The sequence below is a fragment of the Xyrauchen texanus genome, chromosome 38, assembly GCF_025860055.1.
Source record: "Xyrauchen texanus isolate HMW12.3.18 chromosome 38, RBS_HiC_50CHRs, whole genome shotgun sequence".
NCBI classification, from domain to species: domain Eukaryota; kingdom Metazoa; phylum Chordata; class Actinopteri; order Cypriniformes; family Catostomidae; genus Xyrauchen; species Xyrauchen texanus.
This window is the reverse complement of record NC_068313.1, coordinates 27,857,410-28,001,588: the sequence shown is the minus strand read 5'-3', so window position 1 is coordinate 28,001,588 and position 144,179 is coordinate 27,857,410. Positions and strand designations below refer to the sequence as shown.

At 39.2% G+C, this 144,179-nt stretch overlaps 4 protein-coding genes across 6 annotated transcripts in view; 1 reads left to right on the top strand and 3 right to left on the bottom strand.

Annotated features, from left to right (window-relative positions):
- The window catches only part of LOC127631816 (NXPE family member 3-like), a 34,398-nt gene extending 2,372 nt beyond the window's left edge, over window positions 1–32,026 (bottom strand). Inside the window, exons 1-5 of the mRNA XM_052110175.1 lie at window positions 31,973–32,026; window positions 22,594–23,001; window positions 17,877–18,292; window positions 17,669–17,745; window positions 16,674–16,877 (exon numbers count right to left, since the gene is read on the bottom strand). Coding sequence (XP_051966135.1) covers window positions 16,674–16,877; window positions 17,669–17,745; window positions 17,877–18,292; window positions 22,594–22,986 — 1,090 coding nt within the window. The 5' untranslated portion in view covers window positions 22,987–23,001; window positions 31,973–32,026. The remainder of the gene's footprint in view (window positions 1–16,673; window positions 16,878–17,668; window positions 17,746–17,876; window positions 18,293–22,593; window positions 23,002–31,972) is intronic.
- A 25,536-nt stretch (window positions 32,027–57,562) lies between these two features.
- On the top strand, window positions 57,563–81,213 carry LOC127631538 (complement C4-like). Its single transcript, XM_052109691.1, has 41 exons — window positions 57,563–57,721; window positions 57,880–58,072; window positions 58,160–58,328; window positions 58,446–58,516; window positions 58,620–58,705; window positions 59,123–59,205; window positions 59,391–59,478; window positions 59,563–59,668; window positions 59,891–60,017; window positions 60,206–60,321; window positions 60,700–60,879; window positions 61,028–61,225; window positions 61,345–61,533; window positions 61,675–61,818; window positions 62,774–62,903; window positions 63,016–63,087; window positions 63,173–63,373; window positions 63,708–63,825; window positions 64,211–64,281; window positions 64,382–64,521; window positions 66,173–66,376; window positions 66,521–66,572; window positions 66,670–66,753; window positions 68,200–68,403; window positions 68,894–68,969; window positions 69,227–69,383; window positions 69,764–69,868; window positions 69,975–70,143; window positions 71,835–72,022; window positions 72,357–72,512; window positions 72,939–72,998; window positions 73,094–73,184; window positions 75,439–75,619; window positions 75,735–75,822; window positions 78,968–79,042; window positions 79,247–79,349; window positions 79,457–79,546; window positions 79,717–79,809; window positions 80,024–80,107; window positions 80,212–80,356; window positions 80,451–81,213. Exons 1-41 carry the CDS (start codon window positions 57,660–57,662, stop codon window positions 80,590–80,592), a joined length of 5,091 nt encoding a protein of 1,696 aa, XP_051965651.1. The 5' UTR covers window positions 57,563–57,659; the 3' UTR covers window positions 80,593–81,213.
- Window positions 81,214–81,397: 184 nt separating this feature from the next.
- LOC127631540 (tripartite motif-containing protein 3-like) lies at window positions 81,398–116,412 on the bottom strand. The gene is made up of 14 exons (XM_052109692.1): window positions 116,251–116,412; window positions 104,262–104,434; window positions 101,325–101,565; window positions 100,711–100,862; window positions 100,010–100,190; window positions 97,871–98,218; window positions 96,246–96,636; window positions 95,518–95,621; window positions 94,798–94,965; window positions 90,929–91,097; window positions 90,728–90,787; window positions 90,265–90,335; window positions 89,873–90,013; window positions 81,398–83,643 (listed from the first exon to the last, which is right to left on the bottom strand). Exons 2-14 carry the CDS (start codon window positions 104,405–104,407, stop codon window positions 83,491–83,493), a joined length of 2,325 nt encoding a protein of 774 aa, XP_051965652.1. The 5' UTR covers window positions 104,408–104,434; window positions 116,251–116,412; the 3' UTR covers window positions 81,398–83,490.
- A 15,468-nt stretch (window positions 116,413–131,880) lies between these two features.
- LOC127631856 (arfaptin-2-like) lies at window positions 131,881–143,722 on the bottom strand. Of its 3 annotated transcripts, none has more exons than XM_052110232.1 (9): window positions 143,572–143,722; window positions 142,772–142,876; window positions 140,200–140,308; window positions 138,539–138,619; window positions 137,207–137,322; window positions 136,492–136,713; window positions 133,787–133,944; window positions 133,336–133,510; window positions 131,881–133,238 (listed from the first exon to the last, which is right to left on the bottom strand). In XM_052110232.1, exons 2-9 carry the CDS (start codon window positions 142,865–142,867, stop codon window positions 133,083–133,085), a joined length of 1,113 nt encoding a protein of 370 aa, XP_051966192.1. In that variant the 5' UTR covers window positions 142,868–142,876; window positions 143,572–143,722; the 3' UTR covers window positions 131,881–133,082. The 3 variants fall into 3 exon arrangements, with proteins under 3 accessions (XP_051966192.1, XP_051966194.1, XP_051966193.1); XM_052110234.1 differs by lacking the exon at window positions 143,572–143,722 and adding an exon at window positions 141,834–141,869 and having other exon boundaries at window positions 142,772–142,878; XM_052110233.1 differs by lacking the exon at window positions 138,539–138,619.
- Between the last annotated feature and the right edge of the window lie 457 nt (window positions 143,723–144,179).

Below are 144,179 nucleotides of genomic sequence, written 5' to 3'. Positions count from 1 at the left end.
GTGACTAGAGTGCATATAAGCGTGGTTCGTAGGCTGGAACCCTGATTTTCATCTCTTCAGCGAAGCTCTTCGCATCGCTGACCTGGAAGCCGCGTCGTCGTTCGAGGGGCATCAAGCAAGCGTGGACAGCGCTAGAAGAAGCCGGCCGTCTCAGCCACCTTCAGCCATCCTGTGAGCTACGCCATCCGACGACGTATCCTTTTAAAGCAAGCTAGTTCTCACGAACTATTCACAAAAGAGTACGGCGTCTTTTTCAAGATGCCTCGCTCCACTTGCGCCTCATGTCGCGCCCTTCTCAGCACAGGAGACCGCCACATCATCTGCGCTCTCTGCCTGGGACTGGGGCACGCAGAGCTCGCCCTCGCTGAGGGCGGATCGCATTCTGTGAGGAGCTACCGATGTCGACCCTGCGGGCTCGACTCGAAGCGCTCAAAGCAGAAACCGCCGCGCCGCCTTACCTTCAGCAGCGCAGGAAGAAGCGCCCGCTCACAAAGGCTGCGGAAACTGTGGTTGAAGCGACTGCCTCGCCGAGCCTCTCCCTCGAGCATCGCTTTCACCCTCCCGCCCCGGGGCCGCGCAGTTGCCGCCGGCGGCCGCACTGCTGCCATCTCGGATGACGAGGCGGAGGATAAGGGCCGCTGTTCCATCATGGCTTCGGACAGCGAGGTGGTCAGGCTCCCAAGCCTCCTCCTCGGCCCAGGAATCCAGCAGGACCCGCGCCCGAGTCGAAGGGGAGTTAACACGCCTCCTCACACAGGCCGTCGACCGCCTCGGGCTCAGTGGTCACCGCCCCTGAGCAGGCACCCAACAGACTCGGCGGCTGCTTTCTTCAAAGCCATCGCCGCTCTACACCCGCGGCCGGGCCGCTCCCTTCCTGCGGAATTACATACAGAGCTTGCAAAGTCGTGGAATGCTCCTTTTTCAGCCAGGACCCGTTCCCCGTCTCCACCTCTCTGCGCGTCGGTTGGGCGGCGCCACTGAGAGAGGCTACTCATCCATTCCCCGGTCGAGGACTTCGGTAGCAGCACACCTTTGTCCGCCCTCCGCGAGATGGCGTTCCAAGCCTGTGCTCCCGTCTAAGGCCTGCAGAGCGACTTCCGCCTATGTTGGCGCGCCTATTCCGCCGCCCGGCCAAGCGCATCTGCGCTGCACTCAATGGCCGTTTTACAGATCCTACAAGCAGACCTTCTTCGGAGTGGGATGAGAAAGGCAGGCACCCAGAGGCTGTTACTGATCTCTGGCGACAGACCTCGCCGACAGCTACAAAGCTGCAGCCCAAGCTCTAGGGAAGTGCATGGCATCGCTGACTGTGACCGAGACACTTATGGCTAACACTAGCCGACATGGGAGAAGCAGAGCTCCACGTTCCTCAACGCACGCTCTCTCCGACCGGTCTCTTCGGCTCCGCGGTGAGTGGCATTGTTGACCGCTTCTCAGAAGTCCAGAAAGCCACCCAAGCCATGAACCTCTTCCTGCCGCGTCGGCTAAGCTCCTCTGCAGGCCGCTCACGTGACCAGCCTCCTGCACGAGCCTCTTCACAGCGCCCAGTTCAACAAACTCAGACTTCTCAGCGTCGACAGGGCGGCCGCCCTCGATCAGCGTTCAGACAGCCGCCGCAGACCGCCGCCCCAGCGGGCCTCGATTTAAGGTAGCGCTGAAACCAGAGCAACTGAAGTCTTCCTAACTTTGTTGAACAAACGACGGCTCAGTCCCACCGCGGCCGGACCACCGTCAAAACTTTGCCCCCTGTCAGTCCCCTTCTCTCAGGCTACTACAGTGGTGAATTTAGCAGCCAACAAGCCGGTGACACTGCCCGCTTGCCTGCACTCAAACGCCGTTTTCACGGCGACCCAAATAAATCTTGTAAAGAGCAAACATGTCTTATGTGTAGAAAAAATGCCCACAACCCAGTGTTCTTCCCTACACACAAGCATAACACATCCCGTGCCCCTATCAGAGCACGCTCTCATAAAGCGGTTACGAACCGCTCGAGCGTCAGAGTCAATGAAGGCGCCCACAAATGCGTGCGCGCGCCCATTCTCTGCCCGCTCTGTCACATGACCAGCCCTATGTGTAGAAAATGTGCCCACAATCCAGTGTTCACTTCTGAACGCCCAGCTCTCAGCCCCGGCGTCGAGCAAACCGCGGGAAGCGTACGCCCCCTGTCTCACGGACTCCATCAAGGACCCGGAAGGCTCCCAGGCGCTCCTGAGACAGCGGACCTAGAGTGCAAGAAGTTAGCTCCGGAGGTGGTAAGACCGCTCCGTCCCCCGGTGGAGGGCCGGGAGGAGAATCCTTTGTTTTTTCATTTGCCGCAGCCCCTGTACCCAAATTCTCAATAAAAGAGCTATTTCCTTTACCTCTGGGCCACATGGCCCGCAAATGCTGTTCTCACGGCACTCTGCTTTCAGGTCTCAACAGTCCCGGCTTTCTGGATGCGGTGCCCCCGCCCTCAGCCCCACGACTGTTCCCCGGCTGGCTGATTCAGACGAGTCCAGAGGACGCCAGCGTCGGACCTCCTCCTCAGTCACAAACCCGCCCCCCACCGGGTGCGCGGAGCAAGGTAAGTGCATTGAGTTTGCTCTCAGCACCAGAGCCTCGGGGTGCCACGTGCCCCCCGACGCCATGTTACCTGTTCCGCACCGCTGCGAAGCCCTGCCGGGTACGTCCAAAATTCTCGTCCCCTTGGTGCCCCTAGCACGGAGCTTAGAGGCGTGGCTTTCACTGCCCAACCCGTCGCGATGGCTGCACCAGACCATTCGACTCGGTTACGCAATTCAGTTTGCCAGGTCTCCGCCCCCCTTCGTGGGCGTTCATTTCTCCGCAGTGCACGACAGACACGCTCAGTCCCTGCACGAAGAAATCGCCTCCCTTTTAATCAAGGACACAATAGAGCCTGTCCCTCCAACTGAAACGAAGAAGGGTTTCTACAGCCTTACTTCGTTGTACCCAAGAAAGGCGGCGGCGTACGACCGATCTTGGACTTGCGAGTTCTCAATCGGACCCTGTCCAAACTCCCGTTCAAAATGCTCACCCAGAAACAAATTCTATTTGGCGTCCGGCATATAGATTGGTTCACAGCGATGGACCCTGAAGGACGCGTACTTCCACGTCTCGATTCTCCCTCGACATCGACCCTTTCTGCGGTTTGCGTTCGACGGCCAGGCGTATCAGTACAAAGTCCTCCCCTTCGGCCTGTCTCTGTCCCCTCGCGTCTTCACGAAGGTCGCAGAGGCGGCTCTTGCCCCGCTCCGAGGAGCTGGCATATGCATACTCAATTACCTCGACGATTGGCTCATTCTGGACTCCTCGCGGGAATTACTATGCGCACACAGAGACCAGGTGCTCAAGCACCTCGGCCGTTTAGGGTTTCAGGTCAACTGGGAGAAGAGCAAGCTCACCCCGGTCCAGAGCATCTCTTTTCTCGGTTTGGAGTTAGTCTCAATGACAGCACGTCTCTCCAGTGAGCTGGTAGACCTGTTTGCCTCCCAGGAAACCTCCCACTGCCCGCGCTGGTATGCCCTCACAGAGGCTCCCCTCGGGACAGATGCTCTGGCGCACAGCTGGCCCGCGGGGCTGCGCAAGTACGCTTTTCCCCCAGTGAGCCTTCTTGCACAGGTGCTATGCAAGGTCAGGGAGGACGAGGAGCAAGTCACTCTGGTGGCCCCCTACTGGCCCACCCGGACGTGGTTTTTGGATCTCACGCTCCTCATGACAGCCCCTCCCTGGCGAATTCCCCTGAGGAAGGATCTTCTTTCTCAGGGATGGGGCACGCTCTGGCATCCGCACCCAGACCTCTGGAGCCTCCACGTCTGGCCCCTGGACGGGACGCGGAAGAGCTAGCCGGCCTACCACCGGCCGTCATAGACACTATCAACCAAGCCAGAGCCCCTTCGACCAGGCATCTTTACGCCCTAAAGTGGCGTCTGTTCGCAGACTGGTGTTCTTCCCGAGCCGAAGACCCACAGAAGTGCGTGGTTAGGTCAGTGCTCGTGTTTCTACAGGAGAGGCTGGAGAGGAGGCTGTCCCCCTCCACCCTCAATGTGTATGTCACTGCTATCGCGGCCCACCACGACACGGTAGACGGCAAGTCTCTTGGTAAACACGACTTAATTGTCAGGTTCCTAAAAGGTGCCCGGAGGTTGACTCCCTCCCGGCCTAACCTGTTCCCCTCCTGGGATCTCTCGGTTGTCCTCACGGGACTCCAGAGACCCCCCTTCGTGCCGCTAGACTCAGTTGGACTCAGGGCCCTCTCTCTCAAGACCGCCCTGCTGATCGCGCTCGCCTCCATCAAGAGGGTCGGGGACCTGCAAGCATTCTCTGTTAGCGACTCTTGCCTGGAGTTCGGTCCGGCAGACACTTTCGTGATCTTAAGGCCGCGACCGGGCTATGTGCCCAAGGTTCCTACCACACCCTTCAGGGATCAGGTAGTGAACCTGCAAGCGCTGCCCCAGGAGGAGGCAGACCCAGCCCTTTCACTGCGGTGTCCAGTACATGCTTTACGTACCTATCTGGACCACTAGACGCTCTGAGCAGCTCTTCATCTGCTTTGGGGGACAGCAGAAAGGGAACGCTGTCTCCAAGCAGAGACTCGCCCTCTGGGTTGTCGATGCCATTTCCTTGGCTTATCACACCCAGGCCGTGCCCCCCACCCCCCCTTGCGGGTCCGAGCTCACTCCACCAGGAGTGTTGCGTCCTCGTGGGCACTGGCTAGGGGCACCGCTTGAGCAGACATCTGTAGAGCAGCGGGCTGGGCAACACCTAACACTTTTGCGAGATTCTATAATCTCCGAGTTGAGTCAGTATCGTCCCGTGTTTTCTCAGGTCCGAGCCCGTAGAACTCGGTAGCACGCTGACGATCTGACCGGGTGAACCGCTTGCGCCTAGCGCCCTTTCCCCCTAACCAAGGGAAAACAGTGCGCCTCTGTTCCCAGGAGATCCCATTTTTTGGGCCGCTGGTTGACTCCTCCCTAGCCTTCGCGGGTCCGCAGTTCAGCAGAGGAACTCGCCGACCCAAACCACTGCGGGTACCGCAAGCTACCTTGTACTGGTATAGGTGCTCCACGGGTAAGGCCTCCTGTTCGGATTCCCCCTGTGTGTAGTGCCATGGTACTGTCCCCTCACGAGCTGACTCCCGTGTCTCCCTTAGGCAGTTACAGCTGCCTCGGTCGCCGTGCTGTATGCTTCCCCCCTCTACGAGGCTGGATCTACCACCGCACCAACTTTTCCACATAGGTCCTAAGTTAGGCCATCTGATGTATTTGCCACTAAAATTTGCCTCCCCTCCCGGGTAGGTGTGGCCTCCGCAGGGTCTTCTCCACCCTGAATGAGGGCTAAGACCCCCTTCCCTCAATGTGTGTAAGGGCCCCGGCCGTAGTTGCTCTATGCGAGAAACATAGAGAGAAAAGAGGCCCAGCCAGGCGGCCATCACCTTGTTCCCCCCTCCAGGGTATCGATAAGGAGTCTGATGGCTTAAAATGGGGCATTGGGGAAGGGTACGTGCAGCCTGATACAGCTGGTCGTTCTGCACGTAAGAATACCTGCTCGCTCCTGTATCAGCAGTTCACGTACACGGCTCAGCGCATGGCACTTTTTAAGTGGACCCCTAGTGTCGCTTCTCTGACACAACGTGGAGAGAGCGACAGAAGGGGAACGTCTAGGTTACGTACGTAACCTCCATTCCCTGATGGAGGGAACGAGACGTTGTGTCTCCCCTGCCACGTCACTGAGCCGAGCCACTTTCCGGACCATTTCCGGCTCCTCAGAAAAATCCTGAATGAACTCCCGTATTTGCGCCGCTTAAATACCCGTATGTCCGGGGGCAGGACATGCAAATACTGGTTGCCAACTCTCATTGGCCTTTTTTCATAGTTCAGAGGTGAATATCGTCACTCAAGAGAGACCCCTAGTGTCGCTTCTCTGACACAACGTCTCGTTCCCTCCATCAGGGAATGGAGGTTACGTACGTAACCTAGACGGTAACATGCCAATTTTCATAAATTTGGCAGAGCTATAACATAAGAAACAGCATTTTTTTTTTTACAACTGTTTTTATGCTGTAATTGTACATAAATAGGCTGTCGTACTTTTTATCCACCCGAGGGAGCCACAAGACAAGAAATGCCTTCAAAGAGTACTAACAGTTTATACTGAAATATTTTGCCATTCAGACACTCAGACTTTGTCTGTAAATCAGACAAATAAATTATTAAATTAACAGCTTTTTTATTCTTAATTTCTCCTTTAGAAGAAAGAATAGCTTCTGTTTGTCAGTTCCTTTGGATAACAGCGTCTGCTTAATGAAGAACAGGGGTCGCACAAGGTCCTTAAAGAGCTTGAATTTAGTTTTTCGAAATCGAAGGTCTGGAAAACCTGGAAAATTGGCTTGATTTGTGGAAAAGTGCTTAAAGGTGCTTGAAATTAAAAATGGATTGTGCATGCGATTTTTACAAATTATAAAAAAGTCATTAAAGTCTATAATGATATTTGTAATATTACCCAAAGGCAGGACACAAACCGCCCTTTATTGGAAGAGCTGTAACTGACAGTACAGCTGCCTTCTAGCTTGAATTAGTCTGCAGGGACCATCTACAAAGTGCCAAATCGAAAAGCGATACAACAAAACTATTCAATAAGTTCACTGTTACACATTGTAGTGTCACCAAATTCAGTTCACACATCAATGGTCTCCTGCTGGTTATACTACAACACTTATTTTGGGGAAAAAATGCTTTTACATAATTTGGGTTATTTAAAATGTTTTTATTTGCTTATGGTTAACTGATAGATCTCATGGCTGCTGCCATTAAACCAATCAAATGAATGATGCATAGGGTGACTAAGTAACTAGCCAATCAGAAGAAACTTTCAATTAAGCTCTACCTGCATTGATCTTGTTTTAGTCAGCAAAAATACCTATGACCTGGAAAGGAATCTTTCAATTCTTTATGCATTGGATTCCCCTGTAATTATTTTCTTTTTTTCCAGTTCCATCATTAAATGCAAGTAATCTTTTGTTTTTATAGTCTTTTCATTATAATTATTAACATAGTTAGTTTAAGTATACTTGAAAACCTGTTCAGACTCTAGATTTAGATCTTGTGTGTAAGTAACTTAAATGTTACTTAATTTAAGCTCCAATCAAATTTATAATGTTTAATCTACATGTAGATCAGAAATAAATAGCATACAAAGACACACATGAGGTACCTATCCTATCATTACCATGTGTTGAAACATTACTCAGATAACATTAGGAATATTGATTTGAGTAACACTAGAAATGTGATGTTTACTTGTTTGTTTAGTTCATAGTTTGTTTAAGTACTATTTGCATAAAGTGCCAACTATAGCTTTACATATAGGTCAACCGATTTACATATTGCCAAATGATTTTACAACAGAAACTGACTTTATTTTGACAAAAGGTTGAAGTTTAGTCTCTACCCATTTTCCTAGGTTAGAGAGGCAATTTAAAAACAATGGGTAGAGTTAAAAAAAAAAGGAAACAGAGCTCAGAGGAAACACTTATGTGCAATGGCAGGAGGAATGAGTGCTAACATTTCAAAGAGAGATACAGGATATTCCTCAGAAATCTGGTCTGAACTCTCTCTGAATCTGTTTGGTCAAGATCATAAGAAAAACCGTCATTGGCTATGGGTCATATGGACCAGAAATTGAAGCGGAGTGTGGGATTTGATTAGTAAACAACAGAAGAATAAAGCCTAAAATGGAGAAAAAAAAATCTGATTGTGAAACTAAGGAGACATCATTATGCAAGATAAAAAAGACTTGAAATTGAACAGGTGTTCCTAATAATCCTTTAGGTGAGTGTAGTTTGTTATAGGACAGCCTTTTCTGTTTTCTAGTTCTGTTCTTGCTTGTTCATTTAAATGTATCAAATGGTTTGATGTACTCTCTGTCATTTGCAATGTATGCATGATGAAATTAATGAGCCAACTTTTTTAAAAGAGCTGTGGTAAGATTCTTGAAACACAAAATTTTGCCATGTTTTATGGATTGCTCAGAATGCAGTTAAGGTGAACAAATGTAAAATATAATGTCTGCTTTGTCTTGTAGGTCCAAAACAAGTTATCACGATACTTACAACAAAGACGTCACCCTTCCGAGGCCATCAAGCGGCCTTGTCGTCAAGCACCACGCAAAGTAACAATTACATGAAAAGGGACATATATTGTTCTGCATTACCCTCTACCTCAACACAACATTCGTATCCTAGACGTTTTGTTGTTATTGCAGATTTTTTTTTCTATTTACGTTTTACAGTTGGAACCTTTCTCATTATGATTGATTGACTGGTCTGTATCAAATGTAGTGAAGGGGCCAGCTCGCATATGCATATATAATTTGTTTATTGGCCCTTGACAGTATATATTATATACACATTTTAAGACTGGCAATTTTCTACATTTTTAATATTGTTGAAAATGAGCTTATTGCACCACATATCACAACCTCTTGATTTTGTACTATACTAAATACCTACCAATATACTTTGTATGTAATAATTACAATACACACATGATGCCACCCTTTTAAAACTAGTGTGTATCTACTATTTGTCTTGTTTTCTTTTTTTTTTCAGAAGGACCACATAAATCTCTGTGCCAGCAAGAGATATTTAGCATGATCTTGCAAACAAAAATAAATCATCAGATGAAATGCATGTTTAAAATGAACTGATCCACAATCCTGGATGGAGCAATAAGAGGTTTTAAACGAGAGACATATGATCCATGTCACACCATTTATGTCAGGTTTTCTGATAATATGGGAGTACCTGAAGAGGCTGTGGACTTGGGTGGACCAAGAAGGGAATTTCTAAGACTTCTAATGGAAGTTTTTCCCCAATCTCCCATGTTTGAGGGAAAAGAAGGCAAAATGAATTTGGTCCTTGACAGTAGTGGTATATACTGACTGTAATGCTGAATGCCAGATAATAATTTATTTAATTTATATCACTATTTATATAAAATGTATATATTTATTTTATATGATGGTATTTGTCAAGTTTTTGTATGCATGCACTGTCAAATAAATTATTTTATTTTAATTTTATGTATTGACTGCTCTATTTCTTGAACAAAGTTCTCCATACAGCCTCTCGTGAACAAAAAAAATCTGTAGCTTCTCTTTGAATTTGTTCGGTACATTGACATTATTTAAATTTTCTAATTTTCTTGACAATATTAATTTCTAATTTCATTTTCATTGCTACTTACTCCCAAAATGAAAAACTGCACTTGATAAAAGAACAGGATGAATTTGAATAACATCTTTATAGCTGTTTAACATCATGTTAGGATAAGCTAAGCAAGTCTTGCACAGATATTTCCTGGTTTGAGAGCGACTTCCTGCTTAAGTAGGAACTTCCTGTGTCAGTGAAAGTAATGGATACTAAAAAGATGAGACAAAATACACAAGTATATACATATGTGAAAGTGACAATATGTGTGTGTGAAAGGAGAATGTATGTGTGAGTGTAAAATGTATGTATGTGAAAGAAGAATGTATGTATGTGAAAGGGCCAGAATATATGTATGTGAAAGAATGTATGTGTGTGTGTGTGAGTAAAATATATGTATGTGAAAGGAGAATGTATGTATGTGAGAGGGCCAGAATGAATAATGTCTTGTACGGCCCCTCATAGAACTGCATACACTTGAATTTAACTTAACGTTTTCTTCAGTAGAGGTCATGGCCACTATTACAGATGTAAATTGACCAACATCTTCTACAACTTCTCTTGTAATAGCTTTGGATTGGCCATGCATGGTTTCGCACGTACACTTATCTGGTGAAACATCAAATCAAAACAGAGGTAAGACACACCCGAATTTAGATTGGTCAAGCAGCATTTGCTGTTCTAAACGGAAATTCCCTTTTTGTCTTTGCAAACCAAGTACACTTGAATTGATGCCAAATATTAGTCGTCACTAATCTGACGCAGTCTTGCGGTAACATATGAATCGTAAGTTTGGGAAAAACATTGTCAGAGTCATTCAGAATAAATCAAATGTTTACAATTTATTGACCAGGTAACATAATACATTCATCAATTCCAATTAGACAGTGATAAGTCAAATTTAGACATTTTATCAAAACCTAAGAAATTCAAATTGTAATCTCCTGATATAAATTATGCACAGTAAACTGTGTGGGATCTTCTGACTACACAGAACCATGAACAATGTGTCACATCTCCTTAAATACCCAAACCATGAACAAAGGGAATTTTGGGAGTGGTTGGGTTTGGAAGTCCTGGGGACATACCTCATTAACATACAAGCAGGGATGGGGACAGACCTCCAGAATTATAAAGCATTTGGCAAAGACCTTATAACTTTGTTGTCATTAAGTTTTACAAACCTGGGAATAAGAGCACTATACCAGACGCACTGAGACATTTTAAATGATACCAAACTACACTAGCTACATTATCTGTATACATCAGATATGATATTTTGTTACATACAGATCTTAGGTGAGTTTGAGGTGATTCTGGGCTGAAGGGGAATGATGAGGAGGAGAGGGGAGAGAATGGGACAGATGTGGAAGGGCAACAACGAGGTGTGATTTTGCAGTCTTTGCTCAGTGTGGTGTGGTGCCTCAGGAAGAGTTGCTAATTGTGAGAAAGTTATATGTTGATTTTCTCAAAGATCATACATTTGCTCTTTGCCTTTGAATGCAAACACATTGGCACCCTGCCTTGGCACCCTGCCTTACAGTTTAAATTCATATATTGAGCACTTCTTACAAATATAGCAGTAATATAATTGTATTTTTTTTCAGTTTCAAAGAAAGATTTCTGATCTTTGTGTGGAAATGAGGACCTGTCCAAAACTGTTGATGCTGTTTGCGCGACACTATATGTTTAATTGTTTGAAACCATCAGTACATTAGATAATCTGAATAGTGCATAATCTATAAATATTCTGGAGTGAAATTCCAGGGATAACATAAAAGTAATCAAATATTCTATACTTTTATGCATTACAGGATTCTTAAAGTTAACTTTTTCTTAATATGCTTAACCTATTTATCCCTGTATAGATTCATTGTGGAACTTGTGCAAGATGGTTTCACGTACATTATCTTGGAATGACAGCAGCACAAATACCAAAGCTATCCCTTGGTACTGTGTTGTTCAACAGCCCTAACTAAAGAAGCTGTAGGAGAGTTTGGTTATCTCTTAGTAGAGTTAGTGAAAATGTTCATCCCTATAAAAACTTCCCAGGACTATGCAAAGGCATAGTAGGAGGTAGGAGACCACTGATATGTTATCTGTATTTTGTGACACTAACAGTGAAGTTACTGAATATGTTTTCTAAAAACAATCCTCAAAATTATGCAAAGGCATTTTTTTCCAAACTAAGAGTATTAGTATAAACAGCAGGAGACCATTGATGGGTGAACTGAATTTGGTGACACTACAATGTGTAAAAGTGAAGTTCTTGAATATTTTTATAGTATCGCTTTTTGGTTTTGCACTTTGCAGACGGTCCCTGCAGACTGTCAATGTAATTTGTCCAGGTCAGAGACCTGCATGAAGTTGGCCCCCCACCCAACAGTATTAGTTTTATTTTAAGATATACTTCAGGTATATCCATATAAAAATATTTACTAAATGAACTTTGTATTTATTAAATGTATTCATTTTAATTTGGATTATTTCATTTTTACATCAAGTTTACATAATTATTACATCAAGTTTTTAAAAGTAAAGATTTTCTTATTTCTTGTATCAAATCCTCTGGTTTGTGACCAAATTAATTAATCTGCTGGATCATTTGCATCAATCCATCTGTACTCCTTTCCCATAACTGGCAAGAGCTATTGAGTGGAGTGAGCAGAGCTTGACAGGAATGAAAGCAGGATTTTTTAGCAACAAGCTAAACACTTAAAGGTACAGTTCACCCATAAATGAAAATAATTTTAATTGCGATTTCAATGTTTTGTGAAAAATGGTTTGTCTGTTTGTTTGTTTTGTTTTTTTTATTCACAGTGATAATTATCAGTTATTGTACGGTTTCAGAAACCAGAATTGTAAGAGGATTAAGATGGGCAAGGAGGAGGTGAGAATTGGCTTGTCAATATAAATAATGTTTAATTAAACTCAAAACAAAAAGCACAAACATAAACACACACATGACGGACATGCCCGTAATTCTCTCTCTCTCGAACCGTCGTCACCGGCCGCCTTTATCCCTCCAGTCCAGCCCGGCCCCACCCCCCTCCGCTCCACAACAATATAGCACAAAGTCATGTGGACTACTTTATGGTTCTTTTAGACTGTTTTTGTTTTTGTTTTTTGGTGGATTTGTATCCTTTGTGCTTTTTTAACCATTATCTAGGTCAAGGGTATTCAATTCCAAAAGTTCGCAGAGGTCCGATCTCTACATTTCTTTCCCAGCAAAGGTCTGGATTATAGTATGTAGTGTACACGGTCATATGGCTATGAAATTAAATAATTTTTTATAGTTTTTATAACTTGCCTTGTAAATAAATAAACAAATAAATAAATATGTAGGGTATTACATATATAATTTAGAGATGTGGACTCAATCAGTTAAAATGGGTATTTTGCATGCATTTCACCACCATAATATGTAGGGTAATTTGCACGAATGCGAAATATTTGAGCTATGGACTAGATTAAACTGTCCTTGTTGTACCTTATTAGGTAATGAAATGTATAAGGGAATTAGTCGTGTTCGACAAGCATTATAAATGAGATAAATAACAAATAACTAAAATTATTTGTCTTTAATAGATTCTCCACCACTGAAATGATAATACAACGTCTAGTTGTATCAGCTCACAATTTCTACTGTAAGGAATTAGATTTAATAAGTGAATTATGATTAATTCACTTATTGGAGTGATATTATTCTCATGGTTTATTGAAAGTAATATCGCATGTATTTAGGCATAGTTTTCAGAAACAGGGGTGAGATTATTTATCAAAATATACCACAGTCACAGTCTTTTAACACAGACAAACTTTATTACTATTCTAAACATAAATCTAATCTAACACATATATACATGAGACAGGTTGGTGAGTAGTGACAGAATGTGAAATAACTGATCAGTACAGTCAAGATGAACTCTATGGAGTCTATCGACAATGCCTTAAGAACCATTTATCCTTCTTTGAGTCTACATCAATTTGCTATCGGATTACCCAAATTATATGGTTAATACGTTGCGTTCTTTGTGGTGTTTCCTTGGTTCTTGGCACTTGGTCGAAAGTTCGTTCCGTCAATGTTTTGACTTCTGTATGGTCGAAGTTTATTGTCTGTATGAATTAGTTTAGCTGTGAAGCGAGGTGTTCTCACTCCTTCTCGGGACGTCGAGTCCCGAGCTCCCTTGGATCTCACATGGGAGGAGCTGGCCGTCACATTTTTTTTTATATGGTAGTAGGACTTTTGAAAGATAAAAAAATACTGTCCCCTGAGAGAAAATGTATAAAAATATAAAAGTCTGAATGGACCATATTTATATTTTTCTTAAAGTGAGAACCTACTAACAACAAACCAAAATGTACATAACAGTGAAGCATTAAAATACTGTTTGCCTAATTTATGTATAAATATAGGCTTTCCTTGCCATCCATGCCATGATGATATCTCTTATTAATTTTCACAAACTTAGAACAAATATCTGTTTGTTTATTATGAAAGGCTCAGCTTGCTGATTAATAAAGCAAAATTTAGACTGAAAACATTTTATAGTCTAAAGGCAGCACATTAACTTGTCCTGACACTGACACAAACCTGCCTTAGGTGAACCCTGATAAATTGATTCATTTGACAGACGCTTTTATCCAAAGCGACTTACAGTGCACTTATTACAGGGACAATCCCCCCGAAGCAACCCGGAGTTGAGTGCCTTGCTCAAGGACACAATGGTGGTGGCTGTGGGGATCGAACCAGCAACATTTTGCTTTACAGTTATGTGTTTTAGCCCACTACAACACCACCAATCCAGTGATTCAAACAGACCCTGATTGAATCACTGATCAGACAGATGGAGATATTTAACTTTTCTTAATTTTTGCTTTCTGCAGTGTGTTTAAGGGAAAGATGCCATTATCTTTAGCGGTGTCTCTGCCTGTAAATCTACATAAAGTAAAAATCATTATGCGGCGCATCATGTCTTTAGCAGGGAGAGAGGCAATGTGCACGAAGTGGGAATAAACCGTGTAGTGCTGTACGTGCTTTAGTCCCGCTTTTGAAAGCAATATTTAGCATTATTTCCATTAGCGGCTTATTTCTGCATATTCACGTATACTTACATAATCTCTTAGCCATGTGTCAGATAACTAGCACAAAGATTGTAAAGATTTAGATCTTGGCCCGGACTAAATTGCCATTTGTCTGAATTCGGACTGGAGTCTATTGACCCTGATCTAGGTGGTCATTTGACCTCTTTCAGTTTATGGTGTCAAGGAGGATTCTGGGACAGACGAAATACTACCTGATGCTGTTAACCTTTCTGAAAGTGCTGACTGCACCTGTGCTAGATTTTTATGATATTTGCAGATACCTGCCAAGTTAATACACCCTTGTCATGACACAAAATGACATTATTAATGTTACATGGAACTTGAAACATAACTATAACCCCAATTCATATATTTTTTTAATTAATAACACCCCCAAACAGTCCCCAAAACTGGCACAGACTACCTCATTAATTATGCGAACACAACAGCCAATAGCAAGTCCCAAATCAAAACCACAACAGACAATCTTTTTTTCTATGAGGTTAAGTTTCACTTTCCTGACAGAATTAATAACCTGTGTTGTTTGTCTCTGATCTGCAAGGGGGGAAAATAGCTAAATAATTCCACTGTCACAGTGGGGAAAAAATCAATTATGCATTTTTTTTTTACTAATTTATTGTTTGATTCAAATAATGTTTGATATATTATAAATAATATATCACTGTTAAATATCCTAAAACCATTTATATCTAACCCCCACCACAAACCAAATTATTTAGGGGGCCCAAAAATAGTTCTGTGCCCAGGGCACAACATTTGGTGCAACGCCCCTGTCACCACACCACTGTACAGATTTATATTACGGTGAGAATGAAGAGAAATTAGAAAACTTGAAAGCACTTTATTAAAAGCAACAAACTGTCAAACAGCCAGCTGAATAAAATCTAACAAAAATAAACAAAAACTAAAAAAAGTTCGCCAGGTACTTGAATAGGAAAAAGAGCTAAAAGTAGACTGCAGTGGATGCAGGCAATTCAGAGATAAAATGATAAGTGACGCCTGTGGAATCACACATATAGCATGTACCCTAGTTCTCTAAGAACCCTAGGTACCCTAATCTCTCCTGAGAAGCAACTTATGGCTATATTAAACAATAGTGGAACATTTTATCACACTGTAGGCTAGGATAAGATGTAAAAATAAAATCTGTTTTTTGATAATATTTTTATATTAAATAAATCCCACACATTTTCTCTTTATTAAAGAAAAGACTTATGGTAATAAAACCGCTTTAATTAGGTTACTGATATGACTGAAGTAATTTCTTTAAAACTTTTGAAATAAGGAAAAAAAAAATCTGAGTGCACATTGAACCCTGATGAATCTCATTATAAACAATATCCAGGCTTGTCGATGCATATTAGAATGGAACAATTTAAATACAGGACAGTAAAGACACAGCATGACTGTTATGTTTTTCCATTGTAAGTTACGCAGTTCTTTAAATAAGCACATCACCTGTGACACATTTTTCACATGCAGTACCAGTTATTTTTGAACACTTTACATTCCTCCATGTCAAAATAATGTAAATTCATTCCAGGCAAATAAATGAAAGGAAAATGTTGATTTCATTTTTGATGATAATTGGGCCTGGATGAATGTTTTCTTTGCTGTAGTGACAGGCTGTCATTTGCCACACATCTAAAATATAAACACCAACATCCTGAAAAGCCCATCGTAGAATTCTGTCCAACTGTAGAGAATACCAGTCACTGCCAAACACATCCTATTACAAACACAGAGAAAATATACACTATTAACCATAAACAGAGTGGCCTCCTTGTATTTTAACACTTGGTCACCCTGGTTTATTTTCAACACTTGGAACACATGAACCTTTTACCTTATAGCCAGTGTTGACAGTCTTTATTATGATAATAGTGTCTGGTGCCCGTTGTAACAATGCCAGTACAGATTTGCGAATCCTCAACACTCTATGGATGAAAATCTCCAGAGGGTATGTGGTGAAGTGGGGCCCCAGATTAAACACAATGACAGTGTGGGGTCCTCCAGCCAGGTCATCAATCTCATTACTGATGTAGTGCAGATTCGCCAATGATGTTTTCCGACACCGCAGAGGAACACCGTGAGCCCTCCAATGTAAGTCAATGTTGTTCTCCACATCTACTGCTATGAGTGGCCCTGCCTGATATTCAACATGCAGATTCATCTGCTTCAGGGCTGCAGAACAAACATTAATGATCCCAGAATTATTGTGTCTGTATATATGATGTATTATTTACATTTGAATCATGACTGTTAAATCACAGTGAATAATCTACTGACTGAACTATTATAGCAATGATCCAATAAGCATATGTTTATTAAGGCACTTTTATGTGTGGGGCAAAAATCTTACTTGGTACTGCTTTCACAAAGAATTCAAACCACTGTCTCATAGTTGAGTCTCCCATCATGTAGACGTGTTTGTCTTTCAGGCACCGTGTTGTTGTTTGCATTGTGAAATGACGGGTGCTACAGACAAAGGACGTCCACACATCATTCAGGTAAAAGCCAGCTGGAATTGGTGTTGGCAAACCAGGACGGCATTTCTCGTTTACATCTGCAGGATGGAGTAAATAGAGACTGTAATGTCACATTGAAGGAAATCAGGATTATTTTTCAAATATATATATGTTTTTCAATGCCTCAAACTAAAATGACCAATTCTGGAACGTTCCTTCTTTCCATATCTTTTCTTTTTTTTAGCTCATTTAATCTGGTATAAGGTAATTCTAGCTTGCTATTTAATTTACTGATTTAATTTACTTTGACAAAGCATTACTCTATTGAACAACTGTTGTGAATGAGCAGCGAGGGCAGACGAGGAGATGCGGATCCAAGTGCAGTTCAACTTTATTAAAGAAACAAACAAGGCAGGTACACGGAAAACACGGGAACAAAGGAAAAACCCTCAATGGGGAAATAAACACAAGACTGAGAAAACGAGCAGGGAACACATACCAGGCTAACAACATTCAACGATAGACACCGACTGAACAAACAGGGGTTAAATACACGGACATGGGAAGACAGGAACCAATGAACAAACAGAACTCAAACAAGATAACAAGGGGATAAACAGAAACCAGTGGCAAATTAATGAGGGCAGGTGAAAACAATGAATGAGAACACGAACGCTAACAGGGAGACTGTGGAGCTAAACAAGGGACAAAAGTGAAAACTACGGAATACAAAAGTGACAAAAATGGTAAACAAAGGGGTAACAGTGAGAACAAGACGAGGTAACCCTAACAACAACACCATCATAAACCAAACATCAACCAAATTTCCCTACATATTGAAACTTTTTTAAACAAAGTATCCATCTCCACAGATCAAAGCCCAACATACCAGTACTTTCACTTGCATTAGAAGGAAGAATTTTGATGATGTTCTTTTCACCATTGATATAGTTGTTGGTTTGATTCCTGCCAAGAAAGAGAACGTATCTCTCAAACTGCCTTATCATAAATTTATCATGACGACAAACTAGTTAATGACTGAATGAATGGGGTAGAGAAATCAGGTAAACAGTCAATCAAGTATCTTTTAATCTCACAAAAGCATATTTTCTTCTTTAGTCAGGCAGTTGATATACCCGCCCATAGAGTGGTACATGGGGGCACTGCATGGCAGGGATTTGGGTCTCTGGCAGCGCCATGTTTCTCCATTACGGGAATCTGTGTATTCACAGCAGCATTCTCCAGTCCCCATGCTCTCCAGTCCATTCTTGTCCCACTTCACATTACACTTCACTACTTCACTCAACCTGGTCCCATTTGGTCCTGGCCCCTCATAATATCCATTGAAAAACACTCTGTCAGCGTCAGTGTCTCTGTGACGCCTCAGGACCTGCACAGCTTCACTGGAGTGGATAAGACGTACAGCCACCTGTGCCTCTCCAACCCATGGCAGGAAGAAACGCACAGAGTAGGAACCATTGTGCAGGTCCACCACCTCCCCAAACACACTGGCCTGTAATGGAGAAAAATTATTTTACCATGAATTAGATAGTAAAGATTCATAGGGAATAAAAGGACTTAAATGTTGATCTGTTTCTCACCCACACCTATCATATCCCTTCAGAAGACAATGATTAAACCAGGGGTTTTCATAGTTTTAAACAGTAAGCCCCTGTGACACATTTCTGGTCAGTCTCAGTGGAAGAGAGGAAGTGGGAACCTGCTTACAAACTTTAGTGATATTTAATTTCTGAAGATTTTCAGCGTATCCACAAAACAAACTGCACAAGAAAAATAAATAATTTTTTTCTCAATGCAGGCAGCGTCGACATTGCCTTTTGACTAATGTACAGCATGAAACATGGTATTATCAATTTGGGGCTGCGCCTGCCCATGACCCAAGTGGAAGTCCATACTTCCACCCGAGCCAAAGGTGTTGCTCTTAGGATCCAAAACCACCTGGCTGGCACAGTCACTGTGGAATTCTTCTATTACCCCCATATCTAGCATGGCCTTCAATTGTTCCCATACCACTTATTTTTTGTGTTTGGGTAATCGATAGGGAAGACTGCATACCCCTGGGATTATTATGATATGTTGATCTACGAGATTCGTATGACCGTGGAGAGCGAGAACATGTCGTAGAACTCTCCTTGCATCCTGGCAATCTCTGTAACTTGGGATTGTTAGAGGTGGTCTTCATAAGTGACTGGGGTGACTCGATCGGTGGCTTTTAAGTTCACCTCTGGCCCGAGCTCCTCCCTCTCCAGAACCACCTTTGCCAAAGTCACGGGAAATGCCTCTCTCCATGGTTTTAGGAGATTGAGGTGGTAAATTTGACATGCTCCGCCACTATCCGTTCGTTTCACCTCATAATCGATTTCCTCAACTCACCGCGTGACCTCAAAGGGCCCTTGCCACTTGGCGAGTAATTTAGAGTTCTATGTGGGGAGCAATGCAAGGACTTTATCTCCCAGTGTAAATTTCCGAAGTCGAATGCCACTGTTATACATATATATATACACTCCCTTGTATCCTCCTGACGCAGAGCTGACATTGACAGCCCCAGCACCGCCTCCACCTGTAACACCGCTCCCTATACGCAGACTGTGCAGTCTGCGTAGGGCACCAACTCCCTAGGGGAGCACCATCTTACCCTAGGAGATCACCAGAAAGTCCACTGGCTGCCCTTACTCGCACGTTATATGTTATTCAAGGACCATAAAGCAGCTGCGGAACACAAACGATCGATTAACGCAGAGTATGTGAATGGAGCGCAGTGAAGAGTGGAGCGTTATGATTTTGCCTTGAGCAAGAAGCGGGATTTAAAAAAATCGGAGCATCATTGTTTTCTCTCAAGAATGCTCCACTAATGCTCTATCACAGGCAAAACACCTGCTAATGGACCTTAATGCAATAATTCACCACATGTTAAACAGTGTTAAACACTATTGGCATGAAGGAAAGATGGAATTTCTGATATAACCAGAAAGAATGTGATTTAAAAAATATATTAATTTAAAATCTAGCTCGAATTCCAAAGCAAAAGTTACTTTCGCTTTTTGTTTTCATGCTCCCTATTATTGAATTAAGAACAACATGCTGAACAACATGCTTGTGTCTCGTCTCTTTATTATTGTCAACTGGCATATAGTGAAAATGAATGACGGGATGGTGAAGGAGAACACGAGTGGGGAGGTGATTGCCACAGTCAAAGTTTTGTTGTGAAATCCTAAAAGACGTGTCCAAAAAACACGATGATAATCTGTTCACATGTGGAGAGAAAATCTAAAGGTTATTTTTAAATTAAATATCACCTATTAAATATTTTGAATAATCATATCAACATTCTAATCTAATGCATCTCGGTCAAGCCAGCCGCCACTTCGAAATGAGCGGTCATACTAGCCGCACCTATATTTCGCGGTGCGCGTATACACTGGTTATTGCGGTATGACCGTCAGAACTAAAACAGGTTAAATTCCTGCGAAGGCAATTTCACATGCATTCATTTATTCTGTCTGTCTGTCAGAAAGAAAGAAAGACAGAACGAAAGAAAGAAAGATTTTAGCACACCTCACAACCTGTCACTGCAAGATATATTGAATTCCAAAATAACCCCCCCAAAACTCATATATTACCTTTTTTGTCCATACATTCAGAAAATCATAAAAATAAAAGTCCTAGCTTCCACAGACCAATTTCACCTCAGGTGGGGAGGACACCTTCTCAAGGTGTGAACTACAATGTTTCAGGACATTCTGATGTTGTCTTCCAAAATAAGATCCCCCTAAAACTCGAATATTAGATGTTTTGTTTACACATTCAGAAAATCATAAAAATAAAAGTCCTAGCTTCCACAGACCAATTTCATCCTCATATGGAGAGGACACCTTCTCAAGGTGTGAACTACAATGTTTCAGGACATTCTGATGATGTATTCCAAAATAAGAGCCCTCCTAAACTCATATATTACCTTTTTTGTCCATACATTCAGAAAATCATAAAAATATAAGTCCTAGCTTCCACAGACCAATTTCACCTCAGGTGGAGAGGACACCTTCTCAAGGTGTGAACTACAATGTTTCAGGACATTCTGATGTTGTTTTACAAAATAAATGGCCTTTAAAGACTTCTGTTTTCTGTAATTGATGAGTAATTACATTTATTTCCCTGTTTTTCTGTTTCAGTCACAACAGTGCCCAAGCCAGTGCAGATGATGTAAATTGCACCGTCGCAATGTCTTTCATGATCTCAAGTTGGACAATTATATCCTCTCAGTTGTGAACAATGCCCAGAAGAGACTTTTATTCCTATTCCCTTTGTGCTTGTGTCTATCCATTGAAAATATTAATTGACACAAATCTCTCTGTGGTGGACATTAATTTGTGCAATATAGATGTCATTGTGATATGTAACTGGCATGTGAATACATTTACATCTTTTTGGACTCACATAAAATTATGTACTTTAAACAAGTATTGTAATCGCCCATGTTGCCTCAAGGACTGTTTGTCTGTCGAAGATCGGTGTAACACTGCTTTCAATGTTTCTTCCTTATTTACATTTACATTTAGTCATTTAGCAGACGCTTTTATCCAAAGCGACTTACAACTGAGGACTAAAGCAAGTGAGTCATTGTGAAGAGGCAAGAACAAAGCAAGAAGTGCTCAAAATACAAAGTTCAGGCATTGCTCAGAGTAGCAAAAACCAGAAAAGGGAGGATTTAAAGGAGAAGGAAAGTTTTTTTTATTTTTTTTATGTTAAGTACTCATGGAAGAGATGAGTCTTCAGTTGTCTTTTGAATGCTGTCAGGGATTCTGCATTCCGGATGAGGGTGGGAAGATCATTATGCAAATGTATTTCTCTGTGTCCCTATTGGAAGCTTTCTTCTCTCTTTCTGACTTTTACTCACAAAACATCACATATAATAAACACATATTGGTATCCTTGACCAATAACTTTGAAGCCTCAAAAGTGCTCTATACAAATCAGTTATGCTGTCCGTGGTGCTGAAGTAGCTACTCAATTTATTTTTGCATGAAACATAAAAATGTATAAAAAGACAAAATAACATTTTCAAATTGAGTGACCAATCTCTGAAAGACATTGGTCACTCATTCAAAAGACAACTGAAGACTCATCTCTTCCATGAGTACTTAACATAAAAAAAACTAAAAAAAAAAAAACTTTCCTTCTCCTTTAAATCCTCCCTTTGTAGCTTTTCATCTAGTATTGTGTATTCATTTTTCATTTAATACACCTTCTGCATGAAAGGTTATGATAATAATAAGCATACTGATATAACTTTACAGAGGAGAGGGAAATTGTTGCCGCTGTCATACTCTGCTTCACGCTCAAATCACCTCTGCACAGGGCATCAGTTTGGCTTGCGAAGGTGGTACTTCGCTGTCCTTATCTGCATATCGTGGCGTCATTTTGTGGTCCATTCTGCAAAACGCGGAATGATGAGAAATGCTGGATTTCTCATCATTCTCCACAACTCCCCTGACATCCTCTGGCACCTCCCAGATTGAAAACTGTGGGATTAAACCACTGGAGTCGTATGCTGCCTTTATGTGCTTTTTAGAGTTTAAAGAAATTACCCATTCACTTGCATTGTATGGACCTACAGAGCTGAGAAATTCTTCTAAAAATCTCCATTTGTGTTAAGTAGAAGAAAGTCATAAACCTCTAAGATGACATGAGGGTTAGGAAATTATAAAATTATTTGTATTTGTGGGGAACTATTCCTTTAATTTTTGCTATATATCTAGTAACGCAATTGCATATTTAACAGCATTTATGAAGTACCTTAGTTGCAGACGAGAACAGCTTGGCTTGAAAGAAGTCCCCTCCATAATATTTGGGTCTGTTGTTAAAATCCCTTGCATGCACAATAACAAAAAGCTCCTCCCCTCTTTGGTAGCTCTCTCTCAGGTCCTGGATGATGAATGTGGAGTGGGCTGGACTAGTACTGAGGGACACAGGTGTGACAGATCTGTTTGGTTCAGCCCAGTAGAGAGCCTGCTGTAAATTGGAGTACTTGTCTAAACTGATTCCTAATTCAGAGTAAAATGAGCTTGTGAAAGGTTCTTCTGAACGGATTCTTAATACACTGTCTGTGGTTTTTGTAGAGTTGTGGAGGATTGCATTGTGCTGACACAAAAAACTGTCTGGAGATGGTTTCTTCTTTTCACTACACATATACGACCATACAACCTACAAACACAAATAAATGGTTATTAATCAACAGTTCCGTCAGGACCATTTCATCAAATAAATAGTAAGTTGTATACTTTATTGGCATGTGGACACATGAAAGCAATTGGTGTTGGCAGATGGCAGTATGGTTCTGTTCTGGTAGCAGGGAGAGCAGCAAATAACCCCCAATGATTTTTGTCTTTGAAAAAGGAATGTATGTTTTTGGAATCATGCACTGAGATTGTTGTTTTATGCTGAAATACTTGGCTGATCTGTAAGATAGAGTCAAAGTTCCGAATGCCAGCAGGACTAAGAAAAAATAAAAACTAAAACTGCAATCACAAACAGCTTTCAACATGTGTAACCTGAGCCTGTTGAAGACCGAGACCAACCTCCCACGTTCTCTCAGAATGAGGGACTGACTGAATGTGTAATAAGGGATATATTTGTTGGAAACTACTTTTGACTGGTTCATCTCTGATTATTGTTCAGGGTAATTAATATAAAGTAATAAATGACAGTTCAAATTAAATATATTATTTGTTTGATATTGACAGCTGTTTGGGAGATTAATTTATGGTGACAAAAGTTGAGTTGTTTTTAGGGACGTACCGAAATAAAAATTCTGGGCCGAAACCGAAAATCCAGGATGCACTTGGCCGAAAACCGAAACGTACTTTTTTTTGTACCTATTTTTTTTGTGTGTGTGTGTGTATAATTGTATTAATATTATACTTTTTCATAAATTTCATGAATTTAATGAATCTGAATTGAAAAACTACAAACCAATAAAATAAATCACACTTTTATTGAAAGTAACACACCAAAATTGGACAAAAATATATTACAACTATATTAAATATTATTCTTCATTCAGTTCTGTAAAAATCTAATTTTAAAGATTTTATTAACAATTATCCAAATAATGTAAAGTTTTAGAAAACTATTATATGCAAAACAACAGTCAAGTAATGAACTTAGCTAGCATCTTTCAAAAAGTTTAAATATGCAACAGTAATTTTAATTAAAACAAAAGGCAGAACACAGAATGGCAGAGGGCCTCTATTCCACTGATCTATATATAAATATAATATATAATTATATATATATAGATCAGTGCTCTATTCTGTTTATGTAAACGTATGTACACTTTAAGTGATTAAGTGATTTAAATTATTGTGCAAAACAACAGTAATTCAACTAAATCCAACCTCAACTGTAAACGACAGATGTATCCTCAAGTGAAGAACAAGTGTAATGTAATTGCTATACACATCAAATTGGACCGCTTTCTATTTAAGTACAAGTGACAGGTTTCTCTTCAAGAACAAAAGTTGCTAAACTTTCTGACAGTCTCTCCTGTCAGAAAGCTCATCAAGAACATGAGATGCTGCACTGAACAGTCTCTCAGTCTCTGTGCTGGTGCTTGGGCAGATAAATACCTGTGCGCAATCCGCGCAAGCAAAGGAAAGCCTTTGTTTATGCGACCGTAGACAAGTCGCTTCTGGAAATGGGAAGTTCAGCTAGATATGTCTCAAGTTGTGGTGTAGCTGCGCTAGTTGTGGCACTGCTGTGGATCGGGGCACTTTCCTGTAGAATCTCTTGCTGTACTCTGTATATATTAGGGTGACCATATTTTGATTACCAAAAACCAGGACACTCGGCCCGGCAATGAGATACTCAAATGATACTCAAATTTTACTCAAAGATGCCTTGTTAATTTCAATACATTTAAAGTAGGCTATGCCTATTGTTATTACAAAATATTAAAATTGAAAATTGTTATTACAAAATACTATCTATCAAACACACAAATTCAGATAGGCTTCTCAGAGGTTACTCAACATGTTTTATTATGACAGGTTTCAAAAATAATGAATGAAATTATATAAATAATGTCTCTTCTGTTTTAGAAAAATAAATAAATAATAAATAACAAAGAAATACCTCCAAATTGAACAAAAATAGCTCTCACAAACTTACAAAAACTCACTAACAAAATAAATTTATATATTTAGTTTTCTTCTTCCTCTTTATCCTGTTTTTCTTCCTCATCCTCCTTGTTTGCCCATCTATATTTAGCTGTAGCTGATCTTTCCCAGCAGTTTTTTGTTGCTTAACAAATAAGCATGACAGTCTTTGCAAGAAGTGTCCTTGAAGTTGTATTGCACAAACAGAATCCCTTTCAATGACTCAACAGAGAGCTGGTTCCTCTCCTTTGTCCACTGGCTCTGCATCAGTGAGAAAATCCCCTCAACATTTGCATTGTGAGAGGGAAGTGCAAAGACAAACTGTGAAATCTTCAGTAGTTCTGAGTAGCATGCAATGCTTTTGGCCTTCTCAAAGTATTTGGTCCACTTCTGGTGCACCTGCAGGCCAATGAACTCCTCATTACTGTTGCACCTTTCTATGAATTTCTTCAGATTGGCGACCTGGTCAAAACACTTGACATCATCAATTGGCACCCCCTTCTCTCTTAGGTACTTTATGCAGGCCTCCACATCATTCCAATCTGGTGGCTCACTCATATCCATCCACATAAATGTTGAGAACTCTTCCATGGGACTCATCCACTTCTCCAGATACCCCAGACATGCACTGTACAGGCCTTGTACATCAGCACAGAACTTGTCGCAGCCCTCACCAAATCCATCTCTGCGATTTTCTGGCAGTAGTCCCTTAACTTTAAGGGACATGAAATTGTTGCTCTTACGTTAAAGAAGAATGTTGTGGATGCTGTTCAATATTTTCTTCACCTCCATGATGGAGTTATTCTCCTTTTCCATTTGTTGAATGTACGTGTGGAACACAGACACGAGTGAGTGAGTGCATGTGCCACAGGTAGATCTCACTGAAGTCGTTTTCAAAAAACTTCTTGATCACTATGGGTGGCTTTTGCTGTGACAGAAAGAATGCCTTTAAAGCTGGAAACATCTGTAGCATCCTCTCAATGCCTGGGAACAATGACAGCCACCTTGTCTTGCTGTGAGAAAGCATCATCATGTACTCAATGTCAACAAAATCACAGTACTCCTTCAGGTTCTCAGTGCGCACAGTGTACATGTGGAAGTACTGGTAGATTTTAAACATGATATTCTCAAGGTCAACCTCTATTGTGTCTGCCCCATGATGAACACAATTATTCAATATGTGTGCAGGGCAACCCACACCAATCAGAGTCTTGTTCTGCAGCAACCTCTTCAAATTTGCAAACACATTGTTTCCCCCTTCATCACGTCGGATTCCACCAAAATTTGTGTTGCAATTGTCTCCAGTAAATGCAATGCATTTTTCAGACAAATTGTTTTTTGCCAGTGTTTCAGTGAACTACTCTCACCTCGCAAAGCTTTTTTATGTTTTTCGGTGTCCATGTGAGCTTTGAGATCTGTGGCACCCCCATTGGACACCGAAACATTATGTGCCAGGTTTGCACACGGTGCACGCAACCTCCCACTTGTCCCAACCGGGAGAGTAAGTGGGGAATTTCTTCTGTAACTCAAATATACTATATATCTCTTGAAATTTCTGATGAACAAACACTGCAGATCGCAAATGTGATGTCCTTATCAGAAACTTTGAAGAATTTCCACACCGCTGACATGATCGGCCTTTGTTTGGTAGCGCCGTGATAAGGGCTAAATCGATCCAGAGTTAAATCTGAGCACTGAGGGGCGGGGCGAGGAGGTATATATTTTCGGCTCATATTTTCTGCCTTTTTTCTCTTTCGGCCAAAAACCGAAAGTGCCATTTCGGCGGTCGAAATTTCGGTGCATCCCTAGTTGTTTTACTTTACTGTACTGAAAGTCTTAATAGATAGCTTAATAATGTCTACTTTATCTACGTTATCACTGTAACAGTTAAACAAATCAAGTGCAAAATGTAAATAAATTTGTATATACTACATGAAACAAATGTTGTATTATTTGACCAATTTTAAAGTTTTATGACATTTTGTTCCTGAAATCCACCCTTCCGCTGGGATCAGGATAATCCTTATTTAAAAAAAAAAAAATTTGGATCAAGGTATCCCAATCCTACTACAAAGTTTTGAACACATACTGAAGGTTTGATCCAGATTAAAACTGGATTATGTGATGTAAACCGATTTCAGAATCCTTTTTTTCTTTTCAACAAACTATTTTCAAGATTTGATCCAATCCAATAGCCGAAATCTGATCAGATTACTTACAACTAGGCCCTGGTATTTAAGCAGCACCTGTAATGTTGGAGTAACGAGGCAGACGAGGAGTTACGGATCCAAACGCAGCTGAGGCTTTATTTGAATAAACAGAAGATAAACACAAACAAACAACCCACGATGGGGAAATAAAGCATAAAACAGTTAACTAAAACACGAAGGATCAAACGGAGAACTTGGGCAGGGAACACATACCGGGTTTACACCAAACAACGATCGACAAAGACAGCACAAAGACACGGGGTATAAATAGACAAACGTGGGAAAGGTGGCCAATGAAAGGACAGAACTCAAACAAGGTAACAAGGTGATAAACAGGAACCAAAGGCAAATTAACCAGGGCAGGTGTAAACAATGAACAGTGAATACTAACGCTAACAGAGGGTTGTGGAATCAAATAAAGGACTAAAGTGACAACAAGATGGAAAACGAGAGGGCAACAGTGAAACGAGACAGGGTGGACTATGGAATTAAATAAGGGACTAAAGTGAAAACTTAAGAAGTGAAAAGTGACAAGATGGAAAACAAGGGGGCAACAGAGAGACAAGACAGGGTAATCATTACATAGCCCCCTTAAGGATCGGATTCCAGACGATCAAAACAACAAAAGACGAAAAAAGACCCACAAAGAAAAACCAAAATGAGGGCACCAGGGGCAAACAGACAGAGACAAGTGGGCACATGGGCGGACCAGGGGGGTACACTGGGCAGGCAGGAAGTCCATGAGGGGCCATTAGGCAGTCCAGGGAGGTGGAGAGGGTAGATAGATAGACCATGGAGGCCGAGAGGGCAGGCAAGCAGTCTATGGGGGTGTGTCAAGGGACCAGGGTCAGGTGGCCGCAGAACAGAGGCCGGTTTAGATGGCCCAGGAGCTGGCCACTTGGCAAGGACAGGGACCGGGTCGGGGGGCCTGGGAGGAGGCCACTGGGCAGGGACTGGGTCAGGAGGCCAGGGAAGAGGACTCAGGACAGGAACAGGGGCAGGAGGCCTGGGTGGAGGCCACAGGGCGGGAACAGGGTCAGAAGCCCTGGGAGGAGGCCACAAGACAGGGACCAGGTCAGGAGGCCTGGGAGGAGGCCACAGGACAGGGGCCAGCTCGGTGGCCTGGGAGGTGGTCGTGGGCCAATGGCCGGTTCAGGGGACCTGGGAGGTGTGGCCACTGGGGGAGCTGGCGGAGCAGCGTGAGGCGGAGCCAAGGAGGACCTCTGAGGCGGGGCAGTCGAAGACTTGGGTGGCGGCGCCGCAGGAGGCATAGGCAGGGCCGCAGGAGACCCTGGGGGCGGAGCAGAGGCAGGCAGAGCCATGGTGTACCCTGTGGGCGGAGCCGTAGAAGGCTTGGGAGGCGGCGCCGTGGAAGGCTCGGGAGGCGGAGCCGGGGAGGCTCGGGAGGTGGAGCCGGGGAGGCGATGGCGTAGAAGGCTCAGAAGGCGGAGCTGAGGGAGGCTCAGGAGGCGGAGCCGAAGAAGGTTCTAGAGGCGGAGCCCTAGAAGGCTCTGGAGGCGGAGCCGTAGGAGGCTCGGGGCTAAGCCCTGGAAAGCTCAGGAGGCGGAGCAGAGGGAGGCTCTGGAGGCTCAGGAGGCGGAGCTGAGGGCGGTGGCGCCGTGAGACAGTTCTTGAGGCGGAGGCCTGGAAGGCTCGGGGATGGAGCTGAGGAAGGCACAGGAGGCGGAGCCAAGGAAGGCTCAGGAGACAGAGCCGCTGGAGGCTCTGGAGGCGGAGCCGTAGGAGGCTCAGGAGGAGGCTCGGAAGGCAGAGCCGTGGATGGCTCGAGAGGCTTGAAGGGTAGAGCCCTGGGAAGCTCGAGGGGCTTGAGGGCGGAGCCCTGGAAGGCTCGAGAGGCTTGAGAGGCGGTGCCCTGGAAGGCTCGAGAGGCTTGAGAGGCAGAGCCCTGGAAGGCACGAGGCGGAGCCCTGGAAGGCTCGGAGGAGCCCTGGAGGCTCGAGAGGAGCCCTGGAAGGCTCGAGAGGCTTGAGGGGCGGAGCCCTGGAAGGCTCGAGAGGCTTGAGGGGCGGAGCCCTGGGAGGCTCGAGAGGCTTGAGGGGCGGAGCCCTGGGAGGCTCGAGAGGCTTGAGGGGCGGAGCCCTGGGAGGCTCGAGAGGCTTGAGGGGCGGAGCCCTGGGAGGCTCGAGAGGCTTGAGAGACGGAGCCCTGGGAGGCTCGAGAGGCTCTAGGGGTGGAGCCGTAGGAGGCTTAGGGGGCGGAGCCCTGGTAGGCTCGAGAGGTTCAGGAGGTGGAGCCCTGGGAGGCTCGAGAGGCTTGAGGGGCGGACCCCTGGTAGGTTCGAGAGGCGGAGTCCTGGAAGACTCGAGAGGCTCGAGAGGCGGAGCTCTGGAAGGCTCGAGGCGGCTCTGGAAGCTCGGAAACTCGGATGGCTGAGCTCTGGAAAGCTCGAGAAGCTTCGGATGGCTGAGCTCTGGAAGCTCGGGAAACTTCGGATGGCTGAGCTCTGGAAAGCTCGGGAAACTTCGGATGGCTGAGCTCTGGAAAGCTCGAGAAGCTTCGGATGGCTGAGCTCTGGAAAGCTCGGAAACTCGGATGGCTGAGCTCTGGAAGCTCGGAAACTCGGATGGCTGAGCTCTGGAAGCTCGGAAACTCGGATGGCTGAGCTCTGGAAAGCTCGGGAAACTTCGGATGGCTGAGCTCTGGAAAGCTCGGGAAACTTCGGATGGCTGAACTCTGAAAGCTTCGGGAGGAGGAGCCCTGGAAGGCTCGAGGCGCTGGCTCTTGGGCGGTCACGGCCATTGGCACTGGCACTGGCTCTTGGGCGGTCATGGCTACTGGCACTGGCTCTTGGGCGGTCAAGGCTACTGGCACTGGCTCTTGGACGGTCGTGGCTACTGGCACTGGCTCTTGGGCGGTCGTGGCTACTGGCACCTGCTCGAGGACGGTCGTGGCTTTGGGCACTGGCTCTTGGACGATCGGGGCCACAGGCGCTGACTCAGGGACGGTCGAGGCTACAGGCGCTGACTCAGGGACGGTCGAGGCTACAGGCGCTGGCTCAGGGACGGTCGAGGCTACAGGCGCTGGCTCAGGGACGGTCGAGGCTACAGGCGCTGGCTCAGGGACGGTCGAGGCTACAGGCGCTGGCTCAGGGACGGTCGAGGCTACAGGCGCTGGCTCATTGACATTTGAGGTTTGCGGCACTGGCTCATTGACGTTTGAGGCTTGCGGCACTGGCTCATTGACGTTTGAGGCTTGCGGCACTGGCTCATTGACGTTTGAGGCTTGCGGCACTGGCTCATTGACGTTTGAGGCTTGCGGCACTGGCTCATTGACGTCTGAGGCTACAGGCTCTGGCTGGGTTACCGTGGTTGGCGAGGATTCGGGCTCGCTCACAGTGACATGCGGGGGCTCTAGCTCGCTCACCTTGACATGCGGGGGCTCTAGCTCGCTCACCGTGACATGCGGGGGCTCAGGCTCGCTCACCGTGACATGCGGGGGCTCAGGCTCGCTCACCGTGACATGCGGGGGCTCAGGCTCGCTCACCGTGACATGCGGGGGCTCAGGCTCGCAGACCGGGGTTGGCGCGGGCCGGGAGGCGGAAGCCCGTCTTCTTTCCCTCCTCTGGGCAGACGCAGTGGGCCGCGCTGGCTCATGGAAGGCGACCGGCGTGGGGGCAGGCTCGCTGACAGGTGGGGCTGGTGTGACAGGGTGCGGTGAGCTGCACGCTAGTAGGGTCATCTCCAGGTAGTCGCGGAGAGTGCTGCTGGGCGTTGCCTGTGGCACCTGCTCCCTCAGCGAGGGATTTAAGCTATCCCTGAAGAAGACCATCAGCGCAGAGTCCGGGAAGTCAGTAGCGTTGGCCAGGAGAAGGAAGTAGCGAGCGTGGTCTACGAGCGGGTAGTGCTCTTGCTGCAAATTGAGCAGCCGACATTTGGCTCGGATAGCTGCTGGATCCATATGCGGTCGATCGTTCTGTAATGTTGGAGTAACGAGGCAGACGAGGAGTTACGGATCCAAACGCAGCTGAGGCTTTATTTGAATAAACAGAAGATAAACACAAACAAACAACCCACGATGGGGAAATAAAGCATAAAACAGTTAACTAAAACACGAAGGATCAAACGGAGAACTTGGGCAGGGAACACATACCGGGTTTACACCAAACAACGATCGACAAAGACAGCACAAAGACACGGGGTATAAATAGACAAACGTGGGAAAGGTGGCCAATGAAAGGACAGAACTCAAACAAGGTAACAAGGTGATAAACAGGAACCAAAGGCAAATTAACCAGGGCAGGTGTAAACAATGAACAGTGAATACTAACGCTAACAGAGGGTTGTGGAATCAAATAAAGGACTAAAGTGACAACAAGATGGAAAACGAGAGGGCAACAGTGAAACGAGACAGGGTGGACTATGGAATTAAATAAGGGACTAAAGTGAAAACTTAAGAAGTGAAAAGTGACAAGATGGAAAACAAGGGGGCAACAGAGAGACAAGACAGGGTAATCATTACAGCACCACACATAACCAGATAAACAAAGCCATTCATTTTCTTACATACACATTCAGGAAAATGCTATTGGATGAACACAAAAAGATTCAGAGAAGCTACTGAACTCAAGCAACCTGCATCCTGCTCACTGATCACAATACAGTAATACTTAAATACTAACCATTATAATGACCTGTGAGCATCTCGTTACATGTTATATTTGCCAGTGTTAACCAATAATGTGCTAATTACTGATATTTAATTACTGTCCTATGCAGATTTAATGAGGCTTGCAGAAGAACACACATGATGCAGATAACGTTTGAATGAAAATCTTTGGATCTAACTCACCAGCAAACAAATGATTCCCAGACACAGCCTTGTAAAATTCACCTGTAAACATGGTAGTTTCCTGTGAACTGTAACATCAATATAGTCACTGACAAAAAATCTTAGTTATGAACAAATTATTTCTGATATTTTCCCTGGGGTACAATAATTATAGCCATACATTTGTCAAATGAAATATAGAGAGCCTATTTAAAGGAATGGTTTACCCCAAAATGAATATTTTCTCATAATTTACTCACCCTCATGCCATCCCATATTTGAATGACTTTCTTATGCTGAATATTTCAGCTCTGTTGGTCCATACCATACAAGTGAATTGGTACCAAAAGTTTGACGCTCCAAAAAGCACATAAAGGCAGAATAAAAGTAATCCACAAGACTCCAGTGCAGTGACATGCACAGACCTTAGCAGGAACAGGGGCGGAAGGATAAAAAGGGCACTGTTTTCTTTTTTAATGAGTAGTAATTATAAATACTTAACTAATTTCTTTGCTTTTTGAGTATTCAACCATTTTATTGTATATAATGTACATAATTGTTTCCTTCATCACAAATAGCCTATTCTGTCATATTTTCCTGTTGACCTTCTCAGTAAAGACGATGATGTAAACACAGAGAGGGTACGCAACAGCTAAACCCATCAGTGTAGTGCATGATCGTCGAGTGAAAACGTTCTGCTCATTCATAAAGTAATGCCATGTTTCCTTCAGAGTACCCACTTAAAGGGCTCTGCAGTTCAGAGTGAGTATAGGGCATAGGGAGGATCACTTGTGATTGGAATCCGCCCCGATCTGCTTTAGCACACACTCTTGAAGGCACCTCCACTTAATTTTCTTTAATGCACCCACGATTTACAAAGAAATCTCATAAAAACACATTTTTACTGTTACTGTGAGATTATGATGAGATTTTAATTTTGTTTTATTTAACCATATTCATTTAATTATAAAAATGTCTCCCATTTTTCTGGACGACAAAAAGGGCACCTTAAGATTTTAGAACAAAAGTTCTGGACACATCGGTTCTCCAGTGGTTAAATTATATTTTCAGAAGCAGTATGATAGATGTGGGTGAGAAACAAATATTTTTTATATGTATTATATAATATATATTATAAATTTTCCTCCCTGCCCAGTAGGTGGTGACATGCATGAAGAATGTGAATAACCAAAAACAAAAGAATTTGAATGTGGAGAATAATAGTAAAAAAAAAAGGGCTTAAACTCACCCACAACTATCATACTGATTCTGAAGATATGGATTTAATCACTGGAGTCTTATGGGTTACTTTCATGTTATATGTATGTGGTTTTTGGAGCTTCAAATTTCTGGCAACCATTCACTTGCATTGTGAGGACCTAAAATACTTTCTAAAGATCTTTGCTTGTGTTCACCAAACAAAAGTAATTCATACACAACTGGGATGGCATGAGGATGAACACTTTAATGTTAAAAAGTCTTAATTAAGTCAGTGCAGATCCAGTACCACTGTAAATACACACTTATATATAGGCTACACAATCATATGTCATTTTATAATAATTTTTTTCAGTTGAAAATGCCTCACAGAAAAGAGGAAGCAGCTTTTTGTGTTGACGTAGAATGTTAGTTTTCTTAAAGCACTGTATTTAGAGCCTATATACAGATTTACGACTTTTATATTTTTTCTGCATATCTTAGTGGTTAGTCACCTCTTATATTTTTATTTTTTATATTTTAATGCGTCTGATTGGATGAAGTAGCATACGGTAGTCCATCCACACACGAAAATGGTAAATTTGATATCTGGTGGTGTAACAGGTTAAAGAATGACAAATACTTTTGCAAACTTTCTTTCTCTGTTTTGTGGGTATATGAGTTTATTTCACCAAAATATTGTATTGTTCAGTTATTTCATTGTTCAGTTATTTCATAGTAGTTTATAGGTACTGGGAGTGTTAATTGCTGTGTAAGTGCGCCCTCTATTGGAGAGAGACTAGAATTGTGGTCATATACAGATTTTTCGCGTTCTTTTCTCAGTCTGCGTTCTAATTGACTTAGGGGGCTTTCACACTTGGTTCGATTGCCTGTTCCGAACCCGAGTTCGATTGCTCCCCCCTCCCCCCTGCCCCCGATGGACTGTGTTCACATTATATATTTGTATCCGAACCGCGGTACGCTTGCGTCATCAAGCTGCAGCTGGTGCGTAATCGTGTTGCTTGATAACCGCGAAATGAAAAGGCGTCAAAATTCAATGAATAGACTTGCTCGGTTCACATTTGTTCTTCTTTTTTTTAACCTTTGGTTTTGTTTTCAACATCAAGATACAGAAACAGACTTGCGTCTGTCTGCCGCAAAAATACTGAAATCGTTCAAAAGACAGCGGGCTGTCCGCCGAAGACAATTTTTGCGAAGGCAAGCAGAAATCATCTCTCTGCTTGCAGTGCGTGTGCGTCAATCCCGCTTTTCGTCAAGGTTTACGCCGGTTTCACACTGCACGCGTTAGCAGCGCGTAAGCAGCGCAGGAGCAGTGCGTACGGTGAGCGGAAGCAGGACACGCGCGTTTTGCTTTCATACTGGCAGCGTTTGACGCGCGCGGCGTGTTTACAGACAAAGTAGGCTACTCTATAATGGGTAAGTTGGCATTGCTTTATTTCGTTTTCAAATACATTTATATTATATTATTATAATAATATTAATATAATATTATATAACTTTTGGTTCATCTTTGTTTTTGTTGACCGTGTAGTGCGAGTTGTTGATAGAAGGAAGCCATTGCGCAGTATTTGCTATCACGAAGACTACGGAAAAGACGCAGATTTTGGGTTCACTACATGAACCGACGAAGGAGAGAAAATGTTGCATATTACCATCTTGTCGCCGAACTCCGTCTTGACCGTGACCGACACCTAAACTTCTTCAGGATGAATGCAGAGCAAGTGGATCACATTCTTTCCCTGATTGGAGGCCAACTAACAAGGCAAACAACAAACTACAGGCAGTCCTTTGAACCCAAGCAGCGACTTGCAGTTACATCTGCTTCTCTTATTTATGTGTGCTTACTGTGTGCAAAATGTAAATAAATGCTTACATTTGTTGTTTCTTGGAGAAAGATTTTTTATTTAGATTGTTGAAATGTCTGATACACATCTAATTTACAAACATTACCCATCATGAACATCTTAAAGATAATTCATAAATGTGTGTAATAACAAACAGCACAGTTTCTCGAAAATTCAACAAAATCATGCATACTGAATGTGTGCTATAATAACATGTCTGTTCTATTTCACTTTCTATATTGAGTTAAGTTGTTTGGGCCAGGGAAAGGTTGTCAAAAACACTTTTAAATTACTTACCATCGGCACCAAGAGCTACTGCAACTTCATCCCATGCCTTTTCCTTTGCCTGTGAGTCTTTATAAAGCATATTTCGTGGATCATAAATAACTGAACGTTTCTCAACCTCCACAATGAGACGAGTGTCGTCCATTATTATATTTTCAGGCGCACTCGACCATGCCGGCTGTGACACCACGTGCTTTTGTTTATGATTGTCAGCATGACATCCTTATGACAATATATATATATATATATATATATATATATATATATAGCTATATATATATATTAGTTATGTGTATATACATTTATACATTAAATTAATCTAACTTAAACTAAACTGGCAGTATAAATTATTTAAACTTGTTTTTGTAGTTTGGGCAACAAGTTTGTTTTTGGACATTTGTTATCTTTTTAAATTGATGAAGGTCATTTGATTGAAGAATACGCGCTGCTTACGCGCTGCTAACGCGTGCAGTGTGACGCCGGTTTCACACTGCACGCGTTAGCAGCGCGTAAGCAGCGCGTATTTTTTTCGGCGCCCATGTTAACAGATTAGAGCATTTACACCGCACGCAGAGGCGGCGCGGCAGCTCGTAGCAGGAGCAGAGCAGGAGCAGCAGTGCCGCGATCGTTTCGGCGTCCTGTCTATTTTTGACGCACGGCTTACGCTGAATTAAAGTGACAATGCATTGATCATGGCAAAAATACACAGCAGTTACCAAAAGCGCATTGATGATATCTATTGTGTTTTAAACAGTCAATCAAATGACCTTCATCAATTTAAAAAGATAACAAATGTCCAAAAACAAACTTGTTGCCCAAACTACAAAAACAAGTTTAAATAATTTATACTGCCAGTTTAGTTTAAGTTAGATTAATTTAATGTATAAATGTATATACATAACTATATATATATATATATATATATATATATATATATATGTATTGTCATAAGGATGTCATGCTGACAATCATAAACAAAAGCACGTGGTGCAGCATGGTCGAGTGCACCTGAAAATATAATAATGGACGACACTCGTCTCATTGTGGAGGTTGAGAAACGTTTAGTTATTTATGATCCACGAAATATGCTTTATAAAGACTCACAGGCAAAGGAAAAGGCATGGGATGAAGTTGCAGTAGCTCTTGGTGCAGATGGTAAGTAATTTAAAAGTGTTTTTGACAACCTTTCCTGGCCCAAACAACTTAACTCAATATAGAAAGTGAAATAGAACAGACATGTTATTATAGCACACATTCAGTATGCATGATTTTGTTGAATTTTCGAGAAACTGTGCTGTTTGTTATTACACACATTTATGAATTATCTTTAAGATGTTCATGATGGGTAATGTTTGTAAATTAGATGTGTATCAGACATTTCAACAATCTAAATAAAAATCTTTCTCCAAGAAACAACAAATGTAAGCATTTATTTACATTTTGCACACAGTAAGCACACATAAATAAGAGAAGCAGATGTAACTGCAAGTCGCTGCTTGGGTTCAATGGACTGCCTGTAGTTTGTTGTTTGCCTTGTTAGTTGGCCTCCAATCAGGAAAGAATGTGATCCACTTGCTCTGCATTCATCCTGAAGTAGTTTAGGTGTCGGTCACGGTCAAGACGGAGTTCGGCGACAAGATGGTAATATGCACCATATTCTCTCCTTCGTCGGTTCATGGAGTGAACCCAAAGTCTGCGTCTTTTCCGTAGTCTTCGTAATAGCAAATACAGCGCAATGGCCTTCCTTCTATCAACAACTCGCACTACACGGTCAACAAAAACAAAGATGAACCAAAAGTTATATAATATTATATTAATATTATTATAATAATAATATAATATAAATGTATTTGAAAACGAAATAAACAATGCCAACTTACCCATTATAGAGTAGCCTACTTTGTCTGTAAACACGCCATGGCCAAACGCTGCCAGTATGAAAGCAAAACGCGCGTGTCCTGCTTCCGCTCACCGTACGCACTGCTCCTGCGCTGCTTACGCGCTGCTAACGCGTGCAGTGTGAAACCGGCGTGAAACCGGCGTAAGTGTATACGCACGCACGCACTAAAGTAAACCCTTTCCGCTCATTTTGAAAGTGACCACATTATACGTCATCAATAGCGGTTCACTTCCGCGGTTTGGTTCGATTGCGTTCATATCAGCAGCGAACCGTACTGGAGTTCACATGAACCGTACCCCAGACCACCTTTTTAAGCGGACTCGAGTACGGTTCGCGGGTGCGCACCAGAGTTCGGAAGACAGCGTTCACATCATCCAAACGAACCGAACTCTGACGTCATTCGAACCGGGGTGCGCACCAAAAGTGCTAGTGTGAAAGCCCCCCGAGAGAGGTACGTGTGCACATCAGTGCAATGTAAACTCAAAACATACCTGTTGTAACTTTAGTTTTAGTGCACATGGTAATTTGTATGGGTATTTTATGATGAGTGCACATACATTTAGTCGAGATGTGTTGAGAACTTTGCTGTTTTGAGAGCTTAAGAAATTGCTAACATAACCTCGTGTTTTGTTTTTACTGTATGGTAGCGCTCGCATTTTTATCTTCTTGTGATGTAGCCCAGATGTTTCAGTTGTCCTTTTTTTTTTAATGTTAGGCTGATTCTGATTGAAGATAAAATCCTGAACTTTTGCTCTCTTTGAAATTGTACAGGTATGTACTTCCAATACCAGGTTTAGAATTATAATGTGTTTGTTTAAAAGTTTTCTTGTATTGATTGATGTTCAATGGCACTGAACAGCCCAGATGTAAAGCATGTACATTTTGCTTTGTGCATATAACTGTATGTATTAATTATTGAAAGGAAGATGGTTAATTTCATGTTGCATAATTTTAATGTGAAAGCTAAAAGCCCATAGTTAACAGAAATAGCACGCAATATGACACATACAAATGATATGTACGAGCCTAATGCAATATGTTTATTTTCCATAATAATTCTTATGTATTTTATTTTCTGATTTTTGAAAGTGACTAAATGGAGTCTGCGTTCTAATTGACTGAGAGAGGCTGATTCTGATTGAAGATAAAATCCTGAACTTTTGCTCTCTTTGAAATTGTACAGAAGTGCCTTAAGGAACGTCAGTGTCCTGTCATCAGTGCACCAGAACACAACGCAGTAGTCGGCGAAGTGCAGACAGTGCCGGCTACAGTGGCAGCAACAAACTGCCAATGCAAGGGAGTGTACTTTTCTTTATCAGGTGTTGTTTTCGCTAAGGATATCCAATAAGCATTAGCATAAAATGTATGTGTGACTTGTTTTGTGATATTAGTTTGTAGGAAATATACACTTTGATTTGATTAAATGGTTTTGTAGAGTGTAGCAAAGATGAGCAACAGACTGAGGAGCAGCAGCTGTGCCAGAATCAGGCATGGAAACTGGTAACAATTTATCAGTCACTTTACTTTAGAGAAAGTTAAAAGTGAAACATTGTTTATCCCAATGATCCTAATGGTCCTAATGAAAGGATTTTGACTTATATAATTATATACAGTTCGATGCCATGGTGTGTCAATGAACTTAGACTTAAGTTATTCATGTATTGCTTTAACTTAGGATCTTATACATCATTTTGACTATTTATGTTAAAAAAATATATCAATTATTTATATTTATATTTTTACCTCACTTTACTCACTATAATATAACTCTTTTGTGATGACTTTATGGTAATGTACATGAAAATTCAAGAATCATGATAGCTCTTAGGGCAATCCCACTGATCTGCTCTTCCCAATACATTTTCTTCAATGGTATTGGTCTACAATTTGAAACATGTAGCACTTGATGAATTAGCTGTTTGAAGCTGATTTGCAATAAGTTATTAGGTGTATCTGTTCTTTTGCATCACAGATGATTCAGGGAGGAGAGAGGATGAGTTAGTCGAGGATAGTACTAGAGTGGAAGATTTAGGAACTGTAGAAACAGGCCCAGCCAGAGCAAAACTCAAAGAATACCCTCTCACCAGCTTTGGACTACAGAGAAGTGGTTGCTAGTGTGAAAATAAAATTGTCTGGGCTAAGCCCCGGATGTCCTTCAATGCTGGAAACGCCTCTGTGCACGTCTATTGATTGATTGATTGATTGATTGTCATATTGTTATATTATATTGATTGTTATAGTTAAAATCATGGTTTAAAATTCTTAAACTAAGTAAGTGTTAAGAGTCAGTGTTTAAACATCGATTGTGTTTGAACTGTAAGATTAATGACCAATGTCTTTGAAGTCCATCTTGATTAATTGCAGTTCACATAGATGCAATTGTCCTTGTTAATTGGCTGATGAAGGCTTTTGTTGGGAATTGTTAGACTATGCATTCAATTTCAAGATCGTAGTCCATCAATAGACCGAGGTGATGCAGGTTGGAGTTGGCATCAGTTCATCATGGCTGGCACCGGCTGCATTTAGTCATCATCATTCAGCGACACGTAGCAGTGGAGTCCAACACGAAGCAGGAATGGTGCTGGATCCAGCCGGATCTGGTGACCTCAGGATAGAAGTCCCGAGGTTGAGACAGGGAAACAAATAAAAAGATGTAAGCATAGATGCCATTAAATTTATTGCAGAGTTAGAGATCATGATCACTGTTTCTGGTTTCTGGTTCCGGCAGACCCAACTAAAGCAGCATAATTGTGGGTTGGAGGATAAATTAGGTGTATGTCTGGCTAAATAGATGAGTCTTTAGTCTAGACTTAAACTGAGAGAGTGTGTCTGCATCTCGAACAGTGTTAGGGAGACTATTCCATAGTTTAGGAGCCAAATATGAAAGGGATCTACCTCCTTTTGTGGATTTTGATATTCTAGGAACTATTAACAGGCCAGAATTTTGAGATCTTAATGAACGTGTTGGAATATAGCGTGGTAGAAGATCACTTAAGTACTGCGGAGCTAGACCATTCAAAGCTTTGTACATAGTTAACAGAATGTTCAAATTAATACGGAATTGAACAGGTAGCCAATGTAACGATGATAAAATGGGGCTAATATGATCATATTTCTTGGTTCTCTTCAGCACTCTGGCTGCTGCATTTTGAACCAATTGAAGTTTATTTATTGATCTTGCTGGACATCCTCCCAGTAATGCATTACAATAATCTAGTCTTGAGGTCATGAACGCATTAATTCGTTTTTCGGCATCAGCAACAAAGAGCACGCCTTAATTTAGCAATATTTCTTAGGTGGAAGAATGCTGTTCTACAAACATTTGTAATTTGATTTTCAAAGGACAGATTGGTATCAAATATAACACGTAAGTTCTTCGCTGTTGAAGATGATGTAACAGTACATCCATCTAGAGTCAAATTATATTTTAGCGGCTTATTTTTGAGTTTTTTGGTCCAATAATTAGAACCTCTGTTTTGTCAGAATTGAGTAGAAGGAAATTTCTGGCCATCCAATCTTTTCTTACATTGATACACTCTTTAAAACTTTTACAGAGGCTCCTGGGGCATATGGCATCCTCCGCGGTGGTCGCGCTGCTGGGGTTGATGCATATGACAATCTGAAAAATCCAAGATGGCAGCTGCTACGTATATCATTGTTTTTGTCTCCTGTAGTTTTAATTAGACTTGGCGTTCTGTGCATTTTTGAGTCTTACTTTTGCAGTGGTGAATTTATAGATATATTTCAGCACACCTCAGGTATAGTTTATGATATTAAATTTATTTTAAAAAGACCATATCCACCACGTTGTTAAACTCAAGCTCTCCAAACCTTACTTGAGTTTGTCCGTGGCCTGACGGAGCACTTATATAACGGATCAGCGCCTGGGCATGCCTGCACGGGTTGGCAGTCCTTCTTATGAATGATCCAAGTTCTATCGCTGTTTTTCGGATGTGACCTTGGATCGGGCCTATTGTTCTGTTGGCGTTGCGGTGCTTCGGTGAACCTCGTGGGAGTTTTTCCGAGGATAGCTGTTGGCGATCATCACCAGCCCGGCCGGTTAATCTCACAGAGTCGGACGAGCGTGGTGGATTGCGGCGTGCATTCCTTGGAGATTTGAGACCTCATTTTAACTTCTGTGGCTGCATATGGACTGTAGATTGACAATGCTGTACATAACTTCTGATCGAGTGGCTCTGATGGCTTTACTCTTTTTGATATCCAACCTGGAAAACTTCAGCTACAGGTATGATTCGTATTATGACACCTCTGCAGTTTTAAAAAGGATAAACTGTTCTGATGTTGGAGTATACACAAACATTCATGTTTTTAGAGAGTGTCGACTGAAGCTGATATTTTCAAATGTTGTGTATGAGGACTCTACAAAGTCGGCTCATGCAGAGAAAGAAATCAGCATTGTCAACCATTCTACATGTTTGACTCCATCGGTTAAAGGGGTCATATAATGCCATTTTTGTACAAGTTAATATGAATCTTTAGGGTCTAAATGAAAACTTTGTAATATACTTTTATTAAAAATTCTCATTAGTATTTTAAGAAAACACTAATTTTACCTGCTCAAAAACAGCTCTGTTTTCAGCACGCCTTTTCAGAGCATATGACTTTAAATGATAATGAGCTTTGGTCACCCCGCCTCTCCATTGCTTAAACGAAAGCAAAAATAAGTGATCAGATAACATCAATTAGAGTATTAATAGTCTTGAATCATATGCATTTGCAAGATGTAAACAGTATTTTGCCAGTATTGTGTTACCATTCATATTCATGCAGTTATAACTGTGTTTTTGACATTACTTCTTAATCAGTAACATACAAGTAAACCAGGTGTAACTTAGTGTTACCATGTTAACTGTAACACCTGCGTACACAGTTTTTAATAACACAATAACCATAACGCGTTGTTCATTATAAACGTGGGATTATGAATTATATTGAGAACGTCGTAACGTTATGGAAAACATGCCGTAATGTACCCTGAGTGTAAACATTCATTCATTGTGAAGCGTGCAAGCGATTTGCAAAGATTAATATAAAGGTTAATAAAACGTTACACTTACTTCTTCTGGAGGTGCAGAGTGAATATAAATAGTTGGTACCGAATCTTTTTTCAGCAGCAGCTTCTTAGCAAAACCAGCTTTATACTGACCCTCGTTTATAAAGCAGTCTGGTGAAAAATGATTCGTGCAAACATGAACGCATTGACGTTGCTCGTGGGGAATATTCCCATCGTAAACAAAACTCAGCCACTGCGTCTTCAGCGGTTCAGATTAGGAACATCAAAATGACTGCTGTGTTCGTTATTACACCGAAGAACAGAACACCACAATCGCTTAGGCGCCATTCTGCTCCAGTGTATCAACAATGATGACGGACTATGATTGACAGCTCGCTCACGAGCGACGGCGGGTCTGTGTTGAAACACTGCTGTCAATCAACAATCCTGGGAGGGGCGTCCGACCGTGTGACGTCACACGGTCGAACGGCTCGATTTGAGGCAGGGGAAAATATATAAGGAGATTAAAACAAAAACACTGGATGGATGTTTATCATAATAGGATGGTTGTGTACAGACACAGCCAACACACATTTCAGTACAATCAACTTGAAAAAGTGCATGTACCATTATATGACCCCTTTAATGAAAGTAAAACAGTGCGACGACGGAGTTTTATAATTGTTATGTTGTTGATATCTGGGAATGTTTTACCAAATCCTGGACCTTATAATGATAATACCTTAAATTTTAATGTTCCCGCTGATTTTAAGTCCAGGTCGGGTTTGGGTTTTATTCATATTTGTCACGAATGAAGCTAGGAAGCAAGTTGTAAGTGACAATAAGTTTATTGACAGTCAAAATGTGAAGATTGGGGAAAAGTCCGGGGTGAAGGTTTAGTAACGCAGGGGCTCCAATGGTCAGATGAATGGGGTGAGAAGAGTGATGAGGAGTGCTGAACAAACGCGACGAATCCGGGTAACAGCCAACTGAACACGAAACAGGGACAACGAGGGAACTGGACTGGAACTCAGAGGGATCAACACAACCGGACATTACAAACAAACGATCTGACAAGGAGATGAGAAAGTGGTGAGTATTTAAAGGGAATTGAAATGAGTAACAGCTGGTGAAGAGGAGTGATTGCGGCTGAGCGCTGATCACGGTAAAGAGTCGTCACACCCACACATCCACGCACACACACGCAAGTAATAAACAAAGCACGAGACAAGGAAGAGACATTGGATTTAAAAGCCGTGACAATATTAATGTGAGAAGCTTGATTCCTAAGTTGGATATAGTGCGTATTTGGGTAAAAAATACCAATGCTGACATCATATCTGAAACATTTAATAAAACCGTTTCGGATAAAGCTATTGGTATCGATGGCTATATTGTCTATAGGGCCGATAGGCCAAAACGAGGGGGAGGGGGAGAGCAGCAATTTATGTCAAGGATAGATTTGAAGCTACCTTATTAATTTCTAAATCAGTGGTAAAACAATATGAATTAGTAGCTTTAAACCTCCCGGTTTCTAAATCCGTACATCTCTCAGTAATTGGTTGCTATAGACCTCCCTCAGCTAATAAGGATGCCTCTGATGCACACAGTGACCTCACTGAATTATAAGGAGCTTGTTCTCCTGGGTGATTTTAATGTGAATTGGTTGCAATCAGCCTCTGATGGGCTTAAATTAATACTCTTAACCTTTCTCAGCTAGTTGAGACACCTACTAGACCAAATTTGAAGAACTATAAAAAGTCAACATTAATTGATCTTATTCTTACAAATGTTCCACACAAATATTCATTGGCTTCTGTATATGCAAATGATGTTGGTGATCATTGTGTCATTGCCACAGTTAGAGATAAAAAAAAAAAACCTAAGCAGAAATCACGTATTATTGTAAAAAGGTGTATGAAATATTTTAATGAGCAATGTTTTCTCCAAGACCTTGCTGTCTATGATTGGGATAGGATTTTCCTTATCCCTGATGTTCAGTTTGCCTGGCAAAATTTTTATGATGCTTTTATATCGGTTCTTAATAGGCACGCACCGTTTAAGAAACTTAGAGTGAAAGGGAGAGATAACCCTTGGTTTTCCTCAGGATTGTCTGTTCTTATACGTGAGAGGGATGCTGCTTGGGCAAAAGCTAGGCAATCTGACACAGATTCTGATTGGATTTGTTTTAGACAGCTTCGAAATAAATGTACAGTCGCCATTAGGAAAGCTAAAGCTGATTATTTTATTGCAAAAACTACAACAAATTTAAATAATCCTAAGATTTTTTGGCATAATATAAAGTATTTAGTAGGGAACAAAAAAAAATCGTCTGATCTTCCTTCATGTATAAATATAGATTCTACTAGCATATCTGATAAGGGGCAGATGCTTAATTGTTTTAACAAGCATTTTATTGTTTCTGGGTCCTTATTGGAGTCGCCAAGTCCTTTGCGCTCAAACTATGATTTTGTTAGTGCAGAGACTAGTTTTAAAAAAAGAGTAGTTCACTTTTGTACATATCAAGAGTTCTGATGTTCATAAGGCACTTAAATTGCTCGATATAAATAAATCACCAGGCCCTGATTGTGTGGAATCTATCTATCTGAAATTAGCAGCTGATATTATTTCAACACCTTTAACTTATATTTTTAATCTTTCACTAGATACTGGTGTTATTCCGGATATTTGGAAATCAGCTTTTGTTGTTCCATTATTAAAAGGGGGAGATCCCACCATACTAGATAATTATCGGCCAATTTCAAAGCTTTGTGTCCTATCAAAAATTTTAGAAAGTTTTATTAGTGACCAGTTGACCCATTATTTGAATGTAAACAAAGTTCTATCTGATAATCAATCAGGGTTTCGTAAAAAACATAGTACCACAACAGCCACTTTAAAAGTTTTAAATGACATTGTGGGAACAATGGATAAAGGAGATTATTGCGCTTCCCTTTTTATTGATTTATCAAAGGCTTTCGACACAGTTGATCATGAAATGTTGCTCCATAGACTAGAGAGTGTTGGTTTATCAAATCATGTTATTTTCTGGTTTAAAAATTATCTAAGTGATAGAACTCAATGTGTTAAGGCTGAAGGTAAAAATTTGCGACTACTGGAGATTGCAAAAGGTGTCCCTCAAGGATCTGTGTTGGGGCCTCTTTTATTTACTACCTACATAAACAGTCTGGATTATGATATTCAAGATACTAACTTCCATTTTTATGCAGATTACACTGTTATGTATTGTGGTGCTCCTTCTAAACGGCAAGCCTTGCTTAAGCTTCAAGTGGCTTTTGATGTCATTCAGTCACGGCTTCATACACTAAAACTTGCTCTGAATGTTGACAAAACCAAAATTATGTTATTTTCAAATTCGAAAAAGGTGGTAGACAATATTATTCCTATCCAGACTTTACAAGGTAATGTGGTTGAGTTAGTAAAAGAGTATAAATATCTTGGCATCATTATTGATGATACTTTGTCTTTTGGCTCTCACATAACTCAACTAAATAAAAAATTAAAAATAAAGTTTGGGTTTTATTTTAGAAACAAGTTTTGTTTTTCATTTAATGTAAGAAAGAGGTTAGTTTCTGCTACTTTTTTGCCTGTACTTGATTATGGTGATGTGGTGTATCAATTTGCTTCTTCTCATCTTCTCTCCTCTTTGGATGCCATCTATCATAGCGCTTTGAGATTTATTTCAGATTGTAAACCTTTAACTCATCGTTGTATTTTGTATAACAGAGTAGCCTGGCCCTCTCTGTCTATTAGAAGGAAAATGCACTATTACTTATTTATTTATAAGGCTATTCTGGGGTTGTTGCCTTCATATCTAGACTGCCTCATTCATAAGAAAAGTATTTTGAAATATTCCCTCCGGTCTGAAAATTGTTTTACCCTTTCTGTTCCACTTGTAAGAACTGAACTGGGAAAAAGGGCTTTTATGTATGCAGCTCCATTTGAATGGAATCGACTCCAAACAAAATTGAAATTACAAACTCTGGTGCCTATGGAACATTTCAAAACTATTATTCGGTCCATTGAAGAAGACTCAATGATGTGCAACTGTTTTATGTGTTGAAATTTTATATTTGTTTTTGATTTGTAATTTTGTGACTGTAACTGCTGTCCATTCTTGGCCAGGACACTCCTGTGAAAGAGATTTCTAATCTCAGAGAGATTATCCTGGTTAAATAAAAAAAAAATATATGAGACCGCTTCAGCACTGGCTTCAGACTCAAGTCCCGAGACGAGCATGGCGCCACGGCACGCACCGGGTAACAATCACCCCCGCTTGCCGCCAAACATTCAAACCCTGGACAGACCTCTGCTTTTTACGGGCAGGAGTGCCCCTGCAGCAGGTGTCCCGATGAGTCCTGGTCACAACCGACATTTCCAGATCGGGTTGGGGTGCAACGGGCACGCAGCCGCGGGCTGTCGGAAAGGGGCCCCACCGCGCTGGCACATCAACTGCCTAGAGTTGCTGATTGTTTTCTTTGCCCTGCAGAAGTTTCTCCCATTAGTTCGAGACAAACATGTCCTAGTCAGATCAGACAGCACCACCGCGGTGGCGAATTCCCCTGAGGAAAGACCTTCTTTCTTAGGGACGGGGCACGCTCTGGCATCCGCACCCAGACCTCTGGAACCTCCACGTCTGGCCCCTGGACGGGACGTGGAAGATCTAGCTGGTCTACCACCTGCCATCGTAGACACGATCAGCCAAGCCAGATCCCCCTCTACCAGGCAACTTACGCCCAGAAATAGCGCTCTTTTGCGAATTGGTGTTCTTCCCGGGCTGAAGACCCACAGAGGTGCGCAGTTATCTATCTATTTATCTATCTATCTATCTATGAAGTATTTATACTATATATATATTTTGACAAGTTTCTGTTAGCTTTAATAAATAAACGATTGTTCTGTAAACAACTTCTTTTTTTTTTTTTTTTGCTAATTTTTTTCATTTTGCAGAATTCATCTCCTATATGAAAACAAAATAACAAGAATTAGGTACACAAGTATTTCCCCAACCAATTCTGATAAGCCACAAGTTTTTGTTCCAGCTCTAATCCTGCTCAGATGATCCAACATATGACATTACGCTGATTGGTGATAGGAAATATGGCTACCTATATGACAGTCTGCAACACTAGGTAACATTATCTTACAGATGGAATCCAGCAAACGTCCAGCTCCCAGCACAACAGGACTCCTACGCCCCAAAACAAAAAACATTTATGTACTGAATTCAGTCTGACCAAGTGGGAACGTGATTGTAGTCGAGCGAAAACTAGAGTGAACATCGGCAGGGTATTTGATTCCTGGAGGGACCTTCGGTTCAAAACCAAACCCTTAATTGGCTTTCTTCTTATTGGACAGTTAAGCTTACATAACTGCAAAGCATGTGAAATATAGTGCCATAAGAATTGATCTGTGTAATTATGTTAACTGATAAGTAGTTTTCAAAAGGCAAGCTAGTTAGTGTCATAGGGCCTATGTTTTAAATGTAATTTTTGGATGTTACACATACTACCGTAATTGTAAATATTACTTATTTATTTTCATGTATTATAAAAAAAATTCAGCTATCACAAGAAAACAGCCACAGCAATGGCAAGTCAGGGCCTTACAACATCAACACCAAGAAAGCAACCAGGTTTGCTCTGCCATCCAGCATCAACAAGCGGAGATGATTCTGATCAGAAAGTTTGTTTTAAATCTCTTTTGTGTATGAATATTTGCCAATGTCAACATTACCATTATCCAAATACAACACTGTGTGGTATTATAATATCAGATCACACGCACGCATATGCCTATGTTTAACCTTGCTGCACACACATAGTAATTTAGTGACACTGTATTGTTATGTGTAAAGTGATGACTTTGGAGTGGCAGAAGTTGGACCACTATCAGAGGAACATGGTTTAGAGGCTTTGGAAGAAAGGTACGTGATTCCTTATTATAACGCCTAGAAATTACCACAATATGTCCACTATGAATCTTAGAGGCTTTGGAAGAAAGGTACGTGATTCCTTATTATAACGCCTAGAAATTACCACAATATGTCCACTATGAATCTCATTCGGTGCTTCTACATTGTGTAATTGTTTTTATTTATTATACAGTATGAACTCAGACTTGTTTTTTGGTAACCTAAACAGCTCCTGCTCTTCCCCTCCCCCGGACTCTGCCTCTTTCCCTGCCCCGCACTCCACATTTCCTGCACCTCTGCCACGACCCCTTCCTCTTGCCCTTCCTCTTCCTCTATCATCACTGTCACTGCTTTCATCTGTTGGAGCTGCATATATTTCTGAAATATTATGAAACTGATTTTTATATATATATATATATATATATATATATATATATATATATATAACATACAGTATCAAATTTTGTAGTAAAACTAATCATAACTGTAATTTTAATTCTGCGACCTCATCTGTTAGCATTATGTCGGTGAATCACATTCAGTCTCTTTGCACATTACGTCACGAGCGCGAGCACGAGCAACAGGTAGCTTGCTGCAGTTCACTTAACAGCCACAAGTGTCATTAATAACAAGGGTTTCTGAATCTTACATACTGCAACTTTAACTGTTAGCCTATAATTGTGATAATAAACTCACATCACATGAGCAAGTCTCCGTCTTTATGTGAAACTTCACTTGTCACAGACACATGAAGACACGTCGACCCGATATCATGTTGAACTTGGTATTATGGACACGTCTGGATTTTGTTCCACATCTTTTCGGATGTTCTACGTAAGTGTCACCACATGAGATGGCAGAATATTTCTATGAATAGACAGAGGCAGAGCTATGTGGCTTTATAATAGATTTTCGAGTGAAAGGGGCACATTTTGAGTGTGCACAAGCAAAAGCATTGAGATTTCATAGAGCAGCATATATTTGAGGGCGCAAGTCCAGTTTTGTGCAAGAGCAAATGAAATCCGGGTGCGAACGTGAAGATTTGCTGAGTTATGGTTTGTTAAACTAGAATATTGTCGGTAAACTTTTTTTCACAAAACATTTTTGTGGTGTTTATTAATCTTTTGATTTTGCTTGATGAATTTATTATCATTCTCCACAACTCCCCTGACATGCTCTGGTACCTCCCAGTTTGAAAACTGTGAGATTAAACCCCTGGACACAGATTATTAATTCTGTGCTGCCTTAATGTGCTTTTTAGAGCGTCAAAGTGTTATTATCCATTCACTTACATTGTATGGACCTACAGAGCTGAGATATTCTAAAAATCTCAATTTGTGTTCAGCAGAAGAAAGAAAGACATACACATCTGAGATGGCATGAGGGTGAGGAAATGATCAATTCATTTTTCCTTTAACGTTTGCAATATATCTAATAATGCAATTGCATATTTAATTGCATTTATGAAGTACCTAAGTCCCAGACAAGAAAAGCTTGTAACTGGTAATCATAACTGGTAATCAGAAGGATGCTGGTTCAAGCCCCACAGCCACCACCATTGTGTCCTTGAGCAAGGCACTTAACTCCAGGTTGCTCCGGGGGGATTGTCCCTGTAATAAGTGCTCTGTAAGTTGCTTTGGATAAAAGTGTCTGCCAAATGCATAGATGTAAATGTATGCACACAAACAAAAAGCTCCTTCCCTATCTGGTAGCTCTCTGTTTGGTTCAGCCCACTAGAGAGCTTGCTGTAAATTGGAGTACTTGTCTAAACTGATTCCTAATTTTAAAGATGCTCAACAGATTCTTAATACACTGTCTGTGGTTTTTGTAGAGTTGTGGAGGATTGCATTGTGCTGACACAAAAAACTGGCGGGAGATGGTTTCTTCTTTTCACTACACATATACGACCATACAACCTACAAACACAAATAAATGGTTATTAATCAACAGTTCCGTCAGGACCATTTCATCAAATAAATAGTAAGTTGTATACTTTATTGGCATGTGGACATGTAAGTAGGCCAAACAGTTGGAGTGATAAAAGGAAGTGACGTACTGTACAAAACGTTGATGCATAATCCAAAAATATTTACAGTACAGGAGGAAACAAAAATAAATAAAAACTGCACAAAAAGAAAAGAGCAACAACTTGCTAATTTGGCTAAACCGAATGGACCAAGTTGGCAATACTGCTCAAGCCACAATCAGAGCTGAATGCATTCAGCCAGCAAGCCTATTTATAGGTTAAAGCCCCACCTACAGAGCATACCAATTTAACAGAAACAAACAAAAACGTTTGCAACAATCAAATGAAATAATTTAAACACTCAACACAACAAAACTTAAACTTCCCAAACAGTTTTTACCACAACCATTAACAGAAGAAAGTTTAACAACAAAATAAATGGTCAAAAACCACAGTTCATAAATTCTCCCCTGTGGCATCACACCAAAATGGTAGCTTCCACAGGAAGTGATGTGGCTGTTGCTTTATAAAGCAGTTTGTCCCAGATTATGGGTTTGGTTGTACAAAGTGTGAACTGGGAAGTTTAACTGCTACCAGGTTTGTGGAAAAGTTGTGGGAAAATAAAGGTTAGGCCAATGTTCTGGCATTTTGTTCTTTTAGAAATATAGTGACAAACTTAAGAAAACAAACTATAAAGAGTTGAAAACTCCACAGTAACAAACGTTAGACTGTACAAAATAAAAACTCCATAACACCTCCCTGGTGTACACGGATGTTAATTTAGCTGGCAATGTACAGTACAAGTGATATGGATGGATGCATGTTTGTAAGTCCAAGTTTATACAGTCAACAGGTTAACCTGTGACAGGACACATGAAACAATTGGTGTTGGCAGATGGCAGTATGGTTCTGTTCTGGTAGCAGGGTGAGCAGCAAATAACCCCCAATGATTTTTGTCTTTGAAAAAGGAATGTGTGTTTTTGGAATCATGCACTGAGATTGTTTTATTATGCTAAAATACTTTGCTGACCTGTAAGATAAATATGAATATGATGTCATAATGAGTCTAAGTTCAGAAAACTGAATGCCAGCAGGGACTAAAAGAAACTCTAGAACTGCAAACACCAACAGCTTTCAACATGTATGAACGTATCCTGGTATTTAAGCAGCACCACACATAACCAGATAAACAAAGCCATTAATTTTCTTACATATACTTTCAGGAAAATGCTATTGGATGAACACAAAAAGATTCAGAGAAGCTACTGAACTCAAGCAACCTGCATCCTGCTCACTGATCACAATACAGTAATACTTAAATACTAACCATTACAATGACCTGTGAGCATCTCGTTACATGTTATATTTGCCAGTGTTAACCAATAATGTGCTAATTACTGATATTTAATTACTGTCCTATGCAGATTTAATGAGAATGCTGATAACATTTGAATGAAAATCTTTGGATCTAACTCACCAGCAAACAAATTAATCCAAGACACATCCTTGTAAAATACGCCTGTAAACATGGTCTTTTCCTGTGACCTGTAATATCAATATAGTCACTGACATAAAATCTTAGTTATGAACAAATTAATTCTGATATTTTCCCTGGGGTACAATAATTATAGCCATACATTTGTCAAATGAAAGAAATAGAGAAATAAAAACGTTTTCCCAAAAATGAATATTATCTCACCCTCATGCCAACCAATATTTGAATGACTTATGAATATTTCAGCTATGTTGGTCCATATAATGCAAGTGAATGGGTACCAACATTTTGAAGCTCCAAAAAAACACATAAAGGCAGAAAAAAAGTAATAATAAGTGAAAGGATAGTATTTGTTTGAAAATCCCACCTGCTGCAGTGGTTAAAGGCCCCTATAAAACACATATTGTTTTTCTTATTAATGGAGGAAATACATTTGTTATGAAAAGAGTTCAAATTAGGCTCACATCTGATCAAAGCATAATGATGATTCAATTGTTTACTTGATATGAAATGTCAAATGTTTTAAATGAAAAATAAATTATGCAAGAAGTTGTTATAAAATAAGCATTGTGTTCATTTGTTTCTCAAAGCATCTTGCTATCTCAAAAGTATTCGCATAAGTTGACGTTGTGCCCGATAACTATTGCCTGACCTTATATGTACAATATATCAATATAACCCCCATGGGGGCACATTACCCCAAGTGATTAATTTTATTCCAACTAATTTGTGTCTAGAAAAAAGCAAGAGGTGTGCCTTTAGCCCCGTTATTCCCTAAAATTATGTGTGTTTGTATTCATGAAAGTATTTTAGCACACAAAAATATCAATAAGTATTTAGAACTAACTATGTTGTTCCTGAGTTTCAAGCTCCATTAGAGTTTTTGAGTGCATTGTAACTGTTAAAAAGGCTAATAATACATTTACTGATACTGACAAGAGACTTGTACTAGCAATCATCCAATGTTTCAGCACGCAGTTAGAGCTGTATCATAATAGATGCTCGACTCTGCCCAACTCCAGCAGGTGACATTAATTAGTGTTGGCGGAGTATGGCTCAGTATGGCTCAGTATGGAGTGTGTGCAAACCAAACGGACTATTAAGTAAGTGGATTTATACACTTAAAGCTTATTTCAGATAATGGTTTAGAAATTAGGTATACCAGTATAGACCTTCTATGCATGATTTTTGTTGATGTTGTCCAATATATTGATGATCAACTGATATATGGGCATTCTGAATTTATATCATGCTTGACATGTTATATTAGTTTGTTAAATGGACACTTTATACAAGGAAATTAGTCGTGCATCCAGATTGTGTTTGTGCATTTATCTGTGAATGCTGATTATTGCTTATGGAAGTGCTCATGCTATATGAACCATGTGTATCAATTTAGTTTATTCTAATCTTGTGTTATTTCATTATTGTTAATAATTTTTATTTATATGCCCCTTTTAGACCACACACAAATATACACCTTTGTGCTGTAGGGAATTTACATATATAATTTAGATATGTGGAGTATTTTGCATGCATGCTAAATTTAGGGTCTCAAAATATGTGAGCAATTGACTAGATTAAACTGTCCTTATCTTACCTTATTAGGTAATTAAATGTATAATGGAATTAGTTTTGTTCGACGACCATTATAAATTAGATAAATAACAAATAACTAGATTATTTGTCTTAACAGATTCTCCACCATTGAAATCTTAATACAATGTCTACCTGTATCGGCTCACAATTTCTATTGTAAGGAATTCGATTTAATAAGTGGAGTGATATTATTCTCATTGCTTATTGAAAATAATATCACATGTATTTAGGTACAGCTTAGAAGCAAAATCTTTCAGAAAAAGGGATATTATTTATCAAAATACACCACAGTCAAGTCATCTTTGAACACAGATTAGATTTACAGTATGTGTAGAATAATAATAAAGTTTGTCTAACACACACACTGGGATACAAACAAAAGACTTGTGTAGAATAGTATACATAATATATATATATACATACATACATACATACATACATGAGACAGGTTTGGTGAAAAGTGACAGAATGTGAAATATCTGATCAGTACAGTGAAGATGAACTCTACGGAGTTTGTTGACAATACCTTAAGAACCATTTCATCCTTTGAGTCTACATCGATTTTTCATCGATCGGATTACCCAAAATATTTAATCAATTCACCAGCACTTTGAGCACAATATTGGAGATGTTACTTGCGTGTCCTGGTGTACTTTATGTTGCTCGGTTCTTGGTCGAAAGTTCATTCCGTCAATGTTTTGACTTCTTTATGATCGAGTTTATTGACTGTATGAATTAGTTTGGCTGTGAAGCGAGACCTTCTCACTACATCTCGGGACGTTGATTCCCAAGGTCCGTGGATATCACATGGCATGAGTTTGGTTCCGACGAGATGCAGTGCAGATAATATATTGCACATATCTTTGATGGAAACATGAATATGATGTACTACTGCAACAAAATCAGTGAAAAATGTGTTCATATCATGTTTCTATTTTCAGAATTATGTTTTATGGATTAATTTAGGCTATTGGAGAGTAGAATGCACCAGTGAGAAAGGAGACAGAGAAATACAACAAGTGGACTGAGGACAGGATGAATGGAGCCAATGAAGAGTACAGGGAGATGGTGGAAGCAGGGAACACACCCAGAACTTCTTAACCCTCTGGGGTCTGAGGGTATTTTGGGCCCTGGAGAAGTTTTGACATGACATTTGTGCTTTTTTCAGTTTCTTAAAACATATTAATGGCTAAAGTCTGATAACACTGTATTCAGCACAAACTGGGCTACAATAATATGTGAGCAACATGTGTGTACAGGTTTGTATTTTTGAGAAAATAACGTTTATGCATGGTTTTTTTTTTTAAACAAAAATTTTAAGTCATTGAAATAAGGCCATATAACACATACTCAACATTTGTCCACAAGACTTTTGAGAACTGGATCTTGTAGCCTAGAGGTTTTGCTACAAAATGATGTGTAAGCCCCTTTATCGGTCCAAACCATGAACAAAGGGAATTTTGGGAGTGGTTGGGTTTGGAAGTCCTGGGGACATACCTCATTAACATACAAGCAGGGATGGGGACAGACCTCCAGAATTATAAAGCATTTGGCAAAGACCTTATAACTTTGTTGCCATTAAGTTTTACAAACCTGGGAATAAGAGCACTATACCAGACGCACTGAGACATTTTAAATGATGTTTAAATGATGTTGTTTGTCTTATCATCATGTATTGATGAATTACTCAACCTTTTCTTGTGTCAGTTAAGTTCTTCAGAGTTTCATATTTACATGGTCATTTAAGAAGTTGTTCAGTTGTATATGCATAACCAGGGAGAACTTCACCTAACTGAGGTCTGCCCAGAAGACTACCACTGGAGGTGGCAGAGAATTCTTCTAAGAGTCAGATCATCAGTAAAGGGAAGGTGCAACCAGAAGCAGATGTTTCTCCATGATGGAATGACATGTCCACTGAACAAGCCACAAAAGCCTTGATGGACTCTAACCTCAACCAGACACAGTGTTGCGACTTCAGATGCCTCATCAGATCCATACGGACATCAACCGACATGGCACTGGCTCTCAGCCCTTCGCAACTGCACACACTTCAGCGACTTAGAAACTAATATACAATGACCCCACAGGGACTCTTCTGGAATTGTCCCCGGGGGTCAAGCGAAGGAAACTGTAAGGCAGGGTGCCAATGTGTTTGCATTCAAAGGCAAAGAGCAAATGTATGATCTTTGAGAAAATCAACAGATGAACCTTCTCACAATTAGCAACTATTCCTGAGGCACCACACCCCACTGAGCAAAGACTGCAAAATCACACCTAGTTGTTGCCCTTCCACATTTGTCCCATTCTCTCCCCTCTCCTCCTCATCCATTCCCCTTCAGCCCAGAATCACCTCAAACTCACCTAAGATCTGTATGTAACAAAAGTCTATAGCTGATGTATACAAATAATGTAACTAGTGTAACATGGTTGGTATCATTTAAAGTCTCTCAGTGCGCCTGGTAAACTGGTCTCATCCTCCCAGCCATACTGAAAAGCTAAAAGAAGTTATAAAATATGTGAAATGTGGTGTGCCCCTTAAAGGTGTGCCCTCCCCCAGATCCTCCATACCTCCTGTATGTAAATCTACAGGAACCCCCTCAACAGGGGACCAAAATCTAATTATAATGACAGACACCACCATTTGGTAAGCATATTGAATTATCTGGGTATTTAAGGAGATGCGACACATTGCTCAGGGTTCTCTGTAGTCAGAGGAGCCCACACATTTTACTGTGTTTATATCAGGTGATTGCAATTCAAATTTCTTATGTTTTGATAAAATGTCTAACTTTGACTTATCACTGCCTAATTGGAATTGATGAATGTATTATGTTACCTGGTCAATAAATTGTCAACATTTGATTTGATTCTGACTGACTCTGACATTGTGTTTCCCAAACAGATTAAACGATTCGTATGTTACCGCAAGTCTGCGTCAGATTAGTGACGACTAATATTTGGCATCGATTCAAGTGTACTTGGTTTGCAAAGACAGAAAGGAAATATCCGTTTAGAACAGCAAATGCTGCTTGACCAATCTAAATTCGGGTGTGTCTTACCTCTGTTTTGATTTGATGTTTCTCCAGATAAGTGTACGTGGGAAACCACGCATGGCCAATACAAAGCTATTACAAGAGAAGTTATGTTGGTCAACTTACATCTTTAATAGTGGCTGTGACCTCTACTGAAGAAAACGTTAAGTTACATTCAAGTGTATGCAATTCCATGGGCTATACTGAAGTATCTTTGATTGTGTGAACTTGAACGTGACCGATCTCAGGTATATAGCAATTACCTCTGTTTGATGATCCAATACTGGCCGCTTGTGATCGTGAGACCCGCGGTGTAGAGAAACACGTGAGGACCTCAAAGCGACATAGTTTCTTAATCTAAACGGGTAAAATATAATTAAAGGAGTTAAAAAGAATAATCAAACATTCGCTCACTTTTAATGATACTCAGATATCATTAAAAACCTTTTTCATTTATGGAGGCAGATGAAATAATGAGATAATACATAAGAGAAAATGTATTTCATTTAATCTTGTTGTGTACAAGGAAAGACAGTAACGCGCAGAGACCTTCACCAGTATTATTGGAGACCGCCATTGGACCGATAAACAGGCTTACAGTTATAAGTAATTTCCACCTCAGTATGCTGTTAAACCATACATCATTTGAGATGTGTTCATATGTTCAGGACTTTCTGGGGGGTAAAAATGGTTCGAGTTGCTTTGAGCCAATATTTCAAAATATGCATGCAACTTTCCAGTGACTGAGATTTTTGACTTTGGAGTTTGAGGATTCTTCTATGAATATAACTTTGGTAATCTATGACTGTCATCATTTACTCGCCTTGTGTTGTTTCAAACCCCTATGTCTGTCTTTCTGCAGTGGAACAAAAAGGAGATGTTGAGCAGAATGTGAAAAACTTTAGCTGACAGCCTGTTACCATTCACTTTCATTGCATCTTTTCTCATACAATGGTAAAACGGTGGTGAATAGTGGCTGATTTTGAGACTTTATTAAAAACAAATAAAAAAATATAAACTCAGAGACTGCAGGTTCCTAAATAATATAAATATAAAAAACAGTGTTTATAATTGTGCCTGGATTGACAGAAACAAATAGTTGTTTTTATTATTATTATATAAGGGTTTTATCTCAGAAATATGATGTGTTGTTATTGTGGCTTTCTTTTCTCATTGCCTTTCCTCCAAACAGCTGCTCTCCCTGTTGAGCTTCATCATAAACAAGATCCAGGATTCTCGGAAATCACATGACCATGTGGATTTTGCCAATTTTTTTTTACATTTTTTGTGAGATAAAATTCAGAGGGTCAGTATAAAGTGGGACATTCCCTCCATAGTAGAGTGCTCTCAGTTAGTCCTCTTCGTAAGAGATAATGTTAAAGCTGTTCTTAATGAACTAAAGACATATCAAAACAGCAAGATGTTCTACCCTCAGTTTTTTGTGGTTTTAGTTCTTTTCGTAGTGGATGCACAGAAACCTACGTAAGTACTGGACTTATTGACGGACAATATGAAATATGAAACGGACAATAAAATACTGTTTATGTTTGCTAAGTACTTTATCAATGTATTACTTTTTTGCTTATCCCATTGTTTCATCCAGTGTCTGTGCTTTTGTGTTTTTTGCATATATACCACAGATGTCTTATTTTTGCTCCAAATTTAATTCACGTGGGAGTTGAAGAGACTGTGAGTGTTCAGCTTCATCAAGCAACTGCAGCAACCAGGATGCAGTTGTACTTTGAAGATCAAATCTCTAAAAAAATAGTCTCAGAAGAGAAATTTATAACCCTTAATGAGGACAATGACTATCAGGCTGTTGTTGAACTTAAGGCAAGTCTGTGCATTGCAGATTTTCAAAGCAAAAAGTGTTTTCTATATTCCTCCAAACTCTCACATCATGTTTTCTAATCCATGTAGGTTGACCCTAGCCTGTATGGAAGTACAAAAATACCATCTTATGTTCAGCTTGCAGCTAAAAGCAATGTCTTTAAGCATGATATCAAAAGGGCTAACATCTTTTTGTCAACAAAAATGGGTTACATTTTCATCCAAACAGACAAGCCGATCTATAATCCAGGAGAAAAAGGTAGGGCTATTTTGTCTCCCTGTTCATTCGAAAGCTTACACTCATTTAAATATACTTCTATTAAATTCCATGTTGCCACTGTAGTTTGGTATATTTTTAATTTGTGTATGTTTTTAGTCAATTATAGAATCTTCACACTAGACAACTTCATGCTACCCATTAGTAATGCGATTCATGTTCAAATATCTGTAAGTTTCTGGATATTGTGTATGACAAAATGCAAATTATATTAATATTTATAATATTAGGAATGAGAAGGGGAAAATTGTATAAATGTAATTTTTTTTACAGAACTGCAAAGGCTTGATTGTTTACAATCATATTTTGTTTTCTGAACAAATCCTGGAAAAAAGTATCACTATTCCTGATGTGGAGCTGTAAGTTTAATACACAATGTTGAATGCATTGATATATATACAATACATATACCCAGTGCCGGTCCTAGCCTTTTGGGGGCCTGAAGCAAAATTTAGTGTGGGGGCCCCTGTTAGTATGTTTGTAACACTACTTATAATGTTTTTTGACAGTGTGGGCATCTTGCTTAGTTCGCATTTTGTGAGGATCGGCACTGCCTATTCTGTACCATATTTAAATGTATTGTATACATATATTGTTTACTGCATTTCATTGGCTATGTACTTGTATTTTGCACAATAACAATAAAGTTGAATCTAATCTAATATACAGTTTTGTACAATTGACAATTTAAGACAACATTTCTGTAATTAAAGCATGAGGACAGCTATGCTGCAACTGAATACTTATAAGTTATGTTTCATTTATAAATATTTTAGCACAGGCCACTGGAAAATCAGTGTGTCATTCTCAGTGAGCCCTGAGTCTAAAACAACGCTGGAATTTGAGATAAAAGAATATGGTAAGTTCTAAGACAATGCAGCGATCTGTAATCAACAGCACTTTGTAAAGAGATAATGTGCTTTCAGTTTTGGTGCATAGTAGAATTATTAGGTTTATTCCAGTATAAATATCCTCAGCAACTGAAATCTTCAGTTATCGAATCAGTCACCTTAGCCCTCAAAAATGTCTTTTCATTCTTTATAGTTTTGCCCTCATTTGAGGTTAAGATCGAGGCACCACAACCATACCATACTTTGAAGAGTGAGTCCTTTCCATTCAGTATCTCTGCCAGGTATGTATACTATTTTGTCAAATGCTAATATGGGCCACTGTTAGCAGCTCTTCTGTGTAACTCATTAGCTCTTTGTGCCCGCAGATATACTTATGGGAAGGGGGTCAATGGCATAGCAAATATTCGATTTGGACTTATTGATGGAAAGGGTGTAAGGACATATCTTCCTGGAATTGAAAAGCAGATGGCAGTAAGTTAATCATTTGAAGTAAAAAAAAAAAAAAAAAAAAACATGTTAAAATAAAATTAGTTCAAGTAAAAAAAGAAATATATGGTAAACAAAAAACTCATAAATTATAAATGTCAGGATGCCAAATGTAAAAAAAAAACTCACACAAAAAAAAAACAATATAGGCCTACTTGTCAATATGTGATTTGGATTATGTGATGTGTGTTGTATTCTGTTATTTAGGTTGAGGAGGGAACTGCAAAAATTGAATTAAGGACTGAGGAGTTACAGAACGCATCAGAAATTAACAGCATACACCACATAGAGGGATATTATCTTTACATTGCTGTCACAGTATTGGAAAAAGCAAGTGAGTCTTCAAAAGAAGAAGAAAAGTAGCATAACAAGTCTTTTCATACATTTAATATCACTTGTACACTTTTTATTTCAAGTTTCATCTTTTAAAGATCGTAAATTACTATCACCAGATGGTCATTTTAAACATTAATACATGATTGTAAATTCTGTCAAAATGACTGTTTGTCTTTTTTAATGCAGGTGGGAATCTGGAGGATGCAGAGAGTTCTTCTGTGAAGATTGTGACTTCACCTTATGTAATTGATCTGTCGAAGACCAAGCAATATTTCACCCCAGGTGGCATGTTTTCCATTTTGGTATGTATGTGACCTAAAGCATTCCCGAACTAATTTTTGGAGACTGGGGCACTATAAGAACACACCAGGTGTAACAAGTAATTTATGTTGCTCAACTGTTAGAGCATGGCACTATCAATGCCAAGATCACAGGTTTTATTCCCAGGGAACACACAAAATTGAAAATTATTCAATGTATATCTTGTATATTATTCATAATTGAAAATTATTCAATGTATATCTTGTATAAAAGCATCTGCCAAATGCATAAATGTAAATGTAAAGTGATGAATCATCTGCAACAAGTCTATGACTAGGATTATTTTTTTGTTAGTGATCACACCTGCACACACAAACAAATTAAATGCATTTGTAATTACTTCTTGCATTTTTCTACAGGCTACCTCTACGTATCCAGATGGCAACAGAGTCCCTCACCTGAAATTTAAAGCTACTGTTAAAATGAATGTAGAAGGATCAACAGATACAATTATGAATGGAGAAGGCTTTGGGAATAATATGGGAGATGTAGTCATGTCCTTTCAAATACCTCTGCTGGCCAGGAAATTATCCATAACGGTACACTTTTACCAGAACCGTATATTTCCATCATAGGCTAACTTCCAAAATAAAATCTGTTTTGGAAGTCCAAATGAATGGGACAAAATATATAATTACCTAGTTTTGAATCAGCTTCATGTGTTCATGTGACTCTGAACTTTGGCAGGTATTTGCTGAAGGGAGTCACCAGTTGGTCATTCGCAGTGATGCAAAGATGACAGCCCAAGCAGTGAAGGATGAAGAAGGCCAATATCTTAGTTTGGAAGTGGAGCATCAGATCTTACAGCCCGGTCAAGACCTAAAAGCTACATTACGGGACATTACACCACCAAATGCAGCAAAACCCACTTTCATTTATTTCATGGTAGGAACATACAGTATATCAATTTACAGTTTTAAGATAGCGTTGTATGCTACTATTGGATGTTGTTTTCGGTTATCTTTATTGCCTTCCAACATGAGATTTATAAGTCTTCTTAACAGGTTCTGAGTAAGGGAAGAATCCTGCAGATGAGGAGGGTGCAAAGAACTCAAAACACAACTATCAGTGTGCCTTTCACTGTGGATCTGGTTCCTTCTTTTCGAATTGTCGCTTACTACTTTATAGACGGTCTTCAAAAAATAGCATCTGACTCTGTTTGGGTCGATGTGAAAGATGTCTGCAAAGGGAAGGTACGGTTGAGTTGAAATATCATCTAGCATTACAATAGATTTTGTTTTATTCTTATAAATTATTATTTTAGGCTGTTAGAATGTGAAGTTTAGGGTTTTCACTCAAGGCAAAATGTATGTTAATGTCCTTTTGGTGTGTAGGTAGAAATTGTACCATTTCCTGATCTAAAACCGGCAAGCCAGTTTGAGGTGATGGTCAAAACAGATCCCAACAGCAAGGTGGCTCTTGCTGCAGTGGACTCAGCAGTTTATATTCTGAACAAAAACAAATTGAGTCCTCAAAAGGTAACACATTTAGCAAAAATCAGCTTCATTCTTAAAGACCCCATGTAATCAAAATTGGAGGATTGTGGCTTTTAGTTAGAAAGACCAGCTTAACCAGCAAGCAATTCCCATGTTGGCTTTGGCTGGTTTATCATGGTTAATGCTGGTTTGGTGCTGGTCTAGGGGGACTAGTAAATCTGGTTGTCTAGCATTGTCTTTCTGAATAAGCTGGTTATGCTAGTTTAAAAGCCTGGTGGAAACCAGTGTCAGAAATCAGCTTTTACATTAAAGGGCAAACTTTGCACAGTGAATATGGGTTTTCTGGTACATTTGTACTTTTTTGAGGGCAGTTATTTTCTAATAACATAAAACAATTTGTGTCCTATTCGTTTATGTCATGTACTTCAATTTATTAATACATATTATCAAAGAGAATTTATTACCTCTTACACATAACATTAAATCACATCTACTCATATTTAATGAGATATGTAACTAAGACTATAATAGAATTTTAAGAAAAATAAAACGTGTAAAACAAAGTATTTTTTGCCCCATATTTTGAATTTCGGTGGCATTTTTGCCTCTAGCCTTCCTTCATTTCTGACCCTGGTGAGGATACCAGCTCACCACCTGCAAGTCATGCAGGAAAACTAGAACCCAAAACTCAACATAAGCTGGTGACATCCATGCTGGTCTTTCAGCAGGGATGCTAGTATCCTCCTAAAAGATGCTTATGTCAACTTTTGGGAGTGTACTTGTCTTTCTCTTCACGTAATCCCCTCCTACATCTTCATAGAAAAAGCAAGTTGCATGATTTCCAGTTGTAACATAAGCTTAGGGCTACTGGCTATTTTAAAAAAGGATGAGCCCTTCAATTTATCTCACCCCAACTTCCTGAATTCTGTAGGAAATATGTACCTTTTCAGTGCAAGTATGACTGCAGATAACGGAAATCATTTGGCCCCACCCACAGATGTTTGAGTACATGAACTCCTATGACCTGGCCTGCTCTATAGGTGGAGGAGAGGACTCCAGTTCTGTTCTGCAGAGAGCTGGGCTTACTTTCATTTGTAACTGTGCTCTGGAAACTCCTACAGCTTCTGGTAAATCCCTGCTGCCATCCTGTTTTGTGCACAGTTCAAAACCATGCAAGTTTGTTTCAATGATCTTGATACATTTATGTGATCCATCAATTTGATTTTACCTTTTTTTCAGCACATAAGTGTATCAGACCTAGACCTCGCAACAGGAGAGCAACAGACTATATTGCACAATACAATGCACTAGGTAAGATGCAAAATAACTTTGTAACTAGCTTTGATTATTGCGCTGAATGTTTTTTATGTAACAATTTTAATGTATTGTTATACAGTCAACAGCTTCAAGGACCAGGACAGAAAGTGCTGTTCTGATGGGGTAAGACCAAGCAGAATGCAGCTGTCCTGTGATGAACGTTTGAAAAAAGTGCAACAATCCCAGAGATGTCGTAACGCTTTTAAAAAATGTTGCGAAGCTGCGAATCTGAGGAGGAAGAAGGATAGATTGAATAAGATGAAAACCAGCCTTGGAAGAGGTACAATTTTCTTGCACAACTTCTCGGAAGGGTTTTCTTGGCTTTAGCCAGATTGATTGCACAATTCTAAAGTGAATTCAAGCAAATCAGTGAACAATTAAGTGTCAGAGTAACTTTATATGGATAATCTATAGATAATTAATTATTGAATGACTTAATTAAGCCTAGACTCAAGAAGCAGATTGAAGAGTTACTTTATATACATGTACAATGGAGATAAAAGATAATTGAATATATACTGTAATTATATAATATACTATATATTACAACAGAGCAATAAGTATTATGGAGACTGAGTGTTACACTCTCTCTCTCTCTCTCTCTCTCTCTGTAGTCACTGACAACATTGTGGAGGAAACTGTGATTAATGTGGATGCTATCTACCTACGTAGTTATTTCCCACAGTCATGGATGTGGACACTCACTGAATCCGATAACTCTGGCAATGTCAGGTAACATAACAATCACCATATTGTTTTTGTTGACATTATGTTCAGGCAATGTTTACATTTTATGACAATTAATTATTTGATTGTAAATATATTTTTTTATGACAGTGAATTAGATAATAAATATACATTTAGTCATTATAGTAATCTAATAGTGATAGTTAATAGTGATTTTCTACTAAAATTGTTTTATAAATGGTGAAAAAATATGCAAACCAGTTCAAGCTGGGTACGGTTACATAACACAATGCAGCGAACATGAGGAAAAGGTAGACCGAATGAGGAACCTATAGGTCAAAACCTTTTTTTAATAATAATATCTGTGTGAAGATATTTACAACTTTTTCTCATGGAAATCTTTTTTTTTTGTCCTGTATATACTACGTAGGCATCGTGCAATTGCTCCTGATTCCATAACTACCTGGTTGGTCCATGCTGTAGGCATCTCTCCCACCAAAGGTTGTCCATCTCAAATCTGCCTTGATTTTCAGTATTTTGGCCATTACTTTGTTGTTTAAATGCTGATCACTTTCCACCTGCCATTTCTTTTTGTTGCCAGGATTCTGCATTGCAGAGCCAAAGCCCCTAAAGGTCTTCCAGGATTTTTTTGTTTCTGTCAACCTCCCTTACTCTGTTAAGAGAAATGAGCAACTCCAGGTTAAAGCTGTGGTGTACAACTATAAACCAGAGAGTTTGAAGGTAAATGTATTGGTCTGTGTGTTCGCTCCCTCATCCAAATTAAGTTTACTAATTTAAGGACCTGTGTAGTTAATATGATATACATTTGAGACATTGGCATGTCTTGTGGTGTAATTAAAATGATTTTAAACAGCATTTTGCCAATTCTTTTATGGGTCATTAACCCAAGGTGATAAAAATTAGATACAAATAAAATTAAAAAAAAATCTAGTGTAAAACACACATATCAAGTTTGAAGAAATGTTATCTTTTGTGTCCAATTTGGTTTCATAAATTTTAAACACATTTAGCATTTTCTACAAATAATGGATTTAATGACTAAAATATTTCATGATGTAACCATGAAGCAAAAGGTATGTAAATACTTACCTTGCCCCTATACTGTACACAAGGGTGTACACAACCTAATTATTAATTTAAAAAAGTAAAATTTTGAGTAAAAAATATCAAGACGTTTTCTCAAGGTAACACCATATGACCTGCAAACAATATTTCATAAAAATATCAAAATATCAGTTTTTTTTTTTAAAGCTTCACACACAGTCATGACTCTTTAAAGGGGTCATCTCTGTTTTATTTTATTTATTAATCCTTTTCTTTTTTTGTCACATTACAACAAATCAGTTTTACAATATTAATAATATTTTTAAACAATTTTAACAATAAACACTGCTTAATTATTTTTAATAAATAATAATATAAGATTAACCTGCACTACTATTGCTCAGCATTTCAGCTTTTAATGATGCCTTGAAATGTTTTTTTCTTTACTGTCTCCGCATGGTTACCCCACATGAAAATATTTTTTCAAGCACCCCCAAAAATATCAAAATGACTTTGAACTCTGTAATTGAAAACATGTTCATCATAGAACAGGTGTAAATGTTTTTTCTGTTAATTTATTTTTGAATAACTGAATAGATCCGGACCAAAAAACTAGCATTGCTTCATTTACCCACATAACTCCTTTATGCATGCAGCTTTAATTAAATTTTATTATTGTTATTATTTTTTATCCTCTTTTCTCCCCAATTTAGCATGCCCTATTCCCACTACTTACTAAATCCTTGTAGTGGTGTGGTTACTCACCTCAATCCAGGTGGCAGAGGACAAGTCTCAGTTGCCTCCGCTTCTGAGATAGTCAATCCACGCAGCTTATCACGTGGATCACTGTGCATGACACTGTGGAGACTCACAGCATGTGGAGACTCATACTATTCTCCGCGATCCACGCACGACTTACCACGAGCCCCATTGAGAGTGAGAACCACTAATCGTGACCACGAAGAGGTTACCCCATGTGACTCTACCCTCCCTAGCAACCGGACCAAATTGGTTGCTTAGGAGACCTGACTGAAGTCACTGAGCACACCCTGGATTCGAACTTGCGACAACAGGGGTGGTATTCAGAGTCAATACTAGTTGAGCTACCCAGGCCCCCGCATGCAGCTTTTATTGATTAAAGAAAGTTGCGTCAACTTTCCACCTGTTCTCTCAAACCAGTAACTATGACATGTACCTGCAAAACATCAATAGTGAATGGCATAGAGTGATAAACAGAAAAGAAATAGCTTGTATCAGTGTACCATTTAGCAAAAATCTAGTTCCAATTGAAAGGTTGTAATTGTTTTGTTAATATTATGTGTATTAGGTGATGGTGATGATGGATAAAGCAGAAGGCTTGTGTACTGCTGGTGGGGATAAGGTGGAGCAAGAGGTCACAGTTCCAGGTAACTCCGCACTGTCTGTATATTTCACCGTGGTGCCGCTTGTTATCGGAAATATCCCCATTACTGTGCTGGCTTACGCCTCATCCACTGTTCAGGACAGAGTGCAAAAGGAACTACGTGTGGAGGTAAAGTGTTTGAAAGGACATTCAGCTTCTGCTGTGCTTCAATGTCGCATACAATACCTGAGATACTGAGGCTCTATAATTGGCTAAAACATCACTACAATGAACAGGAAACTGTCATGTCTGTTTGTAATCCTTCTTGTTTAGGGGGAAGGGGTTATTGTGGCCATTGACAAGGAATTCAACATTGAACCAAAAAGTAACAATCAAATATACAGTATAATCAATAATTCCATACTTTGATAAATTATTTCTGCAATAATCACTTTTGTCTTCTTTTGTTGTCTAATTCTCAGTAAGGAAATTAGAGATTGATATTCCAGCCCCGGCTGATGAGGTCCCATCTGGGCAGGACTCAAGCATCTCTGTGAGTTTTAAAGGTGAGGGCAGACTTAAAAAGTGCAGACACCTAAAGAGCTCATGAAAGCAAAAAAAAAAGCTCTGTATTGCTTACAAGCTGTAAAGTGTATTCATTAATATTTAGATACAGGGCACAACGTCAAATTAAACGTGCTAGAGCACTCGATTCATGTATAGGCCATATGTATAATGCCTCAAGTCTCTGGGACAGATGCCCTGAGATCTTGCAAGTTGCAAGTTTACCCTTGTGGATCCTCTTCAGCTCCTTCCTTAGCTGCAAAGGTCAGCTTGGTCTCGGGGTGTTAGCATAGCCTGTGCCTAAATGGTTAGTTGAATGAAAATTCTCTCATCATTTACTCACCCTCATAATATCCCAGGTGTGTATGTTTTTCATTATTCAGCAGAACACATGTGAAGAAAATATCTTTGCTCAGTAGGTCCTTAAAATGCAAGTGGATGCGGATCAGACATTTTAAGCTCTAAAAATTACAGTCAGCATAAACTTCATCCATACAACTCCAGTGGTTAAACTAATGACTTCCAAAGTGATACGATCACTTCTGGTGTGAAAAAGATCGATATTTAAGCACTTTTTACCTATAAAGGACAGCTTCTGGTCAGCAGCAGTATGCGTGTGACATAATCACGTTGGCATGTTCACGTGAGAACAGGCACATGTGCGGCACACCCGGAAGCAGGGCAGTAGCTAGTGGAGTGAAAGGTGGTAATGATGCTGGGGGCCCACAGTTCCAGGGGGACCCCACAACAAATTCTAAACTGTAATGTTTAATAAAAAAGGGGCCCAAAGCAATATACAGTCAGGAGACCCAGAATACCTTGCTATGGCCCTGTCCGGAAGAGCAGCACTGTTTACAACTGAGTAGGAGGAATGCTTTGTTGGTTTTGATCTGTATTAGTATCTGTTTGATTACTCACAATGGTGCGTTTGTGTGCTTATCCTGTATGTCTCAACCAAGAGAAAAACGTGAGATTACATCCTTAACCTTCCAATGCAAGTTCGTCACACGAGAGACCACGTGAATGCAGGACTCTCGTGAATACATGTACTGCTGCTGACCAAAAGTGATGATTTATAGTTAAAAAGTACTTAAATATTGATCTTTTTCACAGCAAAAGTGATCAGATCACTTTAGAAAACATTAATTTAACTACTGGAGTCGTATGGATGATGTTTATGCTGACTGTCTGTGATTTTTGGAGCTTCAAAGGTCTGCTCACTATCCACTTGCATTTAAGGACCTACTGAGCTATGATATTTTTCCTATTTTTCTTCAAATATGTTCAGCTGAAGAAAGAAAGTCTAACACACATGGGATGGCATGAGGGTGAGTAAATGATTAGAGGTTTTTAATTTTTGGGTGAACTATCCCTTTAAGGAGTTCATATTAGTGGCGCCTGAACCACTGTGCGGTTTATAGCAGATAATAAATCTGTTATTTTTCCAGGTGGGGTGATGGGTGAGTCGGCAGAAAACTGTCTAAACCTGGAGGGTGTTGACAGACTCATTCAGCTGCCCACAGGCTGTGCCGAACAGACTATGGTGAAGATGTCTCCTGCTATTCATGCCATTAGGTACCTTGATGCCACCAACCAATGGATTTCACTTAAAGCTGAACGTAGAGATGAGGCCCATTCCATGATCCAAACTGGTGGGTATGCTCAATACAAATTTATCCATGAAAAAGGGATTTGTCAAATGATACATTTATTTATTGCAAGTTAGTTTTATTTTGTTAGTGAAATGACAAATACATTGATAACAGTAATCTATACTCTAATAGTCAGTTGATTAAAAGTTACTTTTATACTTAACCTTTACTTCTACTATAAGAACAAACCATATTTAATTCCCCCAATAGACTTACAGGATATTCTGGGAGCAGTGAAAAGCTGGGTGTTCACAGACCCAATTTCAACAGACATTTCTAAAAACAAGTAGATAATCCAAAAGTGTAACCTGATCAAGCCTTTTAAGGGGAGAAGGAAAAGAGCTAGAGGGCCCACCAATATTCAAAATGTTCTTAGTATACACATAAGTTATATCTGACAAAGGTTAGGATGTTGAAACATACTGCATCATTGCATATTCTTCAGCTACATACATCTTTGGTTTCAAATGTTTTTTTTATATTTTACCAGGTTACAACAAAGTCCTCACATACAAGAAAGAGGATGGCTCTTATGGGGCATTTCTGAGGACTCCCAGCAGTATTTGGTAAGTTTCTGTTCCTGTACTTCAGCTGGTAGAGCATGGCACTAGCAACGCCAAAGCCATGGGTTTGATTCCTAGTGGACGCATGCTTTTAAAATCTATACCTTGAATGTACTGTAAGTCTCTATGGATATAAGAATCTGTCAAATGTAAGTATAAGTTTCATTTTTGTGTATTTATAACAAGCAATCCACAAATAATTATAATTAAAAAAATTAAAATGCAAAGTGTTTGGTCGACCTCCGTCTAACCTTTTGTAGGCTTACTGCATTTATCGCCAAGGAGCTGACCGAGTCTCGGAACATTATTGATGTGAGAGACTCTTACATTCAGGAAGCCATGTCTTATCTGATCTCCAAACAGAAGAGCAATGGTGCATGGGATGATCCCAATGCCCTGTATGATAGAGGAATGAAGGTACAGCTAAAGGGATTAAAGGGATAGTTCACCCCAAAATAAAAAAATTGTGTCACCATTTACTCACCCTTATGTTGTTTCACACCCATATGACTTACTTTCCTCTGTGGAATACAAGAGAAGAGAATGTAAGGTAGAATGTTAGCCTCAGACCTCATTCATTTTTAGTGTTTCTTATTTCTGCACATTGAAAATGAATGGTGAGTGAGGCCAACATTCTCTTTTTGTGTTCCACAGAAGAAAGTCATATAGGTTTTATTACAGTAGTGTAAATGGTGACAGAATTACCATTTTGGGTGAACTATTCCTTTAAAGTACCTTAAGTATGCCAGTAGAAAATTATTAATTTGTAACACTGATTGAAAAATTGTCATCCTTAGGGAGGAGTTGGACTGGCAGAAGATGGTGTGCCCTTAACTGCCTTTATTCTTATATCAATGAATCATGCTTTGAATGTGTACGAGCTGGGAACAGATACAGAAATGGTAATGATTGAACTCACGGAACCGAATATTTCATCCATTTAGTTCATGAACTGTATAGATAGACCAGTATTATCATATTGTTAATATGTACCCTATTCTATTCTAGAGAGTAGCAATGGAAAAAGCAAGGTCATATCTAGAGGGGAAGGTGGATGCCTTGCAGAGTCCCTATTCGAGTGCCATCACAGCATATGCCTTGTCCTTGCATAAACCCTTAACCGATAGAGCCCGACAAGCCCAGCAAAAGCTTAAAGGGAATGCTAATTGTGACAGCAGTTAGTATTTAATTTTATTTACAGAGTCTAAACTCACATAATACATTTCACATTCACTTGAGCTAAATATGACCCATGAATGCCTTTTAAAATTAAAGAATCTGTTGTGGCAGCAAAGGGAGGACCAACTCCTTATTAATGCCAATGGTTTTCAAATTAGAAAAGGTGTTAGGTGTTTGTGTGTCCACATTGTGTGGCGATGTAGTGCAGAATTAGACATGTCTCTTCAGTATGTGAAAAAAAGGACAATAAATGTGTAGTCACAAATAATAGCTTTAAGGAATATTCCAGCATCAAAACAAGTGTGTTATGAACTGGATTACCACAAAAAATTTAGACTTGTCCCTCCTTTTCTTTAAAAAAAAAAAAAGAAGAAAAAATCGAGGTTCTAGCGAGGCACTTACAATGCAAGTGAATGGGGCCATTTGTTTGAAGGCTTTTAACGCCAAAATATGAAGCTTATAGTTTTATAAAAGTACTTGCATTAGTTATTCTGTTAAAGTTTGTGTATTATTTGAGCTGTAAAATCATCTTTTGGGGGGTTTAGCGTTTTACACTGTTGCGTCATTATGGTAACGAAATTGTAAAATTGGATGTAACTGCCCAAAAATGGTTAGTAAGGGATTTATTCACTCTAAAATGATGTTAACATGCAAATTTTTTACTACATTTACTTCCATTGTAAGTGCCTCACTGTAACTGTAATTTCTTTTCTTTTTTAAGAAAACAAGGGACGAGTCGAAATAATTTTTGTGGTAATTAACATTATGCCACAAATTCTGTCTATTGAGCTTTAAGGTATAGTTTACCCAGAAATTAAATTTTCTCTCCATTTACTCATCCTCATAACATCCCAGGTGTGTATGACTTTCTTCACCAGAACAAATTTGAAGAAAAATAGAAAAATATCTCAGTTCAGAAGTTCTTTATAATGCAAGTGGATGGTGATCTGACTTTTGAAGCACCAAAAATCACAGTCAGTCAGCACAAATGTCATCCATATGACTCCAGCGGTTAAATTGCTCTCTTCTAAAGCAATACAATCAATTTGGTCTGAAAAAGATCCATATTTAAGTACTTTTTAACTATTGCTTTCAGTCAGCAGCAGTATAAACATTAACAAGAGAGCTGAGTTCATGCAGTCTTTCATGTGATGAAATTGCATTGGCATGTTACGGACATAATCTCAGGTTCTTGTCTCGGTTGAGACATCCAGGATAAGCACACAAACGCATAATTGTGAGTAAAAAAACAGATGCAAAAATAGATCTAAACCAAAACCTTTTCCAGATGTGTCGCACGTGTGTCAGCTCGCACATGAACATGCTTAAATATTGATATTTTTTCTCAAAAGTGATCCTATCGCTTAAAAAGACATTAATTTAACAGCTGGAGTCGTATGATGACGTTTATGCTGGCTGTCTGTGATTTATGGAGCTTCCAAAATCAGATTGCCATACACTTGCATTTTTAGGACCTACTGAGCTAAGATATTTTTCTTCAAATGTGTTCTGAAAAAGAAAGTCACACACACCTGGGATATCATGAGAGAGAGTAGATGAAGAGAGAATTTCCATTTTTGGGTGAACTAACCTTTAACTACTATTAAAGTATTACATTTAGTATTAAACCCAGAATATAGTATCTTTAGGTACATTGTTTTCTTATTCTAATTATTCTAATCTATGTAGAAACATGTTACTGGAAAGCCAAGGTTGGCAGAGGCAAATCGGAAGATAAAGCGGATGCTGCCTCTGTGGAGGCCACAGCATATGGTCTTCTGAATGCAATGTCTGTTGATGACAAGCAGATGGCTAAACTCATCTCAAACTGGCTAACAGAACAGCGCAAGTACGGTGGTGGATTCCAGTCCACACAGGTGGGTGTACCATTCTAGAGGAACAGATGATACCTAGATACAGTATGTCCCTTTTGGAAAAAAAAGAGGCTTGGACCAATTTGGGATAGCTCAAAATACCAGACAAAACCACTATTGAAGTGTCCAAAACATATCTTAAACTGGAAAACAGCAACATGGTGTTACTGTTCATTTAAGCTGGTCCCTAGTTAAAACATCTTAGCTGGTCTTTCAGCTGGGTTTCACAAGCCATCAGCCAAATGCAAGAGCAAAGACTAAATGGCACATTATTTGTTGAGTCTTAATTAATCTTAATAACTTTTAAGTACCTAATTGGTTTCTCAACATGTTTTAGGACACAGTTGTGGCCCTTGAGGCACTGGCGAAATATAGCATACAGTACAACGATGTGGAAGACCTGAACCTAAGAGTGGAAATGTGCCTTGAAGATGGCAGAAAACAAAATGTTTTTCTGACCAAACATAATGCTCTCACCCAAGAAGCTGTTGTGGTAAGAAGCATTAATAAAAAAGACTTGCAAGATTAATTTAATGACTTAGATTTATGGTCTAACTGCAAACCGCTGTGAACGGTCATGTTAGTAACAACACTTTCAGTTCACCAGTTAACTAAATAAAGCATTATATCAGTGTAAACATGCACACTGTTAAAAAATGCCTGTTTACAGCACTTAGTATATATTCATTTGTATATTTCTATGCCTTTACATTTTATTGAAAGGCAAATCCTTTTATATTAGCAAATGTGCATTTGTGTGCAAAAATGATTGAAATAAGTACCAATGTAGTTTATTCATTGCATTCTGATTACTGACATTTTTCTTCTGCCCCAAAACAGTTAAATGTTTGAATAAAGTATGTACCATAACAAAGACATGGTTTGATCTGAATATATGTTGTACATTTTGTTTACCCAGGTCAGAAATGTGGGTAAAATGACACTGAATGTTGAGGGAACAGGACGTGGAACGATTTCAGTAGGATTTTTCCACACTTCATATTTTCATTGACTTATGCTAAAAAATTGTTGATCTATAATGTTTCAATTGGTTTGGTCTTGTGTTTGTTATAGATTGTGCAGACATACAGATCTATGGAGAAGGATGAATCACATTGTGATCTTTTTCATCTTAGTGTTACAGTGAAAGGACAACTGGAATACAGTAAGTAATATATCATGGGATGACTACAGTGAATGACACTGTATAACTCAAATAGCAGCATCAGAGGACAGGCAAGGTGAAATTCAGAAATAAGTAGCAAAATGAAATGATAAACATTACATACACTAGTGTGCTACATTGTCACATGACCTCACTATGTTGCATATGAAGTCCAGTTATCTTGGTAACAATACAAAATAACCGTGTTTATTTCCAAGATTGTGTCATACTGAAAATGTATTTTTGACAGTCGTGCCAAATAATGAGTCAAAAAAGAGATATGATGCAATTGATCAAACTTAAGGTTCATTCATCACACTGGAAATGTTTTTGCATGCTGTATAAATTTACATATTATGCACATAAGACAATACATATTGTATACGGCATGAATATTATAAGCAATATCATAGTAATGTATGTGAGTTGTATCATGGTGATGTGATTCACATTTGTTGCTACGAATGGTTAAAAGGATAGTTCACCCAAAAATTTAAATTCTCTCATTTACTCCACCTCATGATATCCCAGGTGTCAAGATGACGTTCTTTCTTTACCAGAACACATTTTAAGAAAAATAAGAGAAATGCCTCAACTCCGTAGTTCCTCAAAATGCAAGTGAATGGAGATTTCTCTTTTAAATCTCCCAAAAAATCACAGACAGTCAGCATAAACATCATCCATACGACACCAGCTGTTAAACTGATGTCTTCTAAAGCGACACAATTGCTTTTGGTGATCAATATTTAAGAACTTTTTTAACTTGAAATCATGCTTCCGTTCAGTAGCGGTATGCGTGTGTGACAATCGCATTGGCAATTGAGACACGTGAGAACTGAGGCACGTGCATCGCAGCCGAAAGAGTGCTGTTTACAAATGAGGAGGAGGAATGCTGTACAGTGGTGTGGCAGGGTGAGAGGGCGGGACCGGATCGTGATCCTACACACCCAGTCCCGTATTAGGCTAATCAAGCCTCCCGAGAGGGATAAAGGTTGACTGCAGAGGATCATGTGGGAGAGAGTGTAAAGGGATCAATGGAAAGGAGGAGGCGAGAACCGGATTGTCAATATAAATAATAGTTTAATATAAAACTTAAACAAATGACAAACACACATGACGGACATGTCCGTAAACTATATCTCTCTCCCGCACGATCCTCTGCAGTCGACCTTTATCCCTCTCGGGAGGCTTGATTAGCCTAATACGGGACCGGGTGTGTAGGATCACGACCCGGCCCCGCCCTCCGCCCTGCCAAAAGTGTCTTTCGTTTTGGTTTAGACCTGCATTTACACTGGCAGCCAAAAGTTTGGGATAATGTACAGATTTTGCTGTTTCGGAAGGAAAATTGTACTTTAGTTGATCAGTTGAATACCACTTTGGTAAATTAAAGTATAGTCAGGACATTACTGTTGTAAAAAACAGCACCATCACTGTTTAAAAAAAGTTCTTTTGATCAAATCTAGACAGGTCCCATTTCCAGCAGCCATCACTACAACTCCTTAGCCTTGAGTAATCATGCTAAATTGCTAATTTGGTACTAGAAAATCACTTGCTATTATATCAAACACTTCTGAAAGCTATTTGGTTCGTTAAATGAAGCTAAACATTGTCTTTGTGTTTGTTATTGAGTTGCCACAGTGTGCAATAGACTGGCTGTTTTTAATGGCATACTACCATTCTATTTCTATTTTTGCAATATTTTTGTTGTGTCTTGATGGTAGACCTCATTCATGTCTATGTGAACATTTGCTTAATTTAGCAGCCAACTAGGATATCGAAAACAAATGAGTTTTATAGGTATAATATTTGGTGAGGGTGACCTCTGGTGGTGAGGAGGAGGTTGTCACACGCATTGGTTAATGATTTGATAATTAAGTTAAAACTAAGTTCATTGATAGTTTTTTGAAGGATCTGAGACATGGTAAGACTTAAATTGTTAGTTCACTCAAAAATGTCTCACCCTCATGCCATCCCAGATGTGTATGACTTTCTATCTTCAGCAGAACACAAGCAAAATATTTAAGCTCTGTATGTCCACAAAATGCAAATTAATGGGTGCCAAATGTTTGAAGCTCCAAAAGCTCCACTTGCATTTTGTGGACCTACAGAGCTGAAATATTATTCCAAAAATCTTCGCTTGCGTTCTGCTGAAGAAAGAAAGTCATACACAACTGGGAAGACATGAGGAGTAAATGATGGGAGAATTTTCATTTTTGTGTGAACTATTCCTTTAAGTCAGTATGCTCTTTTGTAGGACTTCAGGATAATGAAGAAAGCTTTGATGATTATTACAATTATGAGACTGATGATAACCTGCATAGAAGAGAGGAGCCCATGAGCAGCATGGATTGGATTGATCTTCGCAGTCGCAGAAGAAGACAAGCCTTGGAAGAGCCAAAGAAAGAGAGTTCACTCATATACACAGTTTGTGTGGGGTGAGTGCAGAAAAAAAAATACTTTGGGTCACCTGTATTTTTCAGTGATTATTTCAGCAAAAAAAATTGTACAACTAGACTGTTTAGTTAAATTAGATTTTCTCCTCTTTCACAGGTTGAAAAAGAGCAATTCTGTTGGAATGGTTGTGGTGGATATCTCACTCCTAAGCGGACTGATTCCAAACACAAAGGATTTGGAACATGTACATATGCCTTTGCATTTTCAATATTCTCCACTGAAAAAGTACCAAAAGTGGCCTACCATCTTATTGTCATTTTTGAGCTTAGCACCATGATAATACCTAAATGTTTTAGATATGTATCATAGTTTACCTATCTGTCACTCACTCGACATTGTGTCGATGTAGTGACACTAGGGGTCACCCTTGGGAGCCCCAAACACCTCTGATATCTGAGAAAAGGCCAATGAGAATTGGCGAGTGGAATTTGCATGCCACTCCCCTGGACATACGGTTATAAAAGGAGTCACTATAAAGTGTTGTAATCTTTTGGATATATGCCGCATTGCAGCGGGTTCTCCCCCTCTCGCACGGATAAGTGCAGAGAACGCCCCTGGGCGCTTTGGCAGCTACGCTAAAAGAGTATATACTGAAAAGGGTATTTCCTCTAAAAGAGTGAGCACTGATGGAAAGTGTCTTTTTAAAAATGCCTTTCTGTCTGTGTATAGTTCCTGAATGCAGTTGCTATCTCTCCGCCTCTGACGGCCACAATCGCTGCCTCATGTTTATGGGCCGCAGTCACGCTGAGGTAGAAAGAGTACTGAAAAATAATACTCAAGTAAAAGTACTGTTACATCTTAAAAAATGTAGAGTGAGTAGAGTAAAAGTACCTGTTGCTAATATCTACTCAAGTAAGAGTAATAAAGTAGCTCATTTAAAAGTATTCATGAGTAGTGAGTATTGAGTACTGAGTTGTGAAAGGTATGGTTAAGTGAGAAACAGATCAATATTTATGTACATTTTTACTATAAATTCTCCTCCCTGCTCAGTCAATCTCCACTTTAACTTTCTTCTTATTTAGTTTTTGGTGATTCACATTCTTCATGCAAATCACCATCTACTGGGCAAGGTGAAGAATTTCTAGCTTTAAGACTTAAATATTGATCTGTTTCTCACCCACACCTATGATATCACTTCTGAAGACATGGATTTAACCACTGGAGTCATATGGATTACTTTTATGCTGCATTTATGTGCAGGACGATCTGACTCTGCTACGTGATTCAGTTTGCCAGGTGCCGGCCTAGGTTTAATGGCATCCGTTTCACCTTGGTAAGAGATGAAGATGCCACTGTCCTGCGTGCGGAAATCACAGTCCTTTGACAGAAGGACACGATAGAGCCTGTCCCTCCAGCCGAGATGAAGAAGGGGTTCTACAGCCCCTACTTCATCGTACCAAAGAAAGGCATTGGGTTGCGGCCAATCTTGGACCTGTATGCGCTGAATCAGGCCCTGCACAGACTCCCTTTCAAAATGCTGAAGCAGAAGCACATTCTGTCATACGTCCGGTATCAAGATTGGTTTGTGGTGGTAGACCTGAAGGACACGTACTTCCTTGTCTCGGTTTTGCCTTGACACAAACCGTTTCTTCGGTTCGCTTTCAAGGGCTGGGCATATCAGTACTAGGTCCTCCCCTTTGGTCTGTTCATGTCACCTTGCATTTTCAAAAGTCGTAGAGGCAGACCTTTCCCCCCGCTAAGGGAAGTGGGCACCAGCATCCTCAATTATCTCGACAACTGGCTGATTCTAGCTCACTCTCGAGATCTATTGTGTGCGCACAGAGACCTGGGGCTCAGCTGACTGGGGCTTCATGTCAACTGGGAGAAGAGCAAGCTCTGCCTAGTGCAGAGCTTCTCTTATCTTGAGATGGAGAGGACTCTGTCTTGGCTCCTCAGCACAAACCTGAAGACTGTCTCCAAACAGAGGATTTCCCACTGTATCATGGATGCCATCACTTTGGCATACCAGGCCCAGGGCATGCCGTCCCCCTTGGAGAACAAGAACACTCCACTAGGAGGGTGGCATCCTCCTGGGCCTTGGTGAATGGCGCCTCTTAACAGACATCTGTAGAGCAGTGGACTGGGCGATACCCGATACATTCGCAAGATTTTACAATCTCCAGGTTGAGCCAGTTTCATCCCGTGTGTTGGAAGGTTCGAACAGGTAAGATTGCAGGCAGCTTGCCGGATTTACCGCTTGCACACAACGCCTTTCCCCTCCCAGAGGGAAAAACGTGCACTTTTTTTCCCCCACGTGAGTTCCCGAGACCGGTGAACCTTGGATGTATTTCCTCAGCCCTGCGGCAGGTGAATTCGGCAGAGAAATTGATGCCAGGCCCAGTACTTACATTAGTATGTATCCCCCTGTACTGGGATAGGTGTCCACATGTGTTGGTTTCCTGTGGGTAACCCCATGTGATGTATTTCTCATGGTACGGTTTCCCTGATGGCAAACCCATGTCTTCCCTTGGGCAGAGCCTCCTCTGCCACCAGTCTCTGCATTTGTAGAGCTCCTCCCCTCCGTGTGGGATTCTACCGTGGGGGCTTCTTTCCACATGCGGTACTACCGGTTGGTAAGTCCATGTGATGTGTTCTCCACATGTTAACCTCCCCTTCGGGCAGGATGTGCTCACCACTATGTCTTTTCCCCTTGGGAAAAAGAACACCTTATCCAATGCAATTACATCTATTCTTCAGTTTTTGTGGGAGAAAAAGAAGAGAAAAGGCTGAAGCGGCTGGCATGGCCTATTCCCATTGTAAGCAAGTCTTGTCCCTGCCCACCCCCCTGCCTCCTTTATTGGGTACGAGGGACCATGTGACATTCGTGGGGTGTTGGGAAGGTTGCATGGGGGCCGAGTACATTTGACTAGGCATGCAGTGGTTGTGGTATAGGGACCCCTAGTGTCACTACATCGACACAACGTTGAGTGAGAGACAGATAAGGAATGTCTTGGTTAATGTTGTAACCTCGGAGGGAATGAGACATTGTGTCCCTCTTGCCAAAACAATGAACTAGCCACTGAAATGGCCAGGACTCTGTCTCGGCTACTCAGCACAAACCTGAATGAGTGGTTGCAAGCCAGCTCCTTTTATCCCCTTATGTTCCACTCACCAATTCTTATTGGCCTTTTCTCAAATATCATAGGTGTTTGGGGCTCCCAAGGGTGACACAACATCTCATTCCCTCCATCAGGGAACGGAGTTTACAATAGTATCCAAGACGTTATTTGTTGTTTTTATTTCTAAAATGTGACGCAGTAATAACATGGTATAATGACCAAGATAAATATCAAAGTGCATATATATTTTATTTTATTTATTTTTTACAGAATGCGAAGGGCACAGAGAAGTACATTGATCATTATGATGTCCACCATAATAAAGTCTTTCTTTATTTTGCAAAGGTAATGAAAGCTTTACTATACTTTTTTACCTCAGTATGTTTCCCAACTGCTGTTCTGCTAAAATCAAACCTGAATGTTACAGTGCAAATACTATGTACAAGATGCTAGAGCTGGTCTAGTTCTTAGATTAAACTTTAAATGTACCAATACGTTCAGCAAATTATTGGGCACCCTGTGAGTTCATGTTAAGATCCATGTCAAAAGATCACAGAAAATGAGGAGTGTCTTCAGTTTGGTGCTGACCAGATTGTTCCCATGGGCCTCATCCAACCAGCTGCTGCTGTCATCTATGACTATTACAGTCCAGGTAATCAAACGCTTTAAAAAAAAAAAAAGCCTGCATTATTTTATTAATTTGAACACTTTTGAACTTTAAAAACTAACTATTAAAATGCTATCAAATGTGTCACACAGAGAGAAGATGTGGCATATTCTATACAGCCCCTCAGAAAAGCCCAATGATCTCCAAATTATGCAATGGGGATGTGTGTACATGTGCAGAAGGTGAAAACATTTTTGTGATATATTTGTACTAAATAATGTATGCTGTATTGATCCCTAAAGAAAAATGTTGACTAATGCCATGGTCTCCATATAGAGTTGATACATAAATCAAAAGTATATGAGTTGGGAACAAACCTCCTAATATGTGTTTTATATTTTATGCTTTTTAGGTGGCTGTCCAAAGTTGAGAGTCACCTTTAGCAAGAACATGAAAGAAAACACCCGCAGTCTTTTTGCATGCTTCTCTCCTGTTGTTGATTATGGTGAGAAACCCTATCTAGATAATGTTCAAAGTATGTTGCTTAGTCTAAAAGCAATATTCACACAAAAATGTAAATTCTGTCTTTATTTACTGACTGAACCCATATGCAGTAATTCTTAACACTGCACAACAAGTCATATGAGTTTGTGTGAATAATAAAAAGAAAATTTAGGACTGAAAATCTCTTTTAAAAAATACACTTCTGTTTCCAACAGTTTATGTGATGAAAATTGTTAACATGAGCACCGATGGCATCTTTAAGTACTACACCACATTAATCACTGAAGTTCATCAGGCTGGTAAATTTAAACTTTTCAGTATTTTAAACTTTTTAAATAAAATATAACAGCATTAAACTAAAACTTGCATGGATGAATATATCAACACCACTGTTCCTGTAAAGGGAAGGACTTCAGAATCCAGAAAGATGCCTCACGCCAGATGATACAGCGCTTGGCTTGTGATGAATTTGAGCTGCGAAATGAAGCGAGTTATCTGTTCATGGGGCAGGATGATGCTATCTCTGTTCTGAATAACCCTGGACAACAGTAAGGCTTGACATCTGAAAACCAATTCAAAAGTGCTCAAATGGCTTTGACATGTTTGATTATTTTTAACAATTTATTTCTCGTGTTTCTCAAGGTTCAGGTATATGTTGAACAACGACATGTGGATTGAGGAGATACCAGATGAGAGAAAATGCAAGGCAACCTCAAATCGTTCTGCGTGCAGTCTTCTTCATGAATTCATGCAACAATACCCAATAAGACTCTGTAAAATTTAGAAAAAATCTTAGCTAGGTAAAACATCAGTATTTGGCTTGGTAAATCATGGGCTTTTATTTCTAGTGCATACAGATATATAAAGAAACTTTTACAGTTGGATACTTTGGACAAAAGAGTCTGAAGCATTTCAATTCTGATTTTAATATGGAAGGTTCTGAATACTGGCAGTACAGTAGACTCACTTTACCCTTCATTCTTTTATATAGAGGAAAGGGAAATGGGAAGAACTTCATTACAATAATCCCAAATATTACATCTCTTTGATATGCCTTAAACTTCAGCTTTTCAATAATACTGGTCACCCACAACTGGATATTTACTGTAAGTGTAATTTTAGAGATGCTACAGTACATGTCTGATAAATATTTTGGAGAGCATTATTGCAATTCAAATACTAAGTTTAAAATGCTTAACATATCCTATTGTGGTTACAATGTACAGTTTTATTATAGAATACTGTATTTACTGGCTTTAACAAGTGCACACTTGTCAACTTCAAATAAACAAAGCACAAATGTTCACAAGATGCTTTTTTTTTGTATCATTGTAGTGTAACATTTGGCCCACAATTTTCAAACTGTGATGTCTCACTGTTTACAATAAAACAATCAAATAAAAAAACAGTAGGAAATGCTTTAGTAATCTGGCAAACAATGGATAGTACCCTGCAATTTTCATGACCTTTAGAATTTGGCAACTTAAAATGCAGCAGAGGCCATTTCTAACGGGTATGTTCAGACCGAACGCATTCTTGCATTAAAAAATTAGACATAACGAATGGAACAGAATGCAGGTGTCGCGAAATGCATCTCGAAGTTCATTTAAATTCATACTGCATTGTAGAAATGTGCGAGATCATCAAACCATCAAAGACCTCTAGAAAAACTATTAAAAAAAATAATGAAAAAAAAAACAGTGCAGACAAAATAATTGGGGGAAAAAATTCAGTGTGAACGACACCTTAAACTTCATATTCCCTCATAGTTTTCATCATATTGATATTACAAACCCATGTTCCCTTTAATGACATTGTGAATGTCTTGTGCATGAAATATCTCTTGTACTTCACAACAAATTTGCTTTGAACACATCAGCATTCCTTGTGACAACCACTGAAGGCATTGATTTGCCGATAAACAAAACACTTAAAATTAGAAAAATAACTTACAAGATTGTGTACAAAATAAATTAACTTGCATTTTTATCTTTTTATATTAAGAGAGCATGCATTATATGAATTGTACTGTTGTGGTAATTGATATGTAGAAGCCTTTGAAAGCAGAGGCACAATTAACCTACAAGCAGCTCTACTAAGGCAATAAAGCACATTGACTGCTGGGTCACAATAATATAAACTTTAGCGCATTAAAAAAACGGATTTCCGAAACCATATTACAGCAAAGCAATGGTGATCAAATTTACATCATATAATACAAATGCATACACATGTACAACTAGTACAAATAGTTCCACAGGTCATTCTAAAGCAGATGCATTAACGAGTTGACCAGAAAACATTTATTGACTGCCATTTGGTTCCCTGCAATTGAAATACTTGTTTAATGTGACCAAACAGCTTGACGTTTTGGATAAACAGTATAAAATCATTTGTATTTTAAAAATGTATGGATAGCTGCCTTCTTTGGATGCCTACACACTAGAGAAAGCTCAGACAGAGCATTTGATATCTAGAAGGTAGAAGGCCTCGATCTGTGGAAATCTTGTGAAAGTCGCATTTGCTGCTACTAGGGTTAAGGATAATGTTAGGTGTATTGGGTAGGCATTGGCATTGACTTATGCATCACAGCTGGAAGAGCAGCTCTGTTTACAAGTGAGAATGAGGAACACTGTTGGTTTTGGTTTAGATCTGTTATTATATGTTTCTTTACTCACAATGGTGTGTGCTTATCCTGGATGTTTCAACCGAGTGGAGAGGTGAAATTTCCTCTGTATCCATGGCAACGTGAACACGTCACATGAGAGACCGCTTGGACTCGTGAAGCATTGGATTATATTTAAAAAGTCCTTAAATATTTATCTTTTTTTGCACTAAAAGTGAACGTATTGTTTTAGAAGACATTAATTCAACTGCCGGAGTCGTATCAATGACGTTTATCCTGACTGACTGACTGATTTTCCGAGCTTCAAAAGAGAAATCTCCATTCACTTGCATTTTAAGGACCTACTGAGTTGAGATATTTTTCTATTTTTCTTCAAATGTGTTCTGGTGATGAAAGAAGTCATAAACAACTGGGATTTCATGAGGGTGAATAAATAATGAGAGAACTTAAATTTTTGGGTGAACTATCCCTTTAAGAACAATAAGGTTGGGTTTTCAGGTACGATAAACTTTCGGATAGTTTTAGTTTTAGAGGGTAAGGTTTATGGTTAGGGTTACATTTGGGATTAGGAGTAGCTGTAGAGTTTAACAGAAAGGAATGAGTAAGCTCCAGTTTGAGATTTGGGTTTAGTGCTGCAGCAAAACTAACGAAGCAACTCTTTTTTTGCAAACCCTTAGGTTTTTTCACTGTCCTTCCAGCGCACCATCCCGATTGAAAACAATGGATTTGTAGTGTTCTGACAGCATAAACTTTAAAAACTACTAAAATAGTGTGTAGGCGCCTTTGGTAACCGTTATATGCTCCGTGGCTATGTTATTACTTTGTTCGATATACATTCAGTTTAGCAATTAACTATTAACAAATAAATTCAAATTGATTGAATATGATGCAACATTCATTAAGCCCTGGGTTCATTCACATCAGGTAAAGCAGTCAAATTGCTGTAATTATTTCCTGGAGATTCATCTGCACAGACTTGGGCAAAGGAAAACATGAAATGCAAAAGAAGACATTTGGACCTTATTTGCTAAACTTTCCATGGTCACTACAGAGTCCTTACTGCAGGTATCGGTACATTTTGAAACAGTGGTTTCCAGAGTCTGCCACAGCCACGTGGCCATCAGAAGTGAGAGCGAGATCCTGTGGACCATAGAGGGGATCTGCCATTGTGTTTATGTAGGACAGAAAGGAGCCAGAACTATCAAACACCTGAAAGAAAAAACTTTGGTTTTAAATAGAGTCTTTCAAAGGTACAAGTAACTTTACCAATTAAACCATTGCTAAGCACTGCTTTCCCTCAGTTAGTGTCGCTGGCTCTGACAATCTCTGCAGATATCCCCATAGAAGCAATGGAGCTCCAAGCCTACTTTGACTGCACTGATTGGAGTGTTTTGGCAGACACCAATCTGGACAAGCTCACAGATACTGACATCATATATATGCATTCCCACTAGAACTTATTTAACATTCAACACTGAAAAACAATGGTTAATAGCAGAACTCAGGTAGCTTCATCAGGCCAAAAAGGATGCTTGAGTGGGGATAAAATCTTGTACAATCAGGCCAGAATCACACTGACAAAAGAGATTAGAGTGGCTAAATAAAGCTACAGTACTCTGAGAAGCTGAAAAACAAGTTTTCAGCTAATGACACTGCATCAGTGTGGAGAGGCCTAAAATACATTACTAACTGCAAGACACCATCCCCCAACACTGTAGGGAATCAACAACTGGCTGATTGCCTGAATGAGTTTTACTTTAGATTTGAAAAGGCCAGTCTCACACCCCACACCTGCTCTGAACTTCACTTCACACAAACATCAACACATGTGTGTCAGGTCTTCTGGAAAAAAGGAAAGCACAGGGCCCAGATGGTGTTTCACCCATTTGTCTAAAATCCCATTCTGACCAGCTGGCCCCCATTTTCACACTGATCTTCAACAGATCACTGGAGCAGTGTGATGTTCCCTGCTGCTTCAAATGCTCCAGCATCATCCCTGTCCCAAAGAAACCCAAAATCAAAGAACTCAATGACTACAAACCCATCGCTCTGAAGTCTGTGGTCATGAAGTCATTTGAGAGACTGGTGTCGGCCCAACTGAAGGACATCACTGGACCCTTTCTGGATCCCCTTCAATTTGCTTATCAAGCAAACAGGTCTGTGGATGATGCAGTCAACATGGGATTGCATCTTATCCTGCAACATCTGGACAGACCAGGTATATATGGAAGGATCCTTTATGTGGACTTCAGTTCAGCTTTCAACGCCATCATCCCAGCTATTCTCCGGACTAAATTAAACCAACTCTCTGTTCACCAGCTTTCTGACAGATAGGCAGCAGTTAGTGAGACTGAGGAAATTCACTTTCAGCACTTTCAGCACCTATACGATCAGCACTGATGTCCCCCAGGGATAAGTGCTGTTCCCACTACTCTGCTCCCTGTGCACAAATGACTGCACTTCCAAGGACCCCTCTGTCAAGCTCCTGAAATTTGCAGATGACACTACTGTCATCGGCCTCATCCAGGATGACTATGAGTCTGCATACAGAAGAGAGGTTGAACAGCTGGCTGTCTGGTGCAGTCAAAACAACCTGGACCTGAACATACTCAAAACAGTGGAGATGATATTGGACTTTAGGAGGAACACCCCAACATTGGCCCCACTCACCATTCTGAACAGTGGCAGCAGTGGAGTCATTCGGGTTCCTGGGCTCTACCATCTCACAGGACCTGAAGTGAGAGACTCACATTAACTCCATTGTGAAAAAGGCCCAGCAGAGGGTGTATTTCCTTTGCCAGTTGAGGAAGTTTAACCTGCCACAGGCGCTGCTGACACAGTTCTACTCAGCAGTCACCGAGTTGTCCGCTGCACTTCAATAACTGTCTGGTTTGGTTCAGCTATGAAATCAGACATCAGAAGACTATAAAGGATAGTTCGAACTGCTGAGCAGAATATTGGTTGCACCCTACCCTCCCTTCAAGAACTGTACATATCCAAAGTGAGGAAAAGTGCTGGAAAAATCATTCTGGACCTAACTCACCGAGCACACTACCTTTTTGAACCGTTGCCTTCTGGAAGGTGCTACAGAGCACTGAGCATCAGAAACATCCATCTCATGAACAGTTAAAACTGCCCCATTGAGCAATAATTATGTGCAATACACAGCATAATCTATTTATATTTATTCAACATATTTTACCTCTTCTGCCATTACATTCCCTTCCACTATCTGTATATAACAGACTTGTAGTTATACATAAAATGTATAGTCCGGACATTAATAACGTGAAATTTTACAATTACAATAGATTTTTTTTCTTAAACTACTTCAAAGAGTTCTCATCAAACATCCTGCATATGCACATGTTTTCTCTATTGTTTGCCAGTCTTCGCTGCAGTGACTGGATTATAGTTACCTTCCTGTTGGTTTCTTGCTTGCCTCAACTCTTCACCTGAGGAGTCCTCATTGTTTATCCCTCTACACTACCATGATGCACTCACGCCAATGAACACACTTTCCTCCAGAGGATTCCTTGTGAATCTGCACTCCACACTACCCTGATGCACACAAGCCTACGAACACACTCTCCTCCAGAAGATTCCTCGAGGATCTGTGCTCCACACTACCACAACGCACTCAAGCCTATGAACACACTCTCCATCTCCACGCTGTTAATAATTTCTGTTAACTTTGCCTCCGCACTTGGATCGCTGGTCTCATCCTCGACAGACAAATCTAGCAGGGTGGATCCAGTGAAGGACATTAACTTTCGAACTGCACTTGCTCAGCAGGGAGATTTGTTACGTCGCCAGCAGGACCAGATCTCTGCCTTCAACCGTGTCATAGAGATGATGGCGTCACAGCTTGCTGAGCTCACATCCTTGGTCCAAAAACTTCACCTGCCTCCCAATAATGGTCCCACTGCGGAAGCTCCCACACTGGCCCCAGTGGTTCCCCCCAGCATTGGACACTCTGAACCTCATCTCAACCCTCCTGTTCCATACTCCGGTGAGGAGGGGTCATGCTGCACATTCCTCTCCCAGTGCTCAATGTTTTTCTCTCTGCAGCACTCCACATTCCCGTCGGAAACAGCTAAGGTGGCTTTTGTCATTATGCTCCTGTCCAGGAGGGCCGGCGAGTGGGGACCCACTATGTGGGACAATGTAAATTCCTGCTACTCATCATTCTAGGAATTCTCGGCAGAGCTCTGACGAGTTTAACCATTCAGCCCAGGGCCGTGAGGTGACGAGGGTTCTGGCCGGTTTGTTCCAGGGTAACTGGTCAGTTGCGGAATATGCCATCGAGTTCTTCAACCTCACCGCATCTGCAAATGGAATGAATGTACACAGTGGGATCAGTTCTTGCATGGGTCTTCCGATACCGTCCAGAATTAAATTTACATCTTGAACTTGCCTCTCCGTTTTGATGACCTGGTGGATCTGGCCATTAGAGAGGACCAGCGTCCCACTTTGACTCAGCCGATGGCGTTCCCCCATCCCAAGCTGGCTGACCATCACATCCACCCCACTGCCAGGCCATCGGAACTGCAGTCCAGGCAGAACTGCAGTCCAGGCGGAACCCATGCAGATCGGTTGTCGCAGGAGAAGCAGCGGCGTATCACCAAAGGACTCTTCCTCTACTGTGGTGGCCCTGGTCATGTCTCCGCCAACTGCCCAGCAAAAGACAACGCTAGTCAGTAGGAAGTGGGTTACTGGCAAATGCAACTCCACTGAGTAAAACTCCGCACTACTGGCCTGACTGCAGTATGGACCGACCAGTCATGCTGTCTCTGCTTCCTGAACTTCCTGGATGTCGCCACGGCTTTCAGATGACGGATTCTGGTGATAAAGTTGGATGAGCCCATCATTGCTCACACCATCAGTGGCATGCCCCTGGCCATTGTCACCCATTCTACCAAGTCGCTTACCCTCATCTCCGACAATCACTCCGATCAGCTGTCCTTCCTCCTAGTCCAGTCTCCATAAGCACCGGTGGTGTTTAGGCATCCATGGTTGATAACACACAATCCTCATATTGACTGATCAACCAATTTTGTTCTTGCTTGGAATCCGTATTGTCTGTCTCAGTCTTAACTCTGCCGTCTCTCCTGTCTTGTTTCGTTTCAGGATGAAATAGCGAATTTATCCGGAGTACCCGTGGCATACCGTGATCTAAAGGTGGTGTGCAGTCAGATCCTTCCTCCTCATCGCCCATACGATTGCTCTATTGATCTGCTTCCAGGTACTTACCTCCATGAGGTTGGTTGTTGGCTATCCTTTTCTATTGATGTCCTTGGCTTTTGAACTCTTGCAGGGTGTATCCATCTTTACAAAGTTGGACCAATGCAATGCTTATCACCTTGTTTGAATCAGGGAGGGGAATGAGTGGAAGACAGTTTTTAACACCCATAGGGGGCATTTTGAATATTTGATCATGCCTTTTGGATTGTTCAACGCCCCCGCTGTCTTCCATGAGCTTGTGAATGATGTGTTTCGGGACATGGTTGACCGATTTGTGTTTGTTTACTTAGATGATATTCTGATCTTCTCCCAGAATATCAAGGACTATGTCCAGCATGTCAGGTGGGTGCTTCAGCGACTGCTAGAGAACCAGCTGTTCATTAAGGCGGATAAGTGTGCTTTTCATGTGCAATCGGTTCCGTTTTTGGGGTTCATCGTCTTGTCCGAGGTAGTGTGCATTGACACAGTTAAGGTAAGAGCAGTCTCCTATTGGCAAGGACAATTGGCAAAGGTTTCTGGGGTTTGCCTATTTTTATCATTATTTCATTCTAAACTACAGTCAGCTCGCTGTACCCGACGGATCTCACCTCCACCCGTACTAAGTTTTGTTGGTCCCCGCGGGCTGAAGCTGCGCTTTCTAAATGAAAAGAGAGGTTTAAAACCGCTCCCATCCTTAACACTCCTGACCCTTAATGTCAGTTTGCTTCAGAGGTCGGTGTTCTGTCGCAGCGCTCTTCCTCGGACGGGAAGATGCATCCATGCGCCTTTTTCTCACACGCCTCACCCCAGCAGAACGTAATTACAATGTTGTAATAAGAGAATTGTTGGCTGTCACATTGGCCTTGGGTGAGTGGCAGACCTGGTTAGAGGGTTTGGGGGTACCTTTCGTGCTCTGGACTGTAAAGCAAAAGTAAAGCATCTAAATTCTAGACAGGCTTGTTGGGCTCTATTTTTTACGTGCTTCAATTTCATCCTCTAGTATCATCCGGGCTCTAAAAACTTAAGCCTGACGGGTTGTCTCGATGTTTTGAAATCGAGACCTCCACCACTCCTCCGGACATCATTCTACCTGCCTCTAAGGTGGTGGGCATGGTGTCCTGGGACATGGAGGCTAAAGTCCACTCCACATTGCACAATGCCACCTTGCCCAATAAATGCCCAACAGGTCTGTTATTTGTCCCGTAATCGTTTCTGACACAGGGTAACCTCCAATCAGCCTCCAGCCAGGCTCCTCAAACCGCTGTCAGTCACTTCGAGACCCTGGTCCCACATAGCCATGGATTTTGTCACCGGTCTTCCCCCGTCCCATGGCAACATGGTCATCATGACCATGGTGGACAGCTTTTCGAAGGCGGCTCATTTCATCGTGTTGCATTGCTTCCCATAATCCGTCTTCTTGGAGCTCTCATTTAGTCTGGGTCGAGTATAACCACAATTTCTTACGTCGTCATTTACAAAGCTATCACCCATCCAGTGTTGCATACGTTACCAACCCTCTCTGTTCCCTGCCCAAGAAACCGACGCCCAGGTCCCGTCTGCCCTTGCTTTTATTCAACGGTGCCGTCGCACCTGGCGGATAGCCAGAAAAGCTCTCCTCTGGACTGACACACGCATTAAGAATTCGGCAGACTGTCACCGGTCTAAGCCCCCAGCTTATGTCTGTGGGCAGAAGGTCTTGTGTCACTATTACTAGTGACCCAGCAACAACTTTTTTTGTATCATATCGATAAAATCCTGCTTAAAACTATTCCAACACACATTACTCCCACAGGCTCTCATTGGAAAAGGCAAATGCTTGTCAGAGAATTGGCGGGAGGGCAACATTTGCTAAGACAAGTTTGTTCAGAAATGCTTGAAAAGGCAGGGCTTAGCAAAGAGTCAGTTTATTACTAACCTTTTTCTAATAAAGGCCAGTATACACTGGCTCTAAAGAAATATTTGGACAAATAAATGAATGTGTCTGCATTAGACAACAAAATATCAAACCAAGTGGCATCTGTAAACAAATTATTCAGTTGATGTGTATAATGTATAGTTTTCTTGTTGAAATACTTTTTGGAACCACTATATACAGAATTACATTTCCACAGTATTGTCCACATAAAATATTAAAAAAGATTGATGAATTTTTCCCAAATTGTCTATAAAACATTTGTAATCACATTTAATGTGAAATTTCAGATAGAATGCCCACCTGTATCCTACTGTTACCCCAGTCTGCAACAATAATATTCCCATTGTCATCTACAGCCACCCCGGTGGGTGCATTGAATTGCCCATTCCCTTCTCCTTGCGAACCAAATTTAAACAGGAACTCCCCATCAGCACTGTAAACCTGCAAGAAAGAGTGAGATGTGAATCAATCGAAGACAATGAAAATAATAATCCGTGGATGGCAATGCAGGATGGAAATATAAAACATGCTTTACAGCATGCCCTTATAGGATGAATGCACAAAAGTTACATTGAGGCAGAACATTATAAAACAGTACTGCAGACCTCGCCAGTGTTTGACGATAACTTGTTATGTAAAGTGAAACCTGGACTTCCAAGGATTTACACTGTAAAGAAAAGAGCTCACTTTACCTTAACAGAGTGATTGTGGAAGTCCGTCACAACAATTTCATTCTTGTTGTTTATAGCCACAAAATGGGGACCTTGCAGCCATAGAAGGAGAGAGAGAAATCATTACATTCAGAAAATGTAAACAGTGGTTTTGTTTCTAAGGAAATATACAGTGACACAGAAAGCACTTGATTCATGCAGCTTCTAATTCCATGAAGAACAAACAATTCTCTCACAACAATTTCCTCCTCTTTCCTTCTCTGAGGCCCAAATTATCAAATCAATAATACACTCTAAATAATCAGTATACACTGTAGAAATGTGTTTATGTTTATATTTAAGAATTTAGCAGATGCTTTTATACAAACAGAATTACAATATTTAAGGTACACATTTTACAAGTAGTTGTGTCTCCTGGGAATCAAACCTATGACCTTGATGTGGCCAGCACCATGCTAAATCAATTGAGCTGTTTAATACTCACTGAATGCAGGACCAGATTTACTCAGCTTCAGCTCTGTTGGCGTATTTGGAGTGTTTTTGTCTGCAGAGAAACAAAAAGTGGCAGCTGATTAAAAATTACATACATTTTGCCAATTTTAGACCTGAGCTCGAGGAGCTAAATGCTGAACATCAGTTCAGTTCAAGGTGAAAGAAGGTAACAATAATAGCAAATAAAGATTACCTGCAAACTGTCTCTCTGATGTTCCTTTCGCACCAAATTTGGTCACCAGTTTGCCGTTGGATTGGAAAACGAAGACACAGCAGGCCTTGTTATCTGCTGTGATTATATGACCATTTTTATCCACGGCTACTCCTTTAGGACCCATCAGCCGGCCTGCACCAATTTTATTCTGCCAGAGAAGGGCATTTGAGCAACACAAATCAATCAAATCAATGTGGCAGATATTCATGGAATGCCAGAAACTAGGAGGCGAGAACCGGCTTTCCAACATAAATAATAGTTAAATGATAAACTTAAAAGACAACATAAACACACACATGACGGACATGTCCGTAAACTATCTCTCTCTCCTGCACGATCCTCTGCAGTTGACCTTTATCCCTCTCGGGAGGCTTGATTAGCCTAATACGGGACCGGGTGTTTACGATCACGACCCGGCCCCGCCCTCCACCCTGCTACACTAGGTAAAGGTAAGTCGGTAAAAGGTTATCTCATTGGAAAAAAATAAAAACATAATTTGACAAAAGCAATTAGATAAACAATCATTTTCTATCTTAAAGGGGTCATGACATGGGTTTTTTTTATTGTATTATTATGTTCCCTTAGGTGCAATTATAGTATTAATATTTTTTTTTTTTAAGAAAAACTTTTAAAATCTAGTGATTTATGACCTTTTCCCACCCTGTTTCTCATCCTCTGATTCAAACAGTCTGTTTTGGGGGCGTTTTCCATTTAAGACTTCAGTGTTAACGCCCACTGTTATGATTGGCTAACGTCAGTGCCTATGTATCAATTATTGACGCCCCAGCCAGAACAATATGCAAGTAAACTAAGTAAAAACACTGTGATTATTCATAATGAATGAAATTGCGCTTTAAAAAGTAGTTTAAAGTTTAAAATAGATTACTTACAGTTTAGCGTCGTCGTTGTTCCCAGAATAGTCGGCACGGACTTATCTTTGAGCAACAGTTTTCTGGCAAAGCCAGCATCATATTGAGATTTGTTCTCAAAACAGTCATCCTTAAAATGTACAGAACAAACGCTTAAGTTAACACTGCCGTGACTGGGACGTCCGCAAAAAATAAACTGCATCCATTTTTCCCTGACGTCTGGATCTTTCGGCAGCTTATTCAGAGGTTTTGTTTGACCACAGCCAGGAACAGCACATCTGTGTTTTCCTGTGCACAAGTAGTCTCTGTCAGAGCTCGCTGTCCATCGACTGAACACTTGTGAGGCGACGGCGATACTGAAATGAGCGTGAGTTGTCTTGGCGCTTAAAGCGTAGTTATCTTGTGCTGGAGGCGGTCATATGCAAACGCTGGTACGTCACTTCTAACCGTCACGTCACTTCTAACCATGAATCCAGAACGAGCTGTATTTTGAGCTTGATTAAATAATGATTCGTTTAGAATGGGGAGGACATCTTAAAATATTAAACTTGCAGGACGTTTTAATGATACAAAGACCTCTTATATACCAAAAAATCAAGGCAAATTTGGTTTCTCATGTCATGACCCCTTTAAAGGTGCAGTATGTAACAATTTTCATGTAATATTCACATTCCCAAATGTGCCTTTCCTGGACTTCCTAGGTTGCCTATTAAAGCCTGTAGACTGATATTCATGCAAAGGGAGTGGGTCGGTTTTGCCGGGAAAATCCAAAGGATGTGAAGCTTATACGTGCTCCCGAGAGCCTTGCCTCAGTAATAGCTTCTCTTCTACTATTCAACAGCGACAACAGACAGTCTGCAACACTAGGTAACGTTATCTTAGAGATGGAATCCAACAAGCATCCGGCTCCCAGCATAATACTGACTCCTACACAAACTCTGAGTAAGCCAAAAAAATAACATTTATCTACGGAATCCCATCTGGCTAAGTGGAAATGTGATCGTGGTCGAGCGAAAAATAGAGTGAACATCAGCAGGGCATTTGATTCCTGGAGGGACCTTTGTTCGATTTTGGGGATAAAAACCGACGCTGAATTGGTGTTCTTCTTATCGAACAGGTAATCTTACATAACTGCAAAGCATGTGAAATATAGTCCATAAGGATTGATCTGTATAATTGTAGCTAACTTGATTTTGCCTGCTAACTCTGATGAATTGCAAGCTACCTTGCTTCGTAACTTATAAAATGTAAACTATCTTCACTTTATACTAAAAGTCAGGTATACAGGATATATCTAAGCAGATATGCTGGTTCTTTGATCGTAGTACAACATATAACATACAATAGTGCAACATAACTTTGCAGTGCAACAGTAAACTGTCTGGTATAGTTTGGTAGTATGAAGCTGTATGTGTGTATCAGTATATATACTCTGTTAGCTGATACGTAGTTTTAGTTTAGTCTCAAAGTTTTTAGTAAACTATTTAATTTTGATTATGCAACCTCATCTGTCAGCAAGATGCCGGTGAATCACATTCAGTCTCTTTGTACGCTACGTCATTGTTTTGGCCGATGCTCGATCGATCGCGTCCCTATGAGTGTGTGCATGAGTAACAGGTAGCGGGCTGCATTTTACTTAACGGCCACATGTGTCATTAACCCACTGGGGTCGACGGACGCGCCGGCGTGTCCTGCTGGATTTTTCCATCATTACAGCGGAAATAACAAAGTTCTCCATCATTTTGTGGCATACAGATAAGTGTAAGACATCATTAGTGACTATAAAGGGTCTACTTTTATTTGTGTACACTCACAATAACAACAAAACCTTGTGCTTTTGTAAAATAAAGAAAATAAAAAGGGTGACCTGTCAGCAGTCTCTGGTTTTGTGAGCATATATCTGAAACACGTCACAAAAATGAACTGAAACTCCGCGAATACTTATCACACAAACACGAAACACATGTCTAAAGAAAGCTTAATATGTCTACTAAATTTTTAAAAATATTCTCCTGCAATGTAATCTGTATGAAACAAAGTGATGTACAATTTCTCCTGGCTCAGCTAATTATCCCTAATGTGATCACACACACGGGCAGAGGGCGCTATTCATATGGTAATGTATTGAGGTGATCAATGCAAATGGTTAACACCCCCGACTGTGCCGTAAAAACAAAGTTCATTCACTTTTCTGCGTGTTTGAAAGATTGCACGATACACAAGTGAGAAAACTCCTGGATAGTGATTAAGAGTTAAAATTTTCCTCAGAAGAAGAGCGGGACTCCGATGAACGTTTGTATTTTGAAGAGAGACTTGATCCAGCCGAGGATACAATTTCAGATGAGTAAGTCATTTAGTTTTCATTAGTTGACATGCTATTTTATATATATATATATATATATATATGAATATATTTTACTAGTGAGACTTTTTCCAGACTTGCCAGCCAGTATTCAGAGTATTGAAATTTGAAATATGTCCTAATAAGCAAGTTTTAGTTACGCAAGAACATAACGCATGTTTGTGGATCAAAATTTTTTTTCTTCACTGTATAAACTGTGTGTTGCTCATACAGCTGGAATTTCACTTACTGCCCTCTGGAGTCAACAGGTGGTACTGCAAGCTTGCATTTATCAGGAATCTTCCTTATGGTCCATGGGTATGCCATTAATTGCTTACATTTTCTTTACGTGTTATTTTTTGTCAAATTAATCGCACTGAATTAACGCGTTAAATCGGCAGCGCTAATTTAAACATGTAATTTGCAAGCCTTGAGTTTAATATGCAAAGTTTGATTTACATGGTTATGATTCCTGGATTTATGTTTTTATTTAAAATAAATAATTTGATAAAAACAAAAATCTATTGTAATTTAAAAATGTATGATTATAATGTTTTGTATATTTTTTGTACATATACATGCATATATAAATATATATTTACTTATTTTTATTTTGTCACAAAATAAATGTAACATACCTTAAACTTCCCTTCCGGGGAGAAGATGCTGAGCCATCTGTTGTCATAGTCGGCTACAATAATGTCACCATTCATGTCAACCGCAACACCAGTGGGTCGCTGCAGCTGACCAGGGGAGCGACCCCTTACCCCAAACTTCAGCTTGAATTGACCATCATTGGAGAACACCTACCCATCATAGAATGCACCAACCATTTAATATGTATAAGCCATTTCTCTAAATATTGTTCCTATGTTAAAAATTGACAACAGACCTCTACGTAGCTATCTTCCATTCAAGTTACAAATGTATTTACAAAATCGGAATATCGCAAAACAGTATGTGAATGTTTCCATCCCATGTGTTTAAGAGAACAAAATCTTCACTTCTGGGGAAATTGGTGCAAAACAGTAATTAAAATGGAAGTTGAAGCCAAGATGCTGTTTGATGATATTGATGTTATTCTCTGAGCGAATTATGTATTCACATAGCATGTTGAAGCAAAATCACATGACTTTTTTGATGTACATCTAAATTGCTGGAATATATCCATTAAATGTGATTCCATCCTAATTGCTGCAGGTCTTCTTATTGGAAAAAAATTAAAAAATCCACCTCAAGGGAGGGTATAAATTTTATGTGCATTTTGAATATTTTATTCACATCTTAGTGTTTCTGTCCAGGATTTTTTAAGTGATAACCCAAAATTCACATAAAAATATGTGGAAACCAGTTGTTACCTGTATGCACTGGTTGTTGCTGTCAGCTGCCACAATTCGTCCATTGCTAGTGGTAGAAATGCCCTGTAGATTGGAGAATTCCCCCCGCTCACGTCCTCTCGTCCCTGTCACATCAATAAGAAATCTGCAGTATTAATACTGACCCATTCTGACACAGGCAAGTGAAAGAGTGCAGATATAACCTTTTCTTTACAGGTCATCTTACGAAGGACATTACTGCAATGTTACATAATCAAATATATTTGCATATATAATTTTATATATATAATTTTAATAATATAATTTTAATTATACTGTAATGCTTAACAGATCTTTAGTTAAGGTACAATCAAATATTTAAATGAAAAAGCATTAAAAATTTATTTTTATGCACTTCTAGTAAAAGTTTGTATATTTACCGTTATATCATTTTTTACATTTAGAAAATAAGTCACGAAAACTACAATACAACATAGCAAAATTGGAATTATGGGAATAACACCGTTACTAAAACAATGTTAAACAAATCAGAAGCTCTTATATTTTAGATTCTTAAAAGTATTTATAACTTTGGTGTGGAAACGTTTTAACATGAAATGTTGTTTGTTTAAACAATCAAAGAAATTACATTAAACATCCTTTCCCATGATGGAAGCGCTATCAACCTACAGTGGCACACAAACTAAAACTTCAATGTATAGTTATCATTCTTACTTTTAACCACAATGTACAAACAACTCTTCACCCACCCACTCTGTAGATGAGCTCGTCCTCTATTGGGTTCTCCTTCTTCTTAGTGGTGCTGTACATACTTGAGGGTCTGCGTACCGCCTTCTGTCGCACATGTCCTCCACACCCTCCACCTCCACCAGGAGATTTTACACGCCTCTTAACGTCATCGGGCGACTGCGGGGCATCGCAGGGTTTAACGGCTCGCAGGCGGAAAGGGCTGCCCCTTACAGGCTGCCCATACAGAAGGACAGAGAAAGAAAACTCGCCCTCTGAGCAAAGCGTGTAGCCGATTTCATATGTGCCGTTCTTGTTGTCTGTGATCTCCAGTTCAGTGATGGTTCCATCTGGACTGGTGATCTGAGCCCTCAACGCAGCATTTCCTGTTTTTACTAGCTCACTGTCTTTGTCCTGGGGAAAAAAATAAATGCCTGATTGTCTAATTCCTCTAAAGCACCTTGCAGCAGTAGTTTTCAGGACACAGGTCTGTTCTGAAAGAGTCGTGAAAACAATGCCGAATGCAAAAAAAAAATAAAAAATGCAGCTAACCATAGAGTCAGGCATAGTTAGGGTAGCAAAATAAAACGGCTTATTAACTTTTAAAAGGGAAAAGAAAAAATTTCCTTATCGTTTGTTTTTGACATCAAAGACTATGTGTATAACCAAACCCTGTACTGTATTTTGGTATGAATTCATATGTGTAATATGGCTAACTAGTACAATATTTGGGCCATTGTTTGTTCCATGTGTTATGCCAAAACATTGCACTTCTGCTGTTGTTCATGCATTCACAAGCTAAAGCATATGCCGTTCATGGTAACATTAATAACTTTCATATTTGATTTGAAGAAACATTTTGTTACTTTTTTTGATAAACAATTTTGGTATTGTGTTGGGTCGTTTTAAGGCAGGACCACTGCCTTAAAGTACACTTAACCCTTGAATGTAGTCCGGGATCAGTTTGACCTGTTTAAACATTTAACACTGATTTACATCAACTTAACTTTAACTTTTTGGTCTGAAGTTTCATGACATCCTCACATACACACACACACACACACACACATACATATTGTACTGTAAATCTGGAGCATTTACTTTATGTAAAATTTGTGTATAAATATATGTAAATTAATGAAAGGTTGGTTATTAATGGTTATTGAACAGTTGTTGGGGGGGAATGTGCAAATTGTGACTGCTGAACTGTGATTTAATGAACAGGGTAAATTTGACCCGCTAGGTGCTACTGTGTTATTTGATTGCCAACTGCACCGAAGGGTTCAGAGTATTCATCAAGTTGCTGTTAGCAATTAGTGCAGTTTAATTTAATTACATAGTGTTTTTTAGTTGGGTGTTTTGACTACAGAAAGTACACTTCCAATAGTACAATAGATTCAAAAGATTTTTAAATATGACACCTTTAAAATCTCAGAATATAAAATTGTAATAGCATCTCTGCCATTTGTTTGGCAGGGAATTTGTCAAATGAGAGGGGAAATAGCAGGGCACTTTGGTTTTTAAAACGCATTGAGTACATGCAGTATTGTTAATTAGCACCAACAATTCTGCAATCATTTTAGAAGTCTACCATTGGTCAATATCAAACCCCCACAAAGATAAATACCAAAAACAAGACATCACTAACCTTAGTGGTCACCGTAACAGTGGTATTTTGGCCAACAACAGCATGTCTGAGTCCCTCTCCAGTAGCCACACTGGTGTGACCCACGGCGCTGGTGGTGAGCAGGACCCCCAGGTTCTGGATGGACCGCCGCAGCCCCTCTGTCTCCACCTGGCAGTCCAGGTGACCGTTCTCGTGGGGCTGCTCAGGGAAGGCGTGGCGAGCTAGAACCCCCATCCGCTCTCCCATCTGCTTCTGCACCAGGAGCACTTCAGTGGGGCTACCGTGGTTCAGCGCCTGCTCTGTGAAGCTACAGCTGCTCTGAATGTTCTCCTTTCCTTGCATTAATGCAGTCAATTGTGCCTGCAACACCTGTAAAGACATATCAGAGGAGTGGGGTAAGGATAAATACAGGAGATGCCCCATGAAAAAGGGTCATGTAGTTGTAGAAAGGTGAGGGTATCAGATGATTAATGTATACTATAGTACTTTGATATATACCATTGTGCTGAATAATTACCATATTCGTATACAGTTGAAGTCAGAAGATTACATACTCCTTAGCCAAATACACTTAAACTCAGTTTTTCACAATTCCTGACATTTATTCGTAGAAAATATTCCCTGTCTTAGGTCAGTTAGGATCAATACTTTATTTTAAGAAAGCGAAATGTCAGACTAATAGAAGAGAGAATTATTTATTTCATCACATTCCCAGTGGGTCAAAAGTTTACACACACTTAGCATTCGGTAGCATTGCCTTTAAATTATTAACTTGGGCCAAACATTTTGGTTAGCCTTCCACAAGCTTCTCACAATAAGTTGCTGGAATTTTGGCCCATTCCTCCAGACAGAACTGATGTAACAGAGTCAAGTTTGTAGGACTCCTTGCTCGCACACACTTTTTATTGGATTGAGGTCAGGGCTTTGTGCTGGCCACTCCAATAACTTGACTTTGTTGTCCTTAAGCCATTTTGCCATAACTATGGAAGTATGCTTGGGGTCATTGTCTATTTGGAAGACCCATTTATGACCAAACTTTAACTTCATGGCTGATGTCTTGAGATTTTGCTACAAAATATCTGCATAGTTTTCCTTCCTCATGATGCCATCTATTTTGTGAAGTGCACCAGTCCCTCCTGCAGCAAATCACCCCCACAACATGATGCTGTCACCCCCATGCTTCATGGTTGGTATGGTTAAATATTTGTTTCATCAGACAAGAGGACATTTCTCCAAAAAGATCTTTGTCCCCATGTGCACTTGCAAACTGTAGTCTGGCTTTTTTATGGTGGTTTGGAGCAATGGCTTCTTCCTTGCTGAGCAGCCTTTCAGGTTATGTTGATATAGGACTCGTTTTACTGTGGATATAGATACCTGTCTATCTGTTTCCTCCAGCATCTTCACAAGGTCCTTTCTGTGTTCTGGGATTGATTTGCACTTTTCGCACCAAACTATGTTCTCGTCTAGGAGACAGAATGAGTCTTCTTCCTGAGCGGTATGATGGCTGCATGGTCCCATGGTGTTTATACTTGAGTACTAGTATACGTGGTACCTTCAGGCATTTGGAAATTGTTCCCAAGGATGAACCAGACTTGTGGATGTCCACAATTTTCTTCTGAGGTCTTTGCTGATTTCTTTTGATTTTCCCATGTTTTCCCAGGTTTGAAGGTAGGCCTTGAAATACCACAGGTACACCTTCAGTACACCCCCTATCAGAAGCTAATTGTCTATAGGCTTGACATGATTACATTTCTGTAATTTTCCAAGCTGCTTAAAGGCACAGTTAATTTAGTGTAAGTAAACTTCTGCCCCAATGGAATTGTGATAGTCAATTCAAAGTGAAACAATCTGTCTGTGAACAAATGTTGGAAAAATTACTTGTGTCATGCACAAAGTTCATGTCCTAAACGACTTGCCAAAACTAAAGTTTGCTCATATTAAATCTGTTGAGTGGTTAAAAAATTTGTTTTAATGACTTCAACCTAAGTGTATGTAAACTTCTGACTTCAACTGTACAGTAGTATTTACATGGCATTCCAAGGGACTTTAAGGAAATACCATGAAATTACCATAGTGCATATTCAAAAATCATGGTACTTTCCAAAACACTATGACATTACCAAACACCATTGCATTTAGAGAGCAAGCTAAGCTTCCCACCTTCTGCTTGGTGCTGCAGATGGTCTCAAGGTCAGTGATGAGAGCAGCCTTTCGTTGGTGCAGTGCTTTCTCCAGCTCCTCGAATGTATTGCTGATCTCTGTTACTGCCTCATTCTTCCTGTCTGTTAGCTGCCTGGAGATCTCATTTACCAGATCTATAGCTGCAGTCAGCTGGGGAAGCCTGCAAGAGCCCGAATCAGGCCAATGTTAAATCAAACTTTTCATAAATATGTCATGGTGTGAGGAAGTTTAGTTAAAAAGTAAACATACCAGTAATTAAAAAGAGTTTACCTATAAACTATAAAAAAAAAATTACATAATAAATGCAAAATGGTAACTCATTTTAATATATTCTCATTGATTTATTTTAAATAAAAGTCACCCAAAAATGAAAATTCTGTCATGATTTACTCATTTTCATGTAGTTTAGCACTAAAACAACTCAAAGTTGTCGTGTGAATATGTGCCACAGTGAATTGGCTTCTCTTAATTGCAACACTGAAAAATGTATTACATATCATATGCCTCCAAAAGGCTTGGAATATCACACAGAAGTTGCATGGACTACTTTTATGTTTTTTAAAGAACAAAAATATGGGTTTTGGAACAACATGAGTGTGAGTAAATTATGACTGAACATAAACTGCACATACTGGCTCATGTTAAAAATTGGACATATTATAATTTTTGGCTGCCTGAACCTGTTGCGAATCACATCCAGTTGGTTCTTCAGTGCTGCTTTGTGTTGCTCCAGAACATCCCGCAGTGGAACGGTCACATGCTCTCTGTGCTCTCCCTCTGTACACTCCAAACACATGGCTGTTTCACAAGACTCGCAGTAAAACTCCATGACCTGTAGAGGGCAAAAACAACTCATTACTATGAGAGAAACTGTTGGATTGAACAGGAAATCTACGATGAATTCTGAATATGAATTCTACGATTTCAACCTCTTCAATTGATCTAGCGATCAGCAATGCTGTCCATGCATCTTAACGATTTCAATTAATCTGAACCAGGAGTAAGTTGATAAAAAAGAAGCCACTAAACAAACAAAGCATTATGAGAGAAGGTTTTACCCGCAGGTGCAGCCTGTGATAATGATGTAATTTTATGTCTCTGTAATACAGTATGTCCCAATACCTGTGCAAGCTTAATTATCACTAAAAGACTGTACTGTACTTTCCAATCACTAACCAAGAATTTACTTATTTCTTTGCATAAGTATGTGAACTTTGAGGAGGGCCTAAATCCTCTGGAGACCATTGATTGCACCCTTCTCCAATGTACTGATCAGTATATGATGCATGTTTACCTTGCCCTCATGGTTGGGACAAGAAAGAGGTGGGGCATATGTAGCAGCACTGGCCGATTCCAGCCCACTGGAGGCCTCGGGACGGGGGCAGTCCTGCTCCCTCTGCAATACCTCCATCAGATTAGTGATGAAGAAATTGTTCTGCAGAGCTGCTACACCCTTTTCTGGCAGGATGGAGGTCTGTCTGCACACTGGGCAGGAGAGGGTCAAGGATTGAGGGGGGATGTAATTCTGGAGGCATCTGCGATAAAAGAGATAACTGAGCGTAAAAAAATTAAGCAAGACCTGAACGCAAGCTGTGAAGTTTTTCCTCAAGGTCAAATGGATTGTAAGCCCACTGTACGTAACCCAAGACATTAATAATCCATCTAGTTGTGGGTGTCAGATATTTCAGACTGACCCATTAAATCTCAATTGTAAATATTTTGACAGAATGAAAGAATGTTGCTACAAATGAAAATATGTTAACAGCTGAGTGAGGAGGTAAGATTAGTTGAAAGAAGCATATGAAATTCAAGCTCAATGAGGGTAGTGGGAATACAGTCATTCCTGACCCTGCCTTACTGACCGGTTTCTAAATATGATGTCACACTTTTCCCACTCTCTTGGAAGCCATGAACAATTCTAGTATTTCAGACTTAAGGGGCTGAGAACCCAATAATATTGTGGGATGTATTGGGTCAGAGGTTTTGCTTTGAGTGCAAGATGTTGCAGGTTCATATCTTGCCAGTAAAGACTTTTTGTTTAAAATAAAAATAAGTCATAACTGTATAGCTGTAACGGAGCGCGGCAATAGAAAAGTGAGCATTTGGGAGCTGTGTGCATGGGCGCGAGTGTGATACTGCTTTTATACAACATTCAATATAAATTATAACTTTCAAAATTATAAAGTTAATATTGAGTAACTTACAATTTAGACACAATCTGTACATTTCATATTGTACAAAGCCTTTCAGAGGATAGGGAGAGAATTTATTTTCTGAAAAAGTTCCACAAAACCTGGTTTATTACAGTAATACTGTAGTAACTATGTTTCTGGTGGAAACCATAGTTTTACTATAGCAATATTGTAGTAACTGGTTAATTATCAAAATATGGAGACAAACATGTCTCTTGACTTTTCGGTCATGAAAAATATTTCAAATAGTAAAAAAAAATCCCATTTAAAAAGGCATATAATTCTATAACCTAACCTTTTAAATAAACAGGTCAAGCATTAGTGCAAGGCCTAACAAGTGTGCAAAAAAAGCCAAACAAAAAAATTATGAATAATGTCAATAATTAAAAAAAGTCTGTCCCTTGATTTCATGTAATTGGTGTTACCAATGTTAAAAAAAACTTTTAACATGGATTTAACAGGATTTTGAAAATATAAAATGTTGGAAAATAACTTTAAAGGTCAAAGGTCAGAATATGAAGTGTCAAATGCGCATACAGTGATTTTCATGCCATGCTGAATAATTTATAAATGTGCATTTTAACAGTACTTTTTCACATGGTTCATTTAAATGTGTCACTGCTGTTACATTGTGTTCATGTGAAATATTTTTATAGAAAGAACAAAAAAGATTTAAATAAATATTCCAGGTTCAATACAAGTTAAGCTCAATCGGCAGCATTTGTGGTATAATGTTGATTACTACAAAAATTCATCTCAACTCATCTGTCCATTTCTATTAAAAAAAAGCAAAAATCTGTGTTGCAGTAAAGCACTTACAATGGAAGCGAATGGGGCCAATTTTGAGGGTTTAAATGCAGAAATTAGAAGCTTATAACTTTATAAAAGCACTTGCATTAATTGTTCAGTTAAAACTCATGTATTATTTGAGCTGCAAATCATAATTTTGTTCAGTGATGCTATAGACCTTTTGCAGAGACTATGATGACGCATTTCCGCCTTATTTAGTAGAGTAAATAACATTATGCTTTGTGTTATATTACTCTGGAATTAGTTAAAAAAAATGAATCACCACAGCTGCGTGGGGGATTCGATTACAGTTGCTGAGAGAGTGACAGTAAATTTGGCATCTTCTCCCATCTGACTGAAATAGACTGACTATTTTTTCTTCTTCTTCTGGATAGTCATTCAAATGTAATTGTGGATTTTTTCTTTTGCTCTTGGAGAAAATGGTAAGTGAAAATAATATTTCCCATTCACTCCCATTCAGCGCTGTTGAAGTTTACCCTGTAATGGTTTAAATCCATGTCCCAAAACCTGGAGTGTGAAAAAGGTCTTTTGACACCATCTTAGAAAATGTATCTTTTAAGAGGTTTTAATTTAAATTAAATAAATATATATATATATATATATATATATATATATATATATATATATATATATATATATATATATATATGATATATTTTCCATGTCAAAATTTTTTGAAAATGACCCAGCCATGACTGTAGTAAAGCCATGGTTAACTTTCATGAAGGTTAATTATGGTTTTACTACAGCAGCCATAGTTGCTGTAACACTGGTAATTGTAGTAAAACCATGGTAACTGCAAAATTTGCCATGGTTTTACTACAGTAACTATAGCTGAACTGTGGTATTTGTAGTAAAACCATGGTAACTGCAAAATTTGCCATGGTTTTACTACAGTAACTATAGCTGAACTGTGGTATTTGTAGTAAAACCATACCCACAAAAATAACCAGAGCTGCAGTTGCTCCTCTGAACTGTTGTCAGTAAAACATGAAGTGAGATGACAGATTTGCAAAAAGTTAATATTCATACATTTTATAAATATGGGTTTAGATTTGCGAGACAAAATAGTCTAGGCTTTCTTATGCTAGAAGCCCTTTGCTCTAAACCAAAGGTCTTTTGCTTGCAGTAAGTTGCTTTTGGAATTTAAAGAGCGTGATTGCAATCATTTGTTAATTTATGGTACTTTCTTTGGTAACATGGTACTTTCTCTAGATGTGGGTGTTTACCTCTCGCAGAAGGTGTGCAGGCAGGGCAGGACTTTGGGGTTGTGGTAATGCTCCAGACAGATGCTGCACACCAAGAACTGCTTGTCTATCTGACGCACCACCGGACTGGTGCTGCCGCTTTCCCGCTTAGCCATCGTGAGAGGCATTCAAATGAAGAGACAGAGTCTCTTAGACTAAAAGAGAGAGAGAGAGAGAGAGAGAGAGAGAGAGAGAGAGAGAGAGACACACAGAACATTCGTCTTTGAGTAAAGCTGTGGAACGGCCTCAAGGTCTGGTATATACACATACAGACCTCTTTCATCTAATCCGCTGCATACATCCAAAGGCCAAGGAAAACTGTCCATTTACATAATGTCAAATTGTCAAAGGCTTTGATTTCATATATGAGTGATTCTTCAACTATGGGCACTTTTATGTCTTATAGGTTGATTTCAAATAAAAACTAATTGAAATAATAAAACAGATTGAATTGTGTAGAAGTGCATTTGTTCAGAAAAATGACGGTTCAAAAATTACAAACATCACAGTTCACAGGGCCAAAAATGCCCATTGTTGAAATAATAACCCATAAAATGACAGAATAATTTATTTATTTTTTATGTTGCTACTAAGGTAATTCCACATATGAATTTAGCATTCCTGGACCATTTCAGTGTTGAAGTATATAGTATATGACATAAAAACTGGGTTTTCAGCTGGGTATGAACTGTAAGGGGAGGGATGTAGATTCAAAATAGAAGTCTCTGAAAGCTGTTAGCTATATCCGTGACACACCTCCATCTGAACATCTGTCTGCTCAGACACAGCAGATTAACCCTCGATCAAATAACAAGAACACTTGATGCTCAGTATCAAGGAAGTGAGCATACCAGATTAGCATAGTACTTAGTACAAAACAAAATGAGTATGTTTTCTATAACTGAGGGAAATAAAAAAAACAGTATGACTGCTTGGGGATGTTAGGAGCTTTTTTAAGTTGTTTAAGGCATCACGCTGCACTGGAGCCCATAAATGTGACACGTGCTGCATGGCAGACACTTTGAGGGACCTTCCTCTTAAACAACATACAACAAGCAAAAACACAGATCATGTAACCTACAGTCAACAGAGCATTCAAAACATCAAATTAAATCAGCATTGTAGACAATATTAGCAAATCAGCGGTCACAACAGCCTATTCCAAAACATCACAGGAAGCCTGGTTTCTAAGAAATGTGGTTTTGTCTGAGCCGTAGCTCACTGGTTAGAGCACAACATGCTACAAACTGTGGCATGGTCCTTGAAATGTCAAGTGAAAGTAAACCAAACACAACACTGAGATCAGCTGCATCAGTGACAGCAGCATCATGCTGGCGGAGGTCATATTTAAGATGAGTGCAGTGTGATGAATGAACACACCAGCTGCAGTGTAAAGACAGGAAAACATCCATTGAACTCCTGGTTTCTCATTGCTACTTTAAAGTCAGATTTACTTTCACTTCCAGCTTGTGCATCAGACTGCAGTGCTCAGTTCTCTCTTTCTTTTCATAAAAAAAATATATCTATATATATTTTCTACACTACAAATCAACTGTTTGAACACATTATACTGAGTTTACTTTATATTTCTTTATGGTCTAAAAACACCTTTTGATCTAAATGCTTCATTGCTTTACAAATATATATTGTACACGTATGTATTATTTTATAAAAAAATATTATTTTTAATATTTATAATAAATAAAATAAATAATAATAATTATATATTTTTAATTTGTATTAAATTAATTTATTAATTTATTGTTTACCAGCCAACATATATGGTACCCCACGAGTGGCTCCTTTGAGTGGTGGTGGCGTAGTGGCTAAAGCGCAGGCCTGTTAATCAGCAAGATCACTGGTTCAAACCCCATGACCACCACCATTGTGTCATTGAGGAAGGCACTTAACTCCAGGTTGCTCCGGGGGGATTGTCCCTGAGTAATAAGTTCACTGTAAGTCGCTTTGGATAAAAGCATCTGCCAAATGCATAAATGTATATGTAAATGAAGAAGCTCAAATTTAAGACAATTTTGATTTGTTCAACACTTTTGGTCACTCCATAATTTTCATATTTTCATTTGTGTTATTTAATAGTTATGATGACTTTACAATTATTACAACTAGTTAGAAATATTAATAATAAAGAATGAATAGGTGTCCAAACATTTGATTAGTGTGAGTCCTGCACCTCTGCTCACTGGCTCTTCAATGCTGCAGGAGGAAGTGAGAAAAAAAGAGGAAGACTTTAAAATACACTTCCTAAATTTCCACCCAGTTCCTTCCTCTGCATTCAGAAAGAGAGAAAGACATTAATAATGCACCTGCTTTTCTGCTAGCCTAGAAAACACATCGAAAGTGAAAGATTAGTCTCTCTCAGCCCAAAATGGCAGCTGTCTTTGTGGCAAAGAGAAAACACATGACACGTGGGCTCAGTTGCCCAAATACACATCCTCCCACGCACAAAAACACTAGAAAGATTATCCCTGGTCTTGATCACCACACAAGGAAGGGTTGTGGATATTCTCAAGCAGACCTTGTTTGGTTTCCTGCTAGCTCTAGCCAAGCCCAGTAACTAAGAAACACCACTGCAGCCCCCCTCACTCTCTCTCCCTCCCCACCCCCTTCAGAGTCAGCCGCACTTCCCCTCATAGCACTCTGACATCACAGCACTTTTCTATCATGTTCTCAGTGTTTTTCCTCCGCCGTCCTGCCCTCTTTCTTTTTCTACTTCTCATCCTTTCTCTCTCTCTCTCTGCATGTTCTCTGGATTATTTGGCCAACAACTGGACCTCATTTCCACTGAAAAGCAGAAAATTAATATCTATCTGTCTGTATGTCTGTCTGTCTGTCTGTTATGAAAACAAGGCTGTGAGGGTCATAAGCAACATTTCTTCAACGTTTGAACTGTTTGATGTCCCATCTAATTTTTCACAACCAATGTTTCAGGATTTTGTGTCCACTGGAAATATTTTGGAAAGAGTTATCTTCAATGCTTGGTTAGCTGAATGATCTCCACCTACTTTTAAGTACACAACCTTTTGTACAAACTGTTATTCTATCCCTCACAGCTTTGTTTACATTTGTGTTAAATTAAATATGGTGTCTACCCTGCCTAAGATGTACATTCAGACAGAGTTGTGAGAAACATGAAAAATGAAATTTCACTACTTAGTTTACCCAAAGTGATGTTTGGTTATAATTAAGTCAGATTGCTCAAAACAAATATGATACCATTATGTTCCGTAGAAAAAAGAGGCTAAGTGAGCAGAATGATCTAGCTGCTCTTTTCTGCACAATAAATGTGGATTTGCCAGATTTTTAACCCTCTCGAGTGCCTTTAAAAGACTTAAAATATTGTTCATAAATCATCATTTTTAAATGTATTGCTATTTTGGCAAATTTTTTCAAAGCCAAAAACATTATTACTACAGCTACAACTACAAAACATTCGATCACTGAAAACATGCAATATTAAGAACTATTTAAGTTTTAATGTTGCTTTCTTAGCATGCAAAGTGTAAGATATAATACTGTTTCTCACATTCTGTTAATGAGCTTAATGGCCCCCTGCAGTCAGAGCCACTGTGAACAGTCTGGACCAGACATAGTTTACAGTACTGGAATCACTCTGTAATCACACCCTCTCAAATAAGGTCTTGAAGAAAACACATTTGCCTTAGTGTCGACATTAATGAGGCCATGATTGGTATTGGACTAGTATTTCTAGACATTAATATTAGCATTTAGACAATACAAATTACATAAAAAGATTTTCTCTGGAATCTTATTTCCCAATTTATACCTCCAATTGTGGCTGGGTGGTTGTATTGAATTTTCACAATATTTTCTCAAAAATTTCACTGGCAATATATTACACTAAATTACATAAAAACATTTAATTACACACACACACGCACACACACATATATATATAGCTCTGAAAAAACTAAGAGACCACTGCAAAATTATCAGTTTCTCTGGATTTACTATTTATAGGTATGTGTTTGAGTAAAATTAACTGCTCGATTCCAGCCTTGCTGAAACTGATCAAATGTATACCATGTATGTCGCTTTGGGGGAAAAAAATAGACATCTGTCAAATAGCCTACATATATGTATTTCCACTACTTTTGTAGGAGTCTGTGTCATCAGTAATGGATTTATTCCATATTACTAGTTTGATTTTTCCTACTGAGAGTTGTATAAGCAGTATTTCGAGTTGCTGTGTCTAGGGGAGATGCAATGAGTCACAGAGCACTAATAGAATTTATGCATCTGTGGCTCTTTATCCTTATATGTCCAGTTTTAACTGCAGACGTAGACTGGACAGACTACAGCAGAGATATTTCCTGATGCTGCATCCAAAGCCTGTCTGTTTAAGAGTATGGTACAATGGGGCTAAAGGCACCCCTGAAGGAAATTTAGATTTTTTTCTGGTCACAAAATGTATCAAAATGTAAAATAAATTGTTGTTTGTTGTTAAAATTAAGTTTTTAAAAAAAGGTGGGGAGGAGCCTTTTACACCACACTTGGGATAGAAGGCCCACACACTTGGGGTAAAAGACACCCAGGGGGTTATAGTGATATTGTGTAGATATAGGCGCAATAGTTATAGGGCAAAATTTGTCAACTAATGCAAATACTTTTTTTGAGTAACAAAATTAATCTCCATTATGATTGGATTTGGGGGTAACCCCAAATACTATCCTTTTGCTTATTGGATAGTTATTGAAAAACTTTTGATTTAATCATCTTGAACAAATAAATAACATCCTTTGTATTTAAATATTAGATCAAATTGCCCAAAAAAACTTTAGTCATTACACGCTTTGATCTCATGGATCAGGAAACTTTTGCTGTGTATAGTGAAAAATAGGTATTAAGGAAAGTGCTGTGGTAATTTTTGCTGCTATTTTGTGTTTCGGAAGGAAATAAAATCATACATGCCTTTTATCACAAGGGGCCTTAATCCCCTTTGTACCCTAATGCTAAAATAGACCGCTTTTAATGTCTTAAAGCAACTGATTTCAAATTTGAAGTGTTGTGTGAAGTGTTGAAGGGTGGTGGGTTCGATTAAAACAAACTCTGATGCGATTGCTCTGTTAGTGTGGTTCATTTGAACAAGTGTGAACCTTGGTTCAAAATACAATTACTTGTGCAGCCATAGCTCAGAGTTTACCTCGGTAGCTTTTAAGTATACAGTTTTACTGCTTAAAGGAAGAGTTCACCCAAAACTGGAGATTATTAACTCACCCTCATATCACTCAAAAACTGAGAACAACTGCAACTAAATCATTAAGTCAAGCTGAACTTGAGAACTAATGAACAAACGGTTCAGTCTGATTTGTAAACCAGGTAATCACCAGGTAAATTCACTATCAAAAAAACAAAAACAGCTTGCCATAGGGGTGGTACCCTCAAAGATACACCAATTGTACTACATCCTCAAGGTTTTATACTAGATAGTTCCTTATGGCCATTTAGAGGGTACAATGGGTGTACCTTTGAGGGTATCGCCCCAGTGACAAGCTGCTCCTAAAGGTACAATTTTGGCAAATTTTTTCTGACATTGTTGAAAAGGTTCTCAAGTTTAACCCACTGGCTCAATTGTCTGGTTGCAGCAATTCTCGTGTTAACAGCTCAAGTTCAATTCCCAAACAGGAGGGGAAGATTATCAGTGAATAATTATTAAAAGTCATATGAACAACTTTTATGTTGCTTTTTTGTCTTTTTGGAACTTCAAATGTGGTCACTATTAACACTATGAACTACGTGAAGACTATTCAGAAATGTTCCTTTTTGTTCCACACCTTAAATAACAGCATACAGGTTTGGAATGACATGATGGTGAGTACATGATGACAGAATTTTAATTTTGGATGAACTATTCCTTTAAATAAGGAAGACTTCTCATGCCTAGTTGTAATTGCCTTTGTTTTATCAATACAACATGATCACACAGGAAGTCGGCGTGTTGTTTTCGTGAGATCCGGTACCTTAGCCATATTATGCAGAGTGGACTCAATGACAAGCAGCATCTCGTATCAGTACCAATTTTAGCTAAACAAAATCAACCTACTGTTTCCAAATTCACTGTGTGATCAGTCTGATCAATGTGTTTTCTAAACTTAAGGGGTTTGTTGCAACCAGCTGCAGAAGAATATTTACATTTTACCTTAATCAAGAAAGACTATTATGAAAGCTGGTATGAAAGCAAATGACAGAAATAGAAAAGAAAAAGCATTATTTGAGGTGTTAGAGCTAATGCAATATTTGTCTAATCAGGAAAGAAATAAACAGTTGCATCAAAGCACAGACTGTGTGGCTTTTACTAATCATAATGTCTGTACATTAAAGGGGTTCTATTATCAGATGAACTAATAGCTGTGGACCATCGTTGGAATAGAGGTAGTTGATCAAATCAACCCTGATCTTCATCCATAAACAACCAAGAGTGGACATCTTCACAAGTAGTGACGATTTCATGAATGTCTTATCACGTCTGATCCAGAATATCCAAAGAGTGTCAACTGTGAAGCACTATAGATAGAGCTGCAGTGCTGGTGTAACTGAGACAGTTTAGGAGAGAACAGCCCATGTTTTGTCTGATCTCTCTTCCTGACTCACAGCATGAAAACAACAGACAGGTGGGTCTGCGTCTGTTAAAGTTCACCCAAAAATGACAATTCATCTATTGTTTATAGTCATCCTCATGTCATTCCAAACCTGTATGCTGTTTTCCATGGAGAACAAATGGGGAAATTTTTAAGAATCTTTAAATTGCTCTTTTCCATAAAACAAAAGCTCCTTTTTGCAAATAACAGTTCATGTTCTTTGGAGCTATTATGAGGCATGAAGACATGGCTGTCCTAATGTGGTGGCCAAGATGCCAAGTCCAGTGGGAGACTCTTGGCTTCAATTCAACCTAATACAACACGAAAGCCTCCGCTATGCCACACTTCTGTCCTTAAAACCAGATGGTTGAATTAGTAAAAACATTCCCATCCATTCAAACTGTTTACTGAACGATTATTCAAGGACATATTTACTCATTAGTACTTTATAAGAGGCAGGAAGGCTGTAAGCACAATTTACTGATACATTTGTATCAGTAAATTACAAAAAATGCTGAAGTAAAGGCAAATTCATAGAGTACAATTTGTGCTTAATGTGCAGTCATTTGTCACACTAACATTGTGTAACTATCCAAGGGCAGTGTGCTGTGGTCATCTGGACACTCACAGCGCTTCTGCAGTAAACAGGCACGGTGAAACACAGGGACAGCACATTAAAGCAGAGGGAGAAAGAATTGTCTTATGCACAGGTCCAAGAGCGCAGGTTTATTTTGAAGCGCCTTAAATAAAATTATATGATAACCTTAGTGTGCAGTTTTCTGTCATTTTTCCTATAAATTTTCTTTCTGTGCATTCTTGTATATTGTGCAAAGACCAAATCAGAAGTTATAAATAAATGTAATGTTCACACAAGGTTCACATAGGATAATCTTCTTGCATTCTAACGTGCTATTTTTTACGTCTGTCTTTGTAAATATGCACTAGATGGACATTTTTGGCCATTGTGGTACGTCTCACTGTTTTTGAGAGTCTTGCATCATGAGCGTTGCACTTTTATGATGCCATTTAAAAATACTTTTGACACAAAGCATCTGACTTCCGGTAGAGTGAATGCTGTCGTGTTTGTCTGCCGCTGTGCTCTGGGTTCTTTCAATGTTTTTAAATGCTTTTGTTTTAGTGGCCTTTTGTATGAGCGACCTCAGGAAATCGAGTTTTATACTTCTCTTTTATCTTACGGAGAAGTGACTTTTTAGTTTATTTGAAATCTAAACTACACCTCACGTCTGACTGGATTACTTCAAGGAAATGAATACAGCTGCACTCACCGATGGTTTTCGCCGGGACTGCTACGTGCAGTCTTAAATAGGCTGCTTGATTCCCTGTACTTCGTCGACATCTAGTGGGGCTGGAGTGTGTGGATTTTGAATTCGAGTCGTGTTGGTGGATGTATTGAGGATGTTCTGCCTTCTGTTGCCCATCTTGGCCTACTGGAGGTCTACTGTTTGCCCTCGTCAGTTTCAGCAGAGAGCTCCCTGCTTGATTGCAAGTCCATACAATAATCTTTCTTCTGATATGGTTTTATTCTACTCATCTCTGTACGGTGTTTGAATTCCTAGGACCACCTGTCAGACGGAGTACACAATTATTGCACTGCACTTGGAATTGCGTGTCGCCCCCGGTATATCCATCGAGGGTCACGCCGACATCCCTGCACATTACCGGCTGATTCCCCTGACAATCACCACATACTAGCCATCCGGTCTTCATGCCATCTCCCTCCGACTGGTGAAATTGATATGAAGCAGGGTGTCAATTTTTATATTCTCAGCATGCTGAAACTCACATCTTTTATTTCACCGCAAAACATGGATGTTGCCACTATTAAGATGGTCCTCATTAATGCACGTTCAATATCGAACAAGTCTTCTATTCTGAATGACTTTTTTATATCACAATCATTGGACTTTATATTCATCACTGAGACCTGGCTGTATCCTGGCGAACAAATGGCCCTGGGGGAATCTAACACCGCCAGGTTGTGACATTTTAAATTCCCCACGGACTTCAGGGCGAGGAGGTGGCATTGCCACTGTTTTTAAAAACTCTTTTAAATGCAGAATGCTGCATATGGATATGTATTCCAGTTCTGAGGTCCAATTGATTAAGATTGACATCTTGGGTCCAGATTTCTGTGTACTTGTATAAAGACCTCCCAGATTTAATACAGACTTCATCCAACAATTTTCAGACTTTCTCTCTGGACTGGTGTCTTGTGGTGAAAGAATCCTGATTCTTGGGGATTTTAATATTCATGTATGCTGTCCATCAAAACCTCTGGTAAATGAATTTATCTGCCTCACTGAGTCTTTAAATTTTATGCGACATGTCACTGGTCCTACTCACAATATGGGTCATACATTAGATCTGGTGTTATCGTATGGTCTTTCTGTGTCCAACTTAGAGGTCTTAGATATTGGCATTTCTGACCATTATTCAATAATATTTGAGTCTGGTGTCTATGTGTCCTTTCCCTACTTTATCTCAGCCCTCACGCCACTCATAGTCCATTCACTCCTGTACTGCCAATCTTTTTTACATTTTATCTAACACATTTCACAGATGATGTCTTAGCTGGACTCGACACTGAATCATTGGTTGACGGTTTCAATAAATCTGGTAATTTTACACTTGATAATGTTGCTCAAGCCAAGGAGAATTAAGGGTGTTTCACAGCCTTGGTTAAATTATGTCACCCGCACTCTCAGACAAGAGTGCAGAAAAGCTGAGCGCAAAATATGACCATCAACAGCAGTTTAATCATCTTCTTTCTTGTCATTGTAGTAATTATCATAACCATCAATAACATGGTGTCATCGTTACCTGTATATTTGTTTATGGATATTTTTTCCTTATTATCCATAATATATTGTTATGTAAACAGCTACTCGAGGCTCAGGATTTGGCAGTATTTATAAACCACACATGGAAGGTCACTGAATAACCACAAAAAATGCCTCACATCCCACTAAGCGCTATAGAATATTTGCATGGCACTGTAACAGAATATTTCTAGATTTGAATAATAATTTGTATTGATATAACTTATCTCATACTAAAAAATAGTAGCTGGGAAAAATGTGGCGATAAAGGCTACACTGGAAATTATCTGACATATCGAATGCGACACTGTGCATAAACAGCTGAGCATTTACTGTGTAAGAGACCAACAGCTGTTATAATGAGCAGACAGACTGGAGAAACATTCTCATATCTCTCTCAGAATTGGAGGACTACTTTACATAAGATGTTTCTGGTTGGTGTTTGCTCTCTGACGGTTAGCAAAGAGTGTGTTAAACAATCATTATGCCATAAAGGGTTTGTGAGGTCCAACATTAAAGGAATAGTTCACCCAAAAGTGAGAATTCTGTCATCATTCACTCACCCTCATATTTTTCTTTCTCACATTGAACAAAAAAATGTGTTATTTAGAGCAAGATCTTAAAGGCAAATTTCAAAATGAATAAAAACATTTATTTCCATCTATTCCTCTGACAAAGCTATCATATGGCTTCAGGAGACTTGGAATATTGTACACAAGGCATATGGACTACGCTAATTACATAATTATTGTATGGTGCTTGACAGCCCCTGGTCCCCATCCACTTTCAGGGTATTGAATAAAGCAATGTGAACATTCTTCAAAACTTCTCCTTTCATGCTCCACAGAAGAAAGAATGTCATACAGGTTTGTAACAACATGAGCGTGAGAAAATTATGATAGGATTTTCATTGTTTGGGTGAACTAGCACTTTAAACATGGTTTTGCAATGGCAGCACAGAGAACAAAATGCAAGATATTCACTGTAAATCTTGACATTGCAGTCTCTAGGCACTATGATGATTTCAAGTTCTATAACATATCCTAGCACTTGCAATGGCATGATTTATAATGAACATTTTTAATTACATTTTTGTCTGTTCTCACTCAAAACCAATTAGATCACTTTAGAAGACATGCATTAAACCACTGGAGTCTTACAAATTACTTTTATGCAGCCTTTATGTGCTTTCTGGTGCTTCAAAGTTTGGTCACCATTTACTTGCATTGTAAGGACCTACAGAGCTGAGATATTCTTTTTAAAATCTTTGTGTTGAGCAGAAAAAAGAAAGTCATATATGATCTGGGGTGGCATGAGTGTGAAATAATGATGAGATGGGTGAACAATACATTTAAACAGAAAATAATTTGAATTAATTATGCATTAACACAGCATGACAACCTGTTCAGCACAATTATACCATCCGTTTCACATCTTGTCACTTTCCAACCTGTCTTTCACTTTTAAAACTAAGCCCCACATGTCTTGCACTGCTGTTAATGATACTGTCTCTTTGACACCATATACAATATTTATAAGTCTTTGCTCACATTGATTCACAACCTGCGAAAATTGTCAAATGACTAAATCATGAAACTCTAACAACCCTCAAATCTGCTACTTTCCAGTGAAATTTGTGTCATAAGCACAACTGCAAAGGCCATTTAATACAGTATTTGAGAGAACACAATACACAAATACTGCATGCAGAGCAAATGTCCAGTTAGTCAGACTGGACCTGATAGTACAAAGACATGCACCACACAATCATGTAAATTACTGCACCTAATTTAGATGATTAATCAGAAAACATCTAGAAACTTCACAAAAGAACACCTATTAAAATACAGAAATGGACTATACAACAGTGGTACCCTCAGGACACCTATTAAAAGTGATCTGTTGGGGTTACATTTATTCTACATGTACAATAAAACCGTTAAACGAAACAACGGTCAAACTCGACCTTAATCACAGCCCTACGATGACATAAAGGGGAATGAATCTACGTCCTGCAGATATTTTAAGACTTCCGCACATTTTTGGAAAATGGTGGACGCTGGACATTGAAACATTGTGAAATTAAATAAATTGTTCATTTACAAAAAGTGTGGCTGATTTCAACAGTCAAGTCACAGATACATATCTCAACAATACAAATGTCAGATGCTATTCAATGAATTATTCATCACAATGCATCAACGGAGACGCATTCAATGAAATGACAGAGGGACCGTTCAGACCGAACGCGTTCTGGCGCTAATAAAAAAGCTAAACTCAGAGCAACGCATGTCACAAACGCAGGTGTTTTAAAAGTTGATGTTGTGTTAACCTGACACGGCGTCTAAAAACGCAGAGCTCCTGCGCGAGACGCTGAAAACACATCTGGTAACTTCTAAAGGAAAACAATTGAAAAAGAACGCAGACAGACACAAAAAACGCGTTCGGTGTGAACGGCCCTTCCATGAATCTAATTTGGGAAGAGGCGACGGTAAAAGAAAATAGTGAACTCACGTGAAATTTTGGCCGGATTTAAACAGGAGTCAGCATGAGTGATGGTAAAGCGAGTTCATTGTCAATGTCCGATAAATAATCCGGTGGTTACGGTTTTTTTCGTTAAAAAACTGCAATCCTTTTTATCCGTATGGGAGAGACGGTTAAGGAGGAGACAGTGAACCGAGATTGTGGGCGTGTGTTAAACCAAAGGTGCTCGCTCATTGGTCAACACTGCAGCGTGATGAACTATGATAACCAATGTGAGTTTATCTTTTGGAATATGTAAATATTTAAACGCCCTTTCCAAAATGTAGAGAGAGAGAGAGAGAGAGAGAGAGATGTAGATGATCATTGCTACTGCTATTGAAGTACAGACATCCCTTTTTTATTTTTTCTGACTGTTTGAATAATTTTTTACATCTTAAGATGAGTTAAAAACAGTTGTAAACTTTAAAATAGACCTTTGTCAAAAGAGGACCCATAAAGGAGTGGTGGTGGTGGTGTAGTGGTCTAAGCACATAACTGGTAATCTGGTTATCAGAAGGATGTTGGTTTGAGCCCCACCATTGTGTCCTTGAGCAAGGCACTTAACTCCAGGTTGCTCTGGGGGGATTGTCCCTGTAATAAGGGCTCTGTAAGTTGCTTTGAATAAAAGTGTCTGCCAAATGCATAAATGTAAAGGAAGGCAGTCAGGGAGAACCCAAATTCTGTAATTGTTCACTCATCCTCATGTTGTTCCAACCCTTTATGAATTTCTTTCTTCTGTTGAACACAAAAGGAGATAAAATGTTAGTCTCAGTTACAATAGACTCTCATTTCATCTTTATTTCTCCATACAATAAAAGTGAATAGTGACTGAGGCTGTCATTCTGCCTATAAGATCTCCTTTTGTGTTCCACAGAGGAAAGAAAACCACACAGGTTTGGATAGATGAGGGTGAGTAAACATTGTCAACTTTCAATTTTGGCATGATGGGAGATAGGTGCCATCTGTTGTTCCTGCCTGGCAGGATACTCAGACTTACTGGCTCTATATGGTTAGGATTAGGTTGGGGGCGGGGTTTAGAGTATCTGCTGCCTGCCAGGAACAATCCGTGGCCCCTATGTTCAAAGGGCTAATTTTGGTTGAATAATCATTTTAAAGCAGGGGTCTTCAACCATTTTCGGACCAAGGACCTCTACCTTGGTGGGTAGAGAGACTGTAATGGGACTCCTGTTACATATTGTATTAAATTGTGTATTGCGTTTTATGCCTATTTTTCATTTTCCTTGTTAATCACTGTTCCATACCCCCTCCTTAATAAAAAGACAGACAGATAGACAGACAGATAGACACAGAAAGGCCAAAAAACAGATATACCCAGTTCATGCAGAATATTTTTTTTATAATGTTACTAATATGGAGTCTTCATCTCATGTGAGTGATCAATTTTAAACATATATTTTATTAAGAGGAAAACAATGACTATGTGCACCTTTAATTATGCTGTTTTGAGAGTCCCCGTCTTGTGTGTGTGGAACGTTAAGGACCGTTTATGCCAGCTTGATAGTCTCAGTGGTAACTATTTATTTACACCAGGTAATTAGGCTATTGTTCTAAAAGTAAAATGCAACTTAAAATAAAAGAAACAGTATGCTGTCATTTGCTCAACCGCACAGCATGAACAGCGCAAATCTGACGCGTTTACTCCCATTCAGTGGCGTAGATTTCAGGGGGATAGTGGTGAGGTAACAATAATAAAAACAAGCAAGAACAACCCCACCAATATTTATACCATGATCAATGGAAACATGTAAATTCTTCACATTGTAACCCCCCAATGTTCAAGCCAAATCTACACTCTGGCTCACACGACCCTCTAGTGCAATGCTGCTGAACATGATGCGTGTCATGCTTTGAGCGGCTCATGATTATCATGGGCATGTAAATAGATGTCTGAGCTGTGAGCTTCTGTTGGCTAGCTCGGTTTCATCATACTTTAATATGGTTTAGCTTTCCAATCAGTTCATAACTAAATACAACAGGATACACAATTATGAGCAAGGATTAATTAGGATGGTTTGGCATGCAGGTGTGGGGAATTTAAACATGTTGATCGATTAAAATACATACACTTCTCTCTATCGCACGCGAGTGAGTGATTATTACAAGTGCCAATGGTGAATAAAACAATATTTTACGGACCCCCTGTAGTACAACTGCGGACCCCCCAATTGAAGACCCTTGATATAAAGAATTAATAAAGTGGAGGAAATATCTTTTTTAACTATTAAAAAATACAAGCAAAGAGGTCTTCAAAAAAACATCTGCTTCTCTTTTTAAAAACATTTCTGCTATATTTGTGTTTTATTACTTCGCAAAACAGTTCATGCATGCTCAGTGGTCGAATTGTAAAACAATTTCAAAGGGGGGGTTGGTGTTCAACCTTTTTTGCTGTGTGTGTGTGTGTGGGGGGGGGGGGGGTAAAAAGACATTTAAAGCTATTTCCTAGCTTTAGTAGTGTAGTGCAGTAAGTGTAGTGAGCGATAATGATGAGCTATTGTATGTAAACGTCACTGACACAGATTCACTTCACCTCACCTAACTGGCTCATATTACACACAAAATAAATCTTTTGCCACCACCCGCTGACTAACATATGTAATGCATATAAACAGTAAACAGCTCTGCACTGCTCTTACACTTTAGTTTACAGCAGCAGGAACGCAAGTGTGATACACACACAGTGAAGCATCCAAGTGCTGATGGTGTCAGACCATCAGTGCTCATGGAACGTCTCTGTTGTATATTGTATTTTATGATTCATTTTGTGAATAAAATTAATGTTATGATAATGAAAGAAACATATAAATGCCCAAAATTTTGGGCATTTATATGAAGGATAACAGTGGTGCAAAAAGTTGTTCTACACACAAAAGCATTTTATGTGCAAAACCTTGAAAATTGTTTGAATTAAAAACATGATAATGTTGCATCTGTACATTTATATAGCAATATCATACCTTCTGTTCTCTTCTTTTTAAAGAAAGACAAAAGATTCCCTGTAACTGTTCTCTTTGCCATTTCTGCAAGTCCACGAAACTTTTGAAAACTTGCATTACCTTCAGTGGCTTAAGTTTCTTGTGAATACTGAGAAGGACAAATCAACCCATCGCTTCCGGTGGATAAAGAGCTTGCGCGCTCATGGTTGCCAGATTGCGTGATTAAAGCGTCACACTGGCAGAATACTGTGTAAGTGTAAAGATCTGATTGGGGGATTTAACCTATTGAAATCTGGCAAAATCAAACATGTCGAAATCTAAATCTGGTCGGCTAATATTTAATATTTTAAGACAATATTTAATGTCTGTTATTTATCAAATGTATAGAGAATTGAAAAAGTTACTTGCATGATTAGTTCTATGTAATACATGACACAATTGTAAATCTAAAGGGGATTGTAAGGGGGATGGTGGTTCTGCTAAGGGGATGGTATTTGATATTTCTTGCAACAAGAAGTATGGCATTCCCCCTCAACTCGAACCCTGTGCATGCTGCCAGGGGCGTAGCACCAAATTTTGGACCCTGGGTACAAACCATCTTGCTGGGCCCCCGTACCAAATATGTATGTATAGAAAACTGACTTCTAAGGGGCCCCCCCTGCCTCAGGGTACCCTTTACCCCCCCAGTCCGACGCCCCTGCATGCTGCGACTCAATTCAAGTCAATTCAAGGCATTGAAGGACATGATGGAGTGAAAGTACTCGTGGTTGGGTGAAGCCTGCGTAGTACCAGGGTTGGGCTTTGTTTACAGTGGGGAGGAGGAGGTAAGACTGTAGGCTTGGGCTTTCATTGTGAAGGTGGTGGTTGCTATGGAGATAGCATCCAACTTAAAGCAGCCAGATGGCAGTGGCAGACTCCCCGAATCAGGATGCCTACATTAAAACATAGACTGAACATTATTACACCTTTGCCCAACATGAATATCCTACGTGTGCTCTGCCAAAAAGTCGGCATGATAAAATGAGCAATCAATTATTTATTTTACATTGCACTTCCTACACTGCTAGATTACAGATCATTTTTAAAGGGACAGTTCACACATATTGTTCTTACCACTTCTGGCTTTCATTCATATGTAGAACTGAAAAGGAGACGTCTCATATTTTTCAGTACAATGAAAGTGAATGGTAGCCGAGGCTGTCATTCGGCCTAGTGCCTAATATCGCCCCGTGTTTCTTAGAATGTTTAATTTTGCTTGTTCTATCCCTTATTGCTCAGAGACGCCAAGCTGGAAAACAAACCTGACATGTCAGTAAGCTATTATCACTATCAACTGAAATGTTACCTCATATCATGTTGTGACATTCAATCAAACGCACAGTGCTTGACCTGATATTCTCAGTTCTTTGAGACTGGTAATTCCCTCCCATTCACCCAAACACTACCATCCCCCCAAACTCCACCCCCACAGGGTCCCAGGCTGTTATTGATGTAGTTTTAGCAAGGCACTTTAGATACGATTGGGACCCTCTGACATTATCTATTCTCCCTAAGCTCTCAATGTCTTTATCAAGGATAAACCTTGATATCAATAGTCAAGAAGCTAGGCAGTTTTTTCTGTTAGGCTACAAAAACATTATTGACAGAGGCGGCGGAAGCCGATTTTGCTGGGGCTTCAGCCCCGAATGTTTTGAGTGTAGCCCCGAATGTATTTTGAATAGTTGACTGACAAATATGAAACCGGACAAAAGCCTATGTAAACCCCCAAAATCATAAGTTGCCTTATTTCATTGTGCTTTTGCTTTGCACATACTGCATACAGCCTGTAAAAATAGACATGTATGTTTACACAGTCGTTGACATCAACTAACGTTACTTAGTGGCGAGTTAATAGCAGTTAGCAGGAAAGACAGCAAAAATGAAGCAAATGAGGCTTTGGGGATTTTTCCGAAAGAAGTCAGTGGGTAAAAATTCACATTTGTTTTTGTCCTTAAAGTCTGAAGATCATCATCTAGCTGGCTTTCACCCACAGTAGGCTAAATGTCAAGAGGTTCACTACCGACTATGCTTACATGTTGTAGCCTCTAGCCTCATTGTTAGCGCATTCGCCTCTCATGCTGGAGTCCGTGGTTCGAGTCCCCTTCAGAGTATAATTTTCCTGTTTATCAGGTGTTGTTTTTGCTAAGGATAACCAATAAGCATTAGCATACAATGTATGTGTGACTTGTTTTGTGATATTAGTTTGTAGGAAATATACACTTTCATTTGATTAAATGGTTTTGTAGAGTGTAGCAAAGATGAGCAACAGACTGAGGAGCAGTAGCTGTGCCAGAATCAGGCATGGAAACTGGAAACAATTAATCAGTCACTTTACTTTAGAGAAAGTTAAAAGTTAAACATTGTTTATCTCAATGATCCTAATGAAAGGATTTTGACAGATGAATTATTCTCATAGAGATGATGAGAATTATATACAGTTCGATGCCATGATGTCAATGAACTTAGACTAAAAGCAATTCATGTATTGCTTTAACTTAGGATCTTATACATCATTTTGACTATTTATGTCAAAAAATATAAATGATTTATATTCAATATTTTTTTACCTCACTTTACTCACTATAATATAACTCTTTTGTGATGACTTTATGGTAATGTACATGAAAATTCAAGAATCATGATAGATCTTAGGGCAATCCCACTGATCTGCTCTTCCCAATACATTTTCTTCAATGGTATTGGCCTACAATTGAAATATGTAGCACTTGATGAATTAGTTGTTTGAAGCTGATTTGCAATAAATTATGTGCTGTATCTGTTCTTTTGCATCACAGATGATTCAGGGAGGAGAGAGGATGAGTTAGTCGAGGATAGTACTAGAGTGGAAGATTTAGGAACTGTAGAAACAGGCCTAGCCAGAGCAAAACTCAAAGAATACCCTCACACCAGCTTTGGACTACAGAGAAGTGGTTGCTAGTGTGAAAATAAAATGGTCTGGGCTAAGCCCCGGATGTCCTTCAATGCTGGAAACGCCTCTGATTATTGACACAGACATGCAGCCTTTCACAATTTTTAGACTATGCATATCCACATTGGGTAGAACAGAAGGTCTTGTAGGCCAAGCCTAACAATGCAACATATACTGTAAAAGTATAACTACATTTTGCCTAAAAAATGCTTTAGCAATGTTGAGAAGAGCAATGGCAAATACAAATGCACTTAGACATCTAATTTAATGAGCATCCACATGTAACCCACTGAGCTGCTGTTTGGACTGGCTTTAAAAAATCATAGACATATATCACACAGCAAATGCAGAGGTTTCCCAGCTCTTTTTTCTGTAGCATTTAAAACCACAAACTACATGAATCTTTCTTTATTCCCCATTTTAATCATGCAACATTAGTTGAGTATTTCAATCCTAAATTTGTTCTATCATAGGAAGCAGAATTGTAGATCTCAAAGACCATTTTCATTTTCAGTAACATGCGGTGGTACGAACCAGGACATTCCAAGATAGAAAGGAAAATGTTGGTTATACTAGTTGGCATTTATGCATGCTTTGGACTACATTGTAAACATGTCAGGTCAACGGAATAAAAAATATACACCTTAAGTCATCAGACGAGATCTTGTTTGTGAAGATCTTAATTGTGCATTATTGCTACCAGTTGTGCTTCATAATTTCTCTAATTTATTGGAATTATGTCTGGTCAGTATAATCTAAATTCAAGCATTCTCTATGACTGAGAAGATAACTAAGTCATTACATTGTGCTAATGTGTGTAGCTAATGTCAGCAAATACAGAAATTGTAACACCATGAATATCTGTATTATATACTGCCCCCCTGTGTGGTACATGGTGGATTGCAGGAAAAATATTGTATTTATTTGAAGTCATTAGACTTTTTGGATGCATGTGCATTATTTTTGTGCTTTTTGGTGTGGTCTTTTGTTTAATAAAGATGTATTTATTTAAAAATGTATTGACAAAAGCCATTAACATAGCACCAAGCTTAAAGCTGAAGTGTTTACTTGTTCGGGGTTAAAATACTTAATCTTATCGCAGTTTAATATGAAGAGACAACAATAAGTAAGCCATTACTAAGTTAATTTTCTTAAAACTGTAAACACTGTGTGACACTATAAAAACTGCTTTGTTTTGAGTGCCCCTTCCGGCCCGACACAACAACACCGACATGACCAATGCTGAGAGTTGGGTTTGTTTGGTAAACAGCAGAGAGTGGTGTAAATAAAGATGTGTCGTTGTAAGAACCCATGACTTCTCGTCATGGGTCCACACTATCGGAATGTTTTTCATTTTTCTACACTTTCACGCCAATGTTTAAATAACAACATAAATCTGAAGGTCTCTTTAGTGCTTTTGAGGGATATGGTTTGGTTGTTTACCAGTACCAAATTGCAAGCTATGCACTATATCTCCAGCCTTTGCCTCTGACTCCGCTGATTGTGATTGCAATGACTCAGTTAATTGTGATGATTGTGATTCCTCTAGAGAATTAAGTGGCTTGGCATCAGAATCTTTAATTGTCTCTGTAAAGCATTGCTGTGTGATGAGCATACTGCAATCCACAGATTTAAATTTACCGATACTACCAATCGGGGGAGTTGGGAGTTTCATTGAAATGACCAGGAACAAATAGATCCTCCTTGCTGATATTCCCACAACTGGCTTTGGGAAGACCGATTGTGTGCCGGCGACTGATAATCTGGTTAGTCTGAAGGAGTTCCAAAGTGACTGGTTAAGTGCTCATGGAAAAGATGTGTTTTTAGTAGGGCTGTCAATCGATTACATTTTATAATCGAATTAATTACATGTTGTCCCGATTAATTAATCGCATATACAAATATTTGCTGAGAAAGCCCCTCATATAACAATAATTCAATATATAATAATGAAATAATAATAATAATATATATATATATATATATATATATATATATATATATATATATATATATTTTTTTTTTTTTTAAATATTCAGATAATTAAAATGCATTACATTCTTGTGGCAGAAGAGTTAATCATTGATAAGACCATTCAAACTTTAGAATACAATGTATTGTTTGCTACCATATTATTGATCATAATACCATTGGCATACAGTTCATAGAAATCCATTTCACAAGTGAATTTGTCAATCAGTTGGAGATGTATTATGAGGGCTTGTTTAAGGACCCGTCAATGTACACCTGCGTCAGACATTTTAGTTTTTTTAGAAACAAGTCAGGGGTATACATAGTACACAATACTACAGATATATTTTACAATAATGCCAAGACATGTAAGCGCAGTGTAGTTCTAGCGGGTTTGATGAAGCCGAAAGTTCGGGAAAGTGTTTTGTTGCCTCTTTGTGTTGGAAGGCAATGTTCCTTAGCCGACCGCAGGCTTCTAGTGGGCGTGTAGCTCTGCAGAAATTATTTTAGATATGCTTGAGTAGACCCAGTGACTGTTCTGTATGCCAGCATCAGAGCATTGAATTTGATACGTGCATCAGCCGGCAGCCAGTGAAGAGAGACAAGGAGTGGTGTAACATGCACTCCCTTTGATTCAGAAAACCAATTAATTTTTGGTTGATTAAAACATAAAATAATATAAAACACGGTCACCTCGAACAATGATTTATATTTCAGTGAATATTATCATCATTATAATTTTTATTTCTTCATTTGTGTAAGTAATTTTCTGCCTGCATGCTTAGACGGATACTTACCTGACAGTAAATGGAAAGGGACTACTTGTATATATATTATTTTTTGTTCACTTCTTTTCGTTTGGAATTCTAAAAAAAAAAAATATTTATAAATGTATTTGATTTAAGTTTTTAAAATAAATCAGTTTAATTTTCAATGCAAAATCACTAAAGCAAGAATATTCACTGCTCGTTTAAACTTCTGACCGAAAGAGTAAAAAGTGGAACGACACTCCTCTAGATTGAACTGAGAGGGATCCTCACAAAAATACTCGGCCACAGTCCCACTCACAGCAGCAAGAGTCTGAAAATAAGCCTCAGTCTCCTGTAACCTGGTCTCTGCATTCTAAAAAAGATGAAGCAATAGATTAAATACTTTTTTAGTATTTAGTATTAGAATTAGTATTCAACAGTTACAAAATCTCATTTTCAAACAAGCAACAATACGCAGACATTAGCAAGAACTATAAACATCACAGGTTTAGAAAACCCTAGGCTTCTTTATCAAAAAGAAAGTGAATTGTTTTATTTGTGGTGCTATTCAAGGCCCAATTAAAAAAGTAATAAGGCCAGAATGTTGAATCCAAAATGGGACTCCAAAAAACTTTCAAACAGGTTTTCTGAACACCCTCCCTATCTGCAATAGGTCAAACAAACACATAGTCCCGACCATATGTCTGGCTGGTTTAAGCAATTTTCCTTAAATCCACCAACAAATAGCTTAACATATTGTTTACTGCAGTTAAAAACTGGGATAGGAGAAAGTATTTTAAAGGAATAGTTCACCCAAAAACGAAAACTTTCTTTCTGCTGCAGAACACAAACGAAATTTTTAGAAGAATATCTCTGAATAGCTCTGTTGTTCCATATAATGCAAAGGTCCAAAAGCATATAAAGGCTGCATAAAAGTAATTCATAGAACTACAGTGGTTTAATCCATGTCTTCAGAACTGATATAGGTTTGGGTGAGATACAGATCAATATTCAAGTTATTTTTTGCGTTTACTTGCATTGTATGGACCTACAGATCTGACATTTCCTTCTAAAATTATTAATTTGTGTTCTGAACCACATCTTATCTCCACAGCTGAAAAGATATGCCTGGACTAACGCTGTCAGGAAAAATGTATTCAGCTTGCAGAGATTTGTGAGCTTTCTATCATATGACAACTGAATGTTTCCACCTTAACACACTTTTGATAATAAAGGCACTGCCTCAATGAACACTCACCTTCTTAACTGCTTGAGGAATATACCAATGTTCATGTTCTTCTTGGGGTTGCGAATAGACACCTGGCAAGAACAAACTTTTGATCAGATTTACACTAAGCGCCATATGTTAACATTAGTTAATGCATTAAAGTTAGAGTTATTATGTATCATGAACTAACAATTAAAGCTATAGTTCACCCAAAAATGAAAATTCTCTCATTATTTACTCACCCTCATGATATCCCAGTTGTGTATGACTTTTTCTTCACCAGAACACATTTGAAGATAGAAATAGAAAAATATCTTAGCTCAGTAGGTCCTTAAAATGCAAGTGAAGTAGATTTCTCATTTGAAGCTCCAAAAATCACAGACAGTCAGCATAAACTTCATCCAAATGACACCAGCTATTAAAGTAATGCCTTCTAAAGCAGGGTGAGTAAATGAGACAATTTTCATTTTTGGGTGAACTTTTCCTTTTATGTAAACGTTTTGATTATGGTATAATACACCACCCTAAAGTTTTTCATCATTATTGAATTATAAATAGCCCCTAAACAACCCTGCCTATTAATTTCCTGGATTAAGTATAATCAATCAAAGTGATGTTCGAATAATGTGATTCAGTTGTCGTCGATTTAGACCATCTGCATCACTGGGTTTTGGAAATATCAGCTATTCATTACTGGCAGAGTCCACCTTGTGTAAACACATAGAGAAAGAAAGATATCACTCTCCTTCTAAAGGGTGCAGATCAAAGAGAAATAAAGTAGCCAAGTGGCATCCACAAAGGCCACAGCATTGTATTTTGAATTACTTTGTAAGAGAAAGTTACACCTTTTGTCCACATGCCAAAACAAGTTACTAGGCTCGGATTAAGGCTGCATGATTATAGCAAAAATCATTATTGCTCTTGATATTGTAATCGCGATTATTAATGTTGATGAAAATATTAAAATACCGTGACGTCACAAAGCAACCAACCATGTGGTTCTTCAGAGTAGCAGATTTCAGTGGTTGATATGAGCTGTGCTCCAGTTTCATTTAAGCATTATATTGTATTTTATATTGTAATAATATTTGTTAAGGTAAGGCAAATTTAAATTATTGTAAATTGATATCTATTGTGTAGAATAAATTGAATTATTGCTAAAATTACTGCTTAAATTATTAGTCCACGTACAGTAAATATGGCATATTCAAAATTCAAACTTATTAACAGCCGATTTAAATCGACTGCGTTCGGTAAGCCCTTTAGTGACGAGACGGGACCATTCATCCCGTTAGATCTTCAATAGTGATCTTGTTCATGTAAGATCATCGTTAGATCATTTTTGGCCTCAGTGGTTGCACTTTGGAAATTAAAAACAGTCATCAGAGTTTGTGCGATTTGTGAAAATGTTAAATCTACCAATACCAGCAGCGTGACAAATGGGTCTTTTTAGAGCAGACGCGATAACAATGACGGTGATTCCTGAAATATACTTTTAATGCCATATTCTTTATGTTGGCTACACCTCCAAAACAAATTTGAAGTTAAGATGTTAAGATGAATTATCTTATTGCTGTTCTGTACAAATCAAATTCACATTGGCCTACTTATTATCATGACAAAACAAAACTGTTATTACAATGACTGCTGTCACTCACTGCAGGTTAGGCCTACACTTTTTGAGATCTGCATTTCGACACAAGCTCAGTGACGCTCAGCACAAGGTTCTGCACTCAAACAAACTACAACAAAGCTATCTAATCAGCATAATAAATCAATTATTTACACTGCGTCTGTGCCTTGATTAGAACGGGAGCATTTTAGTTTTGTCGTGTTGCTCATTTGCAGTGTATTTAACATCTACGTTCAAAGTGAGCGGTGCAATATGCAATGAATCCAAAATAATTACAAAGTGCTTTTCGCTCTTGTTCTACAGCTTATTTTCAAGTGTCAGGTGATGTTTCTTCAGTATTCATTTTCGTGTACTGCGTGAACAGAGCAAGAACATGAAGCAAGCATCTGGGCATTCAGATGGTTTAAAACTTGTGCATTAGGATCAGTTGTCATTACAGATAGGACGAAGGACTAATCTAAGCGGTTCTAATTGGCCATTGCCATTTCATTGCTCAACGGACATGTTAGTGATTGGTTAGAACACTCAACTGCTGCAAAAACATGTTGCAAATAGAAACCATTGACGCAACAGGAGCAGACTTAAATTGAATGCTGTAATCGTCAATTTTCACGATTACATAATCGTGGCAGCCGTAATTGTAATGCCGATTATTTTTTCGACTAATTGTGCAGCCCTAGCTCGGATAACTGACATCATTATTATAACACCATCAAATGTCAATTTCTCAAATGATGCACCCCACGAACAACCTCCCTATGGGAGTTTTCTGGAAAAGAGCATCTGGGGAGATCCCAGCCCTGAATACATTTATGTTTCATTTTTTTTTTATGTGTAAATTTCCTTTTAGGAAATATCCTTTTATTTCCTAATAAACAAAATAACACAACAATATGTAATGACCTAAGCATATTACTTAATTTATTATGCAATGAACTAAACTTAACCAAAGAGTAAAATGATAATAATAAAAATAGTGTTCTGTACACTTACAGAGCACATCAGCATGCATCATTTACCAATTACTACAAAGACTGATAGAAATACGATTTACATATTAGATAATAAACCATATGTCACGAACCCCGCTCCCTCGCTCCGCCCCCTCGATCTTCCTCGCTCATTTTGCTCCCTCGGGCTTCCACGCCCGTTTTGCTCGCTCGAGCTTGCACGCTCGTTTTTGCTCCTACGAGCTCACATGCTCGTACACTATCTCCCCCCTCAGGCTCTCATGCACGCTCCTATGGCCAGAACATTATGACCACCTGCACTTGTCTCAATGACCCCTTTATTCGTTTCACCTGCACTCGTCTCGTCACCTTTCATTGTTTACACCTGCACCTTCCCCTATAAATACCACAGCACATCCGTTTCACGGGTGTTGGTTATTGTTCTAGTTTACCCCGCATCTTCGCCCCCCGCTAGTCTCGTCTAGTTTTGTACTCTCGTTTACCCCTTAGCTTGCCAGCCCCCCTTGTTCCCCTGTCTTTTCCTCTCACTTGCCTTGTTTATATCTTGATTCCCCGGCTCGCAATGAGAATCGCAATTGATTCTCATTGCGACCCTTCTCTTTCCTCGACCATTCTCCATCTGTATTTTCCCCACTGTACCTTCGCCTGCTTTTTGCAAATAAAGCAGTTTTGATTCTCATTGTGACTGTCTCGTCTTGTGTGTTTGTGTGTGTGGGTCACACCATAAATGTGTGGCCTGGACCTGGATTTGATCATTGCGGCTGAACAACTCCCTATGTTTGATGTCAAACTCAAACTCACTGTTCTTGTCTGCTGTCCATATGTTATATTTGCCCAGCACTGTGTCCTTAGGTATGGCCTCCCAATTAAAATTACAAATTTTAGAAGCCCTGGTCAGCCCTCTGGTAAATTGATCGCCACCAGGGAAGAGGGCAGGGGCGGAGGAGGTGGGGCAAGAGGAGGGGGTGATGGAGGTGGTATCACTGGTGGTGATGCCATTGTTTGGATGTCAAATGAACAGATAGTGCTTCATCATACCTTTAAATTAAAGCCAGAAAGAGAAACCATATGGAAACATGAAGACAAGTGCGGGGCAATGGCTGTCTGTGATCTGCACATTTTACAGTAAATGGAAGTTAAAAAAACTGGGTGATAAGCATTGGTGACTGCATAAACACATTATCAAGCAGAAAATACCTAATAGGGCAATACAAAACGTTTTTAAGCATTTTATTTTCTTTTAGTAAAAAATAAATAAATCAACTTTGGAAATGCAAAGATTTTCAAAATTAAAACCTGTCAACACACTGATTTTTTTTTTTTAAGAAACTTAAAGTACAGTGATTAATAACATTGCATTTTGGCACACTCTGATTACCATATTTACATACTGGCCCATGCTACTGTATTTTACTTCAAAGAATACCATGATATTATAGTTGGCTATCAGAAATTATATTGTTTTTACATTGGTTGTCCATGGTCCTGTATGTTTTTATGATAATGTCCATACTTTTTTTTTTTAATTTGTTTTTAAGTTTAGGTTAGTGGAATTAAAATAAATGAGCGACTTACTAGTTTAAGAGGTATCCAGACTTCAACTAACTAAAAATATTTTATGATAATATCGACAATACTTTAACTGTACACTCCAGAACAGAACAAAACATGCTCAATGTTAAACTGCCATGAACGGGTCCCCGTTCGTTACTCGTCCGTGCGGCATTCCTCTCGTTTAGCGGAACAGTGATGTTGTAATGCCATACACACTCTATATACCTGCATCTCACTCACAAAACATGAAGTTAAGTACAGTGTTTCACAGTTACGCACGATCGTTTAAAAAACGCGCGAGTGTTTTTTGACAGTCATTTTATTCCATACTAGATTAGAACGTGATGGCTCGCGAATTATTGAATCATAATTTATGTCACTGTGCATTTCTTATCGTGAAGAAAATTGGCAATACGCAGCTTATTAATAAGAGTTTGTTTTTGAATGAGTTAAAGATGAAGTGAACAGAAGGTAGTCTTCGCCCCATTATACATTGCGACAAAATAATTTTTTTTATGATTTTGTTTTTTATCTGAGAATGTTAAATATAATATAAAAAATACTAATATTTAAAAAATATCTAAAAATCCTTTAAAAAAAAGATGCATTCACATGAGAAGCAGCATATGAGATATTTAGACGTGATATTAGAGAATAGATCTTGAATATAAGTATATTTTGTCTTTAATGCACTCGCCGAAGTATAACCAAGTGAAAAAATACTCTTATACAAAATACACTTACTGTATATTTAAGACACTCTTAAAGCAAGTCTAAATATCTTATATGCTGCTTCTCAAGTAAATGTGTTTTAGTTTTTTAGACAATTTTTAATGGAAAACAAGAGAAAAACCCTTGATAACAATAGGATTTTTGCAGTGAATTTCTTTACTGAATTAAACTTAATAAAAAGTATTTTTTTTCCACATCAATTCAGTGAATGGGTCTGACTGGGCGCCAGCCAATCCGGAAGCTGCTAAGACGAAGTATACCTGGGCCTTAAAGGTTAGTAAGCTATTTCATCATGCTGAAAACAAATAATGTTTACATCTTGTGTCTATACTGTTGAAACAGTGGAAACATAATGCCACAAATGCTGTTAATTGAGCTTAACTTGAGCCTAGAACATTCCTTCAATTTATTCAAATGAACAGCAGTTAATTTGTGCTTCTGGTGCAACATTTACCTGGCTGAGTTTATGATTGTAACAAGACTAGAGGTTTTTTGTACATTTTTAGTTTAAGTGACAAAACATTCACTTTTGTTTGCCAGGTTTATGCTTTGAACTTTTGTAGAAAAATAACACAACTCTGATGTTAACAAGTCTTTGGAACTTTCATTAATATGTGAAGTCAACTGTAAAAGTATGAAATGTATTCAACAATCAAAGCACTGTTAATAAATAGGTCAGGGTGAAAAGCACCGTGTCAACAGCCACTGTGAGTAGTGGGATGTGAGCTGAAATAGTATACTAAGCAGATAAAATACCAGGCATATTTGCTGAATCAATATCATTGTGCAAGATAAAAAATAAAAGCACTCTGAATTCATGGAACATGTTGACAGCCTCAGACACCATAATGTTGTTGTGTAGAAAACATTTTAATTGAAGTGGATGGTAACTTAAGACTTTCAGTTCTGAACATTTTGCCAACATTAGAGTACGGAATAGGTGGCAAAAAAAGCTAATGAGACATGAGGGATAAAATATACATTACAAACTCATCAGAGTCAAATATATATATATACCTTCAAATATGTTTTAATTGTATAGGTGGGACACACTTTACATTATTATAAATATATTATTATCCTTCTTATGACACACAGTGAACAATTTTTCGTTCTTATACCTTGTTACAGTCCTCCTTCAAACGTCCATACATTAAAAGCAAACACACAAGCATCAAATTCTTTACTTTCAGTTCCACTCTATCAAAATAAAAGCAATAAAATAGCCTGCCTGGGAGGTGCTGACTGGATACAGAAGAGTACAGTGAATATACAATACCTGATAATGAATGCCTCGGAAATTGCATATGTTTTACACAAAGTGATTGCTTGGTGTGACTGATTTGTATCATGTAATTTAGTGTAATTGTATTATGAATAGCTCATACACATCTTGTAAGTAAATTAAGGCAGCTGTAAAACAGAACCACGGTAAGTTTCCATAATCAATTTGACTTAACTTGAATAAAGGGATGGTTCACGCAACAATGAAAATTCTGTCATCATTTATTCACCCCCATGTCATTCTAAACACATGTGACTTTCTTCTGCGAAACACAAAAAGGAGAAATTGCTCAAAACAACGCAAGTTCTCACATGAAGTGCTAAAACAAGTTTTAAGCAAAACATACAGTATGGATTCAAAAGACTTGGAATATGATGCATGAATCACACGGAATACTTTTATGACACTTTTGCATCCTTTTTGAAGCTTGAAACCGGAATCACTATTCACCGCCATTGTATTGAAAAGAAGGGCCAGTAAAGTTTCTTCCAAATTTCTCCTTTTGTATTCTGGAGAAGAAAAAAGTTGTGTTTGGAGCAACATGTGGGTGAGTGAATGTTGAAAGGTGAAATTTTTTGGTGAACTATCCCTATAATATTCCTCTAAAGATTTCCTGGCTTTAAATAAACTGGGCATCTTTCCAGGGTTTGGCAACATAAAACTTTTACTTCTCATTTATAAATATCTAATTTAATGCATCAGTTTACATCCCCATCCATCCATTTTCATGTCATTTTCATTTTAATGTTTTAAGTGTCTCTATAGACTGACAAGGTGATCACTGTTCCTCGAGCCACGATGGCTTGTCAGAACCTGGTGGCTTCAACTTCACGTTGAACTGTCTGAGAGTCTGTTCCAACTGCTGCTGGTTTCCAGCAAAATATGCAGAAATAGCATTGTGAAAGAGTAGAAGTTGCTTGTGCATCACCTTCACCTGGAAATCAACATTAACATCTATAGAAACTGACACGAAACAAAGGAAAATTTCTTATATATAAAATTAATGTAGCTGAATTAAAATTTCAACATACCTTATTCTCTTCCAAGAACTTGAGTTTGATGGTAACGTCACTGCGCAGTCGTTCGTACTTTTCTCTATGGATTTGGTACTGCTGTTGAGCCATTTCGATGCGCATCATGGCCGCAGCGTCCAGCGGACCCGCACTCAACTCCTCCAGGTCTGTCCTGTACGCATCATATTCCAGTCTAAAACAGTAACATCATGATTATTAGTATAAACTGGAACAATAAACTCCAAACTTATCCTGGACAAAAAAAAGAGAAATTCCTCACAAATGGTTTTAGTAAACTCCTTTTTGAGAGGATGAGAAACCTCAGCTTCTAAATAATAGCTCTTGGCTTTGTTCAAATTTGTTTTAAGGCAAAAACTAGAACAACAAAGCATAGGTGATAATTCCTTTAATATATCTACTTATTCAAATGACACATTCACTCAAGATTAAAAAAAGCATCTTTTCATACCTTGCATTCTCATACGTTTTGATGGTCATCAGTGTGTCTTCCATGGTTTTGTTGACTAATGTATTAATGCTGGACACAAAGAAATTGATGGCACCCAATAGTGTTTCTCCATTCTTGCATAGCAGTCTTTGTGTCTCTGCATTATAGCCAAACTCATCCTGGAAAGGTTTAAAAGAAGAGGAAATTAGAGGCAAATTGTATCTCTATCCTTATTATTTTTATTATTATTTTATTTGCATCAAAAGTATTTACACCGAATATTACCAAGTTTTCCACACTCATTGAGAATACTGTCTGACTTAATGGAAGCCAAATGCTCTCTGGTCAGTCATTTGTTTAAGTAACAAATAAAAAAACTATTGAAAAATATGTAAGATATTTTAACTCTTACATTTACATCTTACCCGAGTGGATTATATATTTTTGGTCAGAGATTTTCTGCTGAGCAAACAAATAATTGTTTTTTACGTTCCATCACTGTACTACACATTTTCAGACTCAGCATGAAGACGTCAATAAGAATATTTTGTTTTGTTTAAAAATGTACTTATTCTGCTTGTTAAATGTATTTCAATTACATCTATTAATGTATTAGTGTCGATAAAAAACTTTTTTTAAATAATATGAATGAGGATATTTTTACTCTAATATATTATCACACTGTAAAGCAGTTCAATGGAAAGGAGGAGGCGAGAACTGGCTTGTCAATATTAAATAATATTTTAATGATAAACTTAAACAGAAGTAAAAAACACGCACACGATGGACATGTTCGTAAACGATCTCTCTCTCCCGCACCACCATCCGCAATCGGCCTTTATCCCTCTCTGAGGCTTAATTAGCCTGATAAGGGACCGGGTGTGTATAATCACGACCCGGCCCCGCCCTCCACCCTGTCACACACACTAAATACTATATACACTTATATATATATATATATATATATATATATATACACACACACACATACACACACACACATATACATACATATACACACATTAGTAATATATATAGAAGTAATATCACACGAGCAAGCGTGCTATTTGGCTCTACATCAGCACTGCTGTGATTCGCCCGCAGGCATGAGGCCACAGGCCGAGTGCTGTAGGTAATTACTGCAGTGCTGATGTAGGGCCATATAGCATGATTGCGAGTGTGATATTGCTTATATACAACAGTTCAATTAACAAGTAAATGTAAAACAATTTAGAAAAACCGAGTAAGGTCATAAAAAATGCATTTGTGCATTCAACTATTTTATTACGCTACGTCAGAATCTGCCGTTGCTCGTTCAAAACAAATGATGCATCCAAACCTTCGTTAGTAATTCAAAAAGTTCACTTCGGAAATATTATCTCGGATTGTGCTGTTTCTAACAAGTCATTGGATAAACAAGGATGGATTGATGGGTGTGTGCATGTCTATGTGTCTTTGTATGTGTGTGATAGAGAGAGACGGAGCGTGTGCGATCACCTGTTGCCACTCCCAAGCAGAATTGCTGTCAGCGTTCTGAAGGTCAGCTTTCTTAGTGGAAAAATAGCGTCCAAGTGGGGGTATTTCTCCCCATTTTGTGATAGCCACGCAAGAGTCATTCACTATAGAAACAGCGATGTCCTCCGCAATTTTAAACAGTGTGTATCCAATGTGGAAACTCAGTAAGCACCTCAAGTTCTGTAATCAAACATTCTGTTGTGTCTCTCAGCTGCAATGAGCATTAATCTTGAAACTGTTCATATAGATCCATTTAAAACAATGTCCTAGCTTAAGTAATGTAGTGGTAATACGAACTCCTTTATTATATATGGATTCACTTTATTTTTATTCGCTCTTATTGCACACAAAAATGTATGCATATATGTAGTATTATATATATATATATATGAAATACTACATACACACACACACACACACACACACACAGTGTGGTGGTGGCAAAAGATCATTTTTCGGTGTAATATGAGCAGTTGGTGACGTGAAGTGAATCCGTCAGTCATTGTTTACATACAACAGCGCTCCGTGATCGCTCGTATTACTACTACACAACTACAGCTAGAAAATAGCTTTAAACGGCTTTAAACTATCAACTTCAGCATTACGCTCATCACAGCTGAGAGACACAACAGACAGATAAATTACACAACTCAAGGCTCTTTTGTCTTTGAACACTGTAGTGTACACCTCTGTATGAAATCTTCAGTTATTTGGCAATTTCAAGTATTTTATAGTCTTTATTCATCAAAACAATGATTGACTGATGAGTTTCTAGAGAAAGCTGTTTCTTTTTTGCCATTTTATACCTAATATTGACTTTAAGATATGCCAGTCTAATGCATACTGTGGCAACTCAAAAACAAACAAAAAGTCAACGTTAAGCTTCATTTAACAAACGAAATAGCTTTCAACTGTGTTTGATATAATGGCAAGTGATTTTCTAGTACCAAATTAGCAATTTAGCATGATTACTCAAGGATAAGGTGTTGGAGTGATGGCTGCTGGAAATGGGGCCTGTCTAGATTTGATAAATTACTTATGTAAAGAACAGCACAATCTCTATTTGAAATCAGTAATGTCCTGACTATACTATGTTGAATGACACTTTGGTGAATTGAAGTAACAACTGCCTTCTGAAACGGCGAAATCTGTACATTATTCCAAACGTTTGGCCGCCAGTGTACAGTATATAACTGACACTCAGATAATACCTGCAGTTCTGGGGATTTTTGGCTCAGATCAGAAAAGGTGTCCCCAAGAGCTTGCTGTGTCTGCACCATGTTGTAGAAGTGGTTGGTGAGCTCTTGTGCTAGTCTCAGAATGCATTCATATTTCAATTTAGTCTCTCTCAACACATCAATTTCAGCTTCAAGCTCCAGGTCCATTGTCTTCGTACCACGTCCAAAATGCTCCGAGAACATCTGTTTTGTGCACTAGTGAAAAGAAGTCAGAGTGAGACACAAATTAAGACGGGGATAGGAGGTGCCATTACATGCAACAGCTTCACATAATCTAGCTCAAACTCTTAAAGGGATAGTTCACCAAAAAATCTTTAAACCCTTAAGACATTCTTTCTTCCGTGGAACACGGCAGAATGACCGCCTCAGTCACCATTCACTTTCATTGTATGTTTTTTTCCATACAATGAAAGTCAATGGTGACTGAGGCTGTCATTCTGCCCAATGTCTGTTTTTGTGTTCTACTGAAGAAAGGAATTCATACATGTTTGGAAAGCATGAGGGTGAGTAAATGATGACACATTTTTTGGTGAATTTTCACCAAAATTATTCAATAATTTGAATAAAATATACTAATAGAATAGTATATGATAACTGTAATCATTTGTAGTTACTACATTAATAATTAAGCAGGGTTACAAATACATTTCTATTCATCCATTTAGACAAATGAGTGAATGTTCAGTACCTTGTAAGTGTTGATGCTCCACTTCTTCACGCTGTCAAATTTCTCTACAGCTACTCCTCTTGTGGCCTCCTCTGACATCATAGATGGATTGCTGCTGCTATGGTGCATGCTGGGAGCTGATAGGAAGTCATTTAGACAATTATGATAGGCAAATGCTATAACGTTAACTACACAGGTGCTTAAAGGGATAGTTCACCATTTACTCACCTTCATGTTGTTCCAAACCCATATGACTTTCTATCTTCAGAGTAACACAAAAGAAGTTTGTGAACAGGAGGAGGGCATGGCCGGGCCGAGTTAGTCAGACCGGTGGCACCCCGGCCTGAATCGGGCAGGGGAGGAGTGAGATGAGAAGGAGGGCCTGGTCGTGCTGTGATGGAGCACGGCCAGCGCGGAATCAGCTGATCAGCGGGAGAGCGAGATAAAGGGCAGAGAGAGAGACTCATGGCCGCATTGCATGTATATCTGTTTATGTTTGTTTTATGTTGAGTTTTATCATTAAATTTTACATTGACTGTTTAGCCAGTTCCCGCCTCCTCCTTGCCCACCTTTACCTTGTTACAGAGTTATTAGGCAGAATGTTAGCGACTGATAGTCTCTCACCATTCACTTTCATTGTATTTCTTGCCCATACAATGAAAGTGAATGAGAATGAGGCTGTCATTCTGTTCCACAGAAGAAAGAAAGTCATACGGATTTGTAAAAAACATAAGGGTGAGTAACTGATGTTTATTTTTGGGTAAACTACACTTTAAGTGGTGCTGTAATGCAGTTTTTATTTTTATATCACACAAAAATGTCCCTACTACTTGAGTCAGTACCACCCCGCTCTTTTTTTAACCAATCAGAAACGCCATCTGCATGTGACTCATTTTGCATACTCAAGGTTTGCTGACTCTGGATTACTCATTAATTTCAAAGCTAAGTCCGGCAAAAGATAGTAAAACCATAAAATCACTTACAACCCCTTTAAATAACACAATAATGGGCCGTTTTAGGATATATAGACCAGCCTCTTTAATACCAAATGCCTGTTGTCTTTACAAGGCCATGGTATTGAGCTTATCAAAGATCAGCTTGATACTCACTTTCATGCTAATATCATACGTTTACTGATATGGACAAAACATTATATTATACCCAGACATTACAATACATACAATATTTTAGTATTCTGTGTATAACAACAATTTTAGTTAACCTTGGGTCAGGGTGAAAAATAAACGAGTGCAAGAATACAAGGTGTGATGACAGTAAATGAGCAATGACTGAAAACTATTGGGTGAAAAGGTGTCGGGCAGTGATAGGAATGAGTGAGGACATCTGGGATACCTGGATAATCTCCTGGCTGGTTTGCTATCCGACTGGCAGCTGAATGGCTGGGAGTGATGCCCCTACATTTTGAGCGGATGTCTGAAATGAATCAATAACAGTGGACAGGTGGAGGGATGGGATGGGAGGTTTAGTCCAAGTGAAAGGCCATTAGAGGGATGTAACACTGAGTGTTTGATTAATAGGGACGATTAACTCACAAAGAGGGTGTAGTGTTATTTTATAGAAAAGATTAGTGTGCACGTTCAAATGCATAATGATTTCATAGATGGAAATATGAAAATGTATAGTGGCCCCAAAAAGTATTTGCACACATTGAAATTAAATATCAAAACAAGTGGGATCTGCACACAGAACCAACATCAATTTTCTTAACCATTTTTGCAAATACTTTTAAACATCTGATCGCAAGGTAATTTTAGTGTATGTATGAAGTCAGTTATTCATTTTTAAATGTTGCTCAAGTTTCAAATACTTTTTTTGGGCCACTGTATATAATTACATATATAAACAGAATGATAAAATGTATGATGGTGCTAATGTTTGAGTTATGAATTATATGTTTCAACAACAACAACAAAAAATAAGTGCGATTAGAGGGGTTAAAGGTAACGTTGCAAGGTGATAGAAAGGAAAATTATATAAATAAATAGGGCGATACAAGGTGAAAACAAATCATGAAAATGAAAAACAGGAAAGCTTCTAAAGAACTGACTATGTCTCAGTTTGGTTTAAAGAGATAGTTCACCCAAAAATGAAAATTCTCTCATCATGTGCTCACCCACATGCCATCCCAGACTTTTTTTTCTTCAGTTGAAAACAAATGAAAATTTTAGAAAAATATCTCCGCTCTGTTGGTCCATACAATGCAATTGAATGGTGATTAGACCTTTGTAGCTCCAAAAATAACAAAGGAAACATAAAAGTAATTCATACCCAGATGTTAAATCCATAGAGATTTAGAGTAAATTACTTAAATATTGTTCTGTTTCTCATCCACACCTACAATATTATATTTCTTCAGAAGATATGGATTTAAACACTGAAGTCATATTGATTACTTTTATGATTCTTTTATGTCATTTTTGGAGCGACAATGATCTAAATCACCATTAATTTACATTATATGGACAAACAGAGTGGAGATATTTTTTCTAAACATCTTTGAGTTCTGCTGAAGAAAGACATACACATCTTGGATTATGTGAGGGTGAGTAAATGATAAGAGAATTTTAATTTTTGGGTGAACTACCACTTTAATACACTGGCATATGTATTTGTTCCATGTTAAGGTGTTAAACCCAACCATGTTACTGAGCATAAAGAAACACCATTGAAAGAATACTGTGCATTCGGCTCGCAAACAACAATGCCTTTTGTGTTTTTGTTGCAATTACGGATGCAAAAATGCTTCCAACATAAAACTGTTCGCTGTAACTGGTCAAACGGAGCAAACACTTGCTGTTAAAAACACTGACAAAAATATTCTCTCACAAAAAAAAAATGTATGCCCAAAGGAGAAAGAGAGGAAGCTGCAAGGACAAAGGTTCTAAAAAAAATTTCTGTCAGGTTTGCATGCGTAGACAAACTGCTTCAAAACAGTTCATATCTAATTTAGGAGAATGTCTGACACAATTTGGAGCTATTGAAGTTCTCTTTACCTTTGATGGAACTGGTAGTTATGATGCCCTCTGCTGCCCCTCCGTAGCCTCCTGACACAATGCTGGTTTCATTTAGGTTGGGTCCAGACACCATCACCTGATGCAAGTCCTAAAGGTGATAAACACAAAGCTTTCAGACAATGCATTAACTAATGTTCTCATTTGTAAGCTGCTTTGGATAAAAGCATCTGCTAAATGGTTAAATATAACACATACTGCTTTTAATGTTAATCATGTTTGACGAGGAGGAGGGTGTGGCTGGGCCCTAAGGATGAACACCTGGCACTGAGTTACCCCAATCAGCCAGGAGGGGTATAAGGAGGAGGCGGAGAAGCCAGTTGGAGAGAGAGATGCATGCATGCGCGCGTCAATGTTTGTTTGTGCTGAAAAGGAGTTTTTGTGTTGTGTCTGATTAAAAGTCTTCGTGATTGTTCACCTGCCCCCCTTCCTTTCCACCCAAAAGAACCCTGTTACAAGATGTATTTAATATAAGTAGAAATAACATGTACCAAGATTACAATTTTAGCTTGTTAACAATTGTTTTACATGTTGTTAAAGTGATAGTCCATTCAAAAATGTAAATTCTCTCATCATTTATTCACCCTCATGTCACTCCAAACCTGTTTGACTTTCTTTCTTCTGTGGAACACACAAAAAAAATATATATTTTGAAGAACTGTTTTTGTCCATACAGTGAAAGTCAATGGGGTACAAAACAGCACTGGACCCCCATTTACCTTTTATTGTATGGACAAATAATACTGAGACATTTTTTAAAATATCAGATTTTGTGTTACACAGAAGACAGAAACGCATATAGGTTTGGAGCAACATGAGTAAATGATGAGAGAATTTTTATTTTTGGGTGAATTGCAACCTAATTATAAATTGCTACCAACTGCACCATAGGTGAAGTACACAGGAAGGTAACAAAACAAAGAATGGAGACAGGAAGCAAAAGCCAACTAAATTCTTAATTCTCATAAAATAAAATAAATATTTGGTACTTGTATGGTATGTACACACTGTAAGTTTTAAGAATAGCATCATATAGAAACCTCAAAGAAACCGAAGCCTTATTTTTTTCTGCTTCAACATTTTAAAACATCCTTAGATATGGTGCTTTTCAACATATAGGTTGTGAAATGTAAAGGTAAGCTACTGTATCTATAGTTCAACACAATGACTAAAAAGAAAAAGTCTAAAGTAGTCATTAAACTAAACTATTTGCATGACAGCTTTCCATTTTTCCTGTATCCCACTGACTCTGCTGACCTCCAAACAGCTCCTGTTTGGTATTAAAACCTAGCCAACACAAACCTATGACAAGTCAATAATATGTGTGCTACTATGCAAACACATTAACCATGCTAAGCTAAAGGGAACAGAGCTCCAATATTCACGGACACCTAAAAACTCGCCCTCACCATGGCCACCTGAAGTTTGCCTACAACCTCATCTAAGCTCCCACCAATCTGTGCAGAATAGAACATAAAAATACAAAATGTGAAGACAAATCACAGAAAAGATGGTGAGACAGAAGTGCTTCAACAATAACCAAACACAACAGAGCTTTTCAACAGCTTAAAGAAATAGTTTACCCAAAAATTTAAATTCTCTCATAATTTACTCACCCTCATGCCTTCTCAGATGTGTATGATTTGTTTCTTCTGCAAAACACAAATTAAGATTTGTAGAAGAATATTTCGACTCTGTTGGTCCATTCAGTGCAAGTGAATGGTGGTTAGAACTCTGAAGGTCCAAATATCACATAAAGGTATCATAAAAGTAATCCATACAACTCCAGTGGTTTAATCAATGTCTTCTGAAGTGAGTCAATCGGTTTTGGGTTAGAACAAACCAAAATATAACTAATTTTTTTCTGTACATCTTGCCATCGCAATATCTAGGTATAACCGGTTCTGCTTGACCCGCTCCGAGCAGGATTCAAAACGATGTCTCTGGCGTGGGAGGCGTGCATGCTAACAAGGAGGCTAAAGGCTACAGCCTTAAGCATCAGTCGCTAGTGCGCCTCTTGAGGACAGGGGAGTGAGGTTTACACATACAACACAGTTATCACATACCAGCTGGTTCCCATTCCATAGGCACAATCATGACTTCAAGCTTGATTACATTTCCTAGTACTTGACTTATGCTCACAGCGCTAGATGATACTATACGAAGTATAATTAAGCATGAAATCATGAGGAGAGGAGACTGCTATAGAGTAAAAGTAGTATGGATTTAACCACTGGAGTCGTATGGATTACTTTCATGCTGCCCGTATATGATATTTGGACCTTCAGAGTTCTGGCTACTATTCACATGCATTGTGTGGACGTACAGAGCGGAGATATTCTTTTAAAAATATTTGCTTGAGTTCTGCAAAAGTTTTCACTATCCCTTCCATTTAAAAGTGGCTATATTTACAACAGCTCATTAATATGTGATTAAGCAGACTTTTGTGAAATAGGATGCCACACTCAGGTCTGGTTCATGGCTTAACAGAATGATGGGCTTAAAAATTATTGTTCATTTTTCATAATAGGTTTAAGGGACTGTGGACACACACCTGCTCAAGACTGTCATCTTCAGCCGTCCCAGTGTCTCCGTTGCTGTTGATGGGTATTTCCATCGTGGCAGCTTTGCTCAAGACACTGTCTGTCATGATGGATGTCTACGACACAAGACACACTGCAGATAAATATTCAAAATACAGCATGATAGAAAGAATGGCAGACAGACAGATAGATAGAACGACAGACAGACAGATAGAATGACAGAATGATAGGCAGACAGATAGACAGCTAGAGAGACAGACAGATGATAGATAGAACGTCAGACAGATAGATAGAACTACAGACAGACAGATAAAATGACAGAATGATAGGCAGACAGATAGACAGCTAGTATTTGATACACAATGTATATCAAATGCTATAGAATTTTTCATATTAACAAGCTACTGTATCAATGCACCAAACTACTGAATATAAAGAGACATTATGCCAGGTGGGCAAATGATAGCTGTACAACTAAATACAAATAAATATTACAGAAATGGGCATGCAAATGCCGTTTTATTATAAACCAATGATACGTTTATTAATCTATAGGCAAGTCTCGTAACTATGCAATAGTAGATTAGCAGTTTATATAGCCATGTAATGAAATTGCAGCCTTGACAAAAGGGCAAGGGAAGGATTATCCGTAATACTACAGTGTGCATAGACGCCGTGACACTCTCCAACCGGACTAGGTCAAGCCTCCTAGTCTGAGCTCCGTTTGCTGCTACCTGTCACAATGTGATAGAAGAGGATTCTTGAGCCGCGCGATCCATCAAACGCTCGCCGCTGCTGCAGCGTTTCTCACCTGTGTGCCGTCTCGACCACTGATATGAAAAGAACAGACACCATTCGAGATTATTCCATGATAAAAATACGATGTGTGTTTTAACGGATGCTTATGGAGCAAATAATCTCCTCTGTCAATCCTCTTCGTCGCTTGGTAACATAAATCCTCTCCGTTCTCCGTAAACGGAAGTGACGACGACATTCTTCAGGGGTAGCGTTCCTGAACGCTTACTGCATTTAGATTCGAGCAGAGGATTGCTGTCATATATTTCACAAAAATACAATATATATGGCACACAATTTTTTATGAGGTTAACGCTGTCATTTGAAAGGCAGATTTAGGTAACTGAAGGAGATAAAAATATGATAAATATTAGATGTTATTCGCAATATGACCAGGTGGTGTCACTACAACGTCAGAAATGTGAGTATCATTTTGAATGAGCTCTCAGCAGGTCCCAAGAACTACTATTGTTTGTTAACCCATTCCTCCTATAAGATTTAAATAGCTTAAAGCCTTGTGTCTCAGTAATATATATTCAGACTGTGCAACTTTATAAGTAAAATTCTGGAAATTTGTTCAAATGTAAGAATCTGACCAACTGACAAGTAACATTTCCAGTAATA

Coding starts and splice junctions, on each gene's coding strand:
- LOC127631538 (XM_052109691.1), top strand. CDS start 57,660: ATGTTCTACCCTCAGTTTTTTGTGGTTTTAGTTCTTTTCGTAGTGGAT. Junction 62,904..63,015: donor GGAAACTCCTACAGCTTCTG/GTAAATCCCTGC, acceptor CCTTTTTTTCAG/CACATAAGTGTATCAGACCT. Junction 64,522..66,172: donor ATAAACCAGAGAGTTTGAAG/GTAAATGTATTG, acceptor TATGTGTATTAG/GTGATGGTGATGATGGATAA.
- LOC127631540 (XM_052109692.1), bottom strand. CDS start 104,407: ATGCCTCTCACGATGGCTAAGCGGGAAAGCGGCAGCACCAGTCCGGTG. Junction 101,566..104,261: donor CTGCACACCTTCTGCGAGAG/GTAAACACCCAC, acceptor CTTTTATCGCAG/ATGCCTCCAGAATTACATCC. Junction 90,014..90,264: donor TCCACAATCACTCTGTTAAG/GTAAAGTGAGCT, acceptor TCTTTCTTGCAG/GTTTACAGTGCTGATGGGGA.
- LOC127631856 (XM_052110232.1), bottom strand. CDS start 142,867: ATGACAGACAGTGTCTTGAGCAAAGCTGCCACGATGGAAATACCCATC. Junction 140,309..142,771: donor AAGATGACAGTCTTGAGCAG/GTGTGTGTCCAC, acceptor TATCACCTTTAG/GACTTGCATCAGGTGATGGT. Junction 138,620..140,199: donor AACTACCAGTTCCATCAAAG/GTAAAGAGAACT, acceptor GATTCATTTCAG/ACATCCGCTCAAAATGTAGG.